This window comes from Chenopodium quinoa, unplaced genomic scaffold (genome assembly GCF_001683475.1).
Source record: "Chenopodium quinoa cultivar QQ74 unplaced genomic scaffold, ASM168347v1, whole genome shotgun sequence".
NCBI classification, from domain to species: domain Eukaryota; kingdom Viridiplantae; phylum Streptophyta; class Magnoliopsida; order Caryophyllales; family Amaranthaceae; genus Chenopodium; species Chenopodium quinoa.
The window spans coordinates 322,544-461,483 of record NW_018743283.1 but is presented as its reverse complement, the minus strand read 5'-3'; the positions used below and the strand labels follow the sequence as shown (position 1 = coordinate 461,483).

At 33.3% G+C, this 138,940-nt stretch overlaps 6 protein-coding genes and 1 pseudogene across 7 annotated transcripts; 4 read left to right on the top strand and 3 right to left on the bottom strand.

The window, feature by feature from the left end:
* Nucleotides 1-792: 792 nt before the first annotated feature.
* On the bottom strand, nt 793-6,904 carry LOC110735384. The gene is made up of 3 exons (XM_021915568.1): nt 6,406-6,904; nt 1,496-1,603; nt 793-1,373 (listed from the first exon to the last, which is right to left on the bottom strand). The coding sequence occupies exons 1-3, from the start codon at nt 6,721-6,723 to the stop codon at nt 1,062-1,064; spliced, it is 738 nt and encodes a 245-aa protein (XP_021771260.1). The 5' UTR covers nt 6,724-6,904; the 3' UTR covers nt 793-1,061.
* A 32,697-nt stretch (nt 6,905-39,601) lies between these two features.
* Nucleotides 39,602-49,299, top strand: LOC110735383 (NADPH-dependent aldo-keto reductase, chloroplastic-like). 2 transcript variants are annotated; one of them, XM_021915565.1, is made up of 7 exons: nt 39,602-40,150; nt 47,548-47,598; nt 47,774-47,850; nt 48,020-48,107; nt 48,215-48,490; nt 48,677-48,925; nt 49,114-49,299. In XM_021915565.1, exons 1-7 carry the CDS (start codon nt 40,043-40,045, stop codon nt 49,192-49,194), a joined length of 930 nt encoding a protein of 309 aa, XP_021771257.1. In that variant the 5' UTR covers nt 39,602-40,042; the 3' UTR covers nt 49,195-49,299. The 2 variants fall into 2 exon arrangements, with proteins under 2 accessions (XP_021771257.1, XP_021771258.1); XM_021915566.1 differs by lacking the exon at nt 47,774-47,850 and having other exon boundaries at nt 39,607-40,150.
* Nucleotides 49,300-85,326: 36,027 nt separating this feature from the next.
* LOC110735382 lies at nt 85,327-86,420 on the top strand. The gene is made up of 2 exons (XM_021915564.1): nt 85,327-85,896; nt 85,970-86,420. Exons 1-2 carry the CDS (start codon nt 85,327-85,329, stop codon nt 86,057-86,059), a joined length of 660 nt encoding a protein of 219 aa, XP_021771256.1. The 3' UTR covers nt 86,060-86,420.
* A 7,808-nt stretch (nt 86,421-94,228) lies between these two features.
* Nucleotides 94,229-95,415, bottom strand: LOC110735360 (RING-H2 finger protein ATL70-like). Its single transcript, XM_021915535.1, has one exon. The coding sequence runs from the start codon at nt 95,086-95,088 to the stop codon at nt 94,528-94,530; it is 561 nt and encodes a 186-aa protein (XP_021771227.1). The 5' UTR covers nt 95,089-95,415; the 3' UTR covers nt 94,229-94,527.
* An 11,246-nt stretch (nt 95,416-106,661) lies between these two features.
* On the top strand, nt 106,662-115,925 carry LOC110735381 (putative phosphatidylglycerol/phosphatidylinositol transfer protein DDB_G0282179). The gene is made up of 4 exons (XM_021915563.1): nt 106,662-106,923; nt 109,005-109,106; nt 111,625-111,785; nt 115,628-115,925. The coding sequence occupies exons 1-4, from the start codon at nt 106,830-106,832 to the stop codon at nt 115,742-115,744; spliced, it is 474 nt and encodes a 157-aa protein (XP_021771255.1). The 5' UTR covers nt 106,662-106,829; the 3' UTR covers nt 115,745-115,925.
* A 1,357-nt stretch (nt 115,926-117,282) lies between these two features.
* LOC110735434 (uncharacterized protein At3g28850-like) lies at nt 117,283-118,206 on the top strand. The gene has a single exon (XM_021915626.1). It carries the CDS (start codon nt 117,283-117,285, stop codon nt 118,204-118,206), a length of 924 nt encoding a protein of 307 aa, XP_021771318.1.
* A 3,170-nt stretch (nt 118,207-121,376) lies between these two features.
* Nucleotides 121,377-126,236, bottom strand: LOC110735380 (annotated as a pseudogene).
* Between the last annotated feature and the right edge of the window lie 12,704 nt (nt 126,237-138,940).

Sequence of the window (138,940 nt, the reverse complement as noted above, 5' to 3'; positions counted from 1 at the left end):
ACGCACTCACGCACGCGCCTGCAGCGAAGACTGAAGATGGAGCACAGCCGCACAGGAGCAGCGACGCACCACGCACGCACGAAGCCTCGACGGTCGCCGGTTGGTGGAATGGTGGAGCAGCGACGCAGTGGACTAGTGGAGTAGTGGTAATGGCGAATTGGAGTGAAGATTGAAATGGAGTAGCGCTGTGCGATTTGTTTTGCTTTTTTTTTTTTTTTTTTTAATTTTTTTTTTTAAATTGGGGGGACAGCTGTCCCCCCATGTCACTTAATTGGGTCCGCCCCTGTATTCGCCGCCCGACCTCCAACTGCAACTTCGGTGTTGCAATTCGACTGATACTGCAATTCAACTCCACAACATTTGATGCTTGCTCAATCAATTAGCGCTACTAGGATCTGGAGACTCCAGGATCTGCAATTGGAATGGGGGGAAGAAGGAATGGGGGGAAAGCTGAAGTTGAAAGAGGGGAATAACCAACGGGGTCAACAAAATCAGGAACGGGATGTCAGACAGTTAAGAATTGACGTTGCTACAGAATCGTTAAGGGGCAAATTCATGTTGACGAGTGTACCTTACTTTTGTTGGGAAAATACACTATTGACCCCATATAAACGAACTCTGTTAACATGACATATTAACAAGAGATTTTCTCCATAGTGATATTGTCTAATCGAGCCTTAAATTATGAGCGGTAGCTGTTTGTCGAAAAATCTCCTAAGCCAGTCATTACACATATGACATATCAGTACATATTACTTGTACAACATAACAACGTACCAAAAAAAAAAGTCATTTTTAAGAAGTTAACTTAGGCCAAGAATCAAGATCTTATACCAAAGGTCAATATTACAAGGCAAAATGATAAGCAGAGAACGACTAATTAATCACATTAACTCAATTTCAATATACACTGCTAATAAAAAAATACAATTACATACCAAAACATGTCACATATTTCCACACAAGCCTGCTGGAGGATCAAAGGAGAATAAATTGAAGAATCGTGCAATTGCAAAAGCAGAGAAAAAGCCTCTTTAGAACACACAAGACACAGAAGTAAATCAGAAGAAGTTGCTGAATTGATCAGAGAGAGACTTCCGTAAATTGGAATACAAGCCAAATAGTGAATATTGCCGTAGGTTCTGCACTTCATACCAAGAATTAAGAACTGAATAATGCTTATCTGTACCAGAAAAGGCTAATTGTATGCCAAGGCTGCAATCCATAGATCCACCTCGATTCTTGCAGTCGCTCATTCTGATTGCACAATCCACATTGTTCAGGCAGACAAACTTAGACTTGCCTTTACATGATGCACAACCATCCCTTTTCCAAAACAAATTTTGTAGTCGGCCTTGCTTAAATTCTAGAATCTGCTTCCACAAGAGCAATATATAAGCTTTTAAAGAGGAATAAGAACAGAAAAAGAAAACCATGTGATTTATTCAAAAAAAAAAAAAAAAAAAGAAAACCATGTGATCTCTGATATCCTTACCAGAGTAAAACTTGTCACTATGTGGGTGCTATTTGCAACAAATGTAGGAATGGATCTTGCAGCATATTTTGAGCCAGCAAACGCCACCATATAACCACCGGCTGAATCCTGAAAAATCAACATCCCACCAAATTTTAGGATAGTCCTATTTAGAAACAGGTATCTCATTCGGCAAAAGGAAAAAATAAGATCATATAGATGTAGGACCATTTTGCTTAACATCTGTCACTACAAAGTCAAGCAGCTCCAACAGATGATATCATCAACGAACACTTGAATGAATATTAATTAATAGATATACAGCAACAAAAGTTGAGTACTAACATGCCAGTAGAGGATATATGGCACAATCATCTTAAGTTAGAGAAGAAGATTAACATGTCAGGATCAACTAGCATAATCAGATGTCAAGCAAGTTTATGAGATGAAGCAGGATGAAACTAATATATTAATAAAGTGGTCACCACATTTACGCTTGAATTAAGACCTGTAGAAGTGTAGATATCTAGTCTGAATCTAATTGATCACATACAAATACACAATGCCCTTGCATTGGGATTTGGGAACCTTGATGTATATACTATACTGTGAAAGAAAAAGGTACCTGAACCTGGGAAGTATATAAATTATAAAGTGAAGATTAGGGAAGAGTTTCTGCCTGATTTGATTCAATCAGAGGCCAGAGCTACCAAATTTTCATTTCTCCAAAAGGACTTAACAGGTATAAGGTGTACATATACAGTGCTAGGAGAAAGATGTCCATGAAACCCCAAAAGAGAGGTAAATGGATCACGAGAGATTAGTTTAGCCGTTTAGGGGAAAGAAGTAAGAGTTATAATAATTATATATGCAAGCATTGAAGCCTCTATAGAAGGATTAAGATAAATAAATAAAAAATTGTTTCGTAGACGTGGGAGAAACCCACCTAATGCAACAGAGGGCTTGGGACTTTTTTCTGCTTCAGAGAAAATTTCAAGGCATTAGTTCCTTTCAAAGACTTGTGGAGGCCAATGTGCCACAAAGGAAAATGCATTTCATATGCACTAAGCTCACTCCTCTTTATCCCCTCTCTCCTTTGATCTTAATAAAATAATGAAGGGCAGGGCATTTAGTCCTTGTCAAAACACTAGCATATGTAGGTTGACAAGTCAAAGTCGGTAAACAATCATTCTTACATGTGCTAGCTCTCCTTTTCTAAATTCTAGTCTTGGACGCCTTGGTGTACATATATATATATATATATATATATATATATATATATATATATATATATATATATATATAGGCCAATTGTAAACTAGTAAACTACAGGAAGTGCAAATATTACACAATAACTGAAAGAGCAAAACAGCACCAGCAACCTTAGTTGCAGAAGGCCATATAAAGCAACTTTTCAGCAGCCTGCCTATTCAGAAGTATGCATCCCTCTCAAACACAAACTTAAAATAGCTAAAATAGCATTTCTTGAGGCAGTTTATTCTCCTTCATACCCCAAAGACTTAAGTACCAAATACTTGGTCAAACTCGTGCCCTTAAATATTAGGCGGCTATCATGTAGCTACATTTCCACTCTCCACGTAATCAGTCATCAGAAAAACTCATTCATGAGACGTTTGGTTCACAAGCTACTTTAGGTTTTGAATAAGGATTTAGGGCAGTATGGGTTGTGTCTAATTTTGTTTGATGATGAACTTTTCTCTTTAAACCCCATAACTTGGAGGATGAATAGTGGGATAAATTATAATTAGTAATTTTTCTAAAACAAACACAAGGTATGGGTTAAAGAAACCAACACCTCATACCTAAATTGCAGAAAGCAAGCACCCTGAAGCTAAGGCCTAAATTCCAACAAGAGAGAACTGTAAAAATCATCTTTTGTATATCACAACTAGATCACGGACCAAATTCTTGTCCACCAAAACATCCATCCAGGCATGTGAGTGATGAGACATACATAAGGCTTGGTGTTAAAAAAAAAAAAAAATAAATAAATAAAAAAAAAATACACTAGGAAAAAAGCTAAGAAAACAACATACTTTATAAGTGCATGCCTAAGGAAATTGGGGAGCGGGAGAGAGCACGATAATTTTACATGTGGGGGTGTTCTGAAATTCCAAGCTCAATAAGCTGAACAGTCTATATTGACTTTCCCTAAATCAAAATTCATGGGGATTAGAGCTTCAATTCACTATGTTGTGGATCTATGGAATTTCTGAAACAGAAAATGTACTAATGCAACAATGTAGCTTAGATTTTGGACGATGAATCTTGAAATACTTGCTCCTCTTATATGGTTTTTAAATGTAACACAAGGGGGTGACACAGATTTATGCAATTTCAATGACTTGCCTTTGCTTTAATGAGAATAATATGACTAAAGAAAGGAATTAAAAATATATCTTTCATCAGCCACCAAAACTCCCAACGCAACTAATCCACCTCCACGGCTCTGCCGTACATTGTCCAACCACCACCACCACTCAAATTGCACTACTTGGTGGGTGCCTGAAAACAGTATTCAGAAACTCTTTTGGCACCTGATTTTTTGGCTTCTAGTGATGCTTGATTTTCTGGTACCATTGAAGGTGGGTGCTTTATTGAATTTTATAATTTGTTCTCTTTTAAAACTCTCTTATTTTTCTTAAATGTTCTCTCTTTTTATACTTTACTCAACCTTTTTTTCAAACTCATTTAACAGATTATCTTGTTATGTCCCTTTTTATATCATACGGTTCCTTATGACAATTCATGTTAGCCGACCCCAAATCATTTTAAAACTAAGGCTTTTTTTTTTTTTTTTTTTTTGGGTTATTGTTGTTGTTGTACCAAAGGTGGGTGCTGATGGTGGGCAGCGAGTGGAGGTGGTGGGTTTTGATGAAGGTGAAGGTAGGGATTGGCAGATGCTTGATAATAGAAAGGATGACATTGGTGGATGGCCATGGTTTGCAAAGAAAACCGGAAGCTTGGAGATGATAAAGATCATGGTGGGCTGGACACTGTGGACAGGAGGATCGGGGGGAACAAAAGCTGGTAGGGACACAGGGTATTACTACAGTATTTATCTGAGGAACCAGTATAGCTACAGTATTGGTAAATCCAATAATAAAGAAAACTAAGGATATTTGATACTTCTTTCACAAGAATGCTTTTGTTACGGCTTGTCAACTAGTACACTATCATACTTGTAAAGCAATTAATATACTGGGTAATACTATGAAAGCCACCACCATGCCGCCACCACCACCACCACCATCCCCCTTCCCTGGAGCGTCATCGAGGACTATTTCGGGGAGCTAAAGCGGGTAAAGCAATACTTATAATAAAATTGAAATAATGAGCATATGAGAGCTATTGCATTTCTTGATCAACTTAAAAGATAGCATAGTCAAACGAGCACCCAATAGCAAGTATTGGACGCATAATGGTCTTACCAACTGTTAGGAAAGAAGTTACTAAAAGTCAAAGGCAATACATAAACTTTAGGTACAGCTCTACTGGTGACAGAATCATACACCTCAAACAATAGAACTTTAGTTTAGAAAAATTCATATAAGGGCCAGTGTACTAAGTTTACATAAACTCATACCAGGGAATACAAGGTGCAAAGAAATTACACCAATTAAATAAATATCAAATGAATCGAACCACCAAACTGAAATTCTAAGACAAACATGAACCGAGCTGAATTATTGGGACGAAACCTACTAGAATGGAACTGAATGGACTGACCAAAAAAATATGCTCAAAATAACAATCCTAACTCTATCCACAACACCAAGGTCATGTCTTTCAATGCCAATAAATTCAAGAGACAACTCAGCATCCTTTTGATTTACAAAGAGCTTCTCAATCTATCACCAGTCACCACTACATAAGGTTCATATATAAAACATACAAAGCACCTAGTTTGACCTATAATAAGACAATAGGTACAATCTAGTTGAGCAAAAGAACACCCCATATCTTTCAATAACATATGGCCCATGAACATCTAGCAATTGAAAGGATCCCAAAACATCAACTGCTGTCACAAAATATAGAAAAATTCTCTCACAGCTTACAATAGCTCTCACTCACTTCAAATTTAATAATCAAAATCCTATTGCCTTGTATTTGGAGGAGAAAGAGAACTTTGGAGCACCAGAAACTTTGTGAACTGTTTTCAGTGATACATGGCTCAAGAAACACTCAGTACCATAGTAAAATGAGCAAGCTTAGATTCTGATGCTTTGGCAATATTGCTGATGGGGGCATCAAGATTGCTAAAGGATCCTTAATATACAGTGTTCCCAAGTTGCAAAGATGACTACAGAATGAAACAACAGTGATTTAAAGGCATAATACCCGATAATCTTTCTTCCAGCTGAAATGTTTTTGATGAACCCGACCAATCATAGAGTACAGATCCCAAGGTTTACTCATTTTTTACATCATAAATACCTACAAAACGCCTTCCAACAGCATTTCGGCACTAAATTATTAAATCACATTCATCGCTTGTTATCGCTACATCAATTCAAGCCAAGATTAACTAAAAACCGCAGTCGACAACCCGTTCCTTAGATTATAATACATTAATCCAATGACACCACATATCATATAGACAACCTTATGCCTGTAACTAAAGATATACAATCTGCTCTACAATGAGGTTAAGCACTCAAATGTATGTCTACCAAAACAAAACCCGAAAAATAGAAAATTTTCATAGTTCAAACAAATTGAAATACACTAGCAACACTCAAATCAATACGATCCGATCTCACAATAAAATCAAACAACACTTCCGAATTCAACCAACCAAAATCAAAACCCCAAATAAAAACAAGCCCTAATTCAACAGCTATAAGCGATAATTAAAACCCTAATTTCAAAAATCAGGGAAAAAGAAAGAAGGAAGAGTAACATACCGGGCTGAAAGAAGAAGCATTGATGGTGAGAAGAGAGATCTCATCAACCTTAGGTCGGAAAAGCGCGATTTGAGAGCTACTGGAGGAGAGAGAAAGTCGTCGATCGCAAGGAGAAAGCTGAAGCGAGGCATTATTGTTGAAGAAGAAAGAAGTTTTGGAAGAGAAAGCAAGGCCGAAGGTGAAGCCATCGTCGCGCTGAACTGTAGTGTCACGGCAAGGGGAGTAGACATGGTTGTTGTCGCCTGCTTGAACTAAGATCGTTGTAATGGCGAGGATGAAGATGGTGAAGGTGAAGGTCCACCTTGAAGGTCCTCCCATGGCGGAAGAATGTTCTGGAAACTGGAGTTTGTGGGGTTTGTTTTTCCGGTGAGAGGGTGGTGGAAGAAGTGGAAATAACGTGGGTGATGTAATGTACTTGTTGTGTGTTATGTGATGAAAATTGGTGGAGTATCCAACTTTGGACAGTTGGATTTACAAGTTTGAATTAGGATTTTTGAATTATCATTTGTTTATACTTTCTCTGTGTTTTTTTTAAATGTTACACTTATCAAATTTGGCCGTTTTTAATAAGTATTACTATTACACTTTCTTTTTTTAAACAAAAACCTACATTAAAATATTATAACTCTCTCCTCTTATGATCCCCACTCAATCCCACTATTACATCAAATTCGGCCGTCTTTTAATAAGTACTACCCCCGTTCATTATTATGTGCAACTTTTGGGCATTATTTTGAGGTAGGTGGTATTACACTTTCTTTTTTTAGCAAAAACCTACATTAAAATATTATATATTTTTCCTCTCATGATCCTCACTCAAACCCACTACTACATTTTTTTATTATATCTCTCCACTCACATTCATTACTTTTCAATAAACTATTAACCCCACTATTTTTCTTTTACAATTTTTTGATACTTTAACTACTCCACTGACCTCTTATTTTATTTAAGTCAATTAAATTGTCTAAAACTATGTACCGGTCAAACTGTAACACTTAAAAAAAACACAAAGGGAGTATTTAATAAACTGAGTTGAACTAAATTGATTGGAGCTGAATTGAACTGAATATAGCTGAAATGAATATTTTATGAGAGAAGAAAATTAGGAGTTGAACTAAACTAAACGAACTGAACTGAACTGAAATTAAGTTGAAGTGAACAGACCCTTAATCAAAATCTCAATTCTTAGTAAAAAATTGTAGATAATAATACGTAGTACAATCTTTGGCCCATTATTTTTTTTAATAATACAACTTCTGAATTATATATTAACTAGGGAAGCCTACGCGCGTGATGCGCACGATACACCTAGCCATCGCAGGGGAGTTATAAATTCGAACCTCAAAGTTTACGTACTTTGAGTTGTTGTTGAATTATACTTGTCTTAGGTCGATCAATAAGAGATTACTTCCTCCGTTCTTTATTACTTGACCCGCTTTGACTTTTACACTATTCACCACCCCTCCTTTGACCGTCTTTTGTGAATAATATGTAAGGAAAAATATATTCATGTATGATCTTTTTGGATTCGTCTCAATAAGTACTATCATAATATATAACTTTTATAATTTTTACTTTTGGAGAATTTAAGTTATTGATCGTTAAAGTTTTGCATTGGCAAGCGTGATAAAAGAAACAGGTCAAGTAAAAAAACAGAGGAAGTATATCTTAATTTATTTAATTGTAGAAATATGTTTTGTGTTATGATTATTTATTTTGAAAATGATCATATATATTATAACTCGTCAATATACATATTACTATATAAAAAGGCAATCAAAGCTATTGCATCATTCTATAACTACAATAGGAGTGTTATGGAGAGGACAAAACCCTCATTGAACATCCTGGCACAAGGGATATGTGAATTAGTACATTTCCCTGCAATTAGATAGTGTTTGGACCATATAATGGAGGAGATAGCATTTATGAGCTACGAGTATTTAAATGATGATATATGAGTACATCTTAACTCTTTCCTATAATCATAAACTATAAGCTTTTCCTAGGATAAAATCGAGACAATGACACGGTAACTAAAGAAAAATACATCTTCAAATATATAGGCTCTTAATCAAAAGCGTAAGACTATAGTACCTCAAATGTGAGACATAACTGCTACATTCCGTAGAAGACTCATCAAAAGAGTTGCTTTGTTTGACTCCCCTATAAACACAACTAAAAGAGATTACAACAAAAGTATTACTCTTTTTTTTTTAATCATTTTAATGGTATCCAAGCAATTACACTCCACCACTACGAAGGTACCATTATTGCATTCATCCATCAACTCCACCAATCTTGAGATGTCCCCAACTCTAACCGAATATGGGCGTCTTCGAATAGCATGCTTATTCACCTCTTCGTATAACATAACCAAATAGATGGCACAAACTTTACATTTCCTTTAGTATAAAATAAACAACCAGCAAGGTCATCATCCTTATAGATTATCGCGGTGGCGGGTGGTGACCGGGGGTACCAGAATGGAAACTGACATGTTAGCAGTATATTCCAGCAACCATAAAAGGAGTTCGTGAGAAAAGAGGAAATTGAGAAATGAGGAGTTTTGGCCTTTTCAGTGGAATGATAAGGAGGAAGATAAACAAAAGAAATAGAGCATAAAAATACGAAAGGTTAAATACTTAAATGCATCAAAATTAATTTTAATTGGGGGTAAATATGTCAGTTAAATTTTTTAAGGGCATAATAGTCTTCACACTATTCATAAGAGTATTCTTCCACTTTTATAAGGTAGGGATATTACAACTTTGAAAGGGTGTTTTGGAGGGTTATCATAACACGTGTCGTTGTTTTATTGGTCAATTTAATTTGATTTTTAAAAATTTAATTAACATTTTTATTAATAAATGTAAAAATATATAAATTATTGTTATTATTATTATTATTACTAAAAATGATCACCCAACCACCTCCCATACCAGTGGCAATCAACATGCCCCTACACTTGACCTGATATCTTCATGGATCCTGCCAAAACCCGGCGCAGCCACGGCCAACAGCGCAGCCATGCAAAGAGCCCAACCACATCAACCATCTTGGGCAGCAATTGAACCGCAACCTTTGCACGTTTTAACCACCGCCCATCCCTAATAAAAGCCTGCCCAACTCCAGCCCAAATCCTAACCCCTCCTCCCTCGTTCCCCAACCCGACACTCATCCTCGCCCTAAGCCAACCTAAAAACTGGCCCATTTCTTGTTTTTCGGCCCCATAAAACCTATCCCCCCCCCCAAAAAAAAAACCACCAAAGATTCGTATAACCTAAAAAACCCGAAACTGTAGAAACGATTTTTCTAGGTTAAACGGATTATGGTGGTGGAGGATTCGGTTTTTGTGGTGGGGATGGGTGTAATTTTTGGGTTCGGCCGGCGCTGGTAGAGACAAATCGTTGGCAGCCAGCTGCCGAGGTGAGGCAGGAAGGCTGTTGATAGTTGTTTTTTTATTTTATTTTATTTGTTAAAAAAGGATTATAAATTAAAAACATAATTAGAATTTAATTAAAGTTAAATGACTATAAAAAAAATCAAAAATAATTAGACCAATTACATGACAACACGTGTCATGGGTAACCTGTTTAATAGGTTACAACTCGTATCTCTTGCCCAAGCGTGCATCGAACTGCAGGGCTATCCCCTTTGCCACTTCAGGAGGCCAATAGCTCCTCAACCTTCTGACTCCTGCAAACAAAACCTCACCCCTATTTTCTCGTGCCACAACCCCAAAGCCTATCCAACCCTCCACCCTCATACAAGCCTCACAATCAATCTTTATTTTCTCACCTAGTGGGGGTAGCCACTTCTTCGAACTACGGGCAGCAATAGAGGCTGTGAGCCTGTGACATTTCCGTAGACTTTCTCTGTATATGCATTTTGATCAGTCACAAGTCGAGAAGCTCTGTTAATTATGAGGCCATGAGGAATATCCACATTGTTAAAAACTTTATCACTGTGCCTATTCCATATATACCACAAAAGAGTTGCACCTCTTTGATGCAAAAGACCATCCGCTTTTTTCCACGAAGCTAGTAGCTCTAGAGAAGACATGGACTCAGCATTATCAACTAGCATCTCACATCCCATCTCAACCCTTAAGTTAGATACAGTTGTGCAAGAGAAGAGGGCATGATGCAAAGCTTCCTGGTTGCACCAAGGACAAGAATCCTCATCTAACTTCCAAAGACCCACCCAAGTCTGATGAAAATCATCAAGGGTACAAAATTTTCCCTAAAGATAAGTGGATTAAACATAGTAGATGTCGTTACGTTCCCTGCAGGTTCACACAAGCTCCAGGGAATGTAACGCATTTCATGTCCCGTTCACTAAATGCCGAGGAAATCAGCTCGAAATTCCATTGCTTTGTTATCAGGTCAATCAAATCCTTCACCACTTTCATATCGTCAAACCTCTCACTCAAAATGAATCGGCCCATATCATCAGGATCAGCCCACACATTAATGTGAGCACCATCTCCAAGTCGCCAAAGCAAGCCCTCCTTAGCTTCACCAAAGCCTTCGAGCTCCAAATGCTATTCTAGGATTAGCCCCTTGCACTAACCAAATAAGATTCGAGGAAATAAGATTTAGACAATACTTACTTTTAAAAACTCGGGCAAACAAAGAGTTAGAAGCTTGTAGGAGACGCCATGCTTACTTTCCCAAGAGTTTTATGATAAAAAATGTCATGTCTTTGAACCCCAAGCCATTTAAGCATTTCGGAGCACACATTGAATCCTAACTCTTCTAGTGAACTCGACCCACACTTCTAAAATTACCTTACCAAAACCTTGCAGTCAAGGACCGAACTTCATCCAAAATACCACAAGGAATCCTGCAAACACCCATAAGGTAAGTGGGAATTACTTGAATAACCGTTTTAATGAGGATTTCTTTCCCGGCTTGAGAAAACAGCTTCTCCTTCCAACCTTGAAGTTATTTTCTAAATACGGTCTTTCTGCAAATATAGATTTTTTTTAATCATCCAATAATTGTCAAAACGCCAAAAATATTTCTTATGGGCATCAACTTTCTTCATATTCAACAAATCTATCAACTCTAATTGCTTCGACTCACTAACTTCTTTGCTAAAGGAGTCCTCTAACTTATCATAGTTAATTTTCTTCCCGGAAGCTACTTCATATAAGTTGAGAATTTCAACTTTCTTTGAGCATTCCAATCGGTTAGCTCTAGCAAAGAGAAGAGTTTCATCAACAAAAAACAAGTGATAAATAATTAGACCACCCCGGCTCGCTCAAGCTCCATGGATCAAATTAAAAGTTACCTTAAAATAAATTAAAGTTACTCTTGTTTCAAAAAAAGAAAAAAAAAGTTACCCTAATATATAAAAGTTACAAATGTTTAAAGTTACACGTGACTTAGAATCAAATCAATGTGATTGCGAATTAAATAATAAGTAAATATATTAACCTTATAAAACTTATCCCGCTACTTATTTATATTAAAATCACATAAACTTTAAAGTAACCCAAAAAACCTTAAAGTTACCCTATATTCCGTAAAAATTACCCAAACACTGCTCGATGTATACATTAAAATTATTGTGAAATCGAGTGTACGTTTATACAAAAGATTTTGTTTACAGTATCGTTGAATATACAATGTTATTATTTTACTACTCGATGAGGAGCACACTCTATTTATACTACTAGAAGCTTATACAATACCATATAGAGTGTATTTAATACCACTACAAGTATAAGTAATACCACTAGGTGTCTAGATATATACAATTGTACTATTTGATCACTCAATGATACTGAAATTTTGCGCAATTTAAAGTGTAATGACTGCACTGTCCCTCGTTATGTATTTATAAATGCCTCAAATCCCTCAGTCTCACAATGTGGTTGGGTTATTTTGTCGGTTAGAGATTACTTGTTTAATGGTTACTCGGTCAAGGGTTATTCACTTGGTTAAGGTTTTCGGCCTATGTATTTGGTGTGTGTCAGCTTGCTGCACGATGTCGCTCGCCACACCAAATTAAAATGTTATAGTCTATATTTAAATTTTCTAAACTATGTTTGTTTTAGTTTGAATTTTCTGATATGATCGATCTTATCTAATTTTTTTTAATAAAATTTTAACCATAATTGTTTAAGAAATAATATCATTAAACGTGAGGTACGTCTCAACTTGTATATTTAAATATACATCATTTTAATACTTCCTCCAATTTTTTTTTATTGCACCATGAGAGATTTCATGCTTGCCAATGCATTACTTTTTGCTATTAATATCTTTAATAATATTTTTTCTAAAAATGATATTTGTAAAGTAGATTTCGAGACGAATCTAATGAGATCCCACATAACCATGGTTTTCCTTGATAAATCACAAAAGATGGTCAAATAAGATTAAGTGAATAGCGTAAAAGTCCTTATGATGCAATAAAAGAAAAACGGAGGAAGTAGTTACAATATTAAAGATAAACTCTCCCATATATATATATATATATATAATTGAGACCAAGGTGAGTTAATAGGAGCTAGGACCTACTCTCAGCCATTGATCGCACTCCATTTAATGACTCACATTGCACCCGCTCTCATTAATGGAATTCTTGTAATTTCGCTATTTCCAAAAAAATTTCCAGTTTTTTTTTTAACTATTAAGGCAATTTCATTTACTTTTACTAAGTTTTTCATTTACTTTTGAGAAATGAAACTGGAAACTACTTTATAAAGTTAAAATATTACAAAAATGTCATTAATGACACGGAAAGCATGTGGGCCGTCCGATTAACATGATATAAGGACCTAGATTAGTTCCTAGTTCTTATATATATATATATATATATATATATATACACACACACAGTTTTATTCAAAAAATTATTAGATTATAATTCTAAAAAATTATCATATAAATTTATTTTTTATATCATAATATTTTTTTAGCAAAGCAAGTAGTTCAAAGCATAAAACATTCATTTATAATCTATACTAATCGGTTAAAATAATATACTTTGCAATCTAACAGAATTTTATTACAATGTAGACCTGTCAATTAGGGTCGGGTCATGATGAGCCATCCGGGATTGGATCACTTCAGGTTACGAGCAAAGAAATGTTCAACCCTTGCCCAAAGTTTTGGGTTCGGGTCAATCCAACGGGCAATGAACATTTATTTATTTAATTTATTTTTTTGCTAATTTTTTTTTTTAATGTATTAAATCAAATATTTCCACCAACATATTATTAGTCATTACATGCCTACAAACACCTTAATTTCTAACTAATTTTGTATCAACTATATATTTTAAAATTTGACATATAGATTAAAAATTCATTTTAAAATTCATTAAACAACCCTAGCATCGCATGAGATACAAAACTTTATATATATATATATAACCGTCAGGTCTAACAAGAAACACACATTAATGAACGGGCAAGATCTAAATTGAACCGCACTCAAGCAATTTTTCTCTCCTTCGCCATTTTCTCTCTCCTCAAGCTTTCTCTCTCCTCAAGCGCTCTCCCTCCTCTGCAAACTAGATCACCGCCATTAATCTCTTTCCTCAAGCACTATTTCTCCCCTCCACGAATTAGAAAACCTCCATAAAGTATCGATATCTAAAACAAGTATCTCGTTTAAATTTTTCTTGTTTTGTTTTTATATTTTAGCTACTTTTTAATGAATTTTATAGTTTGAATTTTGTGAATTTTCAACCATTTTGTGGATGATTAGGTGCGAATAGTTAGGATTTTTGAATTTCAGCCTCAATTAAGTTGTTCTCATACTATATTTGTACGATTTTTTAGATGAGCAAAAATTACTAATCTATACTGGTTTTTATTTCTAATGTGTTCAGATTAGGTTTCCGAGTTTGATGTTCAGGTTTATTGATTTAGTTTTCTAATTTTAAGACTAATCTAATTTTAATTTCAAAGGTAAATTAATTAAACTCAAAAGTAAAATGAATTCAGCTATAGTTAGCATTAGTTAAAAGTAAGTGTAATTATACATAAAGTGAATGGAATAAAGTTAGATGATTACAACTTATAAGTTCCAAAAATGTGGTGATGGCTTAATCGAAATATGTTCCCTTACTCACAATCTATTCAAATTGTTTCCATTTCACTAGAATACCAAACATATAGTAAATGTAACATTTATCATAACCATTTCCTCTATTTATATGAATCATTTCCGTTTAATTAACAATGTTTATACCAAACACCCCCTAAAGTTATTCAAAATACCTTAAAAGTAAATCAAATTAGCTCTAAGGTATACATACATCTAATTGACTTAAAAGTAAATAAATTTTAATGACTTTGAAAACTTTGTTACTTTGCTATAGCACATAGAGTATGAGTCATTGGCTATCATATCCTTAAAGATGAGTCAATGATTTATATGTAGTTAATGTAAAGGTTTGCAAATTTAAAGTAAATAAATAATACCAAAAGTAGATTAAAAAAAGTAAATATTTTTTGTAATTTTTTTAAAGCATATATGAGGATATATGAGCGTAGCAAACTGAGTCATTGACTTTTATATCACGATAAGATGAGCCAAGTAATAAACTACTTTACAAAGTGAAAAATATTAAATTTAAAATAAGCATATGAGGTTAAAGTAAAAGTTTTCAAATAAAAAGTTAATTAAACAATACAAAAAGTAAAAAAAAAAGTTTGCACAAATGAACCTACGTGGGATTTAAACCCACATCTTTGTGCAACTACACAATACTCTATCGATTGAGCTAGTAGGCTAGTGTATATTTCACTTTCGATTTTTTTTTTAAAAAAAAAACCTCAAAAGTAAATCCAAGCATCTATATAGTATACATAGTACAATTTCTGCTCTCTTCCTTACAGCAAAATCATATGGTGACTGACAATTTTAGCCACCATCTCCAATTGATTCCTAACGCAATCATTTAGCTATGTGTTTGTTCATATTGCATATTTAACACCACACATTACTTCTAAAGTCACTACTATTTTAAAATATCAATAATAACCGTGTATCAAATTATCTTCTAACAGGTTCATTCATGAAGAAAAAAAACTTTAGATAGAAGTAGGAAGTTATTGCTGCCACGAATCACATGAAATAAGACCTTCAAGCTATAGAATAATATACACGTGCTAATAATTGGTGTACGGTAGGACTACATACAACTTTATCCGGATTCCATTAGCCTAAAAAGACAACTATCAATAAAAATCACATATATTGGCAAACAAGCAAATTAAGGGGCAAATGTGCACACAGAAAATGTAAACAATTGCATAAAACAAGAATGAACAATAAGTATAGGAATATGCTAGCACCTGCAATCCATATAAGGCTCAAGATCAATATATTCCTTAAAGCCAACATGGCCATTCAAATTACATAGAAACCTAGCTATGATTCTTGCATCTTTTATTGTTTAAAGTTAGGCATTGTTGAAGTAAGCATAATAACTCCATTTTCCTTACTCCAAACAGAAACCCCCACACAACCATTAACATACATCACAACCACGCAACCAAATACTCAACTCAACAACTACAATCAACTTAAAAGTATATAGTATAATCTCCCATACCTATAAAATATTCAACTCAACAACTACAATCAACTTAAAAGTATATAATATAATCTCCCATACCTATAAAATATTCAACTCAACAACTACATTCAAAATGCACCGAAACCCATACCTATCAAATTATCAAATACAAAACTATAATCAATATAAATCACAAACAAATTCCAGATCTTGCTAAACTAAAATCGTATCGTATTCAATCCAAATTCAGTCAAGAACACACAACCAAACTAAAAAGAAAAAATCTAATAAACGAAATTGATTAAAGAGCGCAATTAGTAATCGAATCAATAACCCTAATAAACTCAATCATACAAATCAAAGAACTGTATAAATAAAAAAGAATAGAAAAACCGTAATAAATAGAAAACACTTAATTCAAAAAATCGAAAATTTCCCTCTGCAAAAATGGTCGATTGACACTGAATACAACAACGTGACGAAAGAAATTGAAGAATTCGTCAAAATAGATGAGCAAAATCGAAGAAATAGATTAGCGAAATCGATGAACAAAATCGCCATTTAGAGAATTAGAAGGTAGAGAGAGAAAGTTAGAAGAAGAGAAAGAAAGGAAAGAAGTTTTAAAAACATTAGGGCAAAAATCAGTCATGACGCTAATTTACCAAAATACCTTAATGAGGCGGCATGATGTAGACCGTCAAATCTATCGCAATAGACGGCTGAGATTAGTTCGCAGTTCGTATTATTCAAGCTAGTTCGCACATGATCTCATATATATATATATTAGTGATATGATATGATATCACTAATAATTGTAGTCGGTCTCGTAGCCAGACCACGAGACATCAACACTTGGTATTTTAATTTTTCACCAAGTGTTGCACCGCGTAGGAGATAAATAGGTATTATTGTGACACATATTATGCTAAGTAAGCGATTTTTGGATAGATTTTTTAAGATAAAATTGCTACATAGAGTTTTATTATCGATAAAATTTTAATATTTCATGTATACAAAATTAATCATAACTTTTAATACATATGTTATAACTCAATTCTATTTCCATCATCAAATTTGTTTTAAAAAGTTCTTTACTATAAGATCTATTTATAATATATTTAATCACAAACTTTTATACGTAGCTTGTCAATTCGCACTACTAGAATTAAGGCCATTTCCGACGCAAAATTTCCCTCCGTCGAAAATCATGTTTCTGATGGAAATATGTCGGAAAGTTGTGTCGTTGGTAGGAAAATCGACCTCTTCCGACAGAATTTCCATCGAAAACACTTTTCCAACGGAAATTTCCGTCGGTTGAGGTTTTTCAGGCCCAGAAAAGTCCGTCGGAAATTCAAGATGGATATTCCGTAAAAAATCTTGTAAAAAAATTTTTTAAAAAAAAAAATCTGCGCTACCCCACACCACACTAGCCCCCCACCGCAAAACCACCACCTCCACCGCAATAAATAAAATTAAATAAACTCCTCAAATATTCCCCACAATCACCACCCACCACCCCAATCAACCCACCGCAACCCACCTAAATCTAAATTTGACCCGAATCCACCAAGCAAAATCACCTACACCTAAAACTGACCCTAACCCACCCACTTAAAACTGACCCTAACTAACCCACCTAAAGTTGACCTTAATCCACCCACCTAAAACAAGGGATGTTAGTGGGGCGGGTCAAGTAGGAGACCCGCCGTATCCCAGCCCCAGTGGGGCGGAGATGGGTCTTGGTTTGGTGGTTAGCGGGGCGGGGAATAAAAATCATACCCGCCATGCGTAATGGGGCGAGGGTGAATTTTACATTGTACCCGCCCCATCCCCGACCCGCTCCACCCGCCTTATCCCCACCTCACACCTACATATATATATTTTATAAAACAACTTATATACTTTTATACAATTTTATATGTATAAAAAAAATATGTAAAATAAAATAGTAGATATAATAATTTGTACGGATTTTTCACCATATACCACTGAATTAAAGCTTAATTCACCATATACCACCAAAAACTTTCTAATACACCATGTAACATTGAGTTTAACATAAATGGCACAACATGCCCTTAATGACTAACGCCGTTAACTCCGTTAGTCATTAAGGTTAATTTTGCCACGTGGCTATCACTTATTGGCTCTTATTAATATTATTTATTTAATTACTTAAATAAAAAATTAAAAAAACTTTTAAAATAAATAAATAAATAAACCACCACCAACTTAGCCACCGCTGCCCCTTAGCCCAGCCAACAGCCTTGCCCCCACCGGCGCTACCATGTCTACACCGGCACCACCTCCCCATCGGCAACCACCATAACTCACGACGATCCACCTGAACTCGCCCATCCCTTTCCCATAAACCACCATCCTCTCAAGTCCCACCCTAAAACTCTAAAAACCCTCTCTCCAGCGACCAAACCCACTTATCGGCGCCCAAACCAACCTTCTCCGCGCCGGCAAACCTTAGTCACCTCTCAATCTTCGAACTCCACCCCTTTCCCCCTTCTGAACCACCATTCCAAAACCCTATAACCCCAAAATCAAAATCTAGGGTTTCGAATTTGAGTTTTGGGATTTTGGGTTGGTTGTTTGCAGCTAAATTAAACGGCGGTGACGTGAGGGAGGGGGGTATGGGCCGCCGGCATTAGGTTTAGACATGGTGGTTTTCGGCTTAGGTGGAAGGGCTACAAGGGGAGGCATTTTTGGCGGGGAAGGAGGGAAAATTTGGGTTGGGTATGGTGGATCAAGGGAGAGATCCGTGCACCGATGTAAAGCTGGGTGAAAGTTGGCGACGACCCGGTGGTGGTTCAAGGTTAGGAGCGGGCGGCGAGGGGCTGGGCTGCTAGGTGGCGATTGTGGGGAGAGGATATGGCTGACAGTTGGTGGTGGTTTTATTTTGTTTTCAATTATTTTTATTAAAGTTTTTTAATTATTTAATTGATTAATTATTTAATTAAATAGTTTAAATAAGAGCTAATTAGAGGCTGCCACGTGTCACATTTAACTCTTCATGACTAACGGGGTTAAGAAAAAGGGCATGTTGTGACATTTATGTTAAACTCTTTGGTACATGGTGTATTACAAAGTTTTTGGTGGTATACGGTGAATTAAGCTTAAACTCAGTGGTATTTGGTGAAATTTCCGTAATTTGTAATACACTAATTTTATAACTAAAAAAAGTGTGTAATATTAATAATAATTTTATTTGTTGTAATTTATACGTAGTATTAAATATGTTGGATTGTGTATTGAGAGGTGGGTCTTAGGTGGGGATTAAGTGGAGATGGATATCCAAGTGGGGGGTGGGGCGCGGATGGTTTTGAAATTGTACCCGCCGGGACGGGGATGGGGATAAATTTTGGACCCGCCGCGGGGATGGGGACGGGGATGAGGATGAAAATTTTAGGTGGGGATGGGGATGGGAAGGCCAACATCCGCCCCGACCCGCCCCATTAACATCCCTACCTAAAACCAACCCTGACCCATCCACCACAACCACCCACCACCCCAATCAACCCACCACAACCCACCTAAAACATAAAACCGTCCCAGACCCACCCACTACAACCCACCTAAATCTAACACCGACTTAGATCCACCCACCACAAGCAACCCTCCTAAAACCAACCAAGATGGACCACCGCACAATTTTATACAAAAATTTTAAAATTAAAACACAAAAACATACCTCAAAATTTGAAATTGGTTCAAACTTCACCTCAAACTTGGTTAATAGGGTCGAATTCGACCAAGAAAACTCTAGATCTAGACTTTTTTTTGGTTGAAATTGACCTTAAAAACCTTAAAATATGAAAATGGCATAAAGGGTAGAGCGAAGCGGCAGTGGGTGTAGCAGTTGCAGCGGCGGCAGACGGTGGATGAGAGAGTAGAGAAAAGGAGTAGTTGAAATAGATTGAGTAGAGAGGAGAAACGAGAAGGAGAAGATATGTGAAATGAGGAGAAGGAGAAGATAAGAAAATGAAAGAGAAGTAAAAGGACGAGAAGGAAGGAGAAGATAGAGAGGGGGAGAGAATATAGAGAGGAGAAAGTGAAATGGAGGGGAATAAGAGGGGGCGACTGTTAATGTAGGGTTTTGGATATTTTTTTAAAAAAATGGTATTATGTCAGAAATCATTAAAATTCCGTTGGAAATTTCCTACGGATTTTATTTCCTTCGAAAATTATTTACTTTGTGACGGAAAATTTGTCGAAAATTAAGAAATTTCCGACAGAAAACAAAAATTCTTTGGGAATTTCCGATAGAATTTAAATCCGTCGGAAATTTCATTTTTTCCGGCGGATTTTTGTGTCTGTCGAACCACATCCGTCAGAAATGGACCTTATTCTAGTAGTGTCGTGTCACCAATTGGTGTGGGATGAAATCGGTCGTTGGACAATCACCCTAAAACCAAACAATAATTCTACCTAAACCAACCTAAGACAAGTCTAGGGTAAGTAGAGGATCGTATCCACAGGGAATGGGTAAGTACACCGAGAGTATGAAACGGTTGCAATCTAGTTCGGTCACAAATTGGGGTTTTTGATTAGGTAACTACTATGGAGACAAACACTAGGGGGAAATAGGGATCGACTCCAACCAAACCAATGGATCAAAACAATAGGCAAGCATGAACACAAATTGGGTGATAGAGAGGGCACTCAACATTGCCTTCTTTCGAAGCGACAACACTAAGCATTCCTAAACCAAAATCAACTAACAAGATAGGCCAACCAAGTCTTAACGATGAGAAGTAGACTACTAACTCGGGTTTGTCTTTCGATCGGTCCAAGAAAGCATTAAGGTACAAACAATTGAGATTTCTCACCTAATTGTTGCAACTAATACTACTACATCATTCAAACAAGGAACCATAATCAAGAGGAATTTAGCATAATCATATAAGAAAAGGATCACAACTAGACTCCATCTCTCAATGTAAGCATAGAAGTGAATACATGAGCAATAATTGGCCATCTAATTACACTTGCAATTAACCAATTCTTTAACAATCAATCATCAACCCAAAATGAACATGCAAGCACATACATCAATCAACCCATGGCTTGGTTAGGTCTTCACCCAACCCCTAGCTAATTAACTACTCACTAAACATGGTGAAGGACATCAAAATAACAAGTTCCAATTCAAACATTAAATTAACAAGTTGAGAGGAGTAGTAGGAATAAGGTAGATTGGACATGCAACAACAATTAAGCAAGATTAAGAGAGGAATTAACAATTCAAAGTAAATAAAAACTGAAATTAAAGAGTAAGAGATAGAGGAAAGAGATTACTTAAAATGCTTCAAAGTTGAGAAATTGTTGAATTCAAGAGAACAATCTTCAATTAATTACTACAATGATTGAGTTTGAGAAGATCTAAGCTAATTAATGAGGGTTGAGAGAAACTAAGGGCCTAAGAAAACTAAAGGGAAAGAAGATGATCTTCTCCAAGGAAGAAGATGCAGAAAACTGAAGCCAAGGGTCGTATTTATACACCCCGAAATCACATCGTAAAATCCGCCCAAAAAGTCGGGTCTGCATGTAGGTGCGCCCGCTCCTACATAGAGGAGCGCCCGCTCCTCGGGCTGGAGCGCCCTTTCCTCTTGGAGCAATTTGAGGTAGTTTGGTGACGGTCAGGGAGGAGCGCCCGCTCCACTTTGGGTGCACGCCCTCTCCTATCTGCAACAACTTGGGGAAGAATATGGAAGATCAAGGAGGAGCGCCCTCTCCTCAGGGGCTGCACGCCCTCTCCTCTTGTGCTTTGCTTCCAATATAGTTCTTTATGTTCATGCTATATGACCAATTTCTCCTTGCATCTACAAATACAAACACACACATAAAAAGGAACGGGAAAGCAAAAAGTTGTAATCATACACAAAAAGGAGTCGGAAAAGGGGGTAAAGAGGGGAAAATGACAACAAAATTGTGCTAAAAATACCATGATAAGTGGACAAATAAAACACTTATCACCAATTATTACAATATCAGAGTTACTTCGTTAGTACTATAACAGTTACATGGTAAGTGTTATAAGTGTTACAAATAGGGGATACTTAGTCAGTGTTAAAGGTTACTCAGTTAGTATTACAAGGGGTTACTCAGTTACATGGTGTGGTGCATATAAGATGTATTGTACGTTATTTAATTATTTAGAATAATATTAAAGAATCAGTAAAATAAGTTTTAATCTGTAAAAATAATTAGTTTGGCGTGGTAAAATATTTTCACATCAGTTAAAATAATTTAAGTTCAATAAAAATAATTTCAAGTCTATAATAACATAGATATCTATTTACAAACAAAACTATATAAAGTACACTTCTTATGATATCGTATGTCTAAATATCCTACATTATTAGAAAGATTCATTTAACTGAATATAACATTCAAGTAAAAATGGTATCTTAAAATTTTATCAACAACGATCTAGACATCGCCCTGGCACAAAACTATAAATTTTTTAAGATAAAATTGTTGTATAGAGTTTTATTATCGATATAATTCTAATATTTCATACATACAAAATTAATAATAAATTTAAATTAATATTTTACAACTCAATTTAGTTTCCATCATCAATTCGTTTTATAAAGTTCTTTAAAATAAGGATATTTTAGATTTTAACACCACACAAAAACCCGAAAATGATTTTTAACACCTCCAAAAAAATATTGATTTTAACACCACACAAACTAACAAAAAATTGGTATTACCACCACTTAACGGATTCCTAAACGGAATCAGTTAAGTGCCACGTGTCGCTTTCTTATTGGCCAAAAAAATAAAAAAAAATCTAAAAAAAATCAAAAGACCTAAAACTACCCAGCCACCCCAGCCCCGCCGCCGCGCCACCACCACCTAACCACCCACCCACCCCTGCCCTCCCAAAAACCACCACCAGCGACGCCTTCGCTCACCCAACCTAGCTGAAACCTCCCCCTCCCTTTCCCCCAATCGCTTCACCCCCAAAAACCACCTAACCCAAAACCCTCCTACCCTAATACGGTCACGATTCCAGCCAAAAATGGTCGAAATCGGCCGATTAAGGCAACTCAATCCCAAAACCGGCCGATTTCGTCCAATTATGGTCGGAATCGCGACCGTATTGGGGAAGGAGATTTTGAATTTGGTCGTTTTTGGAGGTGAAGCGGTTGCGGGAAAGGGAGGGGGAGGGTTCATCTGGGTTAGGGGTGTGAAGGCGTCGCGGCCGGTAGTGGTTTGGGGGAGGGAAGGAGTAGGTTTGTGGTTGGCGGTGGTTGCGCGGTGGTGGGGCTGGGGTGGCTGGGGTAGTTTTAGGGTTATTTATTTATTTTTTATTTTTTTAAATTTTTTTTAAACAACTAAAATGGTGACACGTGTCACTGAGGACCCCACTTAACGGAAATTTTGGACGGAATCCGTTAAGTGGTGGTAATACCAATTTTTTGTTAGTTTGTGTGGTGTTAAAATCAATTTTTTTTTTGGAGGTGTTAAAAACCATTTTCGGATTTTTGTGTGGTGTTAAAATCTAAAATATCCTTAAAATAATATCCATTTATAATATATTTAATTATAAACTTTTATACGTAACTGGCCAAGCTTTGTCATCAATTATTACAAGAGTTATTTCGTTAGTGCTATAGGGGTTACTTGGTTAGTGTTCCATTTGTTACTCAATCAATGTTATAAATAGGGGTTACTCAGTCATTGTTAGAGGTTACTTAGTGTTACAGGGTTTACTCGGTTAGCTTTATAGAGGATACTTTGTACCGACCATATGGTGTGGCTAGTCGTATACAAAATGCATTGTTATTAATGTATTTTAAAATATATTGACTCAATAGTAAAAATAAGTTTTAATTAGTAAAATAATTTCAGCTTGGTAAAAATAATTTCAAATCAATAATAACATAGATATATATTTACAAACAAAACTACAAAAAGTACTCTATTATATAAATATAAGTCATAAGATATCGTATGTCTAAATATCCTACACTAATATAATAGAACGAATTATTTGACCGTATTTAACATTCAAGTAAAAATATTATCTTAAAATTTTATCAACTATCTAGCTATATATCGTCCAAGCACAAAACTAGTATATACTAGCTTAAGGCCGTGCCATGCACGGTAAGTCTAATTTTTATAAGAAAATTAATTATATCCAACAAATAAAATTTGATAAAACATACAAATCAAATATATAGAAATTATAATGTCATAATCTATATTCACAGGCAAAGCAAATAATTATCTAAAAAATGGATTTGTTAGTATGCCTGAACTCGAGAATTTTTCAGGCGGGGCTTCATTAGGTCTAGTGGCTATATTAGCGAATACTTATTAATAAATGCATTTTTAATAAACATCAAAAATCAATCAAACAACAAACTAAAATATCCACTAAAATTATTAGCAAAAGTGCAAACATACACAAAGATACAAAGAATATATATATATATATATATATATATATATATATATATATATATATATATATATATATATATATATATATATATATATATATATATATATATATATATATATCACCTTTATATCTAAAAATTCATTTCTTAAACACAATATTTATTTCATAGTAGTAAAATTTCATAAACAAAATTATAATTAACTTGAATATATAGTTATATAAAATTGAATTGAAATAAAATATTAGCTAGAGGTATTTGAAATAAAAAAAAATTAAGTGATGTTTTAAAGTAATTTCTTTAACATCTATTATATGAATCAATTTATTATAACTTTTTGGCAAAATCTAATAATACTCCATTTAAAAGATAGTTAAAAAAAGAGTTGATATAGGGCGTGTTCGACGCTAGCGTTTGAGTAGCTTTTAGTGGTTTGACTTGGTCAAACCACTACTTAACAAAAAATGTAAGTAGTTGGCAAAGTAGTGGTTAGAGTAGCTTTTAGTGGTGAAGGTAGCTTTTATGAAAAGTTAGAAATATTAGCTTTCGAAATTAGTTGAAGCTGTTAAAAATTTAATCTATAGTATTAAATATAAAATATTGATTTTTAAATATAACAGCTAGTCAACCGGTACTTTACCGAAAATTCATACCTAAATTATCTATCTTCACAGCTAACAACTTGTTGACATCTAAAAGCTATCTACCAGCTGACAGCTACCTTCACAGTTATATTTTGCCAAACACGCCCTATTTTTTTTTTTTTTTGAAAGAAGTTGAAATAATTATTTAGGTAAATGTATATAGAATAATTATGAACACCAAATAAAAAGAAATATATATTTGTCATAAATAAAATATAAGGAATTTGGAATGATATTATTATAAAATCAAATAAAAAAAAAAGGTTGAAAAGGGAAGGGGGGTTTTGGAGGGAAAAAACAACACCATGATGTGACACGTGTCACTCTCGGTGTATATTTTAGTATTAAGCTATTGATATAAAAGTAGACATTTTTCGGGAGCATTCAGCGTGCCACATAAGAAAAGGTATAATTACGACCAAATAAAATTTGACAAATGAGATTTAAGAATTTTGTCACGTAGGTAAAAACAACGAATAGTGAATTAAAATTTTACTTTTCAAATTCTTATATGTGGTTGGCCACACCGTGTGGCCAGTCATCATAGGGATTACTTTGTTAGTGTTAAAGGGGTTACTAGGTCAGTGTTAAAGGGGTTCCTTCGTCCGTGTTAAAGGTTACTCAGTTAGTGTTATAGCAGTTACTCAGTTAGTATTACAAGGGTTACTTTGTCAGTGTTATACGAGTTACTTTATTCTTTTATAAGTGGTCACACGGTGTGGCCAGCCACACACAAGACGAGTTATTACTTGGCCAGTGTTATGCGAGTTACTTTATTCTTTTATAAGTGGCCGTGCGGTGTGGTCAGCCACACACAAAACGAGTTAATTTAAATTATTTAAGAAAACTAAAAATTATCATATTTGTTTTTTTTCAAAGAAATAAAACTTAGATATTGGGATTTAAATTATTTAAAAAACTAAAAAAAAAAATTAAATTTTTTTTTATGTACTAAATAAAAAATTAGTAATTTATGATTAAAATTTATCTATATAATAAAACTAATACTTATATAAAAAAATTTATCAATAACCACATAATTATCATTTAAAACATATCTAAATATGGAAGATTGAAAAAAAAAAATCAACATAAATTACGTTCAATTTTTTCATTTAAAAAAATTATTAAAATGAAAATTGTGAAACATAAATGTTAATAATTTTGTCACTAAAATTTATTCAAATTTATCAATAACCATAGAATAATCATTTAAGTTTCATCTATATAAAAAGATTGAAAAATAATAAACATAAATAAGTTCAATTTTATTTTATTTTTTTTATAAAAACTTATTAAAATGAAAATTTTGAAACATAAACATTAGAAATTGGCACTAAAATTTATACGAAGTACAAATTTATCAATAACCACCATACAATGATCATTTAAGTTTAATATTTATAAAAATTACTGAAAAATAATAAACTTAAAATACTCTCTAATTAAAAATCTATTGAAAAAAGAGACGATAAAATATGAAAAGTAACAAAAATGGATATACGATTGTCTTAAAATTTAATCTATATATAAAAAAAACTTATCAGGTTTAAATTTTATCAATGGAAAAAATTGAAAAAGCTTTTACATAAAATACATCCAATTTTAAAATTGATTAAAAATTTGTAAAAGTAATGTAAATGTTGGTTTTTCTTAACAAAGATTTTTAAATTAGTTAATGTTCAAATTAAATACCTAAAATTTATCTTATTTTACTATCTATCTAGTAATCTCATATTAATGTTTGACGAATGAGATTCATGAGAAATATATAAAAACTTAAATTAATGAAAGAATTGTAATTGAATTTAGAGTTAAAATATTCAATTGTGCAAAAAAAAAAAAAAAAAAAAATCAAATAAGCGAGAATTTATATAACTTAAATTAATAAAAAAATATTGGTTATAAATTAATAAATTTTTTTTTGATATAATGGATATTGTAGGGAATAATTTCAAGCGTTAACCCCCTAGCTTGAACCCCACTGTGATCATACACTAAAGTACGATGGCGTCCAAAAGGGAAGAAGATAGAGCAAAAGAGTTGCCAACAAGTTTTAGGAACTTGTAAACCGTTCACAGGGTGAAGGTTACACCCCTTAACGATCCAAGAGATCGTCAACTCCATAAGGTCTTGAACGAAATAAGGTTCGGGGATGAAGGTACAAATCCAACCTAAAAAAGATTGAACCTGCCCTAATAATAGGCCTCTACTTTATTCTGATCGTATTCATGTGCGCTTTCTGACTAACATACAATCAAAAGGATTAACCCTAAACATGTTTATCTATGTTGGTTGAATTTAATGCACAAATAAACTATTATTGGCGATCACTTGAATTATATTCACATTTAATCCTAAACAAGATTATTAATTATCTTATTAAGCGTGATTACAAATACCAATTCCCTTTAAACATGCATAAGAGGCGTGATCAAGCAATAACAATAAATATATATCAAGCAACATAATAAATAATCATCATAATAACAATTATAATAAATATTATAATCATAAAATCATAATCATAAATCATAAGCATATCAACATTAAAGCATAATAATAGCAAGATCCTAGGCATGATACTAACAAGATTAATAACAAACCCTAGCATGTCACTAAATATATAAAAATCAAAGCTTTATCCCTAACATGATACTAACGATCATAAATATTAGAAAGAAAATAAAAGGCATCATACTTTTAATCATACTTGATATTAAAGTTACCCTAGACATGATACTAGGAATCATAATAATAACCTAAGCATGAACTCTATATCATAACATCAATAAAAACCATTAAAGTACTTACTTTGATGCCTCGTACCTCTTTCTAATAACAAAATACACACGTTAGTAACTTCAAGGAAAATAATAAATAACAATTAAATTAAATAATTGAAAGAGAGATTTGGGACCAAACCCTCAGAAATTAAAACCTTTCACGTCTAGGGCGAAGGCAACTTCGAACTTGGCTAGGTGTTTCTAGTACTAATGAATGCGGAATTTTGTATGTAAAAGGCTAGTTTAGAAAAAAAAAGAGAGAGAGAGAGAGCAATCAAGAGAATCTTGATGAGAGTTGGTGAAAACTAGTTTTAAAATAAGAATTGATGAAAACTGGTTTTAGATGATTATCATTGAAAACTGGTTATGAAAACGGAGTTTTTAATACGTTATTTAAAGAGAAAATCAGCCAAAAAGATAAAATATCAAAACAGAGTCTGGCGCACAAAAAACTGAACCAGCGCCGACGCTGGCTTATTGGCGCCAGGCGTCAATGCTGACGCTATGCGCCAAGCGTAGCGCCAGGCGCTACAGCTGGCGTTTGGCGCTGATTTAGAAAATCACGCGTTTTCATAAAATCAGATAAAAATTGTCGTACAGGAGAATAAAATCGTATTTTTCCTAAAAAATGTTCTTTGATTTTAATTATAACTCTGAAAAATCAACAAAAGTCAATTTATCAATGCTAATTGAATTAGGATTGAAAAGAAACTTCTAGAAGAATCTAGAAGACTAAAACCATTCCTAATTGCATTAGGAACGATAAATCTATATTAGGCCCTCCCCTAGATCATTGGGCCGCATATAAGGCTCAAACCGGGCCCAGTTTAGTAAATTGGACATAACTTCCTCAATATTCATCGGAATTGGGCTTATAATATATCGTTGGAAAGCTCTTGTCAAGCCCCATTCAACTACACTACTATTGGACCCATATCATGGACCAACCAAACTGGATTGTCTGTTTTCTTAAAAATAAGTTTTCAAAAACAGAGAGAAGAGAAAAGAATTAAAACTATCCGCAACACTAAACTTTCCACACTTTCGCTTCATTCGATTATGATTCGACGTGAAAGGTACTCATCACCGGGTTTGGTTTTGGGGAGACACAAATGGGTGTCTACAGATATTATCCAAAAATCTTTATAAAATAAAATTTTATAACTTTGAATTTATTAAAAATCATGCATTGCACTATAGAGAACTTTTCAAACATCAACTTTGAGCCCCACTGTGATCATATTTTTAGTCATGATGGCGTCCAAAGGGAAGAAAGTTAGAGATAACAGAGTCGCCAACAATTTTTGAAAAATTGTAAACCGTTCACGGGCGTGAAGGTTACACCCCATTCACGATCACAGATATCGCAACTCCATAGTGGTCCGGTACCATGATTGGATATTCGGGGATGAAGGTACAAATCCATCCTAAATGAGATTAAACTCGCCCTAAATCGGTCTCTACTTAATTCTTATGATATTCATGTGCGCTTCTCGATCAACACATACAATCAATTAATCCTGAGCATATTAAATCTACATTGCTTTATTATAAATGCACAAATAAATAGTTATTGGTGATCACTTGAATTAAAATCATATTATTAGTTTAAATCAAATTATTAATTATCTTTTTAAGCATGATTTCAAGTACAAATCTCCTTCAAACCCGCGGAAAGGGCGTGATCAAGCAGTAAAATAAATCATGAATAATCAAGCAACATATAATTGACACAACCATCATCATCATATATAATATCCTCAAAACATAATTAATAGCAAGATCCTAGGCATGATATATACTAAACAAATTAATAACAAACCCTATCATGTCACTAATAATAAAGATCAAAGCTTTATTCTAAACATGATATTAGAAATCAACATAACATTAGAAATAGGAAAAATTTCAAATATTAATACAACCTTTGACCGGTTCTAATCTAATAATACAACTTTTCGATAATTATTTAACATTACAAACTTTAGGGGGTGTTGAATTTTAAGCAAAAACTGTGTGATAACCTATTTTTACAAGTTACCATGCCACGCGTCGTTGTTTTATTGGTTTTGTCAATTTAATTTAATTTTTAAAATTTATTTTATTTTTTTAATTTTTTTAATTTTTAAAATATATAAAATTACTTTTATTTTTATTATTATAAAAAAAAAAACACCACACTTGCCACCACCTTCACCACCATCTTGCCACCATCCCTTCTCCCCCTCCCCTTCACGCAACTAGATATGGTGGTGCGTGTGGGAGCAGCGAATGGGAGTGGGAGGTTCTTGGAGGTGGTGCTGATTGTCGTTGTTCTGGTTGCAGTGAAGGAGCAAGGTTGTGAGCGAGGTTCAATGCTGCTATTGTTGGTTGGGCGGTGGTGGCAGGGGTTGAGCAGAGGAGGGGGAGAGGTTGTGGTGGCAGGGTGGTGGTTGGGTAGGTGGATTTTTTAAATTAATTTTTATTTTATCAAAAATTTAAAAATATTTAGAAGTTAATTAAATGTTAAACAATTTTAATTAAAATTTAAAATCTAATTTTTTTTATATATTTTAAACCAATTACATGAAAACACGTGTCATGGTAACCGGTTCCTCAGGTTATGAGTTTTTTTTCCTGTTAAAATTCAACACCCCCTAAAGGTTGTAATATTAACGAATAATCGAATGGTTTTATTATTAGAAAAGAACCAGCCAAAGGTTGTATTATTATTTGCAATTTTTCCTTAAAAATATTAAATAACTCCGTAAACATGATACTAGAATCATAAAAACATCCTCACATGATACTAGGAATTAAAATAATATTCTAAACATAATTTCAATATCAAAAGAATAATTAAGTAGTTGAATTACTCATTTTGATTCCTCGTATCTCTTTATATCAAAACAATACACACGTTAAGGATTAAATCAAACAAATATATCAAATAATAATTGAAATATAGATTTGGGACCAAACACTCAGAATTATCAACCTTTCACGTCGAGGTCGAAAGGCAACTTCGAGGTTGGCTTGGAGTATTCGAGGGTCGAGAAGGAGGTATAGTGTTTGATTAGGAAAGTATTGAAGGATGTGTGTTTGGATGTGTTGGGATGTGTTTAGGCTAAGGCTAGGCTAAGAATTCAAGAGAGAGAGATAATAAGCTTTACTTAGAGAGAGGATTTAAATGATGATTGTTGGTGATCAAGCTTGTTGATGATTGAAAACGGGGTGAAACGACCTCTATTTATAGGGAAGAAAGAGGGTCGAAGGATAAGAAAAAAGCCAGAATATGACTCAAAGTAAAACAGATAGGCCTATCACGCCGTGATAGTTTTAGAAGATAGAATCCGTACGGAATCCGACTTCCAATCAAATTGGGTTATCGAATTTCCGTATGTATTCTAATTTTATCAGAATTAAAAACAAGTATCTTACCCGATGTAAAATCCTTAAGTCTTCATCTTTTCAAAAACAGGATAAACTAGAACCTTCTTGAAGATTCTAGAAGATAATAATAAATCCTAAGTATTTAAGACCTAAAACAACCTTCTAGAGAACTCTAGAAACTTGTAATAAATCCTAATGGATTTAGGAATGAGGTTAAGGTTAATGGAACCTCCACATGGTCATTAGTCACAGATAAGACTCGGTTTAGTATTTTGCCAATAACTTTTTCGTTATAACTCAGATTTGGCCTTATAATATATTGTTTGAAATCTTTTTTCAAACTCATATAATTACTCAATTATCCGGCCCAAATGGACCAAAATAGATTGGTTTGGACGATTTTATAAAGAGGACACGAAATAAATTATTTTCAAAGACACGAAATGAATGATTTTGGGTTTAAAGGCTCGAAATAAATGACTGTGGATAAAAACTTTTAAGAAAAGGTTAGAAATGGTTAAGGCTAGGAATTGAAATTCACGTGACTCTTTAACTTTTCACCTAACTCGATAATCAAATATGTGAAAGGTACTCATCACTAGGTTTGGTTTTGGGGGAGACAAAATCAGGTGTCTACACGCACGGGCTTACATCTAGTGGAAAAATATTTTAACGCCTTACGTTAGCCAGTGTACGTTTGACATTATTTAATAATTTTTATGGCAGATGTTAGAGTAAAATAGGAATAGGACTTAATAAGGGTAAAAAACAATGAGGGTATAAAAATCTTTTTATATATCTTAATAATTATGAAAATATGAATTATGACAAATATTTAGAGGCATCCAAAATGATAAAAGTGACAAATAAAAAGAGATGGAAGGATTAGTATTATGAAAATCAGATCGAGTAACCATTTGGGAGTAATAAAATAATTATTGATGATGTTCGTTGGCAAGTCATCTCTATACGGTAGCCAAACACTGATAGTTTTATACTTTTATGATACTATATCTCTATACAGTAGCCAAACACTAATAGTTTTATACTTTTATGATACTAATATAATAGGAAAATTTGCAAATTGCCGCCATTTAAAGTTAGTATTTCGCAAATTGCAGCCATTTAAAAAAATGCAAATTGCAGCCTAAAATTTCGTAAAAAATATAAATTGCAGCCCGATTCAATTTTTTCATTGGTTTACATGTCGAAAAATGTTTGGTTAAATTTTTATGCGCCATTTTAGTCTTTAAAGGTCCGAATTGATCTCGGAATTAGCAAATACAATAACGTTAGTGCCTCGTTTTGCGTAACAAAAATGTATCGATTAATTAAAAACTGTAAAAATGAGACACTTAGGTTATTTTTTTTGCTAATTCCGAGCTCAATTCAGACCCTTAAGGGCTAAAATGGCCCTTAAAACCTTTATCGAAGATTTTTTTTGACATGTAAATCAATGAAAAAGTTGAATCGGACTGCAATTTACAATTTATATGAACTTTTGGGCCGTAATTTGCAAATTTTTTTTTTTAAATGGCTGCAATTTGCAACATACAAATTTTAAATGGCTGCAATTTACAAATTTTGCAATATAATAAGTAATTATTGATGATGTACGTTAGCAAGTGTAGCTTTATGAATTATGATACTATTAAGTGCCAACGTACATCATCAATAATTTATTGGTGTTTGGAAATTATTTGGGAGTAATTCACCATGATACACTAATGACCGTACAAAAAATAGGACAAAGAAAGTATGAATTATACTTTTTACATAATAAAGCCGAGAATATACAAGTTTATTTATCATTACGGTATAAATAAACAAAATTTGTTTATTAAATGACAAATCATAAATAAATCAACAACTCTTTATTAAATATGAGTCTCACTATTGTTGATACATTTACAAAAATGCATTTTATTTATCCTTTTATCATTTGATAAACAAATTTTGTTATCAAAATGCTTAACTTCCTCGATTAAACATTTAGAAACTCTTAAAAGGACATGGTCCACACTAATTTATTGTGGACTATTAATATTATTAGTAGCACTAACTTTTATATATATGTGGTTGGCTACACCGTGTGACCATCCACAATTTATTCTTCGTCTTCTTCTTCTCTTATCTCATTTTCTCTTTCTAAATTTCTCTCTCCAATCGTTAATGGCCGGAGTACCAACTTTTGACGTTGTCTTTGTCTTCGCCGTCGTCGTCTTCATTGTCTTAATTAGTTAATCAAACTAACCCAGATCTCCGCCTCTAAATTTCAAAGCCCTAAACCCTAACATTTTCCCTAAATTTCAACATATTCAAGTACAAATTCATGAGAAGTGGTTAGAGTTCCTGTAGACACCTAAAAATGTCTCCCCAAATCCAAACCCGATGATGAACAACTTTTCACCGCCATTATTGGTCGGGTTGAGTATTTAATCTTGAAATGCTTAAATCCATATTCAATCCCAATACATTTCATAAACCAACCCAACTCCTAGCCCATTTCCCCAAACCATAACTTATTTTTCTCTTTTCGTGCCTTTAAACCCAAAATAATTCATTTCGTGTCCTTTAAAATCATTCATTTCGTGTCCTTTTTATAAAACGTTTAATCCAATTTATTTTGTTCCATAATCTGTGTCCAATTATTTAATATTTGGATTAGGATTTAAAAGAGCTTTTCAACGATATATTATAAGCCCAAATCCGAGTTATAACGAATAAGTTATGGCCAAAATATTAAACTGAACCCAAACCGAACCTAAGCCCACCTTACCTACGACCCAATGATCATGTGGAGGGTCCAAATTATTTAATCCCATTCCTAAACCAATTAGGATTAATTAGAAACTTCTATAAGTTTCTAAAAGATCTTAATTATCCTTTTTGAAAAGATAAGATTAAAGAGTTTGAAATTGAATAAAACTCCTTTTTTGAAAATCCTATTTCTATCTGAATTGAAAGACATTCAAAGATAGACAGTTATGAATTTCGTGCCTCATATTTTTTATCCAAATTTTATATAGTTGGATAGTGCTTGAAATTATCTTTCCAATGATGTATTATAATATCAATTCCGAGTTATAACGAAAAAGATATGAATTAAATAAAAAACTCTATCCAAAACTGACACCGTCTCACTATTTCGGCTATATCTTTTATTCTATAAAATATTTTAATCTGATTCTAATTGTGTTATAAATTAGACTTCAAGAGATTTCCAACGATATCTTATTCATCTTATTCCAATTTCTGGATCAAAAGATATGATAAAAACAAAAACTGCAAAAACTGTTGTCTATCGCAAGAGTTTTAATCCGATTCGAACTCGATCTTTTCTTGATTCTTCTACCCCTCTTTTTTCTCTATAAATAGAGCTCATATCTTCCCTTTTTCAAGGATCAACAAGTTTGATCATCAAAAACTCTTTTCTCCCTCTTTATCCTAAACACTAGCCTCCCTATTCTATCATTTCTTTCTTAAGCACTCCAAGGAGTCCATACAATACCCAAAGTTCTATACTTAAACCAAGGCGTGAAAGGTATAATTGACTGAGGGTTTGGACCAAATCAAATATATATTTATTTAATTTAATTTCCATTTGATTTATATTTTTATTGAAGCTACTAACAATTTATTCATGATGTAGCAATTAAAAGGAACGCGCGGAATGTGAGTAATTAATTAATTTAATTACTTATTATTTTTATATGGCTAGTATCATGATTAGGTTTATTTATTATTCGATTTGACTAATGATATTATTGTTAAATTGCTTCCAATATTAATGTTTATTCTATTAATTTTATGATCACCATATTGCATGTTAAAGGGAATATGTAATTGAAAATCACGACTAATAAGATAATTTGGACAACCGGTTTAGGTTCCTTTTAATCTTGTTGCTTAATTCAAGTGATCACAAATATTTTAGAATTATATGTTGTATTAATATTCAACTAATTTAGCCTAATAATAGTTTGGAGCAAATTGAATATTTGTTTGCATGCCTTTGAGATCGCAGGAATCATTTTTCACTATAAGAATCGAGTAGAGGCCAATACGGGCGAGTGTGACTCCATGACTCACTTCGTACCATCATCCTCGATCCTCCTTTCGTGGTTCCAAACCATATGGAGTTAGTAATCTCATGGATTATGAATGGGGTGTAACCTTCACGGGTCAATCGTTGTTGCCTTTCGTTGTCCCTTAATCGTGGTTGCCTTTTATGATCCGTGAACGGTTTACAAGTTCCTAAAAAACTTGTTGGCGGCTCCCTAATTTCCTTGTTCTTAATCGTATATGTCAATTCCCACTTCCTATGAGTGCCAAGCATATTCACAACATGCTTTTACGTAGGCGCACTTCGAACGACGCCTACAGTTCCCCTCTCGATTTTAGATGATCTTGGGATCAATTCTCATCACCCTCGCCCTTGTGGCTCTCTAAACACCAAAAAAAGTACAAATGCATCAATTTTATTCCAATTTCCTTCTTTAAATAAGTTTCCATGGCTGAACTAGTGACCTCCACCGTCATCTTCATCTTCTTTGTGGTGAATTGCTGATTTGAAGGAGACTGCTGTGAATTGCGACATCAATTTTGAGGTTAGTGAGATGTGTGAGATAGGATAAGGTTGTTGTTGCGGGGGTCAGGTGGCCTGGCCTGAGATTGATACGGGTTGTGAGGAAGATGAGGTGGTCAAGTGCGGTGGTCAGGTGCAATGGAGGATGTGTGAGATAGGAGAAGGTTCTTCATGTAGGAGTTTATAGGTATTACGGCAGAAAATCATGAATCATATTCAATCAAGCTAAGTACCTTATCCCAAGATCACATGCATAACACACAAGACACATAATAATACCTTTGAAGCGTGAATTCCACGTAGCAATTTGATTGACAAATCAGGGAGAGAATAAAGCCCCAAGTGTTGCTCCTCTACTTAGTCCACGAGCTTCGAACGAGCTGTCCACCAATACTAGATTGGTCGAGTGATTGAGGAAAACCGCAATCATCACCTTTATTGGACTAAGCCGACCACCACGATCCACCACCACACCAGCGCCGAGGAGGAGAGAGAGAGAGCTGTGAGAGATAGGAGAGTTTGAGAGGGTTAGGTCTCATGTTTGCTAATTCGGGATTTGATCTTACTGATCAACTGAATTCAACTTACATGCAAACCCTAGGAACCTAGTCTATTTATAATCACATTATAATTAGACTAGGGTTAGGAAGCCCAAAACCCTCAAACTTACTCCACATGGCCGGCCATACTAGAGGATGAGGCCCGTCATGGGCCTTGTCATCTCGTGCCCGATCTAGACCCTTTGTGTGACCTTATAAGATCCGTCTAATTGGGCTTTGGGCTATTTTACTAGCCCAAAGATCGTTAGTACCTCTAACTATGATAAAACGATGACCCAAATGTCCGAACTTAATTATCTCTATAATTTGATCCATTTATATATCTAGTAATTGCACACGACGAAGACATAAATCCTTCAGTTCGATGTTCAGGTGGCCTGAGATTGATGCAGGTTGTGAGGATGGTATGGTGGTCAGATGTAGTGGAGGAGTTGTTGTGAGGTGCGAAGGTGGTGTTTGCTACAACTAATTTTGTTTTGGGGTTACTTAATCTACTATGTCGGTCAGGAGTTACTAAGTCGGGTTAGGGGTTACTTGGTGTAGGGAATATTTCAAGCGTTAATCCCCTAGCTTGAACCCCACTGTGATCATACACTAAAGTACGGTGGCGTCCAAAGGGAAAGAAGATAGAGCAAAAGAGTAGCCAACAAGTTTTTTTTAGGAACTTGTAAACCGTTCACGAGGTGAAGGTTACACCCCTTAACGATCCAAGAGATCGTCAACTCCATAAGGTCTTGAACCAAATAGGGTTCGGGGATGAAGGTACAAATCCAACCTAAAAGAGATTAAACCTGCCCTAATAATAGGCCTCTACTTTATTCTGATCGTATTCATGTGCGCTTTATGACTAACATGCAATCAATAGGATTACCCTAAACCTGTTTATATATGTTGGTTGAATTTAATGCACAAATAAAACTATTATTGGCGATCACTTGAATTATAATCATATTAACCCTAAACAAGATTATTAATTATCTTATTAAGCGTGATTACAAGTACAAATTTCCTTTAAACATGCATAAAAGGTGCGATCAAGCAATAACAATAAATATATCAAGCAACATAATAAATAATCATCATAAATTAATAATCATAATAACAATATTTAAAATAATCATAATACTAATAAGATTAATAACAAGCCCTAGCATGTCACTAAGCAATAAAGATCAAAGTTTTAACCATAACATGATACTAACGATCATAAATATTAGGAAGAAAATAGGAAGCATCGGAGAAATCATAATTGATATAAGAAAATCTCCCCAAATATCATATTAAAGAAAGCATCCTAACATGATACTAGAAACATCCTAAACATGATACTAGGAATCAAAATAACAATCTAAGCATGATTTCTACATAATAATATAAATAAAACAATTAAAGCACTTACTTGGATACCTCGTACCTCTTTCTAATAACAAAATACACACGTTAGTAATTTCAAGGAAAATAATAATCAAACAATTAAATTAAATAATTGAAATAGAGATTTGGGATCAAACCCTCAGAAATTAAAACCTTTCACGTCTAGGGCGAAGACAACTTCGAATATGACTAGGTGTATCTAAATCTAATAAATGCTGAATTTTTATATTTGAGAGAAGGCTAGTTTAGAAAAGAGAAAGAGAGAGAGTAATCAAGAAGATCTTGATGAGAGTTGGTGAATGAAAACGGAGTTTTTAGAACGCTATTTATAGAGAAAATCAGTCAAAAAGATAAAAAATCAAAACAGAGCTCTAACGCAAATGAAACTTGATTAGCGCCAGACGCTAATGTTAGCGCCAGGCGCTGAAGGTTAGCGCCAGTCGCCAAGGCGCTAATTCTTAGCGTCAGGCGCTAATAATCAGTTTCACGCGTTTTTGTTTTTATCATATCTTTTGATCCAAAAGTCCAAATAAGAAATATAATATGTCGTTGAAAAGCTCTTGAAGTCTACTTTTCAACCCAATTAGAATTAGATTAAAATAATTTTTAGATAAAAAGATATGACCGAAATAGTGAAAGGGTATCAGTTTTGGATAGAGTTTCATGTCTCATTCATATCTTTTTCGTTATAGCTCGGATTTAATATTATAATATCTTATTGGAAAGATAATTTTAAAATCTATCCAACCATATAAAATTTGGATAAAGATTATGAGGCAAAAAATTAAATCTGAATATATTCCACTTCGTACAAAACAAGGATTCTTAAAAAGAGTAGTTTTATTCAATTTCAAACTCTTTGAAACATAATCATCAATCCTAACTCCATTAGGATTTAAAAGAACCTTCTAGAGTATTCTAGAATACTATAATCAATCCTAATACCTTTAGGACTGATAATTAATAATAGGCCCTCCCCTAGATCATTGGGCCGCATATAAAAACCAAACCGGGCCTAGTTTAGTATTTTGGTCATAACTTCCTCATTATTCATCGGAATTGGGCTTATAATATATCGTTGGAAAGGTCTTTTCAAATCCTATCCAACTACACCATTATTGGACCCATATTATGAACTAAACTAAATTGGAATGCACGTTTTTCATAAATAAAGTAAGAAAAGAAATATTTTCAAAAACAGAAAGAAGAGATATTTTAATAAAAACATCCTCATCACTAGACTTTTTACACTTTTTCTTTGTTCGATAATCAAATGACGTGAAAGGTATTCATCACCGGGTTTGATTTTGGGGAGACACATTTGGGTGTCTACACTTGGTTTTGGGGTTTCTAAGTTGGTCGGGAGTTACTAGGTCGGTCAGGGGTTAGTCGATCAGATGTTTCTAAGTTGGTCGGGGGTTACTAGGTCGAAGGGGTTACTTGATCAGGGGTTACTAGGTCGATCAGGGGTTATTATTAGATCGGCCAGGGGTTACTAAATCAGTCGGGGATTACTCGATCGGGGTTTATATGTGTGTTAACTGGCCATACTGTGTGTCTATATGTGTGTTAACTGGCCACACTGTGTGGCTAGCCACACACAAAACCTACTATAATATTAGAGATATTATGGTTGTTTTATAATAAAAAAAAAGTCATTATATCAAAATAAAGGTTATTAATTTATTATATTGAAATAAATGTCATTATGTTATTATAAATGGTTATTTTATTTATTTATTTTTTTAATGATTTTTTTTTTTATATATATAGATCAATATAAATAATAAAGACTACTACTTACTACGTTAAAATTAGGGTCGTCTTTTTTAACCTAACGTTGTTCTTCAGGTTCACAATAATACTATATTGAGTGTCACACTAGTTTAATGGGAATTACTATGTTAAAAATAAGGCTACCATGTTAAATTTAGGGTCACTAATCACTATATTCTATATATAACGTCAGTTTCAAGAGTATAAATTTTGGATTATAATAATATTATTGTAGATCAGGTTTGTGCAAATTTTTTTTTATGAAGTAAAAGCCAAAAACAATACTCAACTACTTTCTCACAAAAAAAAAAAAAAAAAAAAACTCAACTCAAAGTTCATCTAGAGCTGGTAAGAAATTAACATAAATTTCTCTATATAATTTCCACGAGAATCACGCCTACATTGAAGTCATCGCTCAACCTCACGAGAATAACGTGATTTTCTTATCTTACATTCTCTCTCATCAATTCTTCAGTCCCCAAGCAATTCTATTAATAGTACAATTTTTTGGATTAATTTATCTTAATTTCTATGAAAAATTCAGAAATTAGAATTAAAAATGGAGGGAAATTTGCAATGTTTTGAGTTAAATACAGGAGCCAAAATTCCTTCTGTTGGGCTTGGTACCTATGCAACTCCTCCACAAATTGTTGCTGCTGCTGTTAAGGTTTTCTCTCTCCTCTCCCTCTATGTATTACTCTGTATTATTACTGTACTTTGATTAATTGGCCATTATTGTTTCAGTAGATTAATGGAATTTTGTTTGATTTTTGATTAGTCATCTGTTAATTTCTATGAGATAGAAGTTAATTTTGTTGCAAATTTTGGTTAATTTAGTCAAAAAAATGTACTTTGTAGACCCAAACATAAACGTTGTAAATAGAGTAGTTGAAGTGAAAAGTTCTATTTTATTCATTATTTTATGAAAAATTTGAAAAACACCGCCTGTTGTCATTTATCACAATACCACCTCAAGTTTAGTTTTTATCAAAAACACTAAAAACTACTACTTCTTTTGTCCAACTTCCCTATATGATGTCATGGTAGGTCCAACTGCCAATTGTTCTTCTCTTTTCCCTCGGTTCTCACCTCTATTCTTCCTTCTTCTTACTCTTTGTCTAATTTAAATACTAGCTCCGTTTCATATTATTTGCAACGATTTGACATAAAGTAGAGAGGTTTAAATGTCTAATCGTTGCAAATAATATGAAACAGAGGTAGTATTAATTTGCAAATTAGACGTTATTCGAGGTTTTTATTCGCTAATTTGTTCTTCGAGCCAAACAACAATGCATAATCGAGGGTATAATTGGTTAATTAGGATGATTAGGGAAGAAAAAGGGTGAAATTTGAAGGAAAATTAATTAGTGGGACCCACCGTGACGTTATATAGGAGAGTCGGGCAAAAGGGGTGGTAGTTTTTAGTGTTTTTTTTATAAAACTAGGTGGTAAAAAATATAATAAAAAAAACTCGAGGTGGTATTGTACAAAATGACAACAATAGATAGTGGTATTTTTCAAATTATTCTTATTTTATTTCAAAAGAATACAATGTACGAGTACAATCTGTATGGCTGTATGACAGGCTAAAGTCGTATCACCTAATGAAAAGTAATTCCTAAATCCACTAACTAAAATAGATAAGGAAGTAGGGTCGAATCCACAGGGAAACAAATTTTTTTATTCCTAATTAATTAATATAATCTAGATTATATAGTAACAAATTATTATTATCGAAGGAAAACTAAACTACTAAGAGTAAAAGTGGGAAAGAATAAAAGTAGGAGGAGAAACAATGAATAAAAAACCTAGGGCATAGGTTCACCAATAAATAATATTACAGGGTAAAACATAATAATCAATCGTCAATGCATCAATTAATCAGATCATAAAGGGCTTTCGCTACGTATTACAATCACATAATTAATTTATCGTCATTAAATCTCATCTCTCGAATCTCGACTTAACCATTTATAAATTAACTTGCCTATTGAAACTAGACCTAAACATCAATTCTCATCTCTCGAATCTTGAATCAATATTGTCAAACTCATGCATAAAAGATCAGGCATAATCTAGTCACAGAGCATTAAATCAATCAATAGGAAATTAATCAGGCATTGACAATCAATAATAATAAATCATTCCTTCATATTATTTATGAATCCCCATAACCCTAGAATTAAACTACTCGCACATAATTAAAACTATACAATAAATAGGAAATAAACAAGATTAAAAGAATACCAAACTAAAATAAAATCATAGCAAGAGTTGACAAAAGATAAACTAAAACTAATTCTAAGAAATCTACCTAAAACTAAAGCTCCCTAACCACGTACTACTCTTCCTATTATATAGGAAACAAGCCCACCAATCCCACACACAATAAAACTCTAAAAGAATTGAAGCAGCCTACATAAGAGTTAGGACTGATCCGGCGTTGGGCCGCCAAATCGGGCCTGTTAAAACTTCGCCCAACTGACTTTCTTTTGGGGACTGGGCTTCTTTTTGCTTTGGGCCCAAAATACTTAATTTGCTTGCTCATTACTTGATCCGAAATATTAATTTGAATCTCTTCACAAATTAAGCCCTTATTCACCGAACTAAATTTCTTTAACTCGGCCTTGAGATTTAAATATACGGTCATAAAATACGATCACACTCCAATATCTTTGTAGTGGCTCAATAAGCTCGGGAATTATCATAAATCTGCAAATTCCTACAAAATAATACCAACTCTACAAAAACACTAGAAAACGTATATTAGTAATAAAAATAGCTCCGTAGAGCTCAAATATGACCATGTGACAGAGAATAAAAATATATATAAAATACACTCCGCCGACGCCATCTTCTCCCTTCCTTCATTGACTTAAATCGAAAAAAAAAAGTAAGTGGAGAGAAATAATAATAAAAAAAATAGTAGTGGGTTTGAGTGAGATCATGAGAGGAAGCTTAATACATGTCAACAAAAGTCAATAACTTATTCTATCAGGTTACTTGACACGTATTAAGTCCTGGTCTAAAAATTAATAAAAAAAAGAAAAAAAAACCCAAAATTACAAAAATAAGCCAGCCTCCCTTTCCCCCATCGACTCACCCTAACCTCCACCACCACTGCCCAACCCGACAACCCTCCCTCGCCGAACCGTCGCGTCCTTGTTTTCTTTGGCGTTGTCGTTTTCCCTTGAACCACCACCCCTAAATTTCCAATGCAACCAGCCGCCACTAAACACCACCGCCTAGCTTCCCATCTCACCAATAACCACCAATTTTTGTAAATTTCCTTCCTTGCCCTCGAAACCCCTCCCCCTCCCTTCCCCGCCTCCTTCCCTTCCCCTTCCTCGTTTTGGCTGCTCCAATTTCGAAGTAAATTGGGTTGAGTGTTCAAATTTCCCTTGATCCCCTGACCCGTGCCAAATGTGGAGTTGTTGTTGCGTGGATTGGGTGTGGAACTGTTGTTTGTTGTGCTGCGTGTGGGGAATAAGGAGGGGACTGCGATTTACTAGCGTGGGGGGAGAGAGGGGGTGACGGAGTGGGGACAGCCTGCCTGACGTCCAAGGTTGGGTGGCCGGATCTTTTGGGGTGGGGTTTGGTTGGGTTGTGAAACGCGAGGGCACAATTTTATAGTACTCTTGGAGTACCATGAACTAGGGGGTCAAAACGTTAACGTTTCAATTTTAAAAAATCCTTTCTCTATTTATGTTTTTTTTGCTGTTCTCTGTCTTACTTTTTTTTTATTTTCTTTTTCAAAATTATTCAAATAATCTCATAATTCATTTGCAACATTTAAGATCTATCTTCTTCGTTCAGTTTATCATTAAGAATTTTTGTTGAATTAAAGAGCTAATTGTTCAAATGTGCAAAACCAGAAAAATTAAAACCCTAAAAATCAAATTGAGCATTTTATATTTGTGCGAATTTGATAAAATTTGAATAGCAATTTGAATGAAGATGGTGTTATTTATAGAAGAGAAAAAGAATCGAACAAGTTTATCAGAATTTGCAAACAAAATTTGACATAGAAATTAATTTACTGAAAATTAATTGAGGTTTTTTTTCAAAGAGGGATAACATATTGCTGTATATAAAATAAGAAAATTTTAGAAAATAACACCACAATAAAAACCCAAATTTTGATTATAACATCACAAAAAAAAAACCGAAAATTTTGATTTCACCACCTCAAAGCGGATTTTTGGATGAAATCCGTTAGTGAGGCCATACATGGCACGTGTCAAGTGCTTATTGGTTTAAAAATAATAATTTAATAAAATAAAAAGAAAAATTAAGAAAAAGAAAGAAAAACCCGAGACCCAAAACCCAGCCAGCTTCACCACCGGCATAGCTGCGTTGAGAGGTTCACGAATTCGCACCCAGCAACCCCGCAACCACCTCCGCGCGCCACTCCAGATTGACAACCAATCCCACCTTTTGCGGTGGTTCAAAGGTGTTGTTGTCAAAATTCGTTGTGATTGTGGTCGGTATATGTGGTGGAACAAATTGGTTGGGGTTTGAGGTTTGAATTGGTTGGGATTTCGGCGGTCCAGTGACGGTGATGTTGTTGTGGTAGATGGTGATTTGTGGTGGTAATGCTAGGTAGGGGTGATTTTCGAGGAGGGGATGGGAGGATTTCGTCGGTTTTGGTGGGGCAGGAGTGTATTAATTTTTTTAAAACCAATAGGTTGGTGACAAGTGTCTATTGTGAGTGCCACTAAAGGAATCCATCCAAGAATTCGTTAAGTTGTGGTGAAATCAATTTTTAGGGTTATTTTGTGATGTTATAATAAAAACTTTTTTTTGATGGTGTTGTAATCAAAATTTGGGTTTTCTTTGTGGTGTTATTTTCCAAAATTATAACACACATTTGAAAAAATAACATAAGGCCGAAGCAAAATAACACAAAGTTCAAGATAACACATTCTTTTAGCAAAATAACAAATGATTTCAGCAAAATAACATAAGGTTTGCGTGAAATAACACAACTTTATAGTAAAACAACACGGATTAAGGTTTATGTAAAATAACACTGGAATTTATCAAAAATAAAACATGGTTTACGTAAAGTAATACAATGTTTTATCAAAATAACATAAGGTTATATTAGCAAAACAACAATACAAGGTTTGTGTAAAATAACATAACGTTTTATTTAGCAAAATTACATAGTATTTTAATTAGTAAAATAACATAAAGTTTGCATAAAATAACACAACGTTTTTGCAAATTCAAAAATAATATAGATTCAACTGAATCAAATCAAATTAACATATTTAGTTCAAATTAGCAGTACAATTTCAAATAATTAAATTAAAATAAAAAACAAATTTAAATCTACTTACTTTGTTTTATTCTTGTTCACGATTGTTGTATCTTTATATTATTCATGAATTTCAACCATTTTTATGTAGTAAATTGATTTTCAACTTCGATTGAGCAATTTTGTACTTGTTTGGGTGGTTAAAATAATAATCAAAAGAATTTTTGTGACTTTTGTTGTGAAAATTGAAGGATTTGATAATGCTAAAATGGTGGGTTAAGAAATTAGAGAGAAAAGATAGGGAAAGAGAAAGTGCAGAGAGAAATGAAATTGAAATTTTGATTCATTTAGGTTTATTTTCATTTATATACTTTCAAAACTTTTTATGTTATTTTATTTTAATGATATGTTATTTCACTTAATATGTTGGAGTACTATAAGCATGGTACTCTAGTGATAACTAATAGTCTAGGGGTGAGCATGGGGTGGGTACCCATACCGTTATTATTAACGGTTCGGGTATTCGTTAATCAAAATCACTAAAAGTGATATCCATAAACTGAACTAATAAGTTTGGGTACCCGAACATCGAGTACCCGAATTTTCGGATCGGTTATTGAGTACCAAATAAGATATCTAATAATGATAATTAAACCTAATAATGTAGTTATTATGATATCATTTAATACTAATTAACAACAATACCATATGATCTTGTCCAAATTATTAATAATATTAGTAATCATTGATATTATAAAGTGATTATGAAATAAAGTAAGAGTTTAGATATTAAAAAAAAATAATTAAGTAGTAAAAGCAACAAAAAATGCTTATCGGATAAAATCGAGTAGCCATTTATTTTAAAATGATACACAATAACCATACCCGATTACAAACTATCGGAACGGATACCCGAACCGTTATGGTTATCCGAACGATTATGGATCGAGTTTTCAATTAGTTTTGCTCAGCCTTACCTAATGGTAATAATTGACGTGAGGGGGCTATGTGGGTTCTTTTCATAATTTTGTGTTTTTTTAAAAAAATTTGAATTTTTTTGGCTAATTTTCTCTTGACACGTGGAATTTCTAAAAAAAAAATGAAAAGAAATTAATTTTCAACAGATAACTAGTAATTGGTATTGAAGAAAGTAATAGCCCTTAACGTTCGGATTATTTTAAAATAATTTAAAGTTGGGATATTAAAACAAATACAGTAAAGTTGAGATTATTTTTTACAATTTTTTTCCAAAAATCTGCTAAATAGTTATTTGAATTTGGTTGGGGTGAACTAAAAGGTGGAATTGTTTTGGAAGACTAACTTGCAAAGAATTTAAAAAGGCCACAAAATACATATCGGATTTTCTCAAAAAAAAAAATAAGGAAAATTTGAAAAATACTACCATCTATTGTTCATTTTGTACCAATACCACCTCAAGGTTTTTTTTTATTTTTTATTTTTTTTTATTTTATATATATATATATACACGAAATATTTTGTTTATTTATTTATTTTTTAATTTTTTTTGTTTGTATATTTCCACCTAGTTTTCTTAAAAATAAAAAAAAAACTCTCACCACTTTTGCCCAACTCCCCTATATGATGTCACGGTGGGTCTACTAACCAATTTTCCTTCTTTCTTCCTTCAAATTTCACCATTCTTCTTCCCTAATCATCATAATTAACAATTTTGCAACTAATTAACCCTAAAATCAATTTTCCAAATTTAATTCATAAACCCTAATTTCAATTGAAACACCCACAAATTGATTTTATAAACCCTAATTAAACAAAGCTCTCTATAAAATGATTATGCCCTTGATTTTGCATTGTCGTTTGACTTGAAGAACAAATTAGCAAATTAAAACCCTAAATAACGCCTAATTTATTCACATATTGATTTTAAAATTAGACAAAGAGGATGAAGAAGGAAGAACCGAGGTGAGAATCGAGGGAAAGAGAGGTACAATTGGTCATGGGACCTACCATGACGTCATATAGGGTAGTTGGGAAAAAGTGGTCCGAGTTTTTTTTTTATTATTTTTTTACCACCTAGTTTTCAAAAAAAAAAAAAAAAAAACTTGAGGTGGTATGGTACAAAATGTGAACCCATGGATGGTGGTATTTTTTCAAATTTTTCAAAAAAGAAAAGCAAAACAAGAAAAAGAAAGACACATTGCAGGATTTTAGTAGGGTGATTGAAATAGATAGTTTTGCAACATTTGATTTAAGCATATTTCTTTTCATCTTGGTGGAAAAAATTAATTTGAAGTTCAATGAATCTGTAAAAGTGTAAAAGGGCTAATAGGCTTATGTAATGGCTAACAAGTTTAATCCCAAAATTAAAATAAGTTTTATAAGTTCAATAGGTCATTTTGTCTCAACTGCATATTACATACATTTAGAAGTTTTCAGCTGTAACAAACATAGTCCTAGTGTGGTCTTCAGTGATATTCATCATATCTTCGAGGAATCGAGGAGCATAAACGCGAGTACCTTCAGAATGACATGATATCGTCCATCTATAGCCACAGTTTGCCTCATCATTAGTCTGTATCCATAGTAGCTCCCATCTAACTGCTTTTTATTTATTTATTTATTTATTGTTTGTAAGATTAATTCTAGACTACTTAGATAAGAGGAGGCAGTCATGATTCTGAATATAAATGTAATGTATCAGTAATTCATATACGAATTATAAAGATATGTACCTATTAGGGTATCAGCTTCTTAATGTGATTTAACAGTCAAAGCATATGTTAGCTCATTCTGCTTTAGCTCACTTATTCTATCTGATGCAGTTGGGTTACCGACACATCGATTGTGCACATATCTATAGAAATGAGAAGGAGGTAATTAACAAAATTTAACCATAAAGATTCACTGTTCTCTTTATAGTGTCTTCTGTGTTTTTTTTTTTTTTCCTTCTAATTTTTTTTTGTTGTATCATAAAGATCTACTCCAAATTGACTGAATTTTTCCCCCATTCTTGCTCACAAGATAATGCTTTCCTTGATTAATAAATAGATCAGAGTTGTTTTAAAGGAGTTGTTTGAAGATGGGATAATGAAGCGAGATGAGTTATTTATCACCTCCAAACTATGGTGAATATTAAAACTTTAAAAGGCTTATTCTGACTAAAATCTTGTAAATAAGCCTGGCTAGAATTTTTCTCAGTATATTTCTTTATTTATTTTATGTTATAATATAAGAAGATGATTATGTTTAGCATGAAGGATGAACATTTATCACTTGGTTCATGTGATTATGCAGGAACTTTGATCATGAACCAGAAGATGTTCCAAAGGCGCTAGATAGGACTTTGAGTGACCTACAACTTGAATACTTGGACCTATATCTTGTATGTAACTAATTTTAATAGAGAACTTACTTAATGGTTCTTTTTTTAATCAATCTATTTAAATTCTGATTTATCATACTAATGCCTTTTCGTGGAACCGTGAAAAGATCCACTGGCCAGTAAAGGAGAAAAAGGGATTATATGGTAACGATCCTGGGAGATACGTTCCAGCAGACATACCTAGTACATGGAAAGCAATGGAGGCGCTCTATGATTCAGGTAGGGTTCGAGCCATTGGAGTTAGCAATTTCTCAATAAGGATGCTCGAAAACCTTCTTGAATCTGCCCGTGTTACTCCTGCTGTAAACCAAGTTGAACTTCATCCTATGTGGCAACAAGAGAAGCTGCATGAATTTTGCAAAACAAAGAGCATTCATCTATCTGTAAGTGTCTCAACCTCCCAATTTGATGATTTTGTAGTGCTTTCAAATATGATATGCCTGTAAATATGTGTGGTTTTGTCACTAGTCTCGCTACTATTTGTAGTTTATATACTGGCGTATCCCTAGCCTTTTGCAGTTTTGCTTAAAGATTTTAAAAGAATTTCTAGTAAATTTCTTGCCTCTCAGGCATATTCACCTCTGGGTTCTCAAGTTGCTGGTGCAAAAAATAATTTGATTCTTGACGATCCTATTATCACTACGGTTGCAAAGGAACTAGGAAAATCTCCTGCACAAATAGCTCTTCGCTGGGGGCTTCAGAAGGGCCATAGTGTACTGCCTAAAACCTCAAATGAAGCAAGATTGAAGGAGAATTTGGATGTTTTTGATTGGTCAATAACAGAAAATTTACTCTGCAAACTTTCAGAGATTAAGCAGGTAAGTACCCATCTTAATTCTTAATGCAATCTGACATTGCCTATGGTTTCAGTCTGGTGATCTATATAATTGAATGCATATTTTCATTACTCGATTGTTGGGCTGACTTAGATGAATGCATATATATGCTAGCTAGGGTGTCATGTTGGTTTTGCGCATGTTAAATACCTTTTCTTTGGGGGATGCAGGAAAAATTTGTTAAAGGCACGGACAGGGTACCATTTGCTGGCTACAAGGGTCTTGAAGAACTATGGGTTGAGCAAGTCTGAGCATCAACTCATATAAGTTCAATAAGGATTATATTCCACTTGGTTGACTATCTTTTGATATACCTACCTGACTATCTATGATCTTTAAAATAACTGTCTTTTACTTATCAGTTTTGATATGTGTAATTTGTCACGTAATCTCATCTAATATTTTGATCTTAAAATGTTAAGCATGATGTTTTGCCTATGTTACATATGTATAAGTAATTATGGATGATATGTTACTTTGTTATCAAGTTATATTGCACAATTTGAAGAAGTAATTATGTTAAGGATAAGTGATTAATCAGAGTAAGCAGGGGGTTTTTAGAGCAAATCTAGCAGTTCACCATATTGCTTGGCTATTGAGAGAGAGAAAGTGGGAAAAAAATGAGAGAGAAATTTTATGTGGAAGAAACTTAGTGTTTAAGCTAAATTACATCACCCGCCCTTGTGGCTCTCTAAGTACTAAAAAAAAAAATTACATGTAAACTGAACAAACACAAATCATACACAACATTGAGCCAAAGTAAAAAAAAAATTAGCAAATTTTAAAGTAACTTGAAAAGGTGAAAAGTGATGATAATAGAGCATGGAAAAACCTAAAATCGGTAGGTTGATGGGTGGGGGTAATTTCGTGAATACACAACTAAAAGGAGGGAAGTGAGTAAGAGATTCTATTACTGGGTTGAGTAATTAAATAGATTTTCATGGGAAATTAGTTTTTGGCTCGGGCAACGCTCGAGTCATTATATGTATATTATAAATGATGTTTTATAATAAAAATTATGTGATAAAATACAAATATAGATCAAATTAGCTACATTTACTTCAGTACTTGTACTACTTAAATACAATTTGTCAATTATTATTGTACATCAAAATATATTATCCAAAACCTAGTATTTAAAATTATTAATTTGCTTTGTAAATATGAGATGTGTCATTGAAATAATACTTTATATTAAAGTATAATAAGCATGAGGCCATAGGTTCGAACATGGATGCTAATAATTTATTGTTATTATTATTATTATTATTATTATTATATCTCAAAAACATACAAAGTTATACAACCAATAGAAAATTAGTGGGAAGCAGAGATACAATCTGGGCCCCACTCCTCTAGCTATAGAAAAGCCGATCCTAGTAAAGATATGAACTACAACACGCGCCCCAATATTCTGAATCTTCGAGAACTTCTGGATCCGCTTCAGCCATGCAATAACGTCCTTTTCTAACTCCCCAAGAGAAGAGAAAGAGAAAGGAAGGAAGCCATATCCAATTGCTTGACAATTGGATTCGTACTTGATCTGCTTTCGGTTGACAGCATCAGTCACTACCCGTCCAGGAACAAAGTCAGAAAGCCCAGATTGTGTCAAAGGAGAAGACCCTGTCAAGTCAACATAGACATCGCGACCACAATCCCATGAATAAAGTAACACATCTGCTCCCTCTAGATCACCCAATGTCCACCTCCTTTCTAGCTAAAATCCTTGACCGATAGCAAACATCAATAAGGGTATCCTGAACAACATTATGCCAATGTTTAATGCCCACAATACCAGCACAAAGTCAATGACTAAATGGTAAATAGTTATTATTATTATTATTATTATTATTATTATTATTATTATTATTATTATTATTATTTCATGCATAAATCTAACGTCAATGACTAAAAGGTAAATTTTTTATTATAATAATTATTTTTTGGCGTTCCACCCTTTGGGCTAATCAAGATTCGGGGATTATTATGGGTGGTTAGATTTGAATCCATTCCCAATTGTTGTTGCGGGGGATCGAACAGGCGGTCCTCCCTACCAGGTGTAGTCTCAATCACCATTATACCAACAAATAATCAGTTCTTTTTACTAATTCGATGAACGCCCACCAACGTAACGTGTTTTGGGATTAGGCTTCACAGTCATATCCAAAACTTGTCATTTATAAAATGACAGATCTGTTTTTTGACTTCTCGTATTTATGATGTAGGCCCCAACGCATATACGTAGCGAAATACTGGTTAAGAGTGAAAGGAGATATAAAACACTGTATCATAGAGATCCGTCTAATATATACAAGTTTGGTAGAGTTGGTGGAAAACTCACATTGTGACATTGTTCAACTAGTGGATTCTCTTATTACCTACTCCCTCTACTATCAAGCGTTGATCTGCGAAGCTGGATTGGCTTAACCTATGATGGGTATTGATTCAGTAAGAATCGGACCTTCATCTTACCTTAAAGATAAAAAAAATATACAAGAGTAAATGATATTTTAAAGTTTCTCTTAGTTGATTTTTTTTCTCTTTATTAGTTGACATTTTTTTTTTAGTATTGAAGAAAACTTACATTCCCATAAAAAATAAAAAATAAAAACAAAAAACAAAAACCTTACATATTTTGTATAAAAAAAACGAGTTACAAAATCTACACTTTATAAGTATATAATGTGTTAAGTATAAAGTTTATTCATACTTGTTTGATCTTGTGACTTACAATGGTATATTAACTATATTAGCGGCTTGGCCCTTCTAAGATCTGTTTAACCATGAATAGTAAATGGCATTGGTCCTTAAGAGTTGTCACGTTTGTCAATGCATACCTTATAACACAAATATCTTTGATTACATATAAGGAGGAATTATATGATTTAGAACTGTGTGAATTCCATCCAAAAAAAGAAGCTATATGAATAGTGAACAAAATCAAACTGTGTCATCTAATTTAGAACGGAGGAATTATTAAACAATACATTATGTACTCATCTCATCCAAATCAAACAAGAAAAAAAACCCACATTTGTAATGCAAAAGAGAGACATCTATTATATGATTTATGAATTTTTTCCAACTTTTATCCACAACACTCTAAATTCACATCCTCGCAATTTTAGGCTTTTTTAATTTTATTTTTTTAATTGTGAAATAATCAAACCAATAACCACCTTTGTACTCATTAACTGTTAGAATTAATATAAGTGTGTTGCGGAAGCAAATTAAAATTGTGGAGATTGAGAAAATTAGGAGAAAGACAAAAGTAAGACAAGTAATAAAAAAATGAACACACAATATTTAACGTGGAATAATATTGGTATCAGAGACAAAGGTTAATTAGAGTGTTCACACATTAAAGATTTCTGTAAGATTATATTGATAAGTTTGGTGGCAAGGTTAGTTGGGTGTGGCCCAAATGTCAATAGGCCCATTATTTTGACGGAGTATTTTTCATATTCTAGATGATTCCAAATACATGTAGCATGGTTGGTATTGTTCCTTAGTTCTCTAGATTTTTCTATTAGCGTGTATCATGCAAGCCACGAAAATGATCTAGAAAATTCTTGACATTGGAAGTAACTAGAAATATGGTTTGTGAATTTTGTAGAACATCTTGGATACAAGAATAATGAAGTAATTTCAGGAATCTTCCGGCCATTTATTCCAAGCTCCATCTACAACTATAAATATATGTTATGGGCATTCAATCAAAATACTTACACATATACACACACAAGAAGTAATACCATACACAAGCCTTTCACCTCTTTATAATTCTCTACCAATTTACCCTCTCTACGAACTCACTATTTCTATTTTTGTACAATTTGATGAACAAACTAGGATCGGAGAAAAGTTATCTAGAAATCGAAGAGGTTGTGATACCATATTAAACTCAAGAAAGATCAAAGAAAACAACTTTGCATATATATATATATATATATATATATTGGTATTCACAAAAATATGTATGTAGTAAAATCAATAGACAACCCTAACTCTCCTAGATACCTTTACCTGATATATACCAAAAGATAAACTATACAAAGAATATTAACATAACCGAAAGTCTAATTTTAGGGACTCTCTAATACTACTTTTTGTGACTTTCTATACTGAGATGAATCTTGTACTACTTACTAAGGTTCTTGTACTCTCCTATTTTCATTTAGTGGATTATTTTGGTTCTCGTCATTCGTGGGTATTTTGATAATTATTCCCACGTTAAATTATGTGTTTATTTCTTGTACTACTCATCTTGCCTTTATCTAGCTTCTATTTATTTTAATTTGCTTCCTCTATGTACTCACCAACCCAAACATTAACTGCTCATTGTACTTAATATTAAAAAATAATTACCTATGATTATTTCATAAATAAATGAAAGGAAAATTAATCAAAAATAATACAACATTTGAGCGATCCACCAAAAATAAGTTGTAGACACCCGAATGTGTCTCCCCAAAACCAAACCCAGTGATGAATACCTTTCACGTCATTTGATTATCGAACAAAGTGAAAGTGTGGAAAGTCTAAAGATGAGGATGTTTTTATTAAAATATTTCTCTTTCTGTTTTTCTAAAATATTTCTTTTCTTACTCCTTTTTATGAAAAATATTCAGTCCAATTTAGTTTGGTCCATAATAAGGGTCCAATAATAGTGTAGTTGGATAGGGCTCGCAAAGAGCTTTCCAATGATATATTATAGGCCCAATTCCGGTGACTTATGAGAAAGTTATGGATTAAATTAGATTAGGCCCAATAATTTTTAAAGGTGGCCCGATGATCTAGATGAAGGCCTATTAATCATATTTTAAAGATTTTTATTTAAAATGAAATATATTAAATCTGATTTTGAAAACTGCTCGGACGTTTAATTACCCCGGTGTCAAAGGTAATTACGCGTGGAAAAGCGCGTTCATTTTTGGACCAGCGCGAGACAACAGAGTCGTTGTCAGGCACCGACCTACGTCGCCAGGCGCTGGCCTTTGTCGTCTGGCGACGAGCTTGTCATTTGGCGCTGACTCCCGTCGTTTGCGACAGGAGGTATTTTATTCCGAATATGATTTTCTTCGATCCCGTGCTATTTTTTTATAAATAGGGTGTAATCTCCCTGTTTTCAAATCATCTACATCTACAATCTTCTCTCTCTCTCTAAAAGCTAGAATCTTCTCTCTCTCTCTATTCTTTTTTAAAACCTTCCTTCCCTTTTGCAAATTTCCTCATACATTAGTTCTAGAAACACCTACCCAAGTTCGAAGTTTTCTTTGCCCTAGACGTGAAAGGTTTGATATTTCTGAGGGTTTGGTCCCAAATCCCTATTTCAATTATTTGATTTAATTGTTTGATTTATACTTTTCCTTGAAGTTACTATAACGTGTGTATTTTGTTATTAGAAAGAGGTACGAGGCATCGAAGTAAGTACTTTAATTGTTTTATTGATCTTTTGATATAGAAATCATGCTTAGATTATTTTGTTGATTCCTAGTATCATGTTATGATGTTTTATTGCTTCCTAGTAACATGTTTAGGGTAATAATTAATATTTCTAATATCAAGTATGTTTATTTTGATGCTCCCTATTTCTTTCTTAATAGCATGTTAGTATCATGTTAGGGCTAAAGTTTTGATTTTTAATGTTTAGTGACATGCTAGGATTTGTTATTAACCTTGTTAGTATCATGCCTAGGATCTTGCTAATAATATTATGCTTTTCTTTTAACATGATTATGATTATTATGATATATTATTATTGTTCTTGCTTGATGACATTTTTTATGCATGTTTAAAGGGAATTGGTACTTGTAATCACGCTTAATAAGATAATTAATAATCTTGTTTAGGCTAATATGATTATAATTCAAGTGATCGTCAATAATAGTTTTGTTTGTGCATTAATATTCAACCAACATAGATAAACAGGTTTAGGGTAAACCTATTGATTGCATGTTAGTCAGAAAGCGCACATGAATACAAGAAGAATAAAGTAGATGCCTATTATTAGGGCAGGTTTAATCTCTTTTAGGTTGGATTTGTACCTTCATCCCCGAAATTCCAGTCTTGGTTCCAGACCTATTGGAGTTAAGGGGCGTAACCTTCACCCTATGAACGGTTTACAAGTTCCTAAAACTTGTTGGTGACTCTTTTTCTCTAGCTTCCTTCCTTTTGGACGCCGCCATGCTAAAGTGTATGATCACAGAGGGGCTCAAGTGTGGAATAGCTGGAAATATTCCCTACACAAGTCAATCTTTTAATTATGTATGAATAATACAATCTTTGGGGGATTTATGTTATAAATGAGATTTATTACCTACAACGTACAAGACCACTTTTTTTTATATATAAATTTTTTTTTTTTGTAATTAATTCCTAATAAAAATTTTAACTATGATTAATTAACAATTTAAAAAAAATACTTCTCCAATCCTCCCCCACCATCAGCTACCTTCATTCCTTCCTCTACCGGCTGCTCCATCTCTTTCCCTTAACTCCAACCCACCGGCGCCAAACAACAGCCCTGCCGGAACCAGCTCTAACACGTCGCCAGCCCAGCTGATCTACGTCGTCCCTCTCCCTTCCCCGAACTATCATCACCAAAACCCTAGAAATTTCCCTCCCCCACCCCCAAGAAATTATTAGAAACCTCATTCCTCTACCCTCAAAACCCCCAAAGCTCCTTCCCTAACCCTTTTAAACCCTAGTCGTTAAGGTTTCCTGGGTGGGGGAAAGGGCAGTTAGGAGTTTCGGGGGTAAGGGAAAGGGAATCCTAAGATTTTCGTGATGGGTGAGAGTCAGGGAGAGGATAGGGATAGGTGAGGTTGTGAGCATTGGCGGACTTGGCCTTATGCCTGGTGGGTCAAATGACTCACCAGGGCCCAAAATATTTTTTAAGTTTTAAAAAAAAAATTAAAAAAAAAAATTATTTACTAAGTTTTTTTTTTTTAAAAAAAATACTAACTTTGAACCTTTTGTTAATGTTGTTGGGTTTTTGATGAAATGTGAACCTAATGCTTGTACAAATTTTAATCTTGTCAATTATTAGTTTGTTAATTATTAGAGAGCTAAGCTTGTCATGTTGTCAATTATTAGCTTGTTAATTATTAGTTTGTTAATTTTAGTCTTGTCAATTTTAAGCTTGTTAATTATTAGTTAGTACTGTAATCTTGTCAATTTTCTATTTGGATGATCTTTGTTAATTTTTCTTGGGAATTTTGGTAAATTTTTTCTTTTTACATATTTGGTTATCAATTGTGACTCACCAATCGGAAATTCCTGGGTCCGCCACTAGTTGTGAGGATGTCGAAACTCAGTCGCCGGTCGCGGGGAAGGGGCCTGGGACGTGGTCGGCAAGGGGTTGCAAAATGGTGGAGCACCGGAGAGCAGAGGCTGCCAGGGAAGGGGGTAGCTGGTGGAGGGAGGGGATGGTTGTTTTATTTTTAATAATAATAATAATAATAATAATAATAATAATAATAATAATAATAATAGTTAATATATTCTGTATCTTTTAAAAGTTAAAAACATTTTAAAAAATTATTAAAAATTTAAATTCATTGTTAACCAATAAAATTTTGATACGTGTCCCAAATAACCGTTTAACCAAATTACCAATAAGTTACAACTTGTTTTAAGTTAGAACCCCCCAAAGGTTGTATTATTAAAAAATAATCATAATATTGACTTGTTTTTGGTGGATGGTTCAAAGGTTGTATTATTTTTGACAATTTTACATAAATAAAACGACCTATTTTATTACATTATAAAACTCTCTAAAATCCCAATCCTTCACTTTAATTTGTGTATTTTGTTAAATAACCTACAACTAACTTGTACATCTCACAAATAACACAAAAGAAAGCTTTTCATAACTTCACCTTCTACTTTTTATTCTTAAACATATATACTATGCATAACCAATTAACCAATGCACGAGTACGATACACTCTAGTTTCAAGATCATATAAAAGCAAGGCAAAATTATAGCATCGACAACAACTTTAGAAGGTTTTGCATATATTGACACCAAGGTTATCAAGTTGTATAACACTAACCTGTTAAAAAAGAATGTAATTAACACTATAATTAGTGTGAGACCGGAAATTTTATTTAACAATTTTAAAATTTAATTTTAGCATTTATAATTTAATTTAAGAAATTATGATTAAAAATACTAAAACCCAGATTATATTTAGAAAACCCTAGTTTTCATATTCTTTCTTCCTATAATCCTATCTTCTTTCTCATCTCTTTCTTATGTTGTTTCCCTCTCTATGTGCTCACTCCAATGTTTATTACATTTTTTTTAAGGAAAAAAAAAATCAATTTTTAATTATTGGACTATAGCCCACTCCAATGTCATTTATACTAATTTCGTTTTTTTAACAAGTTGATGTTAATTATTCAACAAGTGGTAAAAGTTGGTGTCAATAAATGTAATTCACTCCACACACACACACATATATATATATATATAGGGGAGGGATCCGGTGAGAATAGGTTCATATGTGAGAATTCATACTTATATGAGAATTGATTTTAAATTTAGAACATGTGAGTAAAAGTTTAGAACATACGAATAAAAATTTAGAACATGTGTCTGAAATTAAAATTTAGAACATCTGAGTAATAATTTAGAACATCTATGTGAGTAATATGTTTAGAACATTTGATTTAAGAATTAGAACAAGTGATTAAAAATTTATAAAATATGCTTTATGAAATTTTAAACATATGAGTAAAATTTAGAACATCTGATTTAAGATTATGAACATGTGAATAAAAATTTAGAACAAACTGATATAGAATATAGAAAGTGTGAGTAAAAAATTTAGAACATATGAGTAAAAAAAATAGAACATACGCTTTAAAATCTGGAACATATAATTAAAAATCTTAGAACACACATTTTAAAATTTAGAACATATAAGTTAAAATTTTGGAACAAGTTATTTAAAATTTATGATATTAAACTTAACTAATTTATGGTTTAGAACATGTGAGTACTAAATTAGAACATTTGATTTAATTTAGAACACCTAAGGAAAAGTTTAGAACATTAGATTTAAAATTTAGAACATAAAGAGTGTTCTCACATAAGGAAAAATTCTCACGAGAGTCTCCCCCTTATATATATATATATATATATATATATATATATATATATATATATATATATATATATATATATATATATATATATATATATAAAAGTGTGATTTTGCGTAAAAGCAATTGATCATGCATGTTTGTAGTTATGAACCTTAAAACCCCACTCATAATCCTAGTTCATTTATGTACAACGTCGTAAATTAGCGCTGCTCAACCCAAATAACACATACATTTAACAAAACTCCTGCTTCAAGTTTTCAAATTCCTCCCACAATATGCAAAATCTAATTGCGACACAGACTACCTTGTAGCTCCATACTTTCCTTCCTTTAACGCCGGAAAGCATAAGCAAGGTATCAAATAATCTCAAACTTTCCGACGCTCGTGATCAATATTTCGTAGCTTTATAAATTCTTTATTTGCTTGGCTGCCTCACCCTCTACCACGACCAACTTTAAAAGTGTTAATAGGCTCCGATTTAAGGTTTGCATTATTTAATTTGCTTACATATTATTTTCAGCTATTTTCTTCGCCTGTTTTTTGTGTGTAAATTTATTAGCATATATAGCTTTCTATTATTATTGTCTACATGAGTAATTTTGTGTACATTTTTAAAAACTTTCGGTTATATTTGGATAAAATTTTACCATAGAATACAAGCAGAGCCATGTGGGGACATCCCACTCTATAAAGAAAACAAGTAAACAATATATATGCAACTTAGTGATAAAGAAAAAGAGGTTAGGTGATCTAGTGGTTTAAGTGTTAACAATTGTTCTTTAAAGTCAAAAGCTAGCCAATCTCTATAACTATCATTGTTTTTCCTTTTACCTATTTAAAAATTTTGCCCTTTCCTTACTCGTTATCCTACTTCATATTTTATATGTTTATTTATATTTGTTACGAGCTTTTTTTATAAAAATATTCTTTTTCTTTCCTTCACTATATATGTAATTTTAATCCTCTCAAATAACATTCAAAAGGGAAAAAATAATTGTTCCTTTCTGTAGGGAATATTTCAAGCGTTAATCCCTTAGGTTGAACCCCACTGTGATCATACACTAAAGTACAGTGGCATCCAAAAGGGAAAAAGATAGAGCAAAAGAGTCGCCAACAAGTTTTAGGAACTTGTAAACCGTTCACAGGGTGAAGGTTACACCCCTTAACGATCCAAGAGATCGTCAACTCCAATAAGGTCTTGAACCAAATAGGGTTCGGGGATGAAGATACAAATCCAACCTAAAAGAGATTGAACCTGCCCTAATAATAGGCCTCTACTTTATTCAGATCGTATTCATGTGCGCTTTCTGACTAACATGCAATCAATAGGTTTACCCTAAACCTGTTTAATCTATGTTGGTTGAATATTAATGCGCAAATAAACTATTATTGGCGATCACTTGAATTATAATCATATTAACCCTAAATAAGATTATTAATTATCTTATTAAGCGTGATTACAAGTACAAATTCCCTTTAAACATGCATAAAAGGTGTGATCAAGCAATAAAAATAAATATCAAGCAACATAATAATAATAACAAAAAAAATAATAATCATAATCATAAAAATAATCATAATCATGTTAAAGCATAATAAAAGTAGCAAGATCCTAGGCATGATACTAGCAAGATTAATAACAAACCCTAGCATGTCACTAAACAATAAAAATCAAATCTTTAACCCTAACATGATACAAACAATCATAAATATTAGGAATAACATAAAAGGCATTATACTTTTAATCATACTTGGTATTAAATTTACCCTAGACATGATAGTAGGAATCATAATAATAACCTAAGCATGAACTCTATATCATAACATCAATTAAATCATTAAAGTACTTACTTTGATGCCTCGTACCTTTTTCTAATAACAAAATACACACGTTAGTAACTTCAAGGAAAATAATAAACAAAATAATTAAATTAAATAATTGAAATAAAGATTTGGGACCAAACCCTCAGAAATATCAAACCTTTCACGTCTAGGGCGAAGGCAACTTCGAATATGGATAGGTGTATCTAGATCTAATGAATGCGGAATTTTTATATTTGAGATAAGCTAGTTTAGAAAAGTGAGAGAGAGAGAGTAATCAAGAAGATCTTGATGAGAGTTGGTTAATCAAAACGAGTTTTTAACACGTTATTTATAAAGAAAATCAGCCAAAAAGATAAAATATCAAAACAGAGTCTGGCGCACATAAAATTGAATTAGCGTCAACGCTGGCTATTGGCGCCAAGCGCAGCGCCAGGCGCTACAGCTGGCGTTTGGCACTGATTCAGAAAATCACGCGTTTTCTTAAAATCAGATAAAAATTTCCATAAAGGAGGATAAAATCGTATTTCCCTCAAAAATGCTTTTTGATTTTAATTAAAACTCTGAAAAGTCAACAAAAGTCAATTTATCAAGGGTAATTGAATTAGGAATGAAAAAAACCTTCTAGAAGAATATAGAAGACTAAAACCATTACTAATTGCTTTAGGAATGATAAATCTATATTAGGCCCTCCCCTAGATCATTGGGCCGCATATAAGGCTCAAACCGGGTCCAGTTTAGTAAATTGGCCATAACTTCCTCAATATTCATCGGAATTGGGCTTATAATATATCGTTGGAAAGCTCTTGTCAAGCCCCATCCAACTACATTACTATTAGCCCCATATCATGGACCAACCAAACTGGATTGGCTGTTTTCTTATAATAGGTTTTAATAAACAGAGAGAAGAGAAAAGAAATAAAAAACTATCCGCAACACTAGACTTTCCACACTTTCACTTCATTCGATTATGATTCGACGTGAAAGGTACTCATCACCGGGTTTGGTTTTGGGGAGACACAAATGGGTGTCTACAGAAGCCCCCACTTTGACTGAGTTTGGAGAAACGCACGTTTCGAAAACAAAAGTCAAAGTATCGATAGGGACGGAGAATGATTCAGAACGTTCTGCGATCCTAAATCACTCTTGTAACGCCGATGCCTGCAAAACTAGCGTTAGTTAAACAGATAAAAGAGTTAACAAACGCGTATCTTGCACCGTCGAGCACACGTCTCTGAAAGTAACCGATTCGTTGCTGCATTGTTGTTGTTTTGATGACCTCGTGCTAAGAGAATGCCATCCCGCTTGAAAACCGCTACGCCTGTAACTGCTTCCGACATTGAAGATTGCTTCCCCTGAAACGATCCTCTTCCGCTTTGATAATATTCCACGTCTTAGGGAACACTATCGAAGATAACTTCGCTTGAAATCACCTTCAGTTGCTTTTTTGACAACTTTCCACAATCTAGGGAATGCCATCCTGCTGTTTCGATGCTCACTCGTCTCTGAACAAAGAGCTTCTTTTTTATATTCTTTTGATATGTTCATGCGCCTCTGAACAAAGAGCTTCTTTATTTTTTAATATGAACTTCTGAATGATGTGTCCACGCGTCTCTGAACAAAAGAGCTTGATAATAGGATTCCCACGCGTCTCTAAGCAAAGAGCTTGAAAATAGGATGCCCACGCGTCTTTGGAGCAAAGAGCTTCGATGATATGTCCACGCGTCTCTGAACAAAAGAGATTGAAAGAAATGTCCACGCGTCTCTGAACAAAAGAGCTTGATGAATATGTCTACGCGTCTCTAGAGCAAAAGAGCTTGATGGAAATGTTCACACGTCTCTGAACAATAGAGCTTTTGAGAAATGTCCACGCGTCTTTGGAGCAAAAGAGCTTGAAAGGAATGTCCACGCGTCTCTGAAAAAAAGAGCTTGAAAGGAATGTCCACGCGTCTCTGAATAATGGAGCTTTGATGATTGAATGTTTGTTACGATAATATTCCGAAGAAAAATTTCCAAAGACCAACGCTTGCCGATCTCTAAAGCTCGCTTGAACTTTGCTTCCGCTAAAACCAGTATGTCGGTGTCTCCGTGATGAGCCATTCTTAGGCGCGTTAAGCTAAGTGAGACGATCTTTCATCAGGTCGATCACTTATTGCGATTGTAATCAAACTGACTACTTAATCATGTCAAATTGTTTATAGGGGCTAACTGGCGTACCAAGGAACCCGAAATTGTTGTATGAGGTCAAAATCACCTTTCTGAGAGGCTTCGAGCTCTGTCACTGCTGAAATATCTTTAGCGCCAAGAATTGACTCTGTCGCCAGACGCTGAGATCTAGCGCCAAGCGCTAAAAGATATTGCCAGACGCTAGATGTTTTCGTCTGGCGCTGGGGTAGGGTCTTCCCTATTCTGCTGCACCTGTATTTATTTTTGACTATAGAACTTTGCTAATCTCTTTAATTATCTTAAGGTTGACCTAAGGTTTAACGTCGCTTGACTCATTGACTTACCACGACTCAAGGTATAAACTTGACTCTCTGTGATTGACTCGAGGTTGACTCGACTCGAAGTGTTTGACACATGTGACTCATGACCGTGTTTGCATAGTGTTGATTGTGCGACTCGAAAATGCAAAAAATCAAAAAATTTCCGTCATTTTTGTGGAGGGTACCGACTTTCTCCCGAAAATGAAAGACACGAAAAAGAAAGAAGAGAAGTTTTTAAAGGTGCATGTTGAATGAGCTTAGTCAAATGTTGTTTGATACTATCTCTCAAGGTGCAAGGATTAATCCATCCTAGGTTATCTCAATTGTTGACTCAATGATGAAAGCATTTTGGTAACTTAGGCACGGAGGCTAAGTACTTCATACTTTGTGATGCAATGACAATTATGATTGATGAGTGATGTTGATATGACAAGGCATGCTTCAACGTTATGTTAAGATTTCATGACAAAGGGTTCCTAAGGGAATTATATTTGGTCATGTATTTGTGATATGTGTGAAAGTGATTCTAAAGTTAGGCCGCAAGGGCTAAGTGTGTGGAAAAAGATTATTTCAAGAAGAGTCAAATGATGGTGACTCTTAGGCTAAGTAAGCTAATGATGTAGGGATCAAGCCCCCAAGTCTAGCTCTAAGTAGATAGGGATGAGCAGAGGGGATCCCTTGATATGATCATGGTGTGTGAATGTGAATATGAATGCAATTTTATTACGGCCGCACCTCGATGTGAGGTTGCCTACGTATCCGTTAGGAATCAGGCCGAACGTAGCTCTAGCCGAACCTCGCACAAGTGTGTGTATAACTCAAAAAGGTCTTTTCAAGGGTTGTAACGTGGTAAGGCTAAAGGTTATAGAAGAAGGGGATAAAGGCTCAAGACCCTCGATAAGCCCCCAAGGTGTGCAACCTTGTTTTTTAATCTTTATTTTTTTATGCTTGAGGTTTCTCACTCTTTTTTTTATTTCTTTTTGCTTTAGCATTTATTTTATTTTTATAAGTGTGAGCAATCCCAATCATGCGGTCTATCACTCACTTGACATTCATGTTTCTCAGGCACGGTACCGAGCACTCGATAAGAGACGCAATCTGAGATGTGTTCATATCAAAGACATGTTCATGTCAATGACATTGGAACACTTGCCCTTTTGTACACTTTTATTTATTTTTTGCTTATTTTTTGCTATTTTAATCTTTTGAAGTCACTCAAGCTTTTTATGAAATTAAAAATTGCATAAGTTGCACACCATCCCATCCCAAGATTAGGTAGATATGGGTTGAAAAATGAAAGGTCTATCGTTAGACGAGGCTCAAAATGGTTTATCAAAAAAGGATTGCATATTTGAAGGGTGAAAGGTATTATGATGTGGCTACAAGGGGTGCCTTAAATCATTGGTATACCTTGTGCTTAGTTTGACATGAAATTTTTTTTTTTTAAATCAATGTAATGAAATGATCATATGCAAGGAAATAAATGCTCATTTTATTAAAGGAAAAAGAAAGGACCTACAAAATTAATCTAAGGGGAATAAAAAGGTGCCTATTCTAGACTTATTGGGGAATGGGTAAATAAAAAAGAAAAAGAAGAGGTCATGAAATCTCGTCGTTGAAGCTCGCCTCTGTCTTGTGTTGTTTGCTTCATCATCACCCAGTCTTCTCGTTAGCTAGAGGCAATGGGATCTGATTTGCTTCTATGAGATCTTGAATGAGATTTTGAAACTTGTAGCATTCATCAGTAGTATGACCGCGTCCTCGATGGTACTTGCAATAAGAGTTGGGATTCCATTTCAAAGATCGATTTTCTGGCGTTGGATCCTCAATAGGGCCAATAGGTTTGATTAACCTCTGGTCATAGAGACGATCGAAAGCAACATCGTAGGTCATTCCAATGGGTGTGAACTTTCTCCTGGGTTTCTTTTTATATCCTTGATTATCCACAGCTAAGACACCATTATGGTCAAAGGTACTAACATTGTTACTAGAGTGGGCGTTTTCGGAAGAAGAAGGATTGTCGTTCTTCTTTCCTTTCCAGCCACCGTGGTTACTATTGTTAGTAGCTTTTTGCTTTGCGAGGTCATCTTCAATTTTAATTCCGATATCATAAAGGGCTTTGAAATTATTCAAATTATGTTGATATTGTAAATGCTTCGAATACTTCTCTTGGAGATTCTTGATAAACATCCTCACAGATTCGAATTTTGGGATGTCGTTGGCATTGAACTTATGCGGAAGAAGTTCCTTGTCCAGCGAGACCCCTTGTGAACTAATGCCCTGAAATTTATAGTCACTAGATAGCTTGCTTAAGCTTTCTTGCATGAGGTTCATTTGTTGTTGCTTCACAGGGTCATCAATTTTGAGGGTTAAAGCCTTTAAAACCTCAGTCACGTCATTCAATTGATTCCTAAGTTCATTGACCTCTTCTTGACTTGCCATTATCTTTTTAGCCTTCCTCTTTTGACGAATTGGTTTGTCAAAAAGTGAGACTTGAATAAAGAGGTTGTCCTTGATTAATCGTCCTTCTCTCCTCGACCAAGTACTGTGGAAAAGGAATTTGGGGATATTCATTGTTAATTATTTGACTCAAACTTTATTCAACATGCAATGGATGGAGTAAGTGAAGAAAGACTGGAATAGAATGTGAAGAAAAATGATATAGATGGAGGGATATGAAGAATTAGGAATAGAATGTACCCCCAACTTAAATGACGGAAAAAACCGACTCATGCATGAACCTAAGACATGGTCATGGTGACTTATACTCAAAGTGTGTGCTAAGACTAGTGAGTGTAGGTGATAAGTTAAGACTCGTGTCATGACCATGTGGCTAGGCTATGTGACTAGACTCAATTAATGACTTAACAAAGTGTTATTGACAGCGAAATTTAACCGAATTAATTAGCAAACTGGTTAATTAGACACTAGGTGATGACTCGACCAATAATCCGAACTGTCCGCAAAACGACAGGACTGGCGTCGCACTGTGTAGTGTAGCGCCAGACGACAGAGCTGTCGCCAAGCGCCACACTCCACAGAGTGGCACTACAGTCCAGACTTTGGCGCCAATGCTGGAGCTTCAATCTGAGACTGTTTTCGGTGTTATTAATCAACAGGGGTATGCCTAAAGTCGTACCAGGTCAATTCTGATTAAAATATTGGACTTTATTGACTCAAATTAATTAATTAATTAATTAGGCAAAGTTCTTTAAGACATTGATTTATTAAATCTCAATACAATTCAAACAAACGGTTAAGAAAGCATATATATGCACAGCAAATAATGCACAATTAGTCAAGTAGGCACAATATGATGCAATGAGTTTGCAACCTAACCATGGCTCTAGTTCTCTGAAGTTCGAGATATGGTTTAGTCAATAGAGGGTCCATGGTTAATTTTCTGGATGCACTGCGCGGAAGCCTAACCATGAAGGGTTGGCACGAGTGGATGGGACACCGCGAGTTTTAGAAAAAACTCGCTTCCATGGTTTAGTGTATTCAACAATCTCGGATGTACCCTTTGTTGCTCAGAGCGTTCAATTAGGTAGATGGAGCATGAATTCCCAAAGGGTTATGTCCATATGTAGAACACATATGGGTTTAAGAAAAGTGAGAAAAAACTCAATCAGAAAGTAGGATCGAGCAAACAATGCGAAAAACTGGTCAAAATTAGAACGCATATTTCTGGCTCGTTGTTGGAAGAATTTGGCGCCAGCTAACAGAGGTTGGCGCCAGCTTTTGGCTGTAGCGCCTGGCGACAGGGCTGTCGTCTGGCGCTACAGTCAAATCTCTGGTGCCATCTTCTGTTCGCTAACGCTAATTCCTACATGCCTCAGCAGCTTTCTATGCTCGATAAAATTTTCCAGTTTCGCGCAGTGTTATTTCGGTCCTAGCTGTGAAAGATATTTCTCAAATTTCCTACGTGTAAAATCCTATGTTTTTAACTCATTACGGATGGTCTTTCCAATGAGATCTTTTTTATGCATATGACAATAATGTTAATCAAAATTACGCACATTAAATACTTAGAACGTTTCGAGTCTCATCCACTCATTCTAAATCATTGCCGAAACAAATTCAGGAATTAAAATAGAAAACCTCCCCAGTGGAGTCGCCAAAAACAGTAGGGAATATTTCAAGCGTTAATCCCTTAGCTTGAACCCCACTGTGATCATACACTAAAGTACGGTGGCGTCCAAAAGGGAAGAAGATAGAGCAAAAGAGTCGCAAACAAGTTTTAGGAACTTGTAAACCGTTCACAGGGTGAAGGTTACACCCCTTAACAATCCAAGAGATCGTCAACTCCAATAAGGTCTTGAACCAAATAGGGTTCGGGGATGAAGGTACAAATCCAACCTAAAAGAGATTGAACCTGCCCTAATAATAGGCCTCTACTTTATTCAGATCGTATTCATGTGCGCTTTCTGACTAACATGCAATCAATAGGTTTACCCTAAACCTATTTAATCTATGTTGGTTGAATATTAATGCGCAAATAAACTATTATTGGCGATCACTTGAATTATAATCATATTAACCCTAAATAAGATTATTTATTATCTTATTAAGCGTGATTATAAGTAAAAATTCCCTTTAAACATGCATAAAAGGTGTGATCAAGCAATAAAAATAAATATCAAGCAACATAATAATAATAATCATAAAAATAATCATAATCATGTTAAAGCATAATAAAAATAGCAAGATCCTAGGCATGATACTAACAAGATTAATAACAAACCCTAGCATGTCACTAAACAATAAAAATCAAATCTTTAACCCTAACATGATACTAACAATCATAAATATTAGGAATAACATAAAAGGCATAATACTTTTAATCATACTTGGTATTAAATTTACCCTAGACATGATACTAGGAATCATAATAACAACATAAGCATGAACTCTATATCATAACATCAATTAAACCATTAAAGTACTTACTTTGATGCCTCGTACCTCTTTCTAATAACAAAATACACACGTTAGTAACTTCAAGGAAAATAATATACAAAACAATTAAATTAAATTAAATAATTGAAATAAGGATTTGGGACCAAACTCTCAGAAATATCAAACCTTTCACGTCTAGGGCGAAGGCAACTTTGAATATGGCTAGGTGTATCTAGATCTAATGAATGCGGAATTTTTATATTTGAGATAAGCTAGTTTAGAAAATAGAGTGAGAGAGTAATCAAGAACATCTTGATGAGAGTTGGTTAATCAAAACGGAGTTTTTAACACGTTATTTATAAAGAAAATCAGCCAAAAAGATAAAATATCAAAACAGAGTCTGGCGCACATAAAATTAAATTAGCACCAACGCTGGCTATTGGCGCCAAGCGCCAAGCGCTACAGTTGGCGTTTGGCGCTTATTCAGAAAATCATGTGTTTTCTTAAAATCAGATAAAAATTTCCGTACAGGAGGATACAATCGTATTTCCCTCAAAAATGCTTTTTGATTTTAATTAAAACTCTGAAAAGGCAACAAAAGTCAATTTATCAATGCTTATTGAACTAGGAATGAAAAGAACCTTCTAGAAGAATCTAGAAGACTAAAACCATTCCTAATTGCTTTAGGAATGATAAATCTATGTTAGGCCCTCCCCTAGATAATTGGGCCGCATATAAGGCTCAAACCGTGTCCAGTTCAGTAAATTGGCCATAACTTCCTCAATATTCATCGGAATTGAGCTTATAATATATCGTTGGAAAGATCTTGTCAAGCCCCATCCAACTACACTACTATTTGACCCATATCATGGACCAACCAAACTGGATTGGCTGTTTTTCTTAAAATAAGTTTTCAAAAACAGAGAGAAAAGAAAAGAAATTAAAACTATCTGCAACACTAGACTTTTCACACTTTCACTTCATTCGATTATGATTCGACGTGAAAGGTACTCATCACCGGGTTTGGTTTTGGGGAGACACAAATGGGTGTCTACGCTTTCCCAATCTATATTGATTCAACTAGAAGTAGTATGTCCTATATATTTAATGGAAACATGTTTAAACTTCTAAATTACCTTAGCAATTTACATAATTTTTTAAATAATTGCTCAAATTGTAACCCTGGATTATTAGTTATAATAAGGATTTTGAACAAAGGTATTTGATCTTATTAATGTATCTCAATATAAATTAAATTGTCTAAGGGGTTTTGTCAATAGAACAACTTTCTTAAAACACCCTCCATCAAGGTGGAGCATGAAGATCTCGAATACTCATCTTGATCTCAAATACCTATCTTGTTAAAAAAAAAAAAAAAAACTCAAATTATGCCTAGCTTAAGGCCTTTGTGAAAATATTCGCCAATTGTACTTGTTAATACATATGATGGACAAATAACACACTCCTTGGTTGCATCTCAAATAAAATGACAATTCGCTTTGATGTATTTGGTGCACTCGTGAAACACCAGAATATTTTCTATATGTAACATTGACTAGCTATCACAAAGCAACCTAATTCCTTGCTTGTGTTCCACTCCCAAATTACGCAATAGTTGTTTCAACCATTTCAACTCACAAGTCAACGCTGCCATTGACCTATACTCCGCTTCTACATACAACTCTTAGTCTTACAATATACCCACGAGAGACCAAGGAACACAAACTATCTAGTCAAAGATCGACGAGTCAACGGACAAGTATCCTAATTTGATTCAACTAATCCTTCCAGCTTCAAGGCACTATTCGAACATAGAAAAATTCTTTTACCCGGACAATTTTTCAAATATTGAACCATTCTCAAGATTGCTTCCCAATGCTCCTCTTTCGGTGATTGCATAAATTGAGAAAAAAAAAATGTGGATTGAATACGCCAAATATTTTCTTGTCACAGTGTAGGGAATATTTCAAGCATCCCACACTTGAGCCCCACTGTAATCATACACTTAAGCATGGTGGCGTCCAAAGGGAAGGAAGCTAGAGTAAAAGAGTCGCCAACAAGTTTTAGGAACTTGTAAACCGTTCACAGGGTGAAGATTACACCCCTTCATGATCCATGAGATCGCTAACTCCATAGCGGTTTGGAACCATGACTGGATATTTGGAGATGAAGGTACAAATCTAACCTAAAAGAGATTAAATCTGCCCTAAAAATAGGCCTCTACTTTATTCTTCTTATATTCATATGCGCTTTCTGACTAACATGAAATCAATATTAACTCTAAACATGTTTAATCTATGTTGGTTGAATATTAATGCACAAATAAAACTATTATTGGCGATCACTTGAATTATAATCATATTAGCCTAAACAATATTATTAATTATCTTATTAAGCGTGATTACAAGTACAAATTTCCTTTAATCCTGCAAGACAGGGCGTGATCAAGCAATAACAACAATATATAATATCAAGCAACATAATAATAACAATCATCATCATCATAAGAATATAATTAGCAAGATCCCAGGCATGATGCTAACATAATTAATAACAAATCCTAGCATGTCACAAAAAATTAAAGATCAAAGCTTTAGCCCTAACATGATACTAACATGATATTAGAAATAGGATACAACATAGAAACATACATGATACTTGCTAGAAACATACATGATATTAAAAATATTAGTTATTACCCTAAACATGATTATAGGAATTAATATAAAATTATAAACATGATTTCTATATCAAAAGAATAGTAAATAATTGAATTACGTAATTTGATACCTCGTATCTCTTTCTAATAACAAACTACACGCGTTAGTAACTTTAAGAAAAATATTAAATTAAACAATTAAATTAAATAATAGAAATAGGGATTTGGGACCAAATCCTCAGAATTTATCAATCTTTCACTTCTAGGGCGAAGGCAACTTCGAATTTGGCTAGGTGTGTCTAGAACTTGTGAATGTGGAATCTTGTGAGAAGGAAGGTTTAGAAAGAGGGAGGAAGAACAAGCTTCTAGCTTTTATAGAGAGAATAGAGATTTTTAATGATTGTGAATGAATAAAAACGGGAAAATACGACTCTATTAAGAGAAAATAGTCCGGAAACGATATAAAAGAGTTAAATTAGAATTGGAATAAAATTAGCTCCTGTCGTAGAGCTGTCGCGCGTGACAGAGTCTGTCGCAAAACGACAGGGATCACGCAAGGCGACAGGCTCTGTCGTTTGGCTTTGGGACAAGCTATTGAAGTCTACTTTCCAACTCAATTAGAATCAGATTAAAATCTTTTGTAGATAAAAATATATGGCCGAAATAGTGGAAGAGTGTTAGTTTTTGATAGAATTTCGTATTTCTTTCATATCTTTTTGGTTATAACTCGGAATTAATATTATAATATATCATTGAAAATATAATTTCAAGATCTATCCAACCATATAAGATTTGGATAAAGATTATGAGACACAAAAATAATATATGATCATATTCTATTTCGCACAGAACAAGGACTCTCAAAAAGAGAAGTTTTATTCAATTTCGAATTCTTTGATCTTATCTTTTCAAAAAGGATAATTAAGATCTTTTAGAAACTTATAGAAGATTCTAATTAATCCTAATTATTTTAGGAATTGGATTAAACCTTTGGACCCTCCACATGATCATTGAGCCGTAGGTAAAATCCGGTTTGAGCCCAGTTTAGTATTTTGGCCATAACTTCCTCATTATTCATTGGAACTTGCTGGGCTTATAATATATCGTTGGAAATGTATTTTCAATCCCCATCCAACTACACCATTATTGGACCCTTATCATAGGCCAAAATAAACAAGATTGGATGTTTTTCATAAATAGAGTAAGAAAAGAAATAATTTCAAAACAAAAGGAAGTATTTTATTAAAATGACCGCATCATAAGACTTTTCACATTTCACCTCGTTCGATAATCAAATGGTGTGAAAGATATTCATCACTAGGTTTGGTTTTTGAGGAGACACAATTAGGTGTCTACACACAGCCTGCAAATAAATTAGACGTCTAATCAAGAGTCTATATTTCTTCTGTTAGGGAAATCCTTCTCCCCTACCAAGGCCAGTTTGTGATTTTGCTCCGTTAGAAAGTCTGTAGGTTTTGCACCTTATAATGACCCCATCCAAGGCATATTTCCGTTGACTCACATAAAAACCTTGCTTACGTACTCTAAGCTACTTCTAACTTCAAAAAATTTTCGGGGCCCCAAATCCTTCATTTTAAAACATTCATTCAATTATGCTTTGAAACTCTCCAAGCAAATGTACTTGTTATTTCCAGCAATTATCATATCATCCACATATATGAGCACACTCAACTGCAGTCCCCCTTTAGATAGGGTGAACGAAGAATAATCGGAGTATGATTATTTGAAACCATATTTTTGCAATGCGGTCGACAACTTTCAAACCAACATCTATGTGCCTGTTTCAATCATATAATAGCTTTTTCATTCTACAAACCTTGTCTAGATTATTTTTCTCGAACCCTAGTGGTATTTTCATTAGGGTACCCGAAAACCTGGGTACCCGGATATTCGAGTAGTTGGAAAATTGGCCCATGTCCTGACCTGAGAAAACCGGGTACCCGGGTTTCGGGTACCCGATTTTCTCGGGTCGGGAAACAGGTTCTCGAATTAATTATGATAATAATTTACTGTCAAAATGTGAAAATTGATGAACAATAATCTACTACTCCATACCAAATAATCCATATAAATACAAGTTAAGAAATGAAAATAATCCATATTATTACAAATTGTTATTGGTATCAAGGAACTGAAGCAACTGAACATAAACTAAGAGGTCTACCCTAAAAAAAAATAAAAAAAAAATCCAATTCATACAGTACTTCGTATAATCTTATTAGCATATAATAGAAATATCACACAATCACAGTGGTTATACATAAATAAGATGAAGAAGGAAGTAATGGAGGAATAATAACAAATTATAATATCATACTAAATTAAAAAAAAAAAAAAAAAAAAAAAAAAAAGGTTATTGGTTTACTGTAACATGCAACTCATGGAAATGAATTAATGCAATGAGTCAGAGAAAAGGGTCCTAATGAATTTAAAGTGGCCCACATTTCTAAAGACAAGTGAAATAGATCGATGACGTTAATCACGAGATGCGTTGAAAAGTTGAATATGCTGCATCGAGTTGAGATCGCCATTGACGTTTTAGATTTTCGATGTTTTGGAGTTCTTCGTCTTCTAGCATTTTGATTATCGTCATTGGAATGTTACTTCTTCCTTGTCTTCTGGGATTTGGAGATGTTCTTGGTTAAATTTCTTGAAGAAGATTACAACACTTTATTTCTCTTCTTTCAACCATGAGTATCAAGAAATGTAAGATGAACAATTGAACATGGAGAATAGATGGAAACCAGGCAAAGAGAGAGAGAACTAGAAGCGAGAGAGTGAGAGGACTAGAATAGAGAGAAAGAAAAAGAGGGAAAAAGTGAAAGAAAATAAACCATAACAGCTAAGAAAGATTCTAGAAAAAAAAATCCCTTAACGGGTTTTCGGGTACCCGCGAACCACACGAATTGGCCCATGTCCTGACCCGAGTGCTACACAGATTTCTCGGGTCTGGAACCCGACCTGAAAAATTAATTTATTTAAAAAATATACCCGACTATTTTACATTGGGACAGCGGGTCGGGACAGTCGGGTCGGGTATTTTTGAATACCCCTAATTTTCATATAAATTTCTAGCTTCCTCCAATTCTCCTTGTAATAAAGCATTGTGCACATCCATCTGATGTACCTCCCAATTCTTCACAGCTACAACTATAAGAAAAGTATGAAATGTTGACATCTTGGCCACCATAGAAAATGTCTCAACATCTTGGTAACCAAAGCAAATGTCTCATTATAATCAATCCCTTCCTCTAGATGATTGCCAAAACAAACTAGTCTTGCTTTTAATCGAAGTAGTTTACAGTCTTCATGTCTTTTTTCTGTATAAAATCATTTGCTCCCAAGTGCTTTCTTCCATGCATGAAGCATTTCTAATTCGAAAAATATTGTGTAGAACGGACTCATGTAAGTCTGTTCTATTTACTGGCCCGCGCTCGGCCCGTTTATTAAAGTTCAGCCCGCGCGCGGCCCGAAACTTAAATAGCTCTTTTTTTTTTTCTTTTTTCAAACACATCCATCGTTCCGCCTCCCTCCTCCTTCTTCTCACCCACGTTTTCTTCATTTTCACTCCATTTTATCTGTTACACTCCATTACTATCGACTTAATTTCACGTTTCCGAATAATTCGCATAACTACTTCATTTTCTAGCTTTAATTATATTTGCATGTATTTAATTTTTACTTCTTCTTTATAAACCCTAACATTCGTCATTTTCGACTCAATTAATGTCTACCATTTCATCGATTAAAGATTCTTCTCCCTTAAAAGTTCATCATAAACGAAGTAAACAAGCTCGAAAAAAAGAGAATACAGTTGTAATGGCTGAAAGGTTTATTATACTTCAGTTATTTTTTAGGTTATACTGTTTTTTTTTAAATCATTTTTATAAGTTATTATTTCGTTTTGTAGGGTCGATTCAGAATCACCATTGAAGAAGCGTGGTCCTAAACCTGGGTCTAAACGAAGTCGACCTGTTAGGTGTGAAATTGTATTCTATTTATTTCGCAAAAAGACATAGCATTTTGTATTTGTTGTTTCATATTGAATATATTTTCTTGGGAAATAAACACGCATATGTGGTTATTTTGTTGTATTTTGATAATAGATTATATTTGTCAGGATTATCTTTTGTTGTTTTGCCCTTGGTTATGGATATGGTTATTTCACTATTCACAATGCTATATTATGATGTGAATATTTATGATTTTTGCATTTTTAAGTGAGGAATAAGATTATTATTTTCACGAATTATATTTTATTAGCCAGGAATTAGGATGGTTTAGTCAGATATTAGATAGTTTGCTTAATGAATTGGTGTATTCAAGTCGGACATATAATTCTAAAAGTTAGAAATTATCAAGTTTTAGTTAGATATTAGCATATTTACATCAGGAATTGATCTATGTTTATTAGTAATAAAAAAATAAAATACTCAATTGATGATGTCTATAGTTACAATTTTGTATTTAACAATTTGAAGCCTGAAATAAGATTATTATAATCAGGAACTAGTTTTCTTTCTTCATATATTAGATAATTTAATTAAGTTCTTGGTCTATTTTAGTCTGGCATAACATTCTAAATTTCAGGAATTAGCAAGTTCAAGTCAGAAATAAGATTAATATAATCAGGAATTAAATATTATTAGTCAGGAATTAGAATGTTTAGAAAATATATCTCATGCTTTGGTGTATTTTAGTCAGGAATAACAATTTAAACATCAGCAATTAGCACGTTTTAGTCAGATATTAGATAAATTTTATCAGTTATTAGTCTTTCATTTTACTTAGAGTGGTTCTCAGTACTTTGTGATTTGCATAAAGATTTTTATAATAAAGATATGTTTATTATAATCAGTAATTATCATTAACATAATTATTATCATGAATAAGAATGTTTTAAAAAGCTCTCAATTTTAATGTGTTTTTTTTACTTTTCAAACTTTTAGTTCTCTTAGTAAAGATGATATTGAATACTTAGAGCTTGGTAATAAATCTAGTCCTAATCATCTTTGTCAAATCATGGAAGATTTAAGTGATCAGCAAAAAAGGATGTAAAAGATATTGGGTTTGGTGGGTTGCTTAATATGAAATTAAAGGATAATATCAGTCACCAGTTGTATGGTTATATGGTAACTCATTATAATCCTAAGGCAAGAAATCTGATTGTTGGTAAAAAAAAGAACATGTCATTCATATTGACAGTTCTGATATTGCTGATGTTTTGGGCATTCCTTTTACTGATATACATGTGAAAGAGATTTCCAAAAACAAGAAAAGCTTTAATCCTGATGACTATTTAAAATCAGAGTGGAGGAAATTTTTAGGTTTGGATGGAGAAGAAGATTTGGAAAAAGAAAATGAATCTGAAACTAACAAAAAAAAGAAGAGGAAAACTGGTGATGAATCTGAAAAAGGTATTGAAAGCAAGAAGAAAGAATCTGAAAGACCAGCTCAAAGTAAGAAGAAGAAGACATATGTCAATTTTCTTACTTATCAAGCATTGTTTGAGAATATAGGGGTGGAGGTTATGAATTTAAGAGACTCTTTGTTACGTTTGTTGTTTCTAATTTTTTGGCTCCAATTGGTGATAAGTCCCCCAATTTTAACATCATAAAGTCTTTAGAATATGTACGTTTCATAAAGACTTACAACTGGGTTGGTTATGTGATGGATTGGTTATGTACATCTATAGCAGAGTTTCAGTCCTTTGTTTTGAAGAAGAAAGAAGGACAAGAATTGAAAAGTAAATTAAAAAAAGTAAATGGCTGTTTGGTCGCCTTTATAATTGCTTTTTTTCAAAAGTTTGAGTTTGGGCCCACTTTAGATAGGAAGCCATTTGTAATGAATTGGTCATGTGAATCTCTGAATGAGCGGATTAAAGACGTTGCTGAAAATATTGATTATGGTAATGTGAAATTTTATCCTCAGACATTACCATTGCTGTATGCTGGCAAAAGTGAACAGGAGCTTCTTAAATCTTTTCAGCTGGATAACATTGAGTTTAAACTTGAAGATACTGATGATGATGAAGATTCTGGTGGAAATATGGAAGGTCAGGGTGTACAATCTGCCCCAATTGATTCTGCTGGAAATAAGGAAGGTCAGGGTGTACAATCTGCCCCAATTGAGTTGAAAGCTGAAGATGACCAAGCTAGATATGTCATGTACAAAATTCCTAAAGAATACCCAACTGATGATGAGATTGATAAAATGGATATTGATGTAATTTTAAAATCTCATTTTTTTATTAATTTATTAAAGCTTTTAATTCAACATTATGTATAACCTGTTATTATGCACTAAATTCCTAAAGCTTTTTTATTATAACCTGTCATTAAGTTAGTTTAGTTTTATCAGGAGTAAGAAATTTGATATCATTATTAATATGAGAATGTTAATCAGGAATATCAGAGTTTTGTTCAGGAATGGAATTATTTTAGTCAGGAAATAACTTATATCTCAATTGTATTCAAGTCTTACATATAATTCTAAAAGTTAGAAATTATCAAGTCAGATATAAGCATATTTATATCAGGAATTGATATATGTTTATCAGTAATAAAAAAAATAAAATACTCAATTGATGATGTCAATAGTTACAGTTTTCTATTTAACAATTTTAAGCCCGAAATAAGATTATTATAATCAGGAATTAGTTTGCTTTCTTCATATATTAGATAATTTAATTAAGTTCTTGGTCTATTTTAGTCTGGCATAACATTCTAAATTTCAGGAATTAGCAAGTTCAAGTCATAAATAAGATTAATATAATCAGGATTTATATATTATTAGTCAGGAATTAGAATGGTTAAAAAATATATCTCAATTAGGTATAACATTGTTTAAAGTAGAAATTATATTACTTTTAACAGGAATAACATTATTTTTATCAGGAATGTGTTATTTTTTGTCAGGAATTAATTTAATAAAGTCAGGAAATAAGGTATCAGTTTCAGGAATAATGTTGTTTTATTCAGAAATTATTTAATTTTTATCAGGAATTAGAATATGTTATTATATTTAAATCATTCATTCTTTATTCTCTCTTTCTTTTTTTTTAATCAGGCTGTGAAAAAGAAAATGATGAAATTTGGTCGTGACTTGAAGATTGTATCAGAGAACCAAATTCACTTTGCTACTAATTTAAAGGATGAAGCAATAAAAACTTCACTAGAATCTCAATCTCAAGGAGATGATGATATATATTCCAATCCAAAGTTCTTAGCTAAAATTGATGAAATAGTGTTAGCTGCTATGAAGAGCAAAAACTTAGCCACTGAATTGGATAATTTTGATCTTAAGCTTAAGTCTGATGAAATTGTAAGTTTTACCTTTATCTTTATTTTTTTTATATGAAATTAACTTAAGATTTATTTTTGATATTAATGTTTATTTTATACAAGTGAATAATGTTATTGCTGATCTTGATTTGACGAAAGTCTTAAGTCAAGATATATCTAAAAGTGATAACTTAGAGGATACAAATGAAGAAAAAGAATCTAATGATGAAGAAGAATTTGATGTACCTGAAACTGATATCCCTGAACAGATACCAGAGAAAAATGAAGATGAAGTTGATGTTTCACTTGGTTCAGAAGCTGCTGTTGTTCACCAAGGACATGTCGCTGATGTTACACTTGGTGCAGAAGTTGCTGCTGTTGACAAAGTAACTGATGTTGCTGTTTCAGATGTTGTTGAAACTGCTGCTGTAAATTCTGAACCTGGCACAACACCAGGAGAAAATGTGGTTAGTTCAGTTGTTGTGGAGGGTGTTCTTGGTTGTTCAACATCACCTCCTAGGACACCAAGGAAAGCTAGGGGACTCAATGAAGTTTATTCTACTAGTTTGAATGATAATCAGGTTAGGATTGTGCAAGAAGGCAGGAGTTTTCCATGCGAGATCATTCTATGCCAAAATTTAATTTAATTGTCCTTACTCCTCCTTCTCCTCAACCATCAAAGGAGCAAAATGCAGAAGTTACTGAAGAAGAAGTTCCGGTAACTGGTGAAAAAGAAATAAAAAATGACAAAGATGATGACAGCACATCTAAGGTCTAATATTTGTATTTTATTTGAATAATTTATTAAAATACTAGTAATTATTGTATTCAAATTTGATATTTTATATAAATAAATTTATTTATTTTTTATTTTTGTTATACATATGTTTTCAGGTTTTCACTCAATCTGATGATGTAATTCAAAGTAAAGTTACAGCAGAACATCAATCACCTATTGATGTTGTGAATCAGGTATTTTTTTTTTGTTATTTTTTTCAGGAGTTAAATTATTCTGGTCAGGAATTAGATTTATTTTGTCATATATTATATAAGGTTTGTCAGTAATTAGAATATTTTTGTCAGGATTTAAAATATAGTTGTTGGGTTTTTAATTAGATTTACTGTATCAGGAATAATTATATTTTAGTCGGTTATTATATGAGTATGTGCATGAAATGATAAAATTTTGTTAAGATGTAAATTATAACTCTAGTTGTTCATCGGGAATAAAGTTGTCTCTGTCAATTATTAGATTACCTCTACCTGTAGTAAGAATATTTTAGTCAGGAATAATAATTTTTTGAACAGAAATTAACTTCTTTTTTTCAAAATAATACATTCTTAATCAGGAAAAAGATTTATTCAATCATCTATTAGATTACTTTTGTCAGTAATAAGAATATTCCTATCAGGAATTAGAATTTTGAGTTCATTATTTAGTATAGGTTATTATTGTTTGTATTTAAGTTACTTGTTTTTTATTTTAATACATTTTATTTTTTCTGTAGGAAGCTCAGCCTAGAGATATAACTGCAGTTTTAGATTTATTGAGAAACAAATATGTTGAAACGGAATCGTTGCTAATGAATCTGTTCCAACTGAAGTTCTAAAATCTCCTAGTGCTCCTAATCCTACCCTTATTGTAATAGATAAAACTCCTACTCCTACTGCTGCTTATTTGTCTCAAGATGAGTTTATGGAAAGAGGACCTCATCCTCCAAAAACTCACATTCAGTTAATTGATGTGGACAAAATTCCTACCGATGAAAATGTCCCTCCTGAAATTACATTTATTGCTGCTGATGCATATGCTGAAAAAAATGCTGAGAGATCGCAATATCTAAGAGATAAACAGCAGTTGGAATTGCAGGCTAATTTGGAAGCATCTAGTTTGGATTCAGATTGGGTAGATCCCCCTATTGATAAGATTCCGATTCAAAATCGAGAAATGATTGTCTCTAGGAGTTTGCAGGAAAATAAGCCTCTGTATCTGAAAAATTTAACTGAGCATGAAAGATATATGTGTGACTTCCTCTTTTTTAGAAAATATGATGAGTTGTATGAGTTAGATCCTACAGGAGAAGATGAGGGAGTTAAGGCGCGTAACAGGAGTCTGTATGTGCAAGATACTGGTGATGTTATCTGTCAGTTTAACACTGAAGATCTTTCCCAAAGTGATATTATTTTGGTGAAAGAGGAGTTTTGTTCGATGCGCCCCTCTGTCTGGATTAATAGTGCTATTCATGATACTTGGGATTCTACGTTGAATCTTGAAGAGAGCCAAATAGCTGATAGAAAAATATTTTTGTACAAGAGATTTGTTTTTTTACTGGAGTTGCTGTAAGTTTTTTTTTTCTTTACTTATAATCTTTGGAATTTTTATGTATATAACATAATATATGTTTCAATTTTTTTGTTTTGTAGGACACTATACAGAGATATTTAATAAAGAGTGAAAATTACAAAAAAGATGTCAAGAAGGTAAAAGAACAGGAAATAATTTTGAATTCTTTGGAAAATAATCCAGAAGAATATGCAAAGTTTAAGGAGAAGTTGAAAAAATTTGAGCTCAATATGGAATTGAAAAAACATGATGCTAATGATGTTTATGCTTCCATTAAAAAATGGGTTGATCGTTTTCCAAAGTTAAACATAGCTGAAGAAGCAGAGTTGGTAAGTTATTAAATTTATTTCTTGTTTTTACTCAGGTAATATATTTTTAAATTGAAGTACTAGCTTTTATAATCAGGTATTAATCTAATTTTTTCATGTATAAAGATATTCAATGTAGTAATTAGACAATCTTAGAGTTTAGAGTGTTGGATTAACATTTTTAAGCTTAACATAATATAGGATAGGAATTTAACATTACAATATTTAATCATGAATTTGATTATTAGATTATTCGGATCATGAATTACAATATATTGGTCAGGAAATAAATTATTACAGTCAAGTATAATATTAGTCAGGAAAAAAATAATAATAGTCAGGAATTATATAGGAAATGAAAAAGATATAGATAGTATTAGTCAGGAAATAGATAATAATAATCAGGTTTAATAGTCAGTTGGATTTTTTAATTTAGTCATAAATACATTGAAATTGACAGGAATTAGATAATAATAGTCAAGAAATAGATAATTATAATCAGGTTCAATATAATAATAGTCAGTTAGATTATAGCATACATGAATTAGATTTTTTAATCCAGTAATAAACACATTGAAATTGTCAGGAATCAGATTATTTTCACAAATTACCAAATTAGTCAGGAAATAGGTTCTACTAGTTAGAAATTATATTGTTTTTGTCAGAAATTAAACTATATTAAATTAATTGTCTACATTTACATCATTAAATTACAGAGCATTTAATTATCAAAATACCTATTATAGCAGCATCTTCATCTCTTTCTTCAACATCTCTTTCTTCATTGATGTTGTCTTCTATAATTACATTATCTGCTGCATACATCATTAGTATTAGTATATTTGAATTTTACTTTAAAATTATCAAAAAAATAGATTCAAATTTAAATTAATTTTCTACGACATCTTATATATACAATTCGAATTAAAATAGCTTTGATTGCAAGTTATTAGTCGAACTTAAATGCGATCGGAATATAATTAGCATTGATTTTAAATTATAAGTCGAAATTAACTACGATTTGAAATTAAATTATGCTTCATTCAAAATTAATAACGATCTATAATTTAATAAGCATTGATTGCATATTATAGGTCTAAATTAACTCGAATTTACATACGATCTGAAATTAAATCGAAATTTAATACGATCTGAAATTCAATTTGCCTTGCATGTAAATTATAAATCGAAAACATAATACAAATTCACTATTACATTTACCAAATATTATTTGAAATTAAAAACAATCTGAAATTATGAATTCTATTGTACCTTTTTCAGCAGTAATTGTGCTAGAAATTGATTTTATGGGTGAATCAGATTCTACTTCAGTCATCATTGTGTTGTTTGATTTCTCCATTTTTTTTATTTGAATTGTTTGAAATTTGAAGATTTGAATGCTCTAAAATTTGAAGAAATGAAGGAGTTCGAAATTTTAAGTAAATGACGGCGCTCAAAATTTTAGGAAAATGATGAAAACGAGAAAATTCAGACATTTTATTAAATTGCGCGCGGGCTTTGGTCGGGTTTATGAGGCCCGTGCCTTTTTCATTTACAGCCCGGTCTCACGTGAGTCCGTTCTCACACAAAACGCTTTGTTTCTAATTAAGGGTGAACACGGATCAGATATCCATTTCGATTCGGATATCCGTATTCGAAAAAATTTCCATATTTGATATCCGTATCCGTCTGAAAATTTAAGATATTTGGATATCGAATATCCAAGAATTTTCGGATCGCATTGCACGGATATCCAATATCCGACCCTATTTAATTAATGGCAAAATTTATTCTTTTAAAAAGAAAAATTATATATACCGTACATTGAATTGAATTTCAACAAGTAAATTAATTATGCAACAATTCTTTTAAAATAATATTAATTCATTGCAACTCTTAAACCAGATAATATAGACTAGAAATTTAAAAATCCAACAAATAATTTTAAGGGTATTTTCATTTTTACCACCTTCAAATAATGACTTTGTTGAATTTACCACCTCCAAAAAAAAAACATTTACTTTACCACCTCATAAAAAAATTAAACATCAGTTTTACCACCTCATCTGAGCTCAGGTGACGGAAAACGCTTGTGGGGCCCAGTTAACTGTCACTTCCCTCCAATTTAATTCTTTTAAAATCGATTTCCCTCTGTCTCCTCCTTTTCTCACCTTCCACCTTCCATAATCAATGTCTCACCAAATTTCTCACTTCCTCATCAATTTTCGTCTCTCTTTCCTTTGATTTTTCTTGATTCTCACTGTAACTGCTTCTCTCTCCTTTGAATTTTCTCTTTCTCTCTGTAAAAACTGAAACCCTAGATCAATTTGGGTGGTTGAAATCGAGCTGGAACCACAAAATTGCAACACATCAGCTTCTCTTGTCATCTTCCACAGGGTGAGGGGACCAAAAGCTTGGTAATTTGCTGACAGAAATCGAGATTCCTGACTACAAGAGGTACTTTAAACCCTTTATTAGTACATTTCGTTGGATTTATGGTTGTCAATTGGGGTAAAGTATGCCTTTTTGGGGAATCTGTGAATTAAAGTATTATAAACCCTAATTATGCGAATCTTTGACTGAATTAGAGTGTGCATTTGTTAAATAATTAGTTAATTAGATTTACTTGGTTACTGTTAATTTAGTGCATAGTCAATGTGAATTGCTTTTACTTGCTGTAATTGGTGAATTGGTTTTTGTTGTTTACTGTAATTACTGAAATTGGTTATTGTTGTGTGTGCTTTTGTTGGTGTTGTTACAGAATGGACACAGTGGACTTAAAAATTACAGTAGGGGGTGCCTTTATACCTTCTTTAGCTAGTAAAAATAGGAGGGTGTTAAGTTGGGATGGTGGGTGGGTTTATTGGATGAGAAAGGTGGAAAAAAATAAGATAGATGTACACTTTTTGAGGCAAGCAGCTATACATGGGTTTGTGTATGTGAATGTGAAGGTTCCTAGGGGGTTTAGTTGCTGGTATAAACAAAAGGGAAAGTCTTGGGTGAATGGTAAAGGGAGCTTGTTGATGGTGAGGTGAATGGTTTCCTAGAGTCGGTGAACAAAGAGGGGGCATGTGAGATGTATGTTACCAGTCATGAGCCAATTGAAGGGACTAACAAAACACCCTTCAAATGTATATCTGGGAATGAGCTAACCCCTGCACAAAGGAAGGAACTGAAAAAGAGGTTTGGTGGGCCTAAAGTATACAAACCCAGCCCAGAACTTAGTAAGCCCACTGAAGAAGAGCCATTTAGGAGAAGCCCTAGGTTAAAAGGCATTGTTATACATGACAGAGAGGCTGAGGAGAGGCTTCCTATGGCAGAGAAAGTGAATGCTAATACACATAAAGGGAAGGGTAAACTCACTGCTGCAGATAAGGGTAAGGCTAAGGTTGGGGATGAGACTGGAAATTTTGCTAATTTAGTGAGAAAAATAAAAGAAAGAGTGAGGAGCTTAAGGGATGACAGTGATGTGTTTAGTGATGAGGATGGTGATACAGAGTCTTCTGATTCTGAGTTGAGTGATTTTGAGTTAGAAGTTGATGAGGGAGAGGAGGACTTATACTCTGATGATGATGAACAGTGGTTGAAGAAAAATGTAGACCATATTAACAGTGAGGTGAAAGGCAGTTTGAGGGGAGTTACTGAAGGAGGGGATCAAAGTGATGATGAGGACACAGGGTTTGACATAGAAAGAAATCTACAGAACATTGAAGTGAGGGTTGAAGAGGAGGCAACTTGTGATTCTGATGAGCTAAAGAGTGTGGAAGGTGATTCAGATGATGATCAGGGTAGTGTTACTTGGTTTAACCCTGAGACAGACTTTGAAAGGGCTATCAAATTTGTAGTTGGTCAAAGGTTCAGTGATGTGCAAACAATGAGAAAAGCTTTGAGACAACATGCAATTGAAAATAGGTATGAGTATTACCTTCTTCACAATGATTCAAAGAGGCTAACAGCATATTGCAAAAGGAAATGCAAGTGTGTGTATAACAAGAACAGTTGTAGGATAGTGAAGTGTACATGTAGTAAGGGTGTTAGGTGTAGGTTCAAGTTTTATGCAACAAGGCTTGTGAAATCAGAGGCTTGGCAAATTAAGACACTAAGGCTGAAGCATAGGTGTGTTAGGAGTAAAATGAACAACAAGGTGACAGCAGAGTTCCTTGCTGACAGGTATTTGGAGGAGTTCAGGGGCAACCCCAGATGGAAGATTAAACAGATTCAGGACAGGGCCTTGAATGACTTGGGGATCAAAATTACATACTCCAAGGCTTGGTTGGCTAGAAGCAGGGCAAAGCTTATAATATATGGCTCTTCATCAGAGCAATACTCAAAGGTTTGGGACTATGGGAAGGCACTGCTGAAATGGAACCCAGGGAGTGAGTGTAATGTGGTGGTGGATGATATTAATCAAATTGAAAGACCAATTTTTATGAGGATGTTTGTGTGCTTAGCTGCACTTAGGGATGGATTCATTTCTGGTTGCAGACCAGTAATTGGGGTGGATGGGTGCCATCTAAAAGGGGCATACCCTGGGCAGATCTTGGTTGCAGTTGGAAAAAATGGCAATAATTCCATCTTCCCAATTGCTTGGGCAACTGCAGAGATTGAGAACAAGGACAGCTGGTGCTGTTTTCTGGAGAGCTTGCTCAAGGCACTTTGTGTGTATGACCAAGGAGATGGCTTGACTTTTATGTCTGACAGACAGAAAGTAAGTGGGTTGTGTTTGTGTTTAAATTACTTTGCTTTATTTGAATTTTCTGTACACTAACTTGTTAGTTTTGCCTTGTGTGTAGGGTCTCATAGAAGCATTTGCAGATGTGGCCCCCAAAGCTGAGCTCAGATTTTGTGTGAGGCATATTTGGTCAAATTTCAAACTGAAATTTCATGGTGCAACTTTCAAGGAATTGTTCTGGGCTGCTAGGGCAAGCACTCTGGTAAGCTTCTATTTAGGTTCTTTTATGTCAGTTTTATGGTGAACTATAATGTATGCTAGGAACATTTAGTTTTGCACATATTTACATGTCTTTCTATTTTGTGAAAACTGTATGTCATGTGTCTATGTTGTGTTCAATGGTTGTCATGTGTGTGGTTGTATCAGTTTGAGTTTGAAGTTGCTATGGAAAGTATCAATTTTTTGGATGAAGAAGCATACCAGTGGTTGTCAAACATTGACCCCCAGCACTGGTCAAGGCATGCTTTCTCTACAAACTGCAAGTCTAACATGTTGTTAAACAACATGTGTGAGACATTTAATGCAGTGATTAGAGATGCCAGAGACAAGCCTATTCTAACTCAAATGGAATGGCTTAGAAGATATTTGATGAAGAGGAGTAATGACAAATGGGAGGCAACAAAGTCTTGGGAAGGTTTACTAACCCCATTTGTCAACAAAGTCTTTGATGGGTTACAGCAAAGTCTTGGGAAGGTTTACTAACCCCATTTGCCATGACATGTGAGGTTACAGCTTCAAGGGATGAAATTTATGAGGTGAAATACAAGGATGATCAGTGCATTGTGGATCTGCAAGAGAGAAAATGCACTTGTTATAGATGGGAGTTGACAGGAATACCTTGTGTCCATGCATTTGCTTGCATAATGGACAAAAGGGATGATCCTGAGTTGTATGTGCACCCACATTACTATAGGGTGACATACTTGGCTGCATATGAGAACCCAATACAGCCAATGCCTGGCCCTAAGAATTGGGAAAAGGTCAAGCTCAGACAGCCTTTGCCACCTATGCTGAAAGTGCAGCCAGGAAGACCTAAGGCAAATAAGAGAAAGCTTGAACCAGGGGAGGGCACTTCTGCAGCACCTGAGGGCAAGAAGCCAAAGGTGATGAAACAATGCAAGAACTGTGGTGGGTTTGGCCACTTTGCCAAAACATGCAAGGCTGAAGCAGCACCAGAACAGCTTAACCCACCTGCAACAAATCCAAAGGGTGGGAGGCCACAGATGCAGACTCCTTGGCTTAAGGAACAGAGAAAGAAAAGTGAAGAGAAAGCAGCAAGACAGGTATTTTGTGTATTTTGTGACTTGAGTGTATTTAGTGGCTTTGTTTCTGAGTCTTTTCATACTGTGATTGCAGGCTGCACTGAAGTTGCCACAATATCAGCCTCCAACAACAGCACAGGCTGGGTCAAGTAATGCTGCACCTGCAACTGCTGTGTCAAGCTAGCCTGCAACAAGAACAGAGCCTTTGCCAACTCAGCCTGTTACCAGGAGCAACAGGAGCCTGAGTCAGCCCACAAGAGTGCCAACAACTACTCCTCCCAAAGTCAAAATACAGACCAGGTCCAAGCTTCATGTAATGACAAGCAAGAAGGACAAGGATCTCAATCAACTGTGACCCTAGGTCTACTCATTAGTATTTTGTAATAGACAACCAAGTTTATTTGGTAGTTGAACAATGATAGTTGAACAATGATTTTGCACAAAGGTGCCTTAACTTTTGTCTCAGCCAATGTAAAACAATTTCAAACATTGTGTTGCAAGTACTAATACGAATTGTGATATGTTTCTACCAAAAAGTTCCATTTCTCATTGATTTTGTTAAAAGTAGTACAAGAAATGTCATCCTAACATCCACACATAATAATTCAACAAAACACAACATAAGTTGGGGATTTTTTTTGTTTCTAAGCATTCCTAAATGAACCTAAGATCTAAAATACATAGCCAGTACCAAACCAAAACAACAAAACACAACAATAGCATGTACTGTGAGCATTTTCTTTGTTGTTGCATTGCTGCCATGCACTTCCTTGATCATCTTCTTCCTGTCTGAGCTAAGAGCTTTGCATTTCATCTTCAAGCTGTCAATCTCATTGAGCAAGCACCTCCTTTTTCCACTAACATCGTCAACTTCCCTCTTCATGTCATTCAGCTCTCCCTTCATTAGTTTCTTGTCCAGCAGCAAGTTGTTAATCACCTCTGTTTACCAAGGTGTTCCATCTGGTTGATCCACCCACTCAAAAGCTTTACACCCCCTTGACTCAGTCACAGGATCATAGAATTTGCAGGTCCTAAACTTGCGTCCTGGGTTCTCCCTAGTCCAAGCAGTCAGCCTAGACATTGGAACTCCACATTGGCATTTTTTCTCCTTTGAGGGTGACATGCTAACTGAAGACATTCCCTTCTGAAATTCAGTAAGAACAAGAATGAAATTAATTGTATTTGAACACAATCACCATAATATAACCCTAATTTTAGTAGCCAATTCACATAACAAAAACCCCCAATCTAATTTAATCTTACATGAACCCTAAGTATTTTAATTCAAATTGGGGTTTAATTGACCTCACAAAACGCCCAATTTCAATTACTCTTAGCAAATGCAACATAATCACGCAACGAATTGCCAAAAAATTACAACAGAAATCACGAAAATTGCTAGAGAATTAACGACAATGGCTTACCTATTTGATGCTTGTTGTCGAGGAGTTCAATTGATTGTTTGATAATTAGAGGGTTTGGGATTGTTAAGGTTGCCCAAAAATACTGATTTGTGAAGAAAATCGCAAAAATTAATCTCCAATCTGCAAGAATTTGGTGTACAAATGAAGAACTAGGTTTAAATAAAAGGGAAATCGAGAGAAATTTGGGAAAAAATCAAAAACTAGCCGTTATGCTGGGCCCCACAAGCGTTTTCCGTCACCTGAGCTCAGATGAGGTGGTAAAACTGATGTTTAATTTTTTTATGAGGTGGTAAAGTAAATGTTTTTTTTTTGGAGGTGGTAAATTCGACAAAGTCATTATTTGAAGGTGGTAAAAATGAAAAAACCCTAATTTTAATAAATTACAAAAAAAAATCCACAAAACAAAGAAACGAAATTGTAATTGTCATTGGAAGCTTGAAGGAGCGATAATGGTAGCCAGAGGAGGATGTTGTAGTTTTTGTTGCGGTATTAGATGGCGGTGCCAGGAGGAGGATCGAAGGAGGAAAGCCAGTAACTTGGTTGTTGTTGCAAAATCGAAGGAGCGAGAATAATGGAGGATGAAAGAGAAGATAGATAGAAGTGATAGAGAAAGGCTGTGAGGATGAAAAAGAAGTGATAGAGATTAGAGAAGGGCAGTGAGGATGAATATGAGAGGAGAGAGAAGATAGAGAGAAAGGGGCGGTGGGATTTTAGGGTAGTGTTTGCTAGTTTCAAAAGTTGGGCTTTTGGGGATATTTGGGCCTTTGTGGAAACTTAGGACTTTTGAGTTTTTATTCGAATATTGTTATCCAATTTTCTTTCAGATATCCGAAATTCAATATTTTGCTATCCGATATTCAATTTTTTCTGATTGGATATCCGATCCGAAATTATCCGATTCAAAATTGATTTCAGATCGGTTATCCTAAATCTTCGGATCGAATTTTTGGATTTTTAGATAGTTTCCTCAGCCCTATTTTTAATGTCCATGTTACATGTTCTTCAAGAGCGTTAATTTCAGCTGTCATAGCTTCTCTCCAACCCTCATGCTTCATCTCTTCTTTGAACAAAAGTGAAAAAAAAATTATTAAGAAGGCGATGTTATTATACATTATGAAATTAGATTTCTTACATAAATAAAGTACTTCGTGTTACTTATCCTAAATTGCATTTTTATTTAGCGTAGTAAATTTTCAAGGAAAAAAAAAATGAATGTGTTAATTGATGAACATAGCTAGATTGATTCTGTGAGTAAAAACGGTAGGGTATACTCGATTCACATGGTTTTTTTTTTTTTTTTTTTTTTTTTTTTTTTTTTTTTTTTTTGAATAATGTGTTTTTGTAATGCAATTGTATCATATTACTTTTATATACTTTTGCCAATTTTATATGTGAATACACCCGCCAATTTGCCATCTATCTTTGATAAAGGCATATACATCATTGCTATAAGGTGTTTGGTTGTTAAGGAGATTACGGCCTTGTTTAGCAAGTGGCTGTTGGCGATTGGCTGTTTGGCTGGTTCACTTGATTTGTTTGACCAACTGGTATGTTTGGCTGTTTATAATGGCTTTTGAAATTGGCTGTTAAAGCTGGCTAAATTGTTGGTAGTTGACTGTTTATTAGATAATTTGTGGGCCAACAAGCCAAAAGCCAACAAAAAAAGCTATTCAAAGCAGCTTTTTCATTTTGCTTAAAAGCTAACTTTTTCACTGGCTAAAAAGCCCATTACCAAACACATTTTTTAGCTGTTTGACCTCATAAAAAAACCAAAAGCCAAAAGCTAACCAAAAAGCCACCAAAAAGTCAATTACCAAACATGGCCTACGTCAATACGACATGCTTTTATTAGCTTTTTCCTTTCTTTCTTCATGAAAAAACAATAATTTGTAGTGTGATGTGCACCTATATAATGTAGTTTTTGGTGTGATGTAAATATGAACATCCACATAAGGTTGTGAATTTGTGATGTCTCTTTACATCCATGTCATATTTGATACCATTGTAATCAATTTAGTGAAGTATGATATTAATCTAATAATATATTTATAATGATAATGGAGCATAATATTGTACGTGATTGTCCATATCAAACCATTTATATTGCCTTAAAAAATTTATACTTTTTATTATTTAAATTTGACAGTGAGAGATAGCTTAAGTGGTTAGAGACTTAGAGCTTCTCTCCCGATTCCAGGAGATCCTAATATTGATTCTAACCCTCGACCTTATGGCTCTCTAAACCCCAAAAAAAAAAAATTAATAGATACTAGATAGTTATTCCAATTTTTAGTTAGTTCAACTCGCTTGTGTGCGGTCGGCCACACCGTGTGGCCACTTAAAGTAACCCTTATAACATTGATTAAATAACTCCTTTAATACCGATCGAGTAACCCCTATAACACTGACCGGGTAACTCTATAACAATAAGGAAAATTTGTAAATTACCACCCAAAAAGAGGTCATGTTTTGAAATTACCACCCATTAAAACTTTTATTTTAAATAACCACCCATTAAATTAAAAAAGTTTTCAGAGTACCACCTTTTCTGTAATTCCGGTGGTAAATCCGTTGAGGGCCCCACATAACGGCTAAAAACGGCGAATTTGACTCTTTTGAATGTTTCCCTCCTCGTTTTTTTTCTTTATAAATTACCCGACATCAATTCACAACTTTTGCCCCAAATTTCATCCAAATTTCCTCAAATTGCAGCTGGTACATGTCTGAAATTTTGGAATTAGGGTTCCTGGGGCAATATTGGGGGTTTTATGCAATTTTGGAATTAGGGTTCCTGGGGCTTTAAAATTGGGGTTTTTTGCAATTAGGCTACATGTGATCTGAAATTGTAAAAGGTCCGAATTGCTTACCTCAGGCGTCGCCATTGACATCACCATTTGACAGGAGCTTCACCTACGCACTTTTGGTCCCTAGAAAACACCCCAAGATGGCGACTTCAACAGCAAATGCAAGTACAAATAGGGTCCCAATTTGCAGAAAAAAAATGTTAGGGTTCTGACTCAACCCTTAAGAAGTAGTTGCAAAGTTGACAGTGAATTAAAGGAAGAAAAAGGGGAAAGATTGATGCTTTTTGATGAATTAATTAAAGAAATTGATGAGAGACGATGTTTTTTTGAGTTTAATGTTTCAATCAGAAGGTTAGGTCGAGGGAAATGAAAAAAAATTTAATAAGGTGGGGCCCTCAACCGGATTTTCCACCGGAATTTCAAAAAAAGTGGTAATCTGAAATGTTTTTTAATTTTATAGGTGGTTATTTAAAATAAAAGTTTTAATGGGTGGTAATTTCAAAATAGGACCCCTTTATGGGTGGTAATTTACAAATTTTCCTAACAATAATGAATTAATCCTTTTAACGCTGACCAAGTAACCCCTATTACACTTGCGAAGCAACCCCTACAATGACTGGCAACACGGTGTTAGGATATATTTATTGAACTTATTGAATTTTTCTAATGGTTAGGGCCACGAACCTACAACTAATTTAAGATAAAGATAAGTTATATTGAACTGCATGCCAATTTAAATGGTTAGGGCCACAGCCCTACAGATTAATCATAATTTCTAAACTTTTACTTAAAAAAACTTTAAAATTAGATTATACGTAGTATTAGGATCTATAAACAAATTTGGTTACCTAACCTATTCAAATAGACTATAAATGCAGTATACTTTATTTTGCTTCAATTTTTTTTTTGGTACGTCAAATACTTCATGCAAAGTACTCCCTCCGTTTTTAAATACTTGTTTCATTTCTCCATACGTGGAGTTTTTGGAGAAATTGAAGAAAGTAATAAAATATGGAGGTAGTGGGGTAAGTGGAACAATAAAAAGTTGTAAAAAGTAAAAGTAGTGGAGAGAATTGGAGGAGAGAGAATATAAAATTAATAAAATATAATTTATGTTGGATCCATTAGGTGAGAGAAATGAATTAAATATTGTTAAAGCATACCAAGGCCATGTTTGGTAATTGGCTTTTTGGTTAGCTTTTGGCTTTTTAAGGTGGTCAAACAGCCAAAAAATGTGTTTGGTAATTGGCTTTTTAGTCAGCGAAAAAGCTGGCTTTTAAGCCAAAATGAAAAAGCTGCTTTGAGTAGCTTTTTTGTTGGCTTTTGGCTTGTTGGCCCACAAACTATCTAATAAACAGCCAACAACCAACAATTAATTTACCAAAAACTTTTATAAACAGCTAGCTTAAATAGCCAATTTCAAAAGTCATTATAAACAGCCAAACATTCCAGCTAGTCAAACAAGCCAAGTGAACCAGCCAACAGCCATTTGTCAAACAAGGCCCAAATAAGGAAATGGAGTAAGTATTTAAAAACTGCTGAAAAAGAAAAATGAAGCAAGTATTTTAAAAACAGAAAGAGCACTATTTTTGGTGGTATAAACTAAGCGCATGTTCACATTTACTGAACTGAGCTGAACTGAACTGATTGGAGCTGAACTGAATTGAGCTGAAATGAATATTTTATGAGAGAGGGAAATTACGAGCGGAATTGAACTGAACTGAACTAAACTGATTGGAGCTGAACTGAACTTAAGTGAATTGAACTGAACTGATTGGAGCTGAACTGAAATGAACTCAACTGAAATTAAGTAAATGTGAACATGCCCTAACTCACAATTATACTTTTTTTTATTCACCACTTTAACGTCGAATCTCTATGTAGATGTCGCATGACTTTTAATTAATGAAATATTTTTGCTTTTTAAAAATAAATAAATAAATAAATTTACTCAAGGAAGCAAACATAATAGACAAAGGGAGTACAGTATTGTAGTAAGGGATTTGATTGTAATTTTAACAAGTCTCTAAGAGCAACTCCAATGGTTATAGCTAGGGAGTTGCTTGGAATATTAAATAATCCCGAGCTATTAGCTTGACCATTGGAGCTAGAAAATTCAATTTGCTTGGAGAAAAACTTATCAAAAAAAATGTAAAATAGAATTAATAAAATGAAATATAAAAAGTTAATAAGAGTAACTCGAGTTAAGCCTCTTACAAGGGACTGAACTTTCAAGAAATTTAAAAGGAGGGGACTGCAGTTTTGGAAGTTAAAAGCAAGGGACTATGCCTATAACTCCGGCCAAGGTAACCTTCTACAACCGGTTTCCATGTATTTTAAGATTATTTTTTTTTTTAAATCACTGACAAGCTTTTAAGTGCATTGGAAACAGAAAAAGTTTTGCAAACAAAAGTAGCCGTTATACAAGTATTTAACACAGAGGATTTTCTAGGACAAAAACTTAATTTGAAGAACAATAAGCACTGAGTTTTCAAAAAATTTGTTTTTTTTTTTCCTTCAAACAAGCATCTAAAATCTAGGTTTGTCAAACAACCAAGGGAGCTTTTGTGTGCCTCTGAATTTGATCCTGTAGAAAAGGTTGAGTTGCAGTAAGTAAATTATTTTTTCCATACATGTAGTGATTTATAAGAAGATTAATTATGTGATTTATCTTTCCTAATTGATTCCAGAATAATGTCAAGTAGTAGTGCAAATCCAAGGAGGTGTAATTGTGGGCTACTAGTGTCAATAGAACTCAAACGTGCGACTTTTTTCCCAACAGTTTTCTCAAAGCTGGGACTAGTAGGCCAATACACGAGCTGAACAGAGAATAAAGGATTTTTTTTTTTATAGTTGGAGCTTTCTGAAAATGGTGGTGTGGGCATTAAAGAAGATGAAAGTACTACTTTTATAGGAAAAGGAGATAGCTTCCAATAGAAGCTTTAAGACCCCCTTCGTTTCCCGCGTTCCTCCTACGGCTGTAATTAATCACACAGCTCGAGGTCTGCAATTATCAGAGGCTTTTTTTTATTATTATTTTAAATAAGTGCAAACTCCCTACAACAGGTTACCACACCGGTGTTTACTTGAACAACCGGTTTCAGTCCCCTACATTTACATTTCGTAACTACAGTCCCCTCCTTTTAAATTTCTTGAAAGTTCAGTCCCTTGTAAGAGGCTTAACTCAGAGTAACTCCAATGGGAAGCTAACTTGACAATTAACTTGCCATGCCACATAAGCTTTTAAGCTAATTATCATTTTAGCTAATTTTTGCTCCAATTGCTAGCTATTAGCTTAGTAATAGTTGTTGGATTGAAAAAAAATGGAAAGAGCTAAATTAATGCAACTGGCATTTTATTTTAGCAAGTTTAATTCCCAAGCAAATTAGTTTGACAAAGCTAATTTGCTCTTAGCCAAGCTAATTGAGTTTTCTAGCTCCAAAGGTTAAGCTAGTAGGTAGGGAATTATTGAAATTACAAGCAAGTCCTTAGCTACAACCATTGGAGTTGCTCTAAAGGATGTGAAATTCATTTAGATTGTAAGATAATATCTAGCCATTGGAGTTCAAAGTAGCTACAATAACAATTAGCTTAAAAGCTTATGTGCATGTCAAGCTAATTGTCAAGTTAGACTGCCGTTGGAGTTGCTCTAACTACTAGTTTGACCAAGGAGCTAAAAATTACAATTAGCTTGGTCTAATGACAAGCTAATTTGTTTATAATTTTTTTTTCGAAAGAACAAGAGCTTGAAATATATTGGTAATAAACTTATTTTGAGAAACTAATTAAGCATTTAAGTATTAACATATTAGTAGCTAATCATTTATCATTGGGGCACAAAATTGCTACAAAACGGGATTAGTTTAAAATCCTATATGGTATGAAAACTAATTTAATTAATTTGACAATTAGCTTGCCATTGAAGTTGTTGCCTGTATTCCCGCTTTACTTCTTGTGAGTCTCCATTAGAAATTAGTCATCCTTAGATTAATATAACAAGTAAACAATAAAATTTAGACATTTAGAGCTAAAAAATCGTTTTAGTTACATAAAAAAAAAATTCTATACAAGTATACTCTGTCCAGAAATCAAGCACATAAAAAAAAATAAAAAATAAAAAATAAAAGAAAAAGAAAAGTCAACTATGCTCAAATTGCAGATTAAACCATCCTACATTAACTTTTCTAATTTCTTTGCTCTGTAATTTGTCAGAATCCAGAAAATCATGGCTTATAAATTATGGAGTATATATATAAACAACAACAAAAAATTAAAGACAGATTTTAGAAAAAAAAAAAATCTAAATTTAATTTACCGTCGAGGTCTTGGCCTACTTAGGTCGCGGGTTCAATTCCTCGACCTCCATCTATAATTTGTACTCTGTATTGTCTTTGTGGCTCATTCGCGCAGAAAAAAGTAAAAATTTATCCGATTCTCGACGCAGCAAGAGGAGCAACCTCGGCAAGAGGCGTTGACTGAGGGGTAGGCAAAGGAGAAGTCCTACAAACAGGACAAGTAGGATGAACTCTAAGCCAAGGATCAACACATTTTAGATGAAATACATGCCCACATTCTGGCAATAATCTCAACACATCTTTCCCTTTATAATCTGCTAAACATATTGAACAACAACTCACTGTTGAACCATTTTTCTTGTTACTCTCTAGTTGTGAGTACAAGCACTTTGGGTATGTCTTGAGTGTATTTTCGTCGATCCCTTCTACATCGATCACACATTGATCATTTCGTCTTTGTTGTTGTCGTCGTTGTTCTTCTTCTTCTGATTGATTTGCACCCGTGGTGGTTCCTTCATCACGGGTGCAAAAGTAAGAAGCCAGGGTAATAGTTGTTATTAGTACAAGAATACCTATTGACACCCCTAAGCCGTAGGTGAACCCGCCTACGGTGTCTTCTCTTCCAGGGAAATCTGTGTTAGTTGAGGCTGCATCCCTTGTGTTGCTTGGACTAGCACCGGCCGTGTTCATTTAGGTTCTCTTTCGGGTTTTTTTGTAGTAGTGATGGATCAAAAAAGGCTTTTTGTGTCGATTTTTGTAGGAGAAATTAAGGGAAGGACTACTATGTACAACTTTAAACATGTAGCCATGGAAGGAAAAAAGGGGTGTTATTAGGTTGAGGAGAAAAATGAAGTATTAATTAAGGGTTATTTAGGGGAGGCAATAGATTATTTAGAAAGTCAACTAATGAGGAAGGCAAATGGATAGGTGGAGTAATAATTCAGGGAAGATGTATTTGAAATTTGAAGTAAGAAATTCAATTTTGTATGTATAAAAAAATTAGAGGTCTAGTCTTTAGATTACATGTGAAATTCTTATCTTAATGTATAATTTATAATATGAAATAAAAAGAGGTCAAATAATTATATAGTTTAATAATATTTGATGCAAGGTGATGTACAATTTGTTTAACTTTTAGTGTTTTTTAAGGGCCCTTCTTAACTCATCTCTTAAGAGCATTTAGTTGGATTTGTATAATTTTGTTAATAATATGTTAATTATATGAATACAAAAAGAAAATTAGTTGATATATTTGTCTTTTCTTTATAGACGTCCTTCGTGCAAAACACGTTGATATTTAAATGCAATTATGTAGTATATTAGTATATGCTTTGTATTCAAGGAAACGGTCTAAAGTGAGCTCCAAAGGAAACTCAATTATCCAAATAGAATTATCTAATTTTTATAGATATTTTAGGCAAAACGGTTGAATTTTTTGTCTATTTGATGCGTTATTACTAGCTAGTCGCAAGCATGATTCAACAACTTGATTATGGAAATAATTAGGCATACGTTCCTAAAGAAACTTCAAAACATTCGTGAACACAAAATTAATGATTTTGGGGGGTCAAGTAATAATCAATAATGTGGGATCTAATCGATTTTCAATCGTCTTGATTAGTTTATTAGAATCTCACTCTAAAGTCTAATGAAACTATTTAGCTCTTTAACGAATTGGAAACTTCAATGTAATAAAATCGTTTTCAAAGGAAAATATTTATGAATACTTAATTTGAGACTCGTTGATGTAATGTGAGTATTGGTTTGTGGTCTTTGTGCCTAGTTAGGTTGCATGATTGAATATTTTACATTTTCATTTAGAATTTTGACTTACACCCCCATCTATTTCTTTGATTCGCTAAATTGTGTTATTAGATTTGATTAAAATTTTGGACATAATTGTGATTTTAACACTAATTTATACTGTACATTAAAAGGCGTTACTAAACAAGGATACACGCTATCTTTGCTATCTAATAATTTTGTTTATTTATTCTTCTTAGGAAAAATTGCTCCCATTAATCTGAACTTTCCCTCGTCCGCCGAAAATAATCCCAACTTTCGTTTATTATCTATTGTACCGAACTTTGGGGGTATTAATTTTCGTTGCACCCAACAGGTCATCTAACCTGATGTATCAAGTTACCTAGACACGTGTCAACGTATGATTGGCTTAATTTTTTTTAAAAAAAAAAAAAAAAAACCCACAAACCACCCACGCCCAGCGACTGCCACCACACCCCCACCCCCACCACGCCGGAAAATCACCCCCACCCTCGAAAAACCCCTCCCTTGCTGTCGGAAACCGCCGCCCAGCCTTCCCCCTACCTCGAAACCCACCCTTTCCCTTCCCCCACCCCCGAAAACCATTCCCCCACCCCCGAAAACCCCTCCCTCACTCCCGGAAACCGCCGCACAACCCTCCCCCTTTCCCTTTCCCCACCCCCGAAAACCCCTCCCCCACCCCTATTTCCTCCGTCACTCCCCTCTCCCCCGCCGTTTTCCGACCCGAATCCCCTTCCCCTTCGTTTTCGCCGTTTCCCCCTCCCCGTCGTTTCTGCCCCCTTCCCCTTCGTTTCCGACCCAAATCCGGCCTCACCCCTTCCTATATCCTCCCCTACTGCCATTAACGGTGGCTGCCGTTAAGGGGTGGCTGGGTTTTTTTTTTTTTATTTTTATTTTGTTTTTTTTTAAAATTTTGTTTTTTTATAAAAAAAATAATTTTATTTGACCATTCATGTAGTGACACGTGTCCAAAAAAAATGTAACACACAAATGTTGACCGGATTAACCGGTTGCAGGTAAGTTGGGTGCAACGAAAATTAATACCCCCCAAAGTTCGGTGCAATAGATAATAAACGAAAGTTGGGATTATTTTCGGCGGACGAGGCAAAGTTCAGATTAATGGGAGCAATTTTTCCTTCTTCTTAAATATAGTTAATGTATGACACGAGTTTTTTTTTTTTTTGTTACAAATTATTTTCTTATCCTGAATCTATAATAAAAATATTTAATATTATTGTAATACATGAAAACTATAATACGGAGTAAAGAATATTTAACGTATACACTTGGGGCATTGCCCGGGCTAAGCACTAGATATAAAAAAATAATAAATAAATAAAAGTTGAATAGACCATGGTTTGTGTAAATAATGATAATTTCTATTGTTCAAACGACTCTTTATTCAAATAACTAATGTATAGCCCGGGCGATGCCCGGGTTACTACTTTTTTTAATTATACAACAATTAATTAATTTTTTCAAGGAAAAATTGGTGAAAATAATCCCAACTTTGAGGCATTTACTTTTAATAATCCCAACTTTGTATTATTATTGAATAATCCCAACTTTATGGGGTATTCGCTTTTATTGGTCCCAAGTGACCGGTAACCTGTCAAGCAGGTAATATATATATTTATTTGTTTTAAAAAAATATGGCACCACTTGATTGGCTGAAAAAAGGCTAAAAAGAAAAGAAAAAAAAGAAATTTTTTTGAAAAAGAAAAACCATCACGCCACCCCTCCCCAACCCCGCTCCGGCAGCCCCCTCCCCAACCCCCACACTCTAGCAACCTCTCTCCCTACACCCAGCCTGCCAAAAAAACCCCTCCCAACCACCGAAACAGCCCCCCTTCCCCTAAATTGACCCGATTCCCAAAACACACCCACGAAAACTATCCCAAAAAACCACCTATCCCCTTCCCTTCACCCGAAAACCACCTTTCTCCCTTCCGTAGCCCCGAACAACGTTTATTAGCGTTGGGGAAAGGGTAATGGGTGGTTTTTGGGGTGGGGGAAAGGGGAGGGCATGGTTTATTGGGAGGGTTTTTGGGGGTGGGAATCAGGGGCGGTTCAGGGGAAGAGGGGTTGTTTCGGTGGTTGGAAGGGGCGGGGAGAGGGGTTTCCGACGGGTGGGGCGAGGGGAAAGCGGCTGTCGGATTGTGGGCGATGGGGAGGGGGCTGCCGGAGTGTAGGCGGTTGGAAGGGGGCAGGCGAATTGTGGGCGGTGGGGGGTGTTTGGTTTTTAATTTTTAATATTTATTATATATTTTTTTTACCAATTATGTTGCGACACGTGTCCCATAACCTGTTATAACAGGTTGGTTTACCAGTTGGGTCCAATAAAAGCGAATACCCCCTAAAGTTGGGATTATTCAATAATAATCCAAAGTTGGGATTATTAAAAGTAAATGCCTCAAAGTTGGGATTATTTTCACCAATTTTTCCTTTTTTCAAATGACATTTATTAGTATGAATGTGTTTTTTTATACTTTTGTAGTATAACATAAATTTGTGTGCAAGATTATAACATAACTGACAATTACTTAGATCGTTAAACAATGACTTTTCTTCTTAGAGGTTGAGTGTTCGAACCTCTCCATCCACATATTTTTTAAATTCAATTGAGGCATCATATAGTGTTATTGTTGGTTGCATGGGTGACGTGGCGTTTTGAGGAATTGAGTAGTGACATGGCGCATTGAAGAATTGAGTATATGGTGTGGTGCAATGAGGAGTCTACATGGCACATAAACGTTTTTAGGAACGCTTTTTAATAGATTATGGCAGCCAACGCACGCGTTGCGCGCGGAGTGGTTAGCCATTGCGACTTAATTTTTCTTGGCCTATGTTTGCACTTTTTTTTTTTAGGACAATGTTGAGATGATTTATTGGTAAAAGAATATCTCTCTATTGTATAGGCATTTTTTATTTGTATTTGTAAGCTGAAAATTTAGTGTGATTGGTAAAGCTTATAACACAATATAATTAGGTGATTGCTAAAATTTATTGGTAAAGTTGAAAGTTGTATGCAATTAAGCCATAACTCCATTAATTTTCCATTTAATTTTTAATTAACTGGGTAAATCTTTCATATTCATCCATCTAATAGAGTTTTCTAATTAATTTGATCATGGGAAATAGATTGATGCATACAACCTCGTGTACAAAAAGTCTATTTATATGATTAAATTTTAGTTGCTGGTTAATTCATGAAAAAGCATGGTACATTATTATTGTGTCAAATAAAGGACATTAACTTTAATTGACCCAAGACGGATGGTTATGTGTTTACCTATACGAATATAAATGATCGTGTGCTAATAAATTGTTGGTCCTTTCCCTTGGACATAGACTATGTATGAATGTGTAATAGCAAGTTTGCATGCATAATAAAAGTCGAGCAAATAACCAAATTATTTTTTTGGGTGTTTAGAGAGCCACAAGGGTAGGGGTGAGAAATTGATAATCAATCCTAGGATCTCCTAAAATTGGGAGGGAAGCTCTAACCACTTGAGCTATTCCTCACTCTCAAAAAGTAGCTAGATTATAAAACCGTATGAGTGATATGACAACTTCATAGCAATCATTATGAATTAATGATAACCTCTTTGCAAGAAGTGTTCCCTCAAACACGTACAATGGGAGTGGAAATCTTAGAAGAGACTCCATTCCACAACACAATTATTAAGATAATTGTTGCCGATTGCTACTGTCATTGCCATGAATTGTCCATTTTCATCCTTCAACTAATGAAGAAAATAGAAATACCAGCAAGCCTTGTGAGATGAAAAATACCTGTGATAAAATGTCAAAGAATTATGTATATTGATAGAAGACAGTTTTCTACCAAAAAAAAAAAAAAAAAAGAAGGCAATTCATTGGCTGCCAAAACAACCTGCAACAAATTTTGAAAAAAAAAGAAGCACTACAATATGTTTAATTTAAGGTAATTGAATATAGCAGACAATAGAATATAGCAAATATTTGGGCCGTATTGATCTCCGATAGAATGGATAGACATCATATATATGATTTCCCTCTAAATAATTAATAATTTTGAAATCAAACTACGATTCTAATTGCAAGTACAATAGCTAATATTTTGTTAATGCATGAGTACAAAGCAGAAGTACACAGTCATGCAGTGGCGGACCCAGACTTGGTCCTGCTAGGTCACGTGACCTAGCAAAAAAAAAAACTTTTTTAAAAAAAAAAAATGGCACCCATTTGAAAATAAGATATAAAGATTATTTTTGATTATTATTTAATAATACAAACTTGTAGCATAGTGGTTGGAGGGATTGAGACAAAGCCCAATAAGCAAGGGCCCAACCACTTAGGTCTTAAGTTTGAGCAATGATACTTGTAATTTTTGTATTCCTTATTTTTTTTTTTTCCCTTCCTATGGTTATGTGATTTATTGATTTTCATGTGATTATTTGATTTTTTTTTTCCCTTCTTTTTTCATTTAAATCATTGTAGCAGTATTAGCTAGTAATAGATTTTTTTTTTCTTTTTTTGTTTTCCTTTTAAAATAATGATTATGAACTTATGACTATTTGATTATCATGTGATTAATTTGATTATCCTTCAATGTTGTTATATTTTGTGTTGTTAAGACATTACATTAAGTGGTTTTTCTAATTTGTGTTGTATATATTATATTTATATAATTAAATTGGGTTTTTTTTTATTTTTTGTAAAAAAAATATTAACTCATTGGGTATATAATAGACAAGTTGCAAAAAGATTGAATTAATCTATTTTTGATAATATTGGATTTAGTAATTAAATTGAAATTGTGACTTAATTTTCTTAAAAAACATATGATAAAACAAGTTTCTTTAGTCCCAATATGCATCCTCCTCCTCCACAAAATCATCCTCTATCACAAAATTCATCCACCTTCGGTATGCGGTCGATGGGTGATGATCGATAGGTAACAGTGACCCAGCACCTTAAAAATCCTGAATCCGCTACTGCAGTCATGGAAGCTTGGTCAATGACTGAACAAACCAAAACTCCACCCTTGACATAATAGAGAAGCAAAGAGAGTTATCGGAGCTACTCGTGACCCACCTCACATAGACTCCAGCCGCCCTCTTCCACCACCTCCCTTTCTTTCCCCGTTTCCTTGTCATTTCTTCTGTTTCCCTTTGTTTGTTGGATTATTTCTTCATATTATCAGCTTTTCTTGGCTCCAATTCGATTTTAATTGTTTTTTATTTGGAAATTTTGGAATTTTTTTTGGCCCCAATATGATTTTTATTGTTCTGATTGTGGAATTAGATACTTCAATGGATATGTGAACACAGTTGGAGAAGAAATAGAAAGTTAAAAATTAATGCTCAGTAAGGGAGGTGAACAGAGATGGAGAGGAGAGAGAAAGCTCAAAATTCATTTTTGATAAGAAAATGAACGGACAATTTGTTGGGAAAAATTGTAAGAAAAATTACAAAATTACAAATGGGGGTAAGAAGGTGAATAAACATTTTGAGGGTTTTTATAAATGGGGGTTAGAAGGTAAATAAACATTTTGAGGGGTATAAATGTCCGTGCACTATTCATAAGAGCAAGTTTCGGGTAAGAAAATGAACGGACAATTTGTTGGGAAAAATTGTAAGAAAAATTACAAAATTAAAAATGGGGGTAAGAAGGTGAATAAACATTTTGAGAGTTTTTATAAATGGGGGTTAGAAGGTAAATAAACATTTTGGGGGGTATAAATGTCCGTGCACTATTCATAAGAGCAAGTTTTTACTTTTTATAAGGTAGGGATTAGTATAGATTTAGAATTAACTCGAGCAATCAAGCTCGGGATAATTGAAATTTAATTTAACTTTAAGAGCTTGATAATTCATTCGTATATGAATAACTAGATGAAGCCCGTACGATGCACGGTTTGTTAGTATTTTAAAAAAAAAAATATTTTTCATATTTATGTGATTTTTGTTACTACGTATTATATTAGCTTTAAAATATTAGATAAAATTTCTAATCTCAAAAGATAATATTTTATATTTAATCAATTTAAACTTTAAAGTTTCATTCGTCAATATTTTTTAAAAATATTAGATAAAATTTCTAATCTCAAAAGATAATATTTTATATTTAATCAATTTAAACTTTAAAGTTTCATTCGTCAATATTTTTAAAAATATTAGATAAAATTTATAATCTCAAAAGATAATATTTTATATTTAATTAATTTAAACTTTAAAGTTTCATTCGTCAATTTTGCTAACGTGGCATTTGAATTATTTAATTGTAAAATAAATTAATAATCTCTTATTTAATTGGCTACAACTTAAATTCATAATCCTACATGCGCGCTAAGAAAAATAAATCCTACGTGGCTCTCTAAAAACTCGGGGAAAAACTCCCCTTTATATATATATATATATATATATATATATATATATATATATATTAGATTGGCATGGGGATTTTAATCAATCTTACATTCAATTTAGAAATTGAATCTAACAAATAAATTAGTACTTGCTAAAAATAACCTTTATCCAATTAACTAGGGGATTGAAATAACAGTGCGTTTCTGGTAGCCGCACCATGCGGCAAGGTGCCAAATCAGCAAATAACAAAATAACCCCACCAACCTGACCGTACCCTTAAGTAACCCCCGATCTAGTAACCCTTGACCCACCACCACCCCCAAAACGCCACTAGCCCCATCCCCAATACGCCATGCCACCACCACCACCACCACCATACACCAAACCCACAAACAAACATAGATCTAACCGAACCCACAACCAAATCGTTAAAAAAAAAAAATTAAATCGAACAAATACTTTTAAAATTAATAATGACTTAGAATTTCACTTCAAATATGGCTAAAAAGGCCATATTGGACCATGAAAACTCTATATCTAGAGTTTGTATGACCGAATTTGGCCTTAAAAATCTTCAATTTGTTTTCCAGCGATGGAGTACGAGGAGCTCACGGAGTACAACAACGCGTTGGTGGAGGACATGCGTTCTTCCTTTGTAATTGTAGGTGGTTTGTTTTGCAAGTATGTTGCCCTTTTTGGAGAAAGGAGGAGAGAGAAAGAGGAGATAGCTTGGTGAAGGGGGTGATATGGGTGGCTAACTGGAGAACAATAAATTAAAAGAGGAGAGAGAAAGAGGAGATAGTGAAGAGAGAGAAGAAGAATTAAAATATAATAATAAAAAAAACTATATTATGGCTGGCCGTACGGTGGGGTCAGCCACATATAAAACTTTGTGTTGAAATAAAATTGTTATCATGCGAAATGATTTAATATGTCTTATATAGTTAGAGCATCTCCAATGGTAAGCTATAACACCTCGTAGCTTACCTTGCCACATCATAATTTCAAGCAACAATGAATTTAGGCTACAAGTTGCACCAACAGTAAGCTACATTGCTTTGTAGCTTGTATAAGCCTTTTTTTTCTAACATAATTTATTTTATAATATTAAATTATTATATAATTTATTAAATATTATACTACGTATGTCTTTTTTTCACATATTAGATAGGAAAACAATACAATACTAATTTAATACAAGGTTTTAATCTAATGCATATAAATCATGTTATATAACACACCGAATGTATATTTTTTTTAATAAATACGTTAAACTATTTAACTTTTGTTTATTTAAATATGATTTATTTATTTTTTTTAAAATATGGTAGTTGAACTAAATATATATAGAAGATAGGAAGTATATATGTGTAATATTAATATTAAAATCAATGTATGATATATATGAATCTTGCTATGAAGACATCATGTTAAAATTAAAAATAAAAAAAAAATTAATAAAAAAAAAGATAAGAATTGGATAAAATGTAAAGTGTTGGGAACATGGAGTATAGATCAATCTGCTGCATATATACGTAGTATCTCTCACTCAAGTTTTTTTTTTTTTATTTATTTTAAGTCAATATTTCCAAAATTAAATTAATTTTTATAGAAAAAAATTTGAAAAAAAAATTCAAGCTACACTGCTTGTTTGAGCAGGGCCTGCTTGAAAGCAGCTTGCTTTCTTTATTCATGGTAGAGCTACAAATATGTAATTCTTAAATATTGCAAGCAAGTCCCTAAAACTAACCATTGGAGATGCTCTTATATTTTTTGAAAAAGTAATTCAAATTTGAATTTTTTGACTTTTACCAACAAAAAAAATCAAAAAATTGGTTTTTTACCACCAAAACTTTTAAAAGTTTTATTTTACTACCAAAATTTTTTTTCTAAAAATTGTTTTTACCACCTACCATCAAGAAAACCGTTAAATCTGACGGTTTAAAAAAATTCTTCGATTTTCGTGCATCAAACATGTTTTTTATAGGTTTACATGGGCATTTTGGCTCTTTGGATCCCAATTTGAGGTTAAAATTGACAAAAAAAAATGATCGAAAATACTTCCTTTCACGTCTTTTAAACGATTACGGTTACGGTAACCTAACAAAATTAAAAATAATTAAACTCCACCACTTTAACAAACCTCATACTATACCATTCGCAATAGGAACAAGCTGATTATCAAGTGCATGCATAACAAAATACTTCTTAAACTCATCCCCTCCATAAGGCATAACCAACTCTTTCATTCTAGCTTCTAGTTAACTAATTAAAGGAATTGCTTAATTACTTGAAATATCTAAAGATCACTCCATGCATTCTTAATAGCTTCATCATTTTCTTCTGCAAATGGCTATGTGGTAATTCAGAAACTTCATTGCCCTCAACTTCTTTTCGCAAACAAAACACATCACACGCATCATTAAAATGAAAATAGATCAAGATCAACATATATACCTCAAAATTAGTTGAACTTGTTGTATGATAATATGTTTTCAAGGCTACGGAAAAAAAAGTAAACAGTAAGATGAAAAATTGATCTTATATGATAGATAGAGTATAAAACATCTCCTGGATCTCAACCAAAAGCTTAAGTTAATGGTTGAGCCCCAAGAATATGTTTTATACTCTATCATATAATCAAGGAAATTTTGGGAAAAAAAAATGGTTTTTAACACCAAAATTTTGTTAACAAATTTGATTTTAAATCACTTAACTTATTCTATTTTAGGGCTGCGGGATAGAGAGGGGGAGGGTTCAGGTAGGTTGGGTAAGGGAGGAGGTGGGGATGTGCCGACAGCTGTGTTGGGTGAAGGTGGAGAAGAAGGTGGCAGTGGTGGGGCTGGGGTAGCTAGGTAACACTTGTCATTATGTACCCCGTTTAACGAATTTTTTTTTTTAAAAAAAATTTGGAGGCGTTAAAAACCATTTTTCAGTCTTTTTATGGTGTTAAAATCCGAAATTTCCTAACTATAATCAATGGAATAAATTTGGTGTGTCGTGATGCAAAATCACTAACTTAGGGCATATTCACTTCAGCTTAATTTCAATTCAGTTCAGCTCCAATCAGTTCAATAAAATATCCATTTCATCTCTATTCAAATCAGTTTAGTTCAGTTCAGATCCAATCAGTTTAGTTCAGTTCAGCTTAGTTCATTAAATGTGAACATGCCCTTAATTGAAAACGAAATTCCGGCACAAGCAGGGTGTTCAATTGTATTGGCCAGCACGTTCACTAAGGTTAACAAACCATTTTCACACAAAGAAACTCTTAGGTGGAAGATTGGAGCCAGGTAAATTGTTTTAAAAAGTAACCAAAAATTGACAAACACTATTTGCTACTTTTAGGGCCTGTTTTGATTTACTGAACTGAATTGAACTGAATTATTTATGAGAAAAGAAAATTATGATCTGAGCTGAAGTGAATTAATTGGACTGAACTGAACTAAACTGAAATGAAATTAAGCTGAATAGAACATGCCCTTAAGCGATATTATTTTTAGGTTTTGTTTAGCAAAACTAGCAGTAACCATACGAGTGGCTTTTAGCGTTCGAGTACCGGGTAGCTGTTAGAGTAGTAAGTAGCTGTCAATTAGTAGAGGGTAAAGATTAGCTGTCAATATAGCGGTTAATAATATGAGTGTTTGACAATAATAGGGGTTGAAATGTTAAAAATAAAGTAAAAATATATGCATAATATTTATAAAGTAAACAATTAAGCTACCCGATACCTTTCAAACACTAATATTGTCAATGTTTGACAAAACCTACCTAAACACTACCTATACTGCTAATCACTATATAAATCGCTACTTTACCAAACATACTTACTTTTTCGTAGTTTTATTTTGACTGACTCTAAATGCTAACCGCTATCTAAAACACTACTGTCAAAGAAGGTTTTAACGTTTGAGAAAAGCTACCTAACCTTAACTTTTATTCCTAACCACTACTCAAATCGCCACCTTACCAAACATTCTTATTTTTTTTTTTCTTTGTATTGTTTTGACTAGTAAAAATGTTAATCGCTATATCAAACGCTATCACCAAACTTAACCTAATTCTACGGGCCAAGCCTGTCCCGGGATGCGGGTTAATAATAATAATTTGAAAAGGAGCATATATATTGGTAAAGGATTCTTGGGAAGCGCCAACTACCGTTCTCCTGGTTAGTGTTGACAGTATTACTCCCCTCCATAATCAATTGCTTCATCTCCATTTCCAACTTTCAATTTCAAACTCTTTCTACTTGACTTTCTCTCACTAAAACAAACAACAAAAATCAAGCAGAAGATGATGCGTTATACTGCAATCACACTTATTCTCCTTTCATTATTACTTTTCATTCTCTCTCCTTCCGCTCACGCCACCGATATTCGATATTGTGGTAATTTTTCTTCTTTTTTGCTTTTTATTCCTGTTGATTTTTCCTATTTTTTATGATTTTTTCTTGCTTCATCTGAATTAATTCGTAAGGATGATAGTTGTATTTATTTAATTCACTCTTTTTGCTATGTTGTCGGATTTTATAGATTAATTTCCGTGATCGGAACAATTGGATAATACATAGAGTTTACATCGTAAATCTTTCGGAAATTTCTGGACTAATAGGGGTGTTTTGAAATTTTAAACATGGTGTGTAAATCCACTTGCTTTTGGACTAGATTGTGTATCATAATTGGATCAGACTTCAATTGGGTTTGGATTTTTAATTTAGATGAAAATTATAGGAGTGTAACAAATAAATTGTTCTATATCTACTCGTTTCCTATAATGCAGACTAAGTTACCTCATTTGTAATTAGAGTGTTTACCTATCTATTAGTTGATGAGGTTGTGTTGGAAGCGAATTCGGATGGTACAGAGTTATCAGGTCTTTTTAAAATTTAAAACTGAACCAAAATCGGGTCTAATAAGAAATTAGTGGTTTTCATTTTTCTATTGTCATGTTTCTAAATAATCATGGGTTCAATAGATTTCACTTATTATCAAATCTTTATGTGCATATATCGTATGACTCTAAATTACGCCTTTGATTTTCGAACTTAGATTAATGTGTTCTCTTTGAATAGGGAATTTCACTGCAGGTCATTTATTAACATATAAGTGTCCCTTTGTATGAGATGGGCTTTTCTGTTTATAGTTATCTTCATGAATGTTGCTAACTTGCTATCACAAATTGGTGCAAAAATTATTATAGGCCGTACACAACATGCAAATCACTAGGCTGTCACATAGATTTTGACCAAAACAAATAAGTGAGACTGTGAGAGAGACACTCACTCGATTGTTTCATTAAAAATAATTATTGAAGCCATCGGTATGCAATCCTTACCCATAAATGTTGTTCTTGCATAGGTTTTACTATTGCAAGAAATATGTGATACTAGTACTTTTTTGGTTGCAGTATAATCATATGAAAGAATTCTTGTTGACTACACTTACAGACTTCTGTTTATTCGTTAATAATTAAGTACATAGCTTTTAATAAATAAGAGTAAAGAACGTGAAGGTTACAACACCCTCATTTAGAGTTTAGATTATCATTGTTGTTTGAGGAGATTACACACTTAAGAGTAAATGTAATTAGGTTTGGATTAGGTATTGTGGCTGAGATTGCTTGGGAAATTAAAGAAAATGGGTGATTGTTTAAAGTTAGTACCAAAGGTCTTAGGATATAATTCGTGTAAGGTAAATCATGGAGGTGTTTTTCCAATTACATGTCAGAGAATATTTACCATATTTGAGGACACTTAGTATGTTTGACCTGTCAATTTGCTGAATCCTTATGTATTTTTTTGGTGTAATGTGTATTCAATTCTAAACTATTCTGATGTTATATGCATGCAACATGCAAGATTGTAACAATAGCCTTGTGGACCTGTCAACTCTCTTTCCCTTTCTTGTCTTTCTCCTTTCATTAAAGTATTAAACTTGAGTTAAATCTGTTGAAAATATTAAATGAAACAACATTATATAGTCTGATTAAGAGAATATGATATATGATATGTTATGGGTACTTGGGGGCCTTATGGCATCACAATTTGGATTAACTACCTTCTATTTTTTTTATTATCTGAATTGTGTTGTTTTATACCAGAGGAAACTTGAAGTCTTTACGGCAGGCTTTAAGCTCTGCTTTTACTTTCTGGAGTTTGGATAGGAGGAGATGCTTAGATAAAATTAGATATTGTGCTTGCAAGCTGGATAAGTCCTCCTCAGCTCTGTAACACTAAATGTAAAAATTGGGCTTTGAAAGAATGTCTGGAACTCTGGATAGTGCAATGAAATATGGCGTTAGAGTGTAAAAATCTTTAAAGAATAAAAACCCAAGTGTTGATAACTGTACAATATGTTGTGAGAGAGAGGACACTTGGATTCATTACAATAAGAAAATATCCGTTGTTCTGCTTTAAGATTGCTTCTTAATTGCATGTCTCACAAGTCACAACCCTATAATTCTTTGCAGATAAGAAAACTGATTATGAAGTGAAGGTACACGGGGTTGAAATATCACCTGATCCAGTTGCTAGAGGCCAGCCAGCTACCTTCAGTATCGCTGCATCTGCTGGTATTTTTAGCTATCTCCCATGTTCTGTTAAAAAATTTCCTTTCTTTGCTGCAATCTTTGTTTGTGCTCCAATACTGCTTCTCTAATCTTAACCATTTAAATCCTGATATTGGCAATTGACTTTTTGAAGAGCTTGAACTGTCATAGACATTTTCTAGTCAGGTTGCATGTTTTTGATTTCATGCCTCTTTATCTTCTGTAGACATGAGATGTTTTGGTTATATAGTTGTATGCTTTTTTCTTTTGAAATGTTTTACTCTTGAAGGCCTTTAGGAAAAAGTCTCTATACTTGGAAAGTTGTGGTGCTTCCCATCATGACCTCCATTGACAGGATCCTTGTGTATGATCGTCATAATGTTCAATTAAGAAAATAATTAAGATGTTATATTTGTTAAGTGTAATGTCAACTCTCACTAGTCTTCTGTGTGGAAAAAGAAATTTTAAGAAAGAGAATGAGAGTCAAAATAGAGATCTGCCACTGTGAATAGTGTTGAAATGATGCAAGTGAAAAAAAAAAACAAAAAACAAAAACAAAGGAAGTATCCGAATAAAGGGCAAGCTTCCACTCCCCGGCCCGGAGGGGTAGGCCTCGAGTGCGACCGCCTAGGGCCCACGCCAGAAAAGGGCCCAAAAATGTTAAAAATAAATAAATAAATAAATCAGTTTGCATAGCTGTAGAATTTTACTTTGTAGTTTTTACTCGTTAAAAAAAAAACTACTTTTTAAAAAGATAATTACTGCATTTAGTTAGGAATTAACATTAAATTACTTAGATGTCAATTAGGTGGAGATAACAATACAATATAACCTCTCCACTTCTTCTTCTAATCTTCCGGTTTCTATGAGTTTTTGCTCCAAAATATTAATCTTTTCAATTACACCATTTCATATTTATTCAATTACCGAAATATTATGCAAAGTAATTACTCCAGTAATGTGTATGGAGACTTACTATTCAAATAATATAAGCTATTTTCATTGTCTTATATTTAAAGCTATTGCGTGTAAAAAAAATTATTATGTAAGGAGCCCTTTTCTTACATTATGCCTAGGGCCCATAAATTTCCCGGAACAGGGATGCACTCCCTTGGAGCTTTCAATCTCTTATACTTACTCAGTATTTCAATACATATGCTTCATTTTGACTTCACAATTTCCAATGCGTAACTTAAATACAATTTTGAGAAACAATAATTGTTTGTATTGTGAAATACTTCATTTGTTTGTAATTAGTTGCAGCATATCTACTTTTTATAATCATTAATTGCTGATAATCAAAGATATTAACGAATGAGAATACACATTGACAAGTGTGAAAAGTAGATGTGAGATTAACACAACAGCAGTACAATAATGACACTTATTGTCACATACGAGTATATTAGTAATGAAATGTGGTCTAGTATATAAATAGTGAAAAGTCAAATTGATGCATGTATTAAAAAACAAAGGAATTATAAAAGAGAAGGTTGCTGTTGCTGGTTGCAACATATCCAAAATTAAGGACTTCTGTTCAACTAATAAGACAATTATGGTTATATTTAACTTATAAGCTTGATTAAGTGGGCAAAGTTAATCTTTGATACTGATTCTTGGAAGAATTGTTGGAAGTAGATTGGATTTATTATGTTGTAATGGTAGAGCTAGAGCCGTAGAGGTTTCCTTAAGTGAGGATATGATAATTAGCATTTTTTAGTGAGGATGGCTGAACTAGTAGTCACTAGTCATGTATCATGAAGCACTAAGTGCACTACTTACCGAAAATCATGTGTAAGGTACTCTGTAGATGCAGCTATCTTCTAAGTATCCCATTGAAAAGGCCAGGTAAATAGGTGTTTACCTTTATTAAAGTTTTCCATTAACTTACTATGATTCTCATCCAGAAGCTGAAATTTCGTTGGATCTGTTTTCACTGCACTTCTTGTGTAGATTCAATTTTGATCCAATGTAAAACCTAACTTATTAGCCACCAAATTTTGCTATATTTCTGTAGGTTAGTTGGTCTTTTTACCAGTTTCAATTGTTTTCTTTGGGTTATACTCCTTTCTTTTTCGTTCTACTCACTTCTCATTTTAAACTTTTCGTTTTTTGCTTTACTCACTTTGCTTTATTCTCTTTATTTTAATCTTTTTGGCATACCCCTTTTACGATCTTACTCTTTCAAATCTACAATAATTAATTAATTACACCTTGTCATACTCTCTCTCTCTCTCTCTTACTTTATTCACCTTTTTCCTTCACAAACCCACCTTTCTTACATTTTCTACCTTATTTTACTTTATCTTACACCTACTCACATTTTTCAATATTTTTAAAATTGTGAATCTATAGTAACTGAGTAGAACATAAAAGAACGGAGGGGGTGCATTATAATTTATAATCATGACAAACTAATGTTTAATGTGAGATTTTTTTAGTGCCATTGTATTGTACTTCTTTGTAATTAGTATGCCTTTTCCTCTGATGAGATCTATTTTTACTTCTGTGTAACATCATTTTGGTCATATTATATCCTCAGGAAATGCCATTTCCGGTGGGAAATTGGACCTTGATGTTGCATACTTTGGATGGCATGTGCACAGTGAAACCCGTGATTTATGTACTGAGACTTCTTGCCCAGTCTCAACTGGTGATTTTGTAATTTCACATTCCCAGGTTTTGCCAATATTTACTCCACCGGTGAGCTATCTTCTGTATACTCTTTAATTATTTATTTATAAACTTCTGTATAAAATAGTCAATGTTGGTTTGATTGTGTTTGACTTAATTATATGCCTGATTAAATGATTGTTAGAACTGATTTATTAACAAGCTTTGATAGAGATTCTACTAATCACTAACATTTGGCAGTGAAACATATTGTCTCTTAATATTTATGTAGAGGCTTAAGGAGGACTAGGTATTCTCTACCCTTATCCATAATGAGGCCATGTTCTCCACAATCTTCACGTCAATATTAAGTATTTTATAGCTCGGACCTTAGATATGATGACTTCCTTGGTTTTTGCAATTTGTATTGTGTTTGGAACCCAAATTTAATAAGCAAATATGGGTGAATCTGAATACGAATGAGAAATTTCCTCAATTACCATGTTTGATTGTTGCAAAGGAATTGTGCAAAAGTTAAATCAAGCAAATATGAGTAATATTCTTAGTGCTTGTTTGGTTGCACTTCTTTGACATAAGCAATTGGTATTCCTCACAATTGCTTAGATCCGTTGTTATCTGGTTATGTCATGGGAAGATAAATACTTGAACCCCGTCCCAGTCATTCAAATTTCCTTATGTCCACCAAACAAGTTTTAGCAAATTTCTTGAAAATATGTGAAGGGAGCTACTTCAAAAGAAATGTAAAATTACTGTAGGGATCGGAAAGGGGTCACTACGACACCCACTATGTCACACACAAGACAATCAACTCAAATTCAATCCAATCAAACCAATTACTCACACAACCAATATAGCAATACCAAGACAGCAATATAGCAGTAGCAAATGAACAACAATACCAACAATAATCGGAAGAAACAACAATAATCAACACACACGGATTATACGTGGAAAACCCCTTCGATGTGAAGGATAAAAACCACGGGACCGTTTAAGGAGTCCACCCTAGCTTCTCTTATTGATAATTGAGGGTAAAATAAACCCAAATCAGTCTACAAAAGGTTTAACAATCCACCAACAACAACAAACAATAAGATATCAAAATTAGAGAGCAAAAGGAGTAGAATTCACCCAAAGACAGCAGTTCTGTCCGAAGCAGATTCTGACCAAACCAGACCTCAAAACGACGATCCAACCGTCCAAAATGAAGTCCTTAATGTCAGGAGTAAGCTGTCAAAATTTGAGCACGATCCAACGGTGGAAACTCCGGCAACAGCCAGTTTACCAGAAGCTGTCCAAAAAACTCCGAAGTTGGATGCCCTTCTTCAAACCCTCACTTTCTCTCTATTTTGTGTGTATGAATGATCATCTCCTTGCTGCTCACTTGGGCACTTGCTAGCCACAAAATTACCCCAACTAAAGCTTCCAAGGGAAGTCACAAATGTCATGCAAAATATGGACCAAAAATAAGACTTAACAAGTCCATAAAAAAGAGCCCATAATACATGAGTCCAAAAGCAATATATGAATATTGCCAATTGGGCTGGAACCACAACAATTACCATAGGAATTTAATTCCCATTGCAACCAAACAAGCACTTTGATTTATTTTTTTCCCCATAGTTTTCTTTTTAGAATTGATTGAAAACTAAGAAACTCATAACTACCCCTTCCCCTCCTCCCCACCTGTGCTCTGTTTAAAATTAAACTACAAGTACAAAATATCAATTCCTACTGTTTTTTTCATAGTTTTTCACAATAACAAACCAAATAAATGAAATTTTAAATGTCTTCCTAAGTTATAGTCATGCTTTGGTAACCAAGCCAATCTGCATTTTTTTATTATTTGGGGAGGAATAGGTAAATTCGGTCTCATTTTATGGTTCATTGAAGGGGTAAAACTCGTAAAAGAGGAAAAATAATAACTAAATAAATACGAAGGGAAAAAAAAGGCAGCAAATGTGAGTATAATTTTAAAATTTGGATGTAACAGAAAAGTGAGTAGAACTTCGATAAATAGGTGGATTACACAAATATTTACTTCCTCTACAATAACTTGCCCAATAATATAAAAATATTTAATCATTAATAAGAAAAATAATAATTTCTTCAAAAAAAATGAAAATTATAAAATGTTGATATTTTGAAAATATGCAATAAGACAAATCTAACAAGATAATATTTGACGATATATTGCTTACATATAACTCACCAATGATGGTAAAATGGAGGTTTGTGAATAATGTTAATGTCAACCAATTGCCTGTAAAAGTGAATAAAGGAAATATTATTGTACATCTCTACTGATTTTCATAGGTTTACTTTTCCTCATATTTCCATATTTTAATGCCTTCCAAACACTAAACATGTGGACGACCTGGACGTTTAACTAACAGAAATATTGTTTTTTCAATCTTCATATCCAAAATTAGTTTGTATTCATAGTCTTTCTTTTTCCCTCGTTGAATGATTGACCACTTCCCTTGGTAAAATTTTGTTACTCTTTTAACTTTTGGTGTTTTTCTCTTATTACCATTTACTCCAAGACTATTTATTATCCTATCTTAAGTGAAAAACTGTAATTGTACTTGTATATAAAGAGAATGACCAATAGTTTTTTCAATTTCACAACTTAGGCTATGTTCTTGCTTAACTTGTACTTCCTCCGTTCTATTAATATTGCAACAATGGACTTTTTGCACTATTCATCACTCTTGTTTGACCATATAATATGAGTTATACGTTAAGCAAAATATAGTCAAGTGGGATCTTCTTGGATTCGTCTCATAAAATACTTTCACAATATCAACTTTTTATAATTTTTACTCTTACACAATTATAGATATTTAGCATATAAAAGGTGTTTTGAGATGCGTAATTTTCTCCTTGTTGCAATATTAACAGAACGGAGGAAGTATCTTGCTGAACTTGTTTTTTTTTTGCTGATTTTTTTTTTTGTAAAAAAAAAAAGAATTATATTAATTGATTAATACTTCCTCTGTTCTTTTTTACTTGACCTGTTTCTTTTATCACGCTTGCCAATGCAAAACTTTAACGGTTAATAACTTCAATTCTCCATAATTAAAAAATATAAAAGTTATATATTATGATAGTAGTTGTTGAGACGAATTCAATGATCCAATATAAATATGTTTTTCCTTACATATTATTCACAAAACACGGTCAAAGGAGGGGTGATGAATAGTGTAAAAGTTAAAGCGGGTCAAGTAAACAAGAACGGAGGAAGTAAGAAACTTTCTTACACGGAATTTTTATAAAAAAAAATTAAAAAAAAAAAAAAGAAGAAAAAAAAAAAAACTTATTAAAATAAATAATTTTGCTTAAAAAAAATTCAATAAGTTGAGGAGAACAAAGCCTTTTCCTCTAGATAAATGAAAGCCATGAATGTTAAGGTTTAATTCCACTTTGGCATGCATGCATAAACTGTTTGTAAGCCAAAGATTTTATATTTATAGGAAAGAAAGGCAATCTTAACTGTGAGGTTAATATACTTACATTGCTATCTGTGTAAGTTAGTTAGAATAGGTGCTTTGTTAAAGGACTTTAATCTACTCGAACAAAGGAAAATAATCAGTTTTTCGTATGAATGTTCAATTTCCACTTGTTCACTGTCTACTAGAGACTTGTTTTACCAGCCAAAAACCTTTACAAAACTGTGTGTACTCGTGAGTATGCAATAGCCAATATGGGTAAAGCTTTCCGTCCTTGGGGAGGATTAATTGTGGGACCAAATCCTTGGGTGATAGGTGCATCACCATTGAACTATTCTCTTGTACTCTGTTCTTTTCAGTTTATTAACAATAGCGGATGGTAGTTTGATAAAATTTTACATCATTACAGTTTGGTCTCTTATCATTTCTAACCCTGTAAATAATGTGATTATACACCAGGGTTCCTACACTCTGAAGATGAAGATCCTGGATGCAAACAAGCGTCAACTATCCTGTGTTGCTTTTGATTTTAGCATTGGATTTGGATCATCTATGGCTGCGAACTTTCTGATGTAAAAATCAAATTTATGTACAAACTTTCTTAACCTATCTTGCTGACAAAATTATGTAAATACTTGGTATGTTTCTTACAGAATTGATACAAGTTTGAAGTACATACAAAGCACTTTATATCCTGTTTCTGTATACAAGGTGATATATAGCTATCTACTATATCTAAAATTGGTTGCCACATTAATAGTGATTAGTAATTGTTTATTTGCTACTTATAAAAAAAAATTAGTAGTTACATGATATAATTAAGCAATGTGCATTATTTATTTGTTATTTTATCTGCTCATTTGATCAACATTCATAGAATTTGAGGAAGATGGGGTTAACCCGGAACTTCATGACATAACCCAATTGGTTCTTATTACAGCTGGGATTTCAGTTAAGTTGGGGGGTCGTGTAATCGTGTTTGTGTTTCCTTTTGTGTTGATTTTAGGTTCGTTGTTCATCAAATATATAAATCTTATGTAAAACATAAAATTATTGCACAATATGATAAATTTATTTAATTAGGTCGGGTTTGTGATGCTTCGCGTTCAAGTTTCTCTCTTTAAGTTTAGTGGTCGAGTTCATGTTGTGATGTCATGTTGTGTCATGTCATGTCGTGTTGAGTCAGTTCTAACAATTGTGAAACAATAATCCAAAATGCAAGTTAGAGTGTCCTACGAAGGAGTACGTATTAATTTACTGGTATTTCGGTTTAGTGCATAACCCAAAGCTACTCTAAAAACTATTGCTGATTGCACCATTTTGAAAAATTAGTTTATAAAGAAAGCATAATGGATCAAATATTGGTTCAGTTGGGAAGTCACAATGTGTGCTGGGACTTTAGGAAAAGTCATAATGGGTGATAAAAAAAAACCCTTTTGATGGGATTTGGTGGTTAAGAAAGGATAATAAAAGGCAGACTGAGTACCAAAAAAAGGTTTGAAAACCATACTTAAACTTTTATGTGGATGATTCTTATCATATAAAAGAGTGGAAGAAATGAGGGAACACAAGCTTTTTCCCACATGCAAATGTATCATGACCCCTTACCACACCTTGTCTCCCAATTTTTGCTATGAACCACAACTAAAATCCTCACATCTATCTCATCAACCCACCAATCATAGCTCGCCACATCGGTATGATTGACACGGTAGCGCTACATGATTGGCCACGGCCTGGCCCCCACAACAAGCAATTGGGTTGGAATTGAAGAAGATGCTCTCTAGTCTCTACTCTCTAATACTACTAGTTAAAAACTGTCAATTATCATCAGAAACTTTTAAAAGCAAAAGAACAATAGTTTTTATAGTAAGACTTTCTGATCATAGAAAACCAAAAGGAAAGGGATAATAATCACATCCCTTTCACTTTCCTAACTAACGAAAGAAAATAATTTCAAAATGAAAACCAATCTTTGTAATGTATATGTTTCTCTCCTTATCAGTCGTTTTCTCAGTTCTATAAACTTAAGTACCAATTTTACGTCTTTTTTTCGACTCAGTTTTGTTCATTACCTTCATTTTGAAGGAAGAAACAAAATAAGTTCACAAGAGATGAAGAGCATTATCAAAGGTAAGTTTCTTAAGAGATTTACATCCATCCCATCAATCTACACTTCAAAACAGAATGCAGTACCTGTATCTGTTTACCGCGATTCCCCAGAAAGATTGTCTAGTAGTCGAAACCTGCAGAAGCCACCAAACAACTTACAGCAAGAAGACATTACAAACAATAGTCTTGCTTTAGGAAGCAAAAATAATAATGGACATATCATATCAAGTGATGATGACTTGTTAAACTCCAACAAAGAGGTTGATGTATTTGAAGATTGTGAATGCGGGTTTGATGATTTAATGCCTGAAATGGTATCATCTTCATCATCATCATCATCATCCTCTTCTTCGTCTTCTAACTCCTCTCCTACCAGAACAAGCGACCAAGAAGATGAAGAAGATGTCGAGTGTCCTAAAAACTTGACTAATTTTCAAGAGATATGTCCACCAGAAGGGAGTGACAAAGTTGTGTTATACACAACAAGCCTAAGAGGAATTAGAAAAACATATGAAGATTGCAATGCTATCAAGTTCCTCCTAGATAGCTTTCGAATTGTGTACTCTGAGAGGGATGTCTCAATGCACCTCAAGTTTAGGGATGAGCTTTGGGAAGTCTTAGAAGATCGCGTTCTTCCCCCTAGGCTCTTTATCAAAGGAAGGTACATTGGTGGGGCTGATGAAGTCTTAACGCTGCATGAGGCCGGAATGCTGAAGAAGATGCTGCAAGGGATACCGGTAAGTGATCTGAGCTCGGATGTTAAGTGCTGCCAATGTGGTGGATTCCGGTTTTTGTTGTGCTCGGATTGTAATGGAAGTTGCAAGATTTACAAAGGTGATCAAGAAGATGATAAGGGTAGTTTGTTTGGTAGATGTACTAAGTGTAATGAGAATGGGTTGATCAAGTGTCCACCTTGCTCTTATTAACTAAATAGCTAGAAAATTAGTAGAAACTATGTTAACATTATTATTGTTGTCTTATTTCTAGATTGTGCTGCTTTGATTGTTTGTATATAATGATGCCAAGGAAGTAGGAACTATTGTTAACTAAAATCAGAATGGAATCAGTTTTAGAGTTTCACTATCATTATTGTGGTGATAAGACTGATAACTATTAATTAGTACTTAGTAATTAAGACACACAATGCACAATAATTTAATTACCAGTATATCTAAGTTTTATGCTAGACAATAATATCAAATAGTGCATATTAAAATTATTTTAAAACATAAAACCCAAAAAAAATGCATGTAAAGAAATTATCTTAACTTTGTCGCAATTTATAAAAAAATAATATTAGTTCTTGTTATTATATAATATCATGTTTTTCTATACACACAATTATTTTCTTTTGATGTACAATGTGAAATATATCCATAAGTTAAGTGTCTATCAAACACAAGTATAGACGTATAGTACAACCTACTAAAAGCACCATATATACAAAGTACTCCATATTATTTAGGAGTACTAACTTGTGAACTACTAGCCTCTTGGCTTGTTGATTTTACAAGGTTCATGTACTTGCAGATAGGTCATAACTCATAAGATCAAGAAGATGGCACATAATTGAACTTGATTATAGTAGGATTGTAAGAACGAAAAATGCTTTCCTACTTTAATACTGTATGCATGCATGGATAGCATATTAGACCAAATACGTAGTCACAACTCACAAAGTAATAGAAGTAATTCCGATGCCAAGCTTTTTCATTTTTTTTTTTATTTTTTTTTTTAATTTGAACAAATGTAAAATTGTTAGTTAAATATGCTCCTCCCTCCGTTTCTAAAAGTTATTCGATAAATAGGAAATACAAATTACAAATAGAGATAAGACAATTTAAACTTGTGATCTATCGTACACAGACCCTCAATCTTAACCACTACGTCAAGACCTTATTGATTATTATTATTATTATTATTATATAAAGTGATGTTACCGCCGGTTAATGCGGTGACAATGATAGTACCATACCATACACTTGAACGTTCATATGTCTAGTAATAACTTTTTTTTTTTTCTCATGCACAAGTGAACATTAAAATGTGAAGACTTCAAAGTGTCCAACTCATTAACGGGTCAAGTAAAGTAGACCAGAGATTACGCATTGATGAGACCAATATTATCATATAGTTATTGTATGTAGTCAGCATATGAAAGATATGGACAGCCAAGAAAAGATCTTGCCAAACTCGCATATTTTTGGTAGCATTTAATGGATAACATTGGTAGTGTCAACTACGCCACCGTCTCTACTTGTCTAGTTTACTTTGCATGCCATTTATTTAGCTTGATTGGATACTCTGCAATTAGACGAGTGTACGATTTTTCAAATTTTGAACTAGTTTTGGGTCCAAATGATGTCTCAGATTATTAAAGTCACTTTATTTTTCAATTAAATCTCAATTGCCTATTATTAGATTTTGTTTTGATATAAAATTGGATAAAATTATGTTATATTGTTATATATTCCCTCTGTCTCTATTTATTTGTCTTATATTCTATTTTGGGATGTCCTTTAAAAATTGCCCCTTTTCTACTATAATAACATGTCCCCACTACTAAACTTACTTGCATAAACTCATAAAAGTGAAAACGACAAATACACCCTATCCACTTGAAATTTTTTGGTTCAATTCTTGATAAAGCATATATTGCTTATGGGGCAAACAAATAGGGACGAAAGGAGTAATATAGGTTAGGGGATAAGACTTTGGTTATCGAATTTGAGGTTTCGGATTCAAACCATGCATGTATCAATCACGTTGGGAGCGTCTCTTATAATTTCCCTCTTCCTCCCTACCATCTTTGACCTATCGAAGTGAAATGGTATACCAAATTCGCATACTAAGAGTTTTGACCTCAACAATTATGATATTAAAATTAACAAGTTCAACTTAAAGTAGGATAATGTGTAATTTGATGACCAAAGCCTCGCACAAGTTCAGATTACCACTGTTATTTTTTAAAATTTTGTAATAAGATGATCATAATATGAAAAAGTTGACGTTAATGTTTAGTTATTCAATGTAATTACCAACATGTACTTGGATTAGCTAGTAATGAATTTATTCTAGCTTAAAACTAGGTTTCAAGCTCAAAACTTCGGAATACAAGTATACAAGACCACCTAATATGAGAGTTTTAGCTTATTTGAAGTCTGGCCTGACTTGATTTTAGATTTGTTGAAATTAAAAAAGATCAGTAGTACCTATAAAAATAATTATAAAAATAAAATAAAAAACAATGGATTCAACTTAACTAATCATTGATTCCACAACTCTACAATTCAAGGCACCATTGAGTGCCGGAATACTAGAAAAAGCCGAATTGCACATTGAAATTATCAGTCCACAAGATTTGCACAAGAGGTGCAGGGAATATACTCAACGTGCATTGTTTGGTTCACAAAATGAAATATTCTCTGTATTCCAACAATCCAATCTACAGTAACATGCAATTTCCTAACTTAGCACTACAATAATTTTGTGATTTTATGTAAACGGGAAACATAAAAGAAATCAATTGTAATCTAATCTGGTAAAAAGGAGAATAGTTTGTCAAAAAAGTTATTGTTTGGGGAAAAGAAGCTTCAGCTTTACAGCTCACTGCTCACAATTTTTATTTTGAAATTACATTTCAACCCCACATTATGGGGTTTATTCATCATTCATCACCACTTCCTCAAATTATTACTATAACCACCAGATTCTAGAACAAGAATACTCACTAAGCTGTGCTGTAACAGTTCATGTATCAGCATGGGTTTCGCTATCAGTTGTTCCGAGGTAACTATATGCATAACAAAATCACACACTGATCGATGTTTTTACTTAATGCTCGCTACTTTACCATACTATACATAACCCTAACTGTGTTTTGTATTTAACTAGGTAAAATAAAGAAGCACTTTGCCATAAAATAGTGTAAAGTTCACCTGTTCAGTGTTCACCCCACCACAACCACCACCAGAAAAAAGAGTAACACTTTTACAATATGGTGCTCCCAAAAGATAAAGTACCGACCACAAATTTTTGGGGGAAAATGCACCAAAAAAGAAGGGGGAAAAGAACAGAAAGTACAGGTGAAACCAGATTCAAGTAATAAATGAATATCTCATCATTTTAAGCTACATAAGTGTAACAAAACGTTGAGAAAAGAATACATTAGAGGTATCTAAAGTTCAGAGTTCGAATATCAGTTTCAAAAAGGCCTAGTTATCATTCCAAACTGACCCTTTACAAGATTAATAAAAAGTTGTGCCGAGAAGATTACAAAAGGAGATGTAGTTCCATTTCCTACAGCAACAAGAGAAAATCCAACCTAAAGAGCTTTGCAGAAAAATAAGCCATTAGGAAAAGACTCGCACGAGCTCATCTTTGCTTTTCTTGAGAGCCCGTTTGAACCCATACAAAGCAGATACACGAAAAAACGGAAAAAGCAGTTAGTGCAGTTAAAACCTTAGCTAAGATATACACCATTCTAAGCACTGGCACCATTCTATGCAGCGGCAACCTCAGATATTGCTACATTTCCATGTGGTAAGTTTGCAGTTGCAGTTGCAGTTGCAGCCACTACTTCAGCAGCTGATGGCACCTCAGCCAAGGGAGAAGAGAGAAACTGCGTGTAGTGAAACTCGACCTGAAGACGGTGCAGTGGGGCAGAAGACAGTAGGCCTTTCTTGAGGTCTGCAAGCAGTTCGCTTATAGGAAGTGCTGCCATAAAATTCTTGATGTAGTCTTTGCAAACCTCCTTCCCTTGACAAAGATGTTCCTCCTCTTCACTCTTTGTGGAATCTTCGACTTTTGGCTCAACAGGTCCATTTCTTGGTTCGGGCCCGTTTCCTGACATAGGTTGATCTATGGCAGCTTTTTCATCCGATGCTTGGGAGTTGGCTGGAAGTTTGACGATCCTGGTGTTTCGATCAAATTTCAACACGTAAGCCTGATTACATCCTTCATGCAGCCTCTCTCCCAAAGTGTCAATGATGTAGTAAGCATCAGGCTCGACCTTGAGAATAAAAAAGTGGTCATTCCAACTTATAATGTAAACATGAGGATCACCAGAGCTAGAGCAATCCAAACTAGAACGGCTGATCTCGTCCCAAATTCCGTCAAAGGACATTGCACCTTGTAAAAAGTCAAATTTTCCATCAACGGTTTCTTCAGGGTGGAAAAAACCCAATAAAAGACTTGCCAGGGTGGACAGAAAGAGAGCGTATCTTGGCCTGCAAAACAGTCTCTAGATCAAAATGCTTGTCAGGAAACCTTTCTCTATATGTTTCATTCTCACAGAGTTTCCTCCATTCAAGTGAGCCGTCTCTGATTAGACTGTCGAACTGAGATTTGATAGGCATAATTCCACTATTATTATGAAGCCAATCAGCAATAACAGCAACTAAAGCAGTGCAGGCACTTTCACCAGCTGCTCTCTCACTCCTTTGATCAATGGAAGCAAAGAAAACCTCTGCATAAAGCTTCATCTGTCCATCGCGACTAACAATTTCTTTCTGTTCCCAGCTGCCAACAGCGAAGCTATCATCACCGAATTCTGATATTGATGGCCGATTTGCTGCCAAATCATCTTCACTCTTAGGCCACTAGAAAATAACATTTTAGTTAGTTACAATCAGAAGCTAATGCACAATTACACTACAAACGATTAAAACTTATAATAAACCAAAGATCTAAGGCAAATACGAAAACTGCACTCACTCCAAAAGAGATGGATTCATCTGAGCTGAGCTGTCGTCGATCAAAATCTATATCATCCCCACCTTCTTCAGCATAAGCCTTCTTCAACAATGGCTCTCCCTTAGCTTTAGGGGATCTGAAAATTTGTTTTCTCTTTCTCCACGGAAGTATGCTACGTTTTGAACTCTGCACAATTGGTGGCTCACTAACCAATGAAGTTGAATCTTCTTTGACTGAACACCCAACATCTGACTTTCGGTGACTGTAATAAATCCAATCTTCATCCTCACTAGTGACGCATGTGCCAGAAGCCAAGGATCCTCCCACATAATTAGTATAAGCCAGAGTCCCATAACTAAACGACTTCCGCACACTAGGATCCTCCTTTCCTTCATCTGTCTCTCCTTCACCAAATTCATCAAACGAGTCTGAGTCAAATGGGTAATCACCATCCTCACTCCTAGAAGAACACCTCTCTTCACTGCCCTCTTCCTCCCGGCATGCCTTCTTCGCTCTTCTGGCAGAAACATATTCTGTCAGAATCTTTACTTTTCGTAGGCCAGCTTTCAGTGCAGAATGTTCATCTTTCTCTGCTGGAAGTGATTCCCCGGTCTGAGGAGGTGACGACACAGGAACAATAGACCGCTGTAGAGAATCTCCAGAATCCTGTGTAGTTCTAAGTTCCAGCAGGTTCAATGATAACTGTCAGCATTAAGCACACTTGATCAGAATAAGTGAGCACATATGGAAGCAGGACAAAGAAGTTTACAAGAATCCATACGAGGAAATAAATTGAAACAGAATATATGACGGACATACATGTAGGGAAGGAGAAGAATCAGCAGTACTGCCTGAAAGTATCAGAGGAATGCTCAATTCAAATTCTTTTTGCTCAGTCATTGATGCATACTCAGCTAAATAAAGCGATGCAGTAGCAATGGCAGAAACCTTGTTCTTTGGACCTGGCTTCGAACCCTAAGACAGCAGAAACGCTGTGAGTCAGGTACGCAAAATCAAACATCTTCACAGGCATATAAATCAATCAAATTCAGTAACATGTAAGAAAGTTATTGCGCCAAATGACCAAAATAAATATCAGAGGTCAAATCCACCAGCTTTGAGAACAGTGAGCTTTATTAGTCGAAAAGAACATACATGCACGGCAAGCCAAACATGCAAGCTGGAAAAAATGCAGTGGAATCCATGTGTTTTGGCAACTAATTATCTAATAGGGAATCGATTCATTCTCAAATATTCTTTTCTTGTATGAGTAGAGAAGATAACAATGGGTTATCTAATCCAAGAAATATGTATAATATCCTGGATTTGATAGAGAATTAGCAAAAGCATATTAAAATACATTAATTTTTGAGAAAGTTTGGCAAAAGACTAAATCAACTTTGACTTCCCCAATACGGAAATTTGTGGTAAATTATGCTCGGATTAGTACTCATTCAAATCAGCCATTTCAAAAGTGACTAGAAAAGGAGAACCTAAATGATTCCAATAAAAAACAACCATTAATACTAATTCTGAATCTAAGTATCGCGATATCCAGTTCTATCACTAAAAGGGAACTTATACGGGTTTAACCAATGATCAAACCCTTATCGCAACAGTGAGGAGTAATCCAATCGAGCTAATTACTAATCAAATTTCCCCAATTTTCAAAAAAATCAGGTAAATATCCCTAATACCGACCCTACCCAACCCCTGGTCAATATTAACAATTACCATGATGTTGTTCCATTTATTCACCACCAATTGCTAGAAACATCCACCCTCATGGGATAATTTCGGGTTTCTCCCCCGTGATCTTACATTATAAATGAAAGAGATTGAAACTTACACGAGTGGATATCACTTAATTTTATACATATATTCTGTTTATAGGTTCAGTACCAAAAATGGCAATTAATCATTTTCAATTTCACATTCACATTCACATTCATGGAATGGAAACCTTTAAAATAACAATGAAATTAAATAAATTAAAGTAAATAAAAGAGAAAACAACAGAAGAAGCAGAGGGTAAAATCAAATAAACAATTAATGTCAATTTCACATTACTATTTACCAACTAACTTCCAATTTCCCCAACCAATTAAAAAAAAAATAAAAAATTAACAAACAAACCTAATAAAAACAAATTCAAATTAATCAAACAAAAATTATAAAAACATTAATAATACCGATCTTCGCGTGAATTTGTCATAACCTACCCACCGATCTATTTTCCAACTAGATTTTCAAATCCACAATAAAACAAACAAATTCAAATAATTCACATACATTTTCCTCAAAACAAAATTATAAAATAAATAAAATAAAATAAAATAAAATAAATAAAACTCACATGAAAAATAGAGAATCCAATCTCCCAAGGAAGAAAAGAGTTGCAATTATCTTTAACAAAAGAAAAACAACAAACACTCTGAAACTCATCATTCCACTCAAAAACGTCACCGTTTTTATTCTCTTTACTCCCGTCAACCTCCTTAGTAAAATCCCTCTTTTCCGACGACCTCCGTCGCATTAGACCAACCTTATGATTATTCGACGGTCCTTTCCATCGAATCTCAACCATCAATTTCTCTTTAATCTGTTCTGCTTCATATTCTTCTTGTACACCCTCCCGCACCTGATCATACCACCCATCTACCCTCTTAATTACCAATTTAACCTCGTACTTTTTCGTCAACACCGGTGGCGGCCACGGCCTCCACCTCATCATTTTCACCACCATTATTGTTGAGTTTCTCTCCTCTCTCTCTTCAAAACGACGCGTTTTGTGGGTGTGTCGGATTAAAATGACATTAGAATGGAATTGGAGATTTTAGAGAGAGAATATGCCGTTAGTTGCGGAGTTTTTTTTTTTTTTTTTTTTTTTTTTTTAAGAGAGAGAGAGTGAAGAAGTAGAGAGGAAAAAGGGAGTGAGTAAAGAAAAGGATTTTAGTTTAGCGTAGTTGGGATTTTGTTAGGTAGTGAAAAGGTTAACTAGGGTTAAGAAGTTGGGTTGAAGTTGGGTTTAAGGGACCACGTGTGGTTAACGGTGAGTTTGGTTTATGGGATTTAACATTAACTAGTTAAGTACTTAAGTGGCGTATGTAATGTAACGGCGTTGTAGTATTAAGTTAAGTTGTAACTGAGTCAGGTCATCGTTGACTCAACATTTAACTCGAGTATCTATCTAACTATTATAGTCTCTATTAAGTTGTCTTATCTTTAATTATTTGTTTGTTCTTTCTTTTCATTATTTTTGTTGCGGTTTTGTCAATCTGGTTGGATGTGGACTAGGAGTCTAGGAGTTTACGAGTTGCAATCGCGTTAATTAGACTTGTTAGACAGATTGATCAGTTAAATTTTAAGGAATCAAGTTTTATTTAAATCAAATTATTTTGGATAAGTAAAAATTAATAATAATCTAAATATATATATAAATAAAGTAGGCATTTTTTGAGAGCATTTGGCGCGCCACATAAGAAAAGTATTATTTTGACCAATGAAAAATTAGATTAATAATTTATTTTAGAATTAAAAAATTTACTCGCCACCTAAGCAAAAGTGACGAATAGGATTTAAGAATTTTGACACATAGGTATTGAATAATTAAAATTTAAATTACTTTTAAAAAAAACCAATAATTATCTTTTCTAAAAAAAAAAAGTAATAATTATCTTTTTTTACATGCAAATTTTTAATTGCAAATGTCTTTAATTTCTCTCTAGAAAATATTGTAAAAGTTTGATTTTACGAATAGAGAATAATTAAAATTTAAATAAAAAAACTAAGTAATATCTTTTTTACACATATGGATGCAAATTTTTGATGGAAAATACTACGTATCTTTAATCCCTCCCTAACAAATATTATAAAAGTTCGATTTTATAATGTACTCATCAAGACGAATAAAACTAAATCTTATATGACTAATTTCTCATAATTTTTAATAGTTAACCAGTTATAAATGAGACTTACATTTTAAACAAAGCGAGTATAAATAAACGCATAGGCAAAAGACTTATTTTGATCAATAAAAACGAGATTTGTCATTTCTTTTTTGAATTAAAAAATTAAATTGTCACATAAGCAAATTAGTGAATAAGGTTTGAAATTTTAAATTCAAGCGTCACGTAAAATAAATAAAACAACAAAAGATACCTTTAGTGTTAAAATTAAAATTATCTTATGATATTAGGAATTTTATCCATATATTTAATGAATGATCTTCATAAATATACAAAAAATTTAATTAAATAGAATGATTTACTAGAACCGTGCATTGCACGGGCTTACATCTAGTAATAATAATAATAATATTTTTTAATCTGGTCATATTTTAGATCAAATTTTGATTGAGATCAAATGTAAATCCAATTTAGGGCATATTCTCATACGTTTATTTTCAGTTCAGTTCAGTTCAGCTCCTAATTTCCTTCTCTTATAAAATATTTTGTTCAGCTCAGCTCAGTTCCAGCTGATTTTAGTCTATTGGAACAGGCCCTTAGTATATGTAATTTTTAATTAATCTAGTCCTATTTTAGGCCAAAATTCGACTGGGATTCGAATATAAGTCTAATTCAGGATATATAATTTTTAATTAATCTGGTCATATTTTAGGTTAAATTTCGATTGAAATTCAAATATAAGTCCAATATATGTAATTTAAAATTAATCTGGCCAAATTTTAGGTCAAATTCAATTGGGATTCCAATCAAAATTCAGTATATATAATTTTTATTTAATAAAATTTAGTAGGTTAAAAACACAAATGTAATATTCTTCAAAAAGAAAAAAAAGAAAACAAAAACAAATGTAATATGAATCATTAAAAATTTGTTCGGAATATATTTTTTATATACTAATTTTTGTATGTGGCTGGCCACATGGTGTGGCATGGGTTACTTGTATTCTGGTGTTACTTGTAGGGTGTTACTGGCTTTGGTCAGGGTATTGTTACTAGTTTTAGCCAGAGTGTTACTTGTATTTTATGGTTAGTTGTATGGTCTTACTGGTTATGTTCAGGTGTTACTGGTTTGGTATAGGAGTTTGGTCTGGGGTTACTTGTAGGGGTTACTCATAATACAAGTAACACCTACAAGTAACCCATACAAGTAACCCCAAAATACAAGTAACACCTACAAGTAGCACATGGTGCGACATGGGTTACTTGTAAGGTGTTACTTGTATTCTGGGGTTACTTATAGGTGTTACTTGTATTCTGGGGTTACTTGTAGGTGTTACTTGTATTCCGGAGTTACTTGTAGGGTGTTACTGATTTTGGTTAGGGTGTTACTTGTATAGTGTATTCCGAGGTTACTTGTATGGTCGTACTGGTTTTGGTCAGGTGTTACTGGTTTGGTATGTGGGTCTGGTCAGGGGTTACTTGTAGGGGTTACTCAGAATAATACAAGTAACACATACTAGTAACCCATACAAGTAACCCAAAATACAAGTAAAACCTACAAGTAACCTTTGACAAAACCAGTAACATCATATAAGTAACCCTGCCGCACCATGTGGTCTGCCACACTGAAAAAGCTCTGATTTTTATATGTATTATGTCTCCAATGGTATTAGGTAAAAACTTATTTGCCATTTACAAAAGTTTCAAGCAACTAGATTGATCATTAGAGCTAAAATATGAAATTAATATATTGTCAAACGATAGGAAATTGGTAATTTAATTTGGTATGTCAATAAAGTATCTTTCTAATTTCTATTATTGGATCAGTTAAACAATTAGGTAGTAGCTAACCATTGGGGCACAAATCGGGTATAATGAAGACTACCTAGGAATCTTATGTGGCATGTTACCATTAGAGAAGCTTAAAGTTCCTTCATGTCCGTATTCTCCCTCCGTATTTTATTACTTCTTCTATTTATCCATTCGTAGAGTTTTAAGATGAATAGTAGAAAGTAATATAATTTTATGGAAGTGGGATTGATTGAAGAATTAAAAACAATTTTTTAAAAAAGCAAAAATAAGTATAAGTGGAGAGGTCCTTCAAAAAAAAAAGTATAAGTGGAGAGAAGAAAGATATGAAAAATTCTAATATATGATATGAAGGCCTGATGGGACTTCTAATGAGGAGGGATTTTGTAAAATATTGTTAAGAGTTTCCAAAAAAAGAAATGACGCAAGTAATAAAATATGGTCGTAAAAGGAAAGTGGAGCAAGTAATAATACTCCGTATAAAGGAGTTTTTCCTGACATTAAGGGCATGTTCTCATTGACTAAACTGAACTGAATTGAGCTGAACTGAACTGAACTGAATATTTTATAAGAGAAGGAAATTAGGAGCTGAACTGAACTGAACTGAACAACTAAATTTCAACGTAAGAGAACAGAGCCTAAATCCCTCTGTTTTAAAATAAATGACCCATTTTTTACTTTTTACACTATTCACATAAGCCACTTTAATTAACATCAATGATTCATAATAATAGTCATGTGGGTATTTGTTAGAATCGTCTCAATGTATAGTTTACTTATATCAACATCTTATAATTTATTCTTATTGACTTATTAATAATTAAAGATAGGAAATCTTAAAGATATTATTAGTCAAAGTAGTACATTGACATATGTTCCTAGTTTAATTGAGCCATTTATTTTGAAACAAATTAAATTAAATGGAGTACTAATTGACAACTTGAGCATATACTTCATTCGCATTTTTTTTAAGTAAATGCTTCTTCTAGACATGTATGTCAATGCAAAATTTAAACCAATAATATCTTTGATTATCAATTAATAAAAATTGTAACAATTGAATATTATTAAATTATTCATTGAGACGATTCTAACAATTACCAACAACATTTTTTTTTTCTTATGTATAAATCATTAATATTATATTAGTCAAATGGGATTGAGTGAATTAGTGCAATAAGGAAAAACATTTCAATTAAAAAAATATTGGGGGTTCATGGTTTGATGAAGTCACTTGTAAATCATTTGAATAGCCCAAAGAATTTCAAAATTATATTTACTAGAGATAATCAACTTGCATTGCCAATAAAATTCGAATATTATGACATCGTGTTGGAGATCGAATATTTGAGTGAAGAATTTAATGATCATCTGAAAGGTTGTAAAATTATTTTAAATCTATCAGATTGAGCGACTCAATCAAATGGTGTGACTGAAAAAAGGAATCAACTAATTGACGTATTCTAATGAATGAATAATCGAACATCACAAGGAACACTTGATCAAATCAAATAATGGTGTTTTTTTAATAAGGAATCAAACTCTACTTGATATAGTTCGATCTATTATGAGTACAGGTCTTGGTAATTTTATTTCTTATATCCTTTTGACTGGAGAATGAAAGATATATATATACGCCCTTGAAACAACTGCTTTTACCAAAATTGATAGTCTTATTAGCAATTTACATGATAGTGTTTTGTCGTCATGAAATGGTAAGTTGGTTATACAAATTAGACTTCCATTGTTTGGATGACTCAAGATGGTCATGCATCACATTTTTGGTCTGGTTCAGGTTGGTTCTAATGACCTTATAAGGTTTTGATGCTAACAAGTAAGCTTCAATCTAATGTTCTCATAGACAAGCACCTACTGTAAGAAAAGTCAAAGGAAGGCGTGAAACATAAATGACTTCAAGAGGAACAAGAGAGATTAAAGGAACCTAAAGCTGGTTCAATTCTCTTGTGAGAATAGAGAAAAAAAAAAACACAAACTTGTAGGAGATTCTCATATGAGACTCGAGCCTGAAAAGGGGGGTTCCCTAACAAGAACTAGGTGTATTCCCAGCCAAAACAATTAGTGTTTCCTAACAATGGCACAATACATCAAGTTCTAAAGAGGGAGCTTGGTTGTGATTTTTGGAGAAACCTTGCATTATGATTTAGTATACATTAGGTTAACTTGAATCTCTAGAGTTAGTTCTTCAATGCATGAAACTTATTAAAATAAAGACTAAAATTATCTATGAAATTTTAGGATTCATATGTAAATATGAGTAAGAAACTAGAGTGCTTTCATGACTAAAAAAAAGTCAATGTTGTCATAAGTAAATTTCTATGTGTAGATGTGTAGTGACCAAAAGTCGAGAGAATTATTGCCGAGAGTACATTAGTAAAATCTTTAGAGGGTTGAATTAAGCCCTTAATTAAAGGTTTCCTTGTTAAAAAACCATTTGCACTTTAAGTTCGTAACAATTAATTTTTGAAAAATTCGGCACCAAAAAATAAATACAATTCACCTCTCCCCTTTGTAGTAGCTCATCTTGATTAACATAGTCAATGTCAAATCAACCATCAATTAGATTCATCATGAAAAATAAATGAATTTGAATCATACGACTATTGAGTCAATTTTATTCAAATCATCAATCTCAAGTTGATCAAATTTCAATGCATGTGAAACTATCAATATGTCATAACATTTTGAGGGTCTATTCTCATTGACTGAACTGAACTTACTAGAGCTGAACTGAACTAAACTGAACTTATTGATTAGTGATTTTTAACTACTGATTAATGATCTTTGATTATTATTATTATTATTATAATTATTATATGTGTGTGTGTACAAATATACATATTATAATATTTTTAAAAATATATACTATATAATTAAAATATTTATGAAAAATATATTAAAAATATGGAACCCCAAAACATTTTTAAAACATATGCTATATATAATTTAAAAAATAAAATATTAAAATGACAAAAAACTTTTTAAATACTATGTTGTCGATTTAGCGCATCCTAATACACTCGGGTACTTGAGTCCACATACAGGATGTCATTTGAGGTATCATTTGCCTAATTTCAAGAGAATAGGTCCTCCACAAGGAATGTTTGAGCATTTCAATTACCTACACTCTTCTTGTTGAAATGTAATTGAGCAGAAGTTTGCGGTTCTGAAAAATAGGTGGAAAGTTCTACAACCTAAATCGATGCCGCAAATGGAATTATGTTTTCAGTTGCAAATAATCGTTGCTTGTTGTACTCTATACAATTTTATTCGTTTACATGAACTAGGGATTCCATTCACGCACCAAGTTGAAGTCATGGAGCCAACAGAAGATCATACTATGTACGATCTTAACAGAAAAGCGGCTATGGATAGTGTATGACAAGAAATAACTAATTAGATATGGGAGTCAGTTCAGAGCGAGGAATGCCGAGATAATGGAGCAGCTTGTTGGATAAAAAGAAGATGAAGAGCTAACCGATTATGAAAACTAGTTTAAGTTGTGTAGTACTTTCATTTTGTCAATGAGTTTAACAATAAAAATGTGTATCAAAAAATATAACCATTTGAACAATAAATTTTATTATTATTATTATTATTATTATTATTATTATTATTATTATTATTATTATTATTATTATTATTATTATTATTATTATTATTATCGTTGTTGTGATATAAGGTTAAAAGTATGAAATTTGGCTTTACATCATTAACAATATCACTAGACATAAACTGAATTGAACTGAACTAAACTTGTTAGAATTGAACTGAACTTAAAATAATCTGTTGAGAACAGGCCCCGAGTCGGATTACATATATCAAATTTAATGCTATCCCCTAAATTGCACATACCAATACTTGATTCTCTAGCTCTACGCCTTACCTTCCCACTTTCTTCATTTTGTGGCTAGTTTTTCCCTACGTCGTTGTCAAAGCCTTGAAGGTCTCATGCTCAAAGTTATAAGTTATAAGTTATAACACACATAACGTCCAACGTTGCTGCAAAGTGCATTGGCGTTTTTTATCTTTATAATTTGTTTACAAAATAATATTGGCCCTTTCTTATTGGCCTAGTATTGTTGGCAGCATAGTGCTAATGCTTGGTCATTTTTTAAACCAAATTTTCAATGGAGTTTACTTTTGTTGCTACTAGTCACTTAGGACCATTTGCGTAAAACATTTTGTTCAATGCAGAGCAGGTAGAACGTTGAATTATAAGACATCTAATCCTACTTTAAAAACAATGATACATACTATCATACTCCAAGCTAACATGATGTAACAACTATGTATTAATTTCAGGATAATAGAATTAATAGAAAGGATTATAGTTGATTTGATCCCTAATTCTATCCTCAACTTTGAGTTTGTGGGACGACAAATCCCATTATCACCTATTGACTCTATGGGGTTGAGCTTTCCTTATTATTTTTTACACTCTTAAATTAAAGCTTACCATAAGTAAAGTTCCAACCCAATTTACTTTACCAAAAAAGTAAATTAAAAAAAATTATCTTTTGTTTTACTCCACTTAACCGGCCAATTGACCATATTGGTATATAAGTTAACACCCTTATGATATATTGGTATATAAGTTATTGTCGGCGACATATTGGTATAAAAATTAACACGTGGCGACATATTGGTATATAAATTAACAAATTGTGACATTTATCCCTATTTTTTCTTCGGATGAAAGAGCGTGTTGTATACTTCAAAATTTTGTTTTAATTACTTTTGCAATCTTATTTATTATCATAATATACTTATTCAGCACCAAATAATAATTTTTCCCTCTTCCCTTCCAATACAATAACTTTGATAAATCAATCAAACGATAAAACCCCAAAGAACTAATAAACAATAAACAAAATCTCAATATTAGTTATTTAATTTCAAAACCAATTACTAGTAGACGTAACTTTCATTATTACTTCATTTGTTTAATTATACCCACAACTTTTTAAATCAACAATATAATAAGAATATATATATATATATATATATATATATATATATATATATATATATATATATATATATATATATATATATATATATATATATGAGTGTTTTTTTTTAAAAAAAAAAAAAAAAAAAATCTACCCTTGTGATGCTTCAATGACCAACGCCCTTTGCTCAAGCTTTCCTATTCGTTTTCCCCTAACTTCTTTCTCATCACTTTTGGGCTTTCAACTTTTTTTTTAAATTTTTTTTTGGATTTTTACTCATAATTTTTTAAAATTAATATAAAAAGTAGAGAATAGTACAAAAAAACAAAATGTCAAATAAAAGTTATTAGCACTAAAATTAAGCGCTTGTATCATACGCATATCCTCCGACGAGAAAATAGGGGTAAATGTCGCAATTTGTTGACTTATATACCAATATGTCGCCACATGTTAATTTTTATACCAATATGTCGTCGGTAATAACTTTTATACCAATCTGTCATAAGGATGTTAACTTTTATACCAATATGGTCAATTGGTCCCACTTAACCAGTGTAAATAAGAGATGAATATAGCTTTATTTGACCAATTTTGGTCGACTTATCACTTAAGTCTATGAATAAATCAATTTATTATTTGCTTTAAAAGTGATTGATGGATGGTACCTAATAACCTAAATACTTCTTCATCATATACTTCGTATGATTCTAAGTGAACTGTTAGTTGTAAACATTTAACATCAACCACAAAAGAACCTTAAAAATATTATATACTTCGTAGATAAAATGGATATACATCATCATTAAATAATCATTTGATAATTTGTCATCTTATGCCCCGTTCTTTTCACCTTAAAAAAAATATTATGTAAAAATAATTTCAGTTTAATAAAAATAAGTTCAGTTCAGTAATATTAATTTCAGTTCAGTAAAAATAATTTTAATTCAGTAAAAATAAGTTCAGTTCAGTAAAATTCAGTTTTTTTAAAGAAGAATTATAATAGAAAATCAGTCAAAAAATAATTTCAGTTCAGTAAAAATAATTTCAGTTCAGTAAAATTAAGTTCAGTTCAGTAAAATAAGTTCAGTTCAGTAAAAATAATTTCAGTTAAGCAAAATTAAGGTGAATCAGACATGGTCTTAGTCATTCAATCCCTTGTTTAATTGAGTTAGGGTCTGTTCTTATATGTTGAAATTCAGTTCAGTTCAGTTCAATTATATTCATTCCAATTCAGTTCAGCTCAGTTCAGTTCAGTTAATGAGAACACGCCCTTAATGTATTTTATCATTTTTTTGAGTAGTAACCCCAATATTTTGTTCAACTGAGTTGGTTGTGACTTGTGAGTTACTCCTTCCGTTTTTAAATATTTGCTTCACTTTTTTTCGGCCGTTTTTAGATACTTGCTCCATTTTCTTATTTGGAAATCTTTTACAATATTTAATTTATTTCTCCCACTTAGTGCACCCAACATAAATCATATTTTATTAATCTCATATTCTCTCTCCTCCAAATTTCTAAACTTCTTTTGCATTTTACAATTTTTTTTATTCTTTCCACTACCCCACAATCTCCATATTTTATTACTTTATTAAATTTCTCCTAAAACTCCGCACATAGAAAAATTAAGCAGGTATTTAAAAACGGAAGAAGTAACTGATTAAGTTAATTTAGGCCTTGTTTTCATCAAATTATTTTCAGTTCAATTTAATTCATCTCTAATAAGTTCAGTTCAGTTCCTAATTTCCTTCTCTCATAAAATATTCATTTCATTTCATTTCAACGTGCCCTTAATTGTCACTTGTGACAAAAGTACTCCGTTTAAGCAAGTATAAGTGTCTAAGTGCTTTACCTTCAATTCAGATACTCCGTATTTGAAGGAAAATAAATTATGTGGGGAAAAAAAAACGAAAGTTGGGCGTGATCGAGTGAAAATTAGATAATACACCCGGGTGTACCCGGGTAAACAAAAAAAGGTGGAAAGAACATATAGTGTTTGATAAAGAACATACTTATGTTTGACAAAGAACATACCTTTAATATGTTATTTGAGTGTGATCAGTGTGTTCTTTGAGTAAAATTATATGTTCTTTACATTATAACTTATGTTATTTAACATATGTTGATAAACATATATTTTTTTGGGTTTAATAATACTAAGTATGTTCTTTGAATTTGGCGTGTATGTTCTTTAAGGTCGTAGTGACGCCCAAATTCTATTTTTTATTATCATGTCATATTTAAATTACTTTTATTATTGCACATTCTTTGAGTTTGATTAGTGTGTTATTTAGGTATTAACTATATGTACTTTACAATATAAATTATGTTCTTTTTAACATTTGGTATTTTGAAATTTGATATTGAAATCTTAAATTATTTTTAATTGAAAATAATGTTATGTAAAAAAAACTAAATTATTATGGGAAGTTGAATTTTTTTTTGGAGAGATAGAAAACTATTTTTTGGGGAAATGATATCTTTGGTAAGGATTTTTTAAGAGGTGATCAACATTGGCATGACTCACATCCCGACCCGATCCGGCCTGAAATAGGGTGGGTTTGGGCAAACCTATAAATGCATTTTTAGTTAAAACTTGATTCGGGTTCGAAAAAAGCCCGAAAACCCGCTACTTTTCTACGGGTTTGGGCACGAGAAATTATGATATGGCCCGGCCCTAATCGATTATTTATCACTTCTAAATTTTTCCCGTTAATAATGTGTAATTTTTCAGAAAATTTTATCAAGCTTTTATCTCGTTCTTTTTATTATATCTTTATGTTCTTTGGTAATGCATGTTTTTGTCAAATACAAACATGTTCTTTGTCAAATACATGTATGTTCTTTATGAAACACAAAATGTTCTTTCCGCCTTTTTTTTATTTATCCGGGTGTACAATGAGCACTGTACACCCGTGTGTATAAACCACGGATTATGATCGAGGCCATCCCAACAAGATACTCCGTAGAACTTTTGTCAAGCTGTAAATTATCAAATTGAATGGCAAAGTGATAATTCAAAAATCAAAATCAAACAAACTTTATCTCCAATAAGCGTGTGGGAACATCACATTCTTGCTCACATTATGCATGTTTTATAAAAGGGGTTTTGTTTTCAAATGCTTTTAAGTTTTAAGTTACAAATCTTTTTAAGCATTTTGTGGATCAAAACGATGTACATGTGTTCATGCACATGCTCTACAAGGTCCACCACCAAAATATCACTTACAAACAAAGGAAATTCATAAATGAAAAGGCAAATTAGCTCATGATTCGTGGCTTTGATGATTTTAGAATTTTCAAGAAATAATATATTATCTCTGTTTTTTTAAGTGTCCCATAGTGACATGTCATACATGTCGATGCAAAATTTTAAACATTAATATCTTTAAGGGTTTTTCTATATAATAACTTTTTTAATTTCACTTTTCTACGTTGTGTCCCACCATATATCACTTTCTAAACTATAACCCCAACATACGTTTTGTTTTCATACGGGAACCTCGCCGTTATCTCGTCGTCCGACGTCAAAAATTCCGTTAGTGGGGCCCACTCTCAATTTATTAATATTTTTTTAATCGATTTGCGCGTTGGAAAATGTTCTGTTAACTGTTTTGGGGCTATTTTGGTTCTTAATGGTCCAAATTGAACTCAGATTTCACAAAAAATAACGAAAATGCCTTGTTATTTTAGGATTAAAACTTGAACACGTAAATCGAGACATTATTTAAGAAGCAAAACGAGACATATTTTCAAAAACAGAAAGAAGATATATTTTAATAAAAACATCCTCATCACTAGACTTTTCACGTACACTTTCGCTTTGTTCGATAATCAAATGACGTGAAAGGTATTCATCACTGGGTTTGGTTTTGGGGAGACACATTTGGGTGTCTACAACTATATTTTTTCTTGTGTATAATTCACAAACATTGGTCAAAGTATGTTTAATGAATATTGCTAAAATCCCAAATGGGACAATTAAAAAAAAAACCGAGGGAGTATCTCTATTATAGATAGATTATGAAAATTTTGAAACGGCGAAGCAGATGATAGATCTTTACTATTACGGTGTAAATATCAATAAATTATTCGGGTTAGAGCTCGTTTATGCTTGTTTATTAAATTAATGAGTCGAGCGTAAACAAATTTATAGCCTCTTTTAATAAATGAGCTTTCACATTTTTGTCAAAACAAAAAATAAATGAGCTTGATGAACTCACACATAGATATTACCTCCGATTTTTATTAGTTGCAACTTTGAATATTTTAAAATATCACAAATAATACCCTGAATTTGCAACTAAAAAAATCGGAGGTAATATAATAGTTTAAATAAGTTTATAAACAAGTCGTTTATTTATGTTAATGAGCTAGTCATTTGATATGATATGATGGGATACATCGAAAATGCAAAGTGCTTTTATGTGAAAACTTTAATATATATTGATTATTTTATAAATTATTAACTTAGGCCCTATACTCATCAGATTATTTTCAGTTCAGTTCAGTTCAGCTCCTAATTTCCTTTTCTCAGAAAATATTCATTTCAGCTCATTTCAGTTAAGTTCAATTCAGCTCTAATAAGTTCGATTCAGTTCATCTCATTTCAGTCAATGAGAACATACCCTTATAATTAAGATTGAATTATTATGCTAATTTTGAGATTTTTAAAAGTCAAAATTATGAAGCTAAAATATTAGAGAAGTTTGTTTATAATTAAGCTCGTTCATGAATGCCGATCAACATCGGCAAGACCTTGATTTGCTAGGTTTTCGCGTGGAAGTTCTACTATTCGGTTTCAACAAAATGAAGTGAACTGCCCCACCCCCCCCCCCCCCCACGGGGGCCAAACTCCACTTTGCGCTCCTTCGATTGATTACTCGCATCAGATCTCAGACCATTTCGCTTCCTAAATTATATGGTTGATCACAGTCAAACCGCTCTTAGAAAGAGAAAACAAAAACAAACTCTAAGCCCAATGAATGGTCCACAAAGTTGTATCCTTACTTAGTCTATGCAAATCACTTTCTAATGACCGTTCACAAACTGTTTGCGAAACACTGTAGTATACCAAATGAATTGTGATTGAACATATTTTTGAACTCGCTTGATAGCGCGGGATTGTGCTCAAATTCACCTAAGTTAAATGATTTTGAACATGAATAAGATAGTACTCCGCTCATTTATACCCCTATTTAGGCTACTTTACTAAAATCAATTGTTGATAAAGGAAGTTGTTCTTCTCTACTTTGTTAGATGGTATTTTTATCTCTCCTC

Bases quoted from the DNA above. Each gene is read 5' to 3' on its own strand.
- LOC110735384 (XM_021915568.1), bottom strand. From the start codon at position 6,723: ATGGGAGGACCTTCAAGGTGGACCTTCACCTTCACCATCTTCATCCTC. The intron at 1,604-6,405 runs GTATGTTACTCT...TTGATTTTTCAG, and splicing joins ATGCTTCTTCTTTCAGCCCG to GATTCAGCCGGTGGTTATAT. The intron at 1,374-1,495 runs GTAAGGATATCA...TTGTGGAAGCAG, and splicing joins TAGTGACAAGTTTTACTCTG to ATTCTAGAATTTAAGCAAGG.
- LOC110735383 (XM_021915565.1), top strand. From the start codon at position 40,043: ATGGAGGGAAATTTGCAATGTTTTGAGTTAAATACAGGAGCCAAAATT. The intron at 47,599-47,773 runs GTAATTAACAAA...ATTAATAAATAG, and splicing joins TCTATAGAAATGAGAAGGAG to ATCAGAGTTGTTTTAAAGGA. The intron at 48,491-48,676 runs GTAAGTGTCTCA...CTTGCCTCTCAG, and splicing joins CAAAGAGCATTCATCTATCT to GCATATTCACCTCTGGGTTC.
- LOC110735382 (XM_021915564.1), top strand. From the start codon at position 85,327: ATGACATGTGAGGTTACAGCTTCAAGGGATGAAATTTATGAGGTGAAA. The intron at 85,897-85,969 runs GTATTTTGTGTA...CTGTGATTGCAG, and splicing joins AAGAGAAAGCAGCAAGACAG to GCTGCACTGAAGTTGCCACA.
- LOC110735360 (XM_021915535.1), bottom strand. From the start codon at position 95,088: ATGAACACGGCCGGTGCTAGTCCAAGCAACACAAGGGATGCAGCCTCA.
- LOC110735381 (XM_021915563.1), top strand. From the start codon at position 106,830: ATGATGCGTTATACTGCAATCACACTTATTCTCCTTTCATTATTACTT. The intron at 106,924-109,004 runs GTAATTTTTCTT...AATTCTTTGCAG, and splicing joins CACCGATATTCGATATTGTG to ATAAGAAAACTGATTATGAA. The intron at 111,786-115,627 runs GTGAGCTATCTT...ATTATACACCAG, and splicing joins TGCCAATATTTACTCCACCG to GGTTCCTACACTCTGAAGAT.
- LOC110735434 (XM_021915626.1), top strand. From the start codon at position 117,283: ATGAAGAGCATTATCAAAGGTAAGTTTCTTAAGAGATTTACATCCATC.